Source organism: Hippopotamus amphibius, chromosome 17 (assembly GCF_030028045.1).
Source record: "Hippopotamus amphibius kiboko isolate mHipAmp2 chromosome 17, mHipAmp2.hap2, whole genome shotgun sequence".
Lineage (NCBI taxonomy): Eukaryota > Metazoa > Chordata > Mammalia > Artiodactyla > Hippopotamidae > Hippopotamus > Hippopotamus amphibius.
In genome coordinates, this window is record NC_080202.1 from 53,262,458 (window position 1) to 53,405,800 (window position 143,343).

At 46.9% G+C, this 143,343-nt stretch overlaps 3 protein-coding genes across 8 annotated transcripts in view; 1 reads left to right on the top strand and 2 right to left on the bottom strand.

Annotated features, from left to right (window-relative positions):
• Nucleotides 1-709: 709 nt before the first annotated feature.
• On the bottom strand, nt 710-111,615 carry RNF213 (ring finger protein 213). 3 transcript variants are annotated; one of them, XM_057715054.1, is made up of 70 exons: nt 111,571-111,615; nt 109,094-109,235; nt 103,216-103,287; nt 102,332-102,492; nt 97,699-97,851; nt 86,414-86,929; nt 86,025-86,147; nt 85,247-85,422; nt 84,525-84,683; nt 83,992-84,191; nt 78,535-78,818; nt 77,588-77,844; nt 76,307-76,504; nt 72,752-72,974; nt 71,541-71,596; nt 70,259-70,412; nt 67,413-67,589; nt 64,076-64,165; nt 63,245-63,367; nt 62,221-62,401; nt 60,091-60,264; nt 59,556-59,705; nt 56,128-56,717; nt 55,107-55,269; nt 53,738-53,955; nt 52,684-52,824; nt 52,404-52,571; nt 50,327-51,482; nt 49,445-49,632; nt 49,072-49,227; nt 44,855-48,460; nt 42,849-42,985; nt 42,351-42,446; nt 41,341-41,459; nt 40,078-40,197; nt 39,423-39,565; nt 38,730-38,877; nt 38,331-38,469; nt 35,533-35,724; nt 34,628-34,773; nt 33,413-33,567; nt 31,321-31,527; nt 30,810-30,979; nt 30,089-30,209; nt 25,567-25,667; nt 25,271-25,453; nt 24,394-24,563; nt 24,195-24,294; nt 21,073-21,184; nt 20,280-20,493; nt 19,848-20,038; nt 18,739-18,861; nt 17,844-17,945; nt 16,978-17,217; nt 16,568-16,649; nt 15,731-15,765; nt 14,294-14,388; nt 12,363-12,522; nt 10,667-10,835; nt 9,305-9,396; nt 8,302-8,553; nt 7,031-7,163; nt 6,603-6,686; nt 6,013-6,193; nt 5,528-5,729; nt 4,328-4,405; nt 3,516-3,710; nt 2,996-3,085; nt 2,725-2,903; nt 710-1,501 (listed from the first exon to the last, which is right to left on the bottom strand). In XM_057715054.1, the coding sequence occupies exons 1-70, from the start codon at nt 111,613-111,615 to the stop codon at nt 1,348-1,350; spliced, it is 15,810 nt and encodes a 5,269-aa protein (XP_057571037.1). In that variant the 3' UTR covers nt 710-1,347. The 3 variants fall into 3 exon arrangements, with proteins under 3 accessions (XP_057571037.1, XP_057571038.1, XP_057571039.1); XM_057715055.1 differs by lacking the exon at nt 111,571-111,615 and adding an exon at nt 111,161-111,506; XM_057715056.1 differs by lacking the exon at nt 111,571-111,615 and adding an exon at nt 111,161-111,506 and having other exon boundaries at nt 109,094-109,279.
• Nucleotides 111,616-121,658: 10,043 nt separating this feature from the next.
• Nucleotides 121,659-142,199, bottom strand: SLC26A11 (solute carrier family 26 member 11). Of its 2 annotated transcripts, XM_057716485.1 has the most exons (17): nt 142,125-142,199; nt 140,808-141,022; nt 140,058-140,250; nt 139,576-139,661; nt 137,515-137,594; nt 136,311-136,453; nt 131,940-132,115; nt 131,439-131,511; nt 129,121-129,171; nt 127,937-127,997; nt 125,767-125,822; nt 125,430-125,570; nt 124,684-124,811; nt 124,270-124,369; nt 123,678-123,811; nt 123,266-123,338; nt 121,659-122,506 (listed from the first exon to the last, which is right to left on the bottom strand). In XM_057716485.1, exons 2-17 carry the CDS (start codon nt 141,018-141,020, stop codon nt 122,415-122,417), a joined length of 1,800 nt encoding a protein of 599 aa, XP_057572468.1. In that variant the 5' UTR covers nt 141,021-141,022; nt 142,125-142,199; the 3' UTR covers nt 121,659-122,414. The 2 variants fall into 2 exon arrangements, with proteins under 2 accessions (XP_057572468.1, XP_057572469.1); XM_057716486.1 differs by lacking the exons at nt 140,058-140,250; nt 142,125-142,199 and having other exon boundaries at nt 139,576-139,687; nt 140,808-140,985.
• Nucleotides 142,200-142,295: 96 nt separating this feature from the next.
• The window catches only part of SGSH (N-sulfoglucosamine sulfohydrolase), a 7,468-nt gene continuing 6,420 nt past the window's right edge, over nt 142,296-143,343 (top strand). Inside the window, exons 1-2 of one of the 3 annotated variants that reach the window (XM_057715945.1) lie at nt 142,299-142,405; nt 142,844-142,981. Coding sequence is in view for 2 of the 3 variants with exons in the window: in XM_057715944.1 (XP_057571927.1) it covers nt 142,309-142,405 (97 nt within the window). In the remaining variant the exon portion in view is untranslated. Of the gene's footprint in view, nt 142,406-142,843; nt 142,982-143,343 lie in introns of all 3 variants that reach the window. The other 2 variants (XM_057715944.1, XM_057715946.1) reach the window with 2 other exon arrangements.

Consider the following 143,343-nt stretch of genomic DNA (forward strand, 5'->3'; position numbering starts at 1 on the left):
ACGATAATGGAAATGGAGCACAGATTATTCTACGGCTCCTTCCAGTGGTGTCCCTGGCAAGCATTTTCTATTTTTGTAGCTTTCCTGATTCCATGGGCCCAATTTCAAGTTGATTGAGTCATCAACTCATTCAAAATGTGTATGAAAGACATTTACCTCTGACTTGTAAACAACAGTCGTCTCAGGACTAACAGGTGCCGAGCTAAACAGGAATAAAAATTAGTCCAGAGAGGTCAGAAGCATCAAGTAGATTTTGAAAAAAGTGACACAAGACGTACAGCGAGAAAAGCACCACAAGATCAGGGTGCGTTGATTATTCCTTTTTTCAGAAACTTGACTGGTTTTATATTCTCTCTGTCTGTTTTTATGCCGACCCAAACAAAGACCAGATAGTCATACACTTGGGGAAATCAAAACCACGTTTAGAGTGCATATTTATTTGGCAGAATGCTAGAGGGGCAAAATCTTCCCCCAGAACCATGCCTTTGATCCAAGTTTACACTGATAAACCTTCATTTAGAATTTACTAGAATACTAGAACTGCAAGGAAATCTGGCCTTCAATCCAGTCCCTTCATTTTGTAGATGAGGAAACTAAGACACCAAAAGTGTCCTTGACTCTTGGCCCAGTGCGCTTCACAGTGAAGGCTTTTGGGCTCTGACCCTTGAAATGTGGCTGTGACTCATTTGCAGGCTTGGGTGAGGGCTGGCTAGTTCTTAAGGCGCTCACAGAATGCCCTGACTTGTCTTTGTGAGAAGACCAAAAAGAGTCTGGTACTTTTTCATATCTTCTTGGAAACCTAGAAATGTTTGTACAATTCTCTGAATTTAAAGGAATGGAAGAAAGAAGAAAGCCAGATTCTCTTTTGTGAGTGCAGAATAAACTAGAAAAGAAAACAAAAATTAATAACCCCATTTTCCCTCCCTCCTCACACTATGTAGTAGTCTGAGGAAGAAGGGCCTGGTGGGCTGGGTACGTGCATGGTAAGAGGCTAGGAAGCCTGAGACACAGATTCCAAAAAATAGCCTGAAAAGCTATTTTTTGGTCTCTCCTGGAATGTAGAGGATGGTGGTTTATTCTAGTTTCATGTAATCTTCAATTCTCACTTCCCAATGAACGGTATTCAGAATATGAGGAGATAGTTTCACAATATACACGTCCTGATACAGCTTGGCTCTCAAAAAGCTGTCAGCTGAGACAGCACATCTTGGTCTCAAATTTAGTGCTGTGCCAACAGCTTTCCTTCTAAGGCCACACAAATGTGACAGCCCATGAAGGAACTCATCCCACCGGTGAGAAGGGAAGAGCCGTCTCTGTCCAAGTCTCCTGCAGAGACAGGAAATAATTCTATCTCCTTTGTCGATTCCGTTTCAGTTCAGCAGCCGTTTTCCACACAGAGACACAATTGGAAAGCAGTATCACTTCTGGGAATTGATATTCCATTTCGGGAAGAATTTCACTCTCTTTAGTCTCCATGTAACTCACCAGCGTGTCTCTCAGGCTGAAAAATCAACGAAGAAGAGACACTGTTAAACAGTCATGTGACATAAGGAGACCATCACTGGTCACTTTTTCAGGTCATCACAGAACCAAGGTGCTCTTAAAGGCCAGAAATACTGCGAGTCAGCTTACAGTCAACCAACTGCTGAGTGACTGAGCTGGCTCTAGAATCCTGGGTTCAAGGTGCTAGTATATCCCGGCTGCTCCCAGCCCTGCAGCACACATGCTCTAGGGATGGAGCCCCCCTGATGAGGGCCCAGTCAGATGGTTCTAAGCACTCTAGTAATAGGTCTGCTATACAAAATACAAAGCCTCGTCATTCAAAAGAAGCTTGCGTTCCAGTTCATGATTTGCATTAAAAAAGATCACAAATTCTCTAGAAAAGGGATCTTCTTTCCCTAACACTAAAAGTTCAGGAGAGTAAAGACGTCTTGAATTAAGTTCAAAGAATACAAATATAAATAGGCATATGCCACGTAGCATAATGGAGGAAAATAGCAATTATGAAGCGTGTCAAGGAGAGACACTAGAGTTTGACTATTTAGAAAAACAGTAAAGTTAAATCCCTACCTAAGACCACACATAAAAATAAATTGGTTAACAAAACATGTAATATTTAAAACTATAAAAGCACAAAGACAAAACATGCGAGAGTATATTATAACCTTGGGATAAGACCCTCATAGGTATATTTTTCCTATAGAGTCCTTGTAGGAAAATCCTGTCAGGTTCGGCTTCATAAAATTAAAGACTGAGATAGAGCATTTGTAACATAACAGATGAAAGATTAAGAAAAAGACTAACAGCCCCAAAGAAAAATAAGTGAAGGATATCAAGAGGCAATTAGGAGGAAGATATACAAATGGCTGATAAATATTTTCAGCCTCACCAGTAAATAGGAAAATACAAGCAAAAATAAGACACCATTTTTGGGCCATTAGATTGGTAAAAATATAAAAGGTGGATAATATCCAATGTTGGGCATTCTTATACACTATACACTGGTGTAGATTTTTCTATGAAATTTAAAATGCATATCTGTCTGACATAGGCGGTCCACTTGTTATAATGAGAATATAAGACTTTTGCAGTGGGTAATGGTAAATCAGCAGGAAACCAAATTCTGCAGTAAGAGAAGAACGATTTTCATGTCAGCGGAAGATCTCAGGAGACACAGCAGAGTGTTGTGTGTGTGCCTTGCACAGCAGGCTTGCAAGCCCGTACCTCCACTCAGGGTTGAAATCCTCTGCAGTCTTGGGGTTCTTTAGCTTCAAGATCATCATTTCATGAAGCTCCAGGAGGAAGGCATCCAGGCCAATCTGATTCAGGAATGTGTTGAGCAGCTTAGCATTTTCAGGGCTGAGTTCAACTTTGTACCTTGCACTGATTTCCCTAAATGGCTCCTGGAATGAAATAAGAACACATGATGCACGGAAGCCTGGGAAGGGAGCCTGTGGCTCCCTCGGTGCAGGTGGATAGGAGGAGCCGCACTCACTTTTCTCAGTCGAAGCTGCTGTTCAGACTTGTGAGCAGAGAGGAACTGCCAGAGGGCGATGGTGTGTTTTAACTGGCATCTGTTTAAGGCCTGAAAGAGAACAGAACTCCTGAATAGGAGGTGCTGTTTTCACTCGGTCCTGCACTGATTCCACCTCCCTCACTATGGAGGCCACCTCTGCTTTGTCCACTAATTCCTTGCCTCAGAACATCTTGGAAAGCCCTCTCCCCAATGCAATATCTCAGGGTCTGCCAGCGGCATGCAGTTTGCAGGCACACCTCCGCATATCTGTGGCACCGAGTCTAGATCCTTAGGTTCTGGGCACATCTCTGCCTCTCCCATCAGTGTGTTCTGTTTACACTGGACACTGGCGGGGGGAGGGGGTGTTCTCGCCTCTCCTCCTTTTCAGGGGCTGCCTAGATCGGTACTCCCTGGGTGGTGGTATCCCAGTAGGAAGTGGGGAGAGGATGGAGGGGGACAATGCTGATTTCCTTTGGAGAGAGGCTGACATGAGACCCACCTTTGAAACCTGTGAGGTCTGATCACCCATCCGCAGCATGTCTTGGATATACACGTTTAACTGCATGTTTGGATCCCCTCCAGCTGTGCTCAGAAACCCCAATGTGACTTCTATGGCAGACAGAGCTTCACAGGCGTCGCTGTAGGACTGAAGTTGTCCTCTGATGGCACTGATGGCCGCGTTGGGGAGGGGGCTCTAGGAAGTCAAAAGCAGGACAGGGTACACAGTTGGGGCTTCCTGTGCACCGCTACCTCATAAGAGTGCTTACCTTCTTCACTGCCAAGGCCACAGAATGGGGAAGACTCTCTAATAACAGCAGTAGTTAACACTTGGTGCTTAAGTGTCAGCAGTACTTAGGTATGTTAGAGAAAGGGAGATGAACTCACTGTATCCTCAAATCAACTTTGTGAGGATGTGCAGATGGACATACACATATACACACCACACACATACACATCACACAGACCTTGCCCCGCCCCCCGCCCCCCAACACACACACACACAAAACACGTAAATCACAAAAGCAGGAATAAGTTCTCTGGACCTTTTGCATCAGCATACACAGTCATGACATCATTGCTAAAATACTACAAGCACATGATTTCAATCTGTTTATATGCAACAAGAAAACTGCTGCTGTTCTGCTGTCCTGCTTGCCCTCTGGAAAGAGAACTGGGCTCAGAATGTAAGGAGGCCCTGAAACTCTTTGGTGCTCACGGCAAATGCCTGGAGTGAGGGCTGAAGAGTCCTAACATGGGTGGAAACACGCTGATAAGACAGAGGCACGTGCAGATAAGATTGACCATCATCACCTGTGGCATTTTGTTCTTGATGTCCATGAAGAGATGTTCATAGTTCCAGTCACGCCTGTATACCAGAGTGGGTATTCCCTAAAGCAAGAAAGAAAAAAAGCTTTAGAAATGGAATCCACGGTGGAGGTTTCCACCAGATGACAATATATGCTTGAGCAGAAACTCAAATGTAGTCTCATGCTAGTCAGTGCATCACCAGGCAAAGCAGGAAGCTCCTTGTTGCCACGTGATGTCCATGTTTAACATGTAATTTACGCAAACAGTGACAGGAGGAACCCAGCCTGGCCTCCGTGGCGAAGCAGGACTGACTGCCACATAGAATACTGTGGCCTGCGGACACTGGGGGAAGCAGGTCATGAGGACATCCCACTGGGACACTGAGCACAGACTGAATGAGGGGGCACTCTGCTTACAGGGAGAGCAGAGAGAATTAAAAGCAGCCTTGAGCTCAAACAGTTCACAGCCTAACTATGGGCAGGAAGGAGCATAAATATACCACACCCTTGACTGGACCTGGAAGGAGCAAGTACAGCCCAGGTAAAGAACAGATGGGAGAGTGCAGGGTGTGTTCAGGGGAGGGAGAGTGACCCAGTGTGTGAGGTCATGGGATTCAACGTGGGGGAGTGGCTGGAGACAGGGCCAGGGCAAGGCCACAGGGCCTTTCATGCCACGTGTAGTGGGCTGCACATCAAGGCTGTCCAACAGGGTGGGGGGATACAGATCTGGATGTAAGAAATGTGGGCTAAAGAGCCTGAAGGCAGAGACCAGTTGGGAGTTAATGTAGCAGTGGAACTTAAGGACAGATGCTTTGAACTACAGCAGCGGGCTGTGGTGCTGAAATGGGGGCGCCTCTTGGTGTAGATGACAGACTGTGTGTGCAGACTAAAGGAAAAGGGGAAAACAATGAGGTTTTGTGTGGGTGGTTGCTGGTGCCACTAACTACAGCAGAGAAATCTGGATGATGAGTCCACTGAGACCTGCAGACACCCTGAGGTGTGGAGCCAGGTGCATAGACAGCTCCAGAGGGCCATTGGCCCCGATGGCAGGCGTGGTCATGGACACTGGGGGTGTGGAGGAAGGGTCCAGAGGATCCCTCCTCACTGCCTTCTTACTTCGAAACCGCTGTGATCAAAGCCACACCCAGGGCAACTTTTGCAAAACAGACGTGCTGACCATATCAATACAGCAGCTCAGCCTTGCCTTGAGGGTTAGCCTGGGTTTGCCCTGCAAGAAGCGGCTGATGATCTGGCGCTGGATCTTCTCCAGGTCAAACTCCTGCAAAGTCTCCCCGCCCTGCTCCACGTGGTACTGGCAGTTGGAGAGAATCAGTGGAATCAGATCCCGCTCCACTTCGTAGCTGATGACGTGCAGGTCAGCGACCTCGGAGGCATTGACGGAGTAGCTGGGGGACAGATAGACAGACAAAGCTCAGCGCCCCAGTCAGGTGCATGGGGCCTGGTGATACAGAGTCAGCTCCTATCTGATGCTGCCATGAGCTGCACAGGTGAAGGGACATGAAAATCTGTGACACTTGTGAGCGTGGCTGCAGAGGTATCTGTTCGAGAAGGACCTGAAGCCTGGCTTGCTGTCCCCGTGCCTAGGGACCCTGCTTCCATGCTTGTGCCGCCTCAGAAACGACTTCCTGGGCTGAAAGGGCGTCCCTTGCTGTGGGCCTGTGTGCTCACCTGTTGTCTTCCTTGGAGAACTTCTCTACCGCGTAGACAATTTCGTTGTGCAGGTTAATCAAGTAGCTGACTAAGGCAGTGGAGCAGAGGCCCCGGCCCTGGCGGCGTGGCAGGATGACTTCAAAGTCAGTGTCCAGATCCAGGTCAGAGCTGCAGTAGTCTTTAGGGAGCTTGATCTCACCTTTAAATGACAGAGGGGCAGTCACCTCCCTACTCTTTCTTTCACAGCATCAGAAGCAGGAGTCCTACGTGGTGGGAGCAGGGGCAACGCAGAAGCCACCCCAACAGAACAGAGCTGGGCACCAGGAGTGCTTCTGCCTCCCACCTCTATTTTACATGCTGACAAGTTTCAAATGTCCTCAACTCCTTTTTGCTACCATATTCATAGACTCAAGAGGACTGAGGGTTTGCTCTTCCTGATATGTTACGCACTCATCTCAGACCCCGCACCAAGGGTCCACAGATCCAGCATTAGATACACACAGCATGGCACTGTGCAGACGTGGAACAGGCAGAGTTAGGCTGGACAGAAAAGGCCTTCAGAGAGGTGCCCCTGAAATGCTTAGCGTTAAAGGGGATCTGACACTTACCATTGGTCTCCAGTGATCGCCTCAGCTTGTTCCATGTCGACAGAAAGATATGGATTCTGTTGTAGGATAACTGCTTCATCCCATCTGTCAAACAAAACATTTTTCAGGAACTCCGAGATAACACCTACCCCGTCTAAGTCAAACCAACAGAGTTCCTTGCTCTTTGACCCCTACCTTCACACCATCACCAGCATGTTCTAAATGCTGTTTAAACTAAAGCTGAGTTTGAGGAACCAGAGAGGGGGAGGGATTTGTCTGCTACAGCCAAAGCCTCTGATGTGTCCTCGGGATTCACACCACCCGCTGCTTCATGCTACAAGCTGAGGGTACAGAGCACCCACTAGCTCTGAACTGGAGCCCCCCAGTTGGACCCATCCTTTTGAACCACAACATGGTAGCCCTGATCCCCTATGAGAGCAGAGTCCTACCTGAACTGTGACAGCTAATGAAACCTCGGATGGATCTGTACTCAATTTCTGAAACATTCTGGAATTGTTTCACTAGATTCCTCTGCAGGGCCAAAATCTCAGGCAAGAATTTCACCAGTCTCACTTCTGCTTCCTAGAGAAAGGAACACCACCGGGAATAGTTTTTAATGTACCTGGAAAATGTTACTGGAGAAAACAGACTTTGGGGCTTGCTTAGGACATGTAGTTGTAGTTTAATCTGGTCAATGTGCCATTTTGCATGATGACAGATGATGGTACTTGAGAATGAGGAACAGGCCACACCATTCTTTCAGCAAGTACCTAGCGACTGCTTACAATATGTTGGCAGGTGTTCTACCTTCTAGAGGTCGGGAAGCGCACCTGTAGGGCTGAGTCATTGGATATTTTTGCCAGAAGCTAATGAAACAAAGCAGCCTCTTGGGCCCATGAGATGGGTTAGGTGTGGAAAGGAGCTGCTGAGAGCAAGACCAAGCATTTAGGCAATGATGCTTGGCGCTATTCCGGTGTCTTTCTGAAGACCTGGGACCTAAGCTTCTTTAGTTTAAAGGACCTGTGCACATCAGTGACAGATCACAGTATTAATAAGACAGCCTTCCCACTGGGAATTCATTTTCATTAACTGACACACAGAAATTTCTGAATTATCTTCTTGCTAGACTGCAAACACTGGTCCATGGGCGGGGGGAAATGATTAGAAAATCTACTGTAGAAAATAAAAGTTCAAATGGATTAAAGTCAGGAACAGTGTGTAATTCTGGTTTACTGCTCTCCTCCCCTCCAATCCCACCACCACCCTCACTCCGAATGGTTCAGGAACAGAGAAGATTTTCTATCTGTTTGATTTTGGCTATGCGTCCTCAACTCAGAGTTTTTTCATTCAACAGACACTCATGGGTGACTGCTCCAGGCACTGAGGGTGTAGGTGTGAAGATGAACAGAGTTTTAGTGTATTCTTTCTTGCTGAGTGATTGGGAGAGACCCTCCTGACCCTCACGTTCTTTACAGATTCCTGCTAATTCCAACTCGTGTATGTATTTCACCTCTGACTGTATGCTTCAAATGACTCGTACAGATTGATGTGCCTGGAGATCTCTACTCTATCCCTGAGTCTTCTGCCAGAGACATTCTATTCAAAAATCAAAATAGTCTGATGGCTGTCCCATCCTCAGGACTGATCAGACTAAATGAGAGTGGGGCCTTCAGGTCTTCAGGGGACACGTAGGCAGCGTTCATGGCGAGGGGAGCCTCACCTTCTGTAGGAACTTCCAAAGGATGGGTAGTGTTTCTTTGCCGTTCTTCTGCTCCACGATGTGCTGGAGGTACTCAATGGTGATCCTTTTCCTGCAGCTCCACATCTTAGAGCAGTGAACCACGCTCTTCTGGGGCAGGTGGGGCAGGAAGGCCACTGGGTCACCGTACACGATTTTGGCCACAGGGTTGGAGCTAATGCGCTCATCTTGGCTGATCCGAGCGTTCACAGCCAGGAGGGTTTTATCTAGATGCTGGGTGAGGAAAGCGACATGGGATCTGGAAGTGAGATGCTACTGCAGACAGGCTAGACACCTAGTGACCTTACCAGTGGGCAGATTCGGGGACCTGCTCTCCTCATTTCAGCCCATAATCAAATATTCACATTTCCTATCTTTTATTATAATTTATGTGTTCCTTATTTGTAGCTTTTTGTCTGCCGAAACAGAATGAGTCTCAGAGTCCCATATTAAATTAAATTAAATTAAACTTTTTGATCTCACCATGCAGCATGTGGGAGCTTAGTTCCCCAACCAGGGATCAAACCCGTGCCCCCAGCAGTGGAAGCGTGGAGTCCTAACCACTGGACCACCAGGGGATTCCTCAGAGACCTTTATTTTATTACTATTATTTTACTTGATGACTTTTATTTCCTGATGGGCTTAGTTATTCTCAGTAACATTCTCATCTAACACGGTTTATTTCTCTGCCTGTTGCTCTCATGTTCTGCTGTAAAAAGTAACGGAGAGAAAACTACTGCCTGCAATTACTGGACTCCCAGTAAATCCTCAATCTGACACACCAACCAGCCTTGGGAAGGGACAGGATGAGGGGGACAACAGGAGGGTGGGGTGACCAGGTAGAGAACACCTAAGTCTGTGGCTTAGCCTAGGGATTCAATAAGGGACACTTCCAGAAGGGACAACAGACCAAGCATTTAGTAGAGGCCCAGGAAACACCCTCCCCTACTTTCCCAAAGTAGCCCCGTAGCTAATCATCACTTACCTCTAGTACGGGCAGAATAATAGCCTCCACAAACTTTTCCCAGCTATTCCTCTTTTCTCGGGTTGACAATTTTGCGTCAAAATTTAAAGACCCTACAAAGAAAAATGCATCTGTTACCCAAGAAACAAAAACCACAGCAGCCTGCATAAACACTAAATAAATGTTAAATTGAAATAATGATCATTTGGTGGGCAGGGGCAGGTATATCTTCTTAACCTGAGCATTTAAAAATGGTTCCTGCTGCTACCACCAACCTCATGATCTTCATGAAGATACTTTGAGCTCTAAAAACTCTAACCCACATAACCTTAAAGCCATTCTGAACAACATTACTGAAAGGACAGTACTTTAAATCAGAAGCCCAGGGGCAAAATCATGGTGGCCAATGGTAGCACCAGCCATCTCAGCTGCTGCCACCTGGGCTTAAGGATGGATATGGGACCCTGTGGATGCCTGCGTGATGCAGAGTGCTGTGGAAACTGTCAGCATGCGTCTAGAATTTGGTCACTTTGTCAGTATGATACTGGATGAGCTTACCTAGTTTGAAACTGCACTAGAATGAGAGGCTTAAAATAAAATCAGTTTTTGCTAAATGGAAAATATATACTGATGTTGGTTTCTGGCCAAAAACGCTCCTGAAGTGGGAATGGATTTTCCTGTGAAGTGGCAGAACTTTTAATTGCTATTGTTATTATTTTAAATAACATTGTCCTTACAGTGGTAATTTTAAAAGATTTTTGCAGATAAGAAAAAGAAAACAAAACTGTTCTTAATTCCACCACTCAGAGATAACCCTCTTACTAACTTGTCTTACAGACCTTTTCTTTCTGTGTGGATTTTAAATTTTAAAGTAGAAAAATTAGCTCGGCGAACATACTAGTTGTTAGGCTGCTTTTTCATGCAACAAATTGTGGACACGTACACATATTAAATCAGCCCACAACTGCAGTCTTTTTTTAGGAAAAGCAGATGCTTCTCCCCCCTCCAAAAAAAAACAGGACAGATGTACAAAGAGACCAAGTTCCAAGCACTTATCAAACATTAGTCTCTCTGATGGTGATGTTTCTTTAACACATGTCATCTGTTTTGGACCACGTATCAATATGTTCCCCATAAAGTGGGTGAACAACATCCAAGGCTGATTTTTGAAACTAAAGCCTCCCAAATACACTGGCATTTTAACACTCTGAACAAACCCAGCAGGGGGTCAATGGAAAAGCCAGGCAAGCCCTCCCCTCCCCCACTCTCTGGAAGGTGCATGTCTTCCTGTTTCCCTTTCCCCTCCCTCTGGGCTCAGAGGAGTGTGCTGCTTCCTCTGCTGGCTGTGCCCCACGGCCCTTGGCCCCCCTCCCGGCTCCTCACTGTGGTCCTTCTCTCTGAGGAGGTGGCACAGCACAAGGTGCACCACGCTGGCGGTTTCATCCACGCTCCTTCCCAGCGTCTTCATTAACTGCTCCAGGTCTCTCTGGATATGCTGCAGCAGAAACCCTTTTGGATCCCTCACCGGAGGCTTAATGATGTTTATCAAAGCCTGCGGGGGCAAGGGGACAAAATGTCAAGCAAGATCTTGCTTGAAGAGGAGATGGCAAGTTCAGGAGAGGTCAGGAGGGGTGAAGAACCCGCCCCGAGCCAGAGGACAGTCTCTAGGAGGCATGTCAGTGTGATTCAAACAGCAGAGGCGACAGAAGGCTGAGGAGCAGAAATGACCACAGTCTGAAAACAACTACCTTCTATATCGTCAGTGTGAAATAAAGAATTTTCAAAGCCTGAACGTTTTGCTATAATAGTTAATTAACTTAGAGGAAATGCAACGTGCTCCTTCTTTCTTCCCCAGAGCTGCAGCAAAGACAGGTAAAATCCTGGTTATTTTAGCCTCTCCATTCCCAGGTGTGGACCAGAGACATAGAGCTGTTCATTAAAAACTGATTTCACATAATCTGACAAATAGTTCCGCCTTACTACCATAGGCCACAGTGGGAAAAATTAGGATATGTGAATTTTATATTACGCTGTGCATTACGTAACAATGACACATTTGAAATCCACAATTTTAAAGGTTATGCTCCATAAGGAAGTGGTTAGAACTTTCTATTTTATTTCTTTCAACTATTTTAAATGATTTATTAAACACTGCAAATGATTTATTAGAATTTAAAAGTCAAGTACAAATTACAAGAATGACAATTAAAAATTCAGACCAAAATGGTTTAAATAATGCTAATTTTTATTTCAATTTTGATTTTAATTAAACCTTTTAAAATATTTTTATATAAAAGTTTTAATTCTAATGTTCGATTTCCATCTAATTGTCAAAGTAAAGAATTGCTATTAAATATGGTTAACTTGAGGTCATATTGATATCACCCTGTTAGTTCTCTGTCTTTTACAATAGTTTCCTTTTTTAAACTTTCAACAAGTTACTTTTAGAATAAACCTTAAGCCTTCTATGGGGAAAAAAATTGGTATCAGGCTTCAACATGTTTCATCTGGACCTACATGCACAAATAAATGTAGGCTAATAAGATTTGTTTTATATTGTGAAGCAAAGCATTCCTCGTGTGTTACTGTTGCCAATACCAAACTAATTCATGAGAACCCCTACAACCACAAATTGAAACTTCAAAGAGGAGTATGAAAATAGTTGCTTGTTTCTACTGGGAAGAGGTACTTATCTGAGAAGCAATACATTCATACTCTCTGAAAGGAAGGAGTGGACAAATTTATTAATCTCTTTTCCCTCATCCAAGCATTTCTGCCCCTCAGATCTTCCCCACACTCCCTAAATAGTTTATGCCTCTGATGTCAGTAAGGGCACAATACACAAACCTCACAGCATTCACACACAGGAAGTAGTCTCCTGTTTCAAAGGGCAGAATCAGAGAACTCTGGAGCGGGAAAGGGGTTAGTCACAATGAAACCAAGCAGGACCCTGCAGGGCCTTCCCAGGAACCAGCTAGGACTTTTAAGACAAAAGGATTCACTGAAAAAAAAAAAAAAAAAAAAAAAAAACAACCTACTGTAGAAACTAAACACGTGATCGAGCAGCGCAATACTCTACCTGGGGACTCTGGGTGGCTCCCAAAAGCATCGCCAAGTGAGTGAGTAGCCGGATGAGAAGGAAGACCACTGGGGACAGCTCTCGGTCAGATATCATGGCCTCGCCTCTGGGTGCTGGGTTTCCCAGCACGTGGCCAGTCTGAGTTCTGTCCACCTCGTTTCTAGAAAGGGCAAGAGAAGACAGGGTGAAGGCCGAAGATGACCATTTCTTCTTGGCTCTGGGGGCACATTTGAGATTCTTAGGACGTGGAGACTGGATTCAGAGTTTTGAAGAAAACAGTGTTAAGTTACTTATTCTACTAAGGCTAGACCACTCTCCTATATTAGAAAACTTATTTTTCGGGGGGGCAGGGGGGGCGGGGCGGGGAGCAACACCATGCAGCATGTGTAACTTCCCTGACCAGGGATCGAACCCACGCCCCCTGCAGTGGAAACGTGGCATCTTAATCACTGGACCACCAGGGAAGTCCTAGACCACCTTCCTAAGTCTTTTTCTTTATAGACTGACCTTTCTGGCTAAAAGCCCACAACAGTGTAAAGTGGCTGTTTGTGAAAGCAGTGGTTACCAGTGGGGAGAGGGAAGGGAGGAGGGGCAGTGTAATGGGAGGGAGTCAAGAGGTGCAAACTACTACGTATAAAATAAACTACAAGGACATACTGTACAGTACAGAGAATATAGCCAATATTTTATAGTAAGTATAAATGGAGCATAACCTTTAAAATTGTGAATTCCTCGATGTTATATGTAACATATAATATTGTACATCAATAAAAAAAATAATATGAAATAATTTTGAAAGCATAAAAAACTGGCTCTTTGTGCTATTCCTGGGGCTATGTGTCAGGATGGAGGTCTGGACCTGCTTCTTCCAGTGAATCGTTGTGTGGGGCACAGGCAGGCAAAGGACAGTCAGAGTTTGGAATAGCTAACATTCACATGGGATTATGTACACAATGTTCTCCTTTTCCCAAATCCAAAACGGGGATCCAGGGCTTCCCTGGTGGTCCAGCGGTCAAGAATCCACCTTCCAATGCAGGGGACATGGGTTCGAGCCCTGGTCAGGGAACTAAGATCCCACATGCCATGGGGCAACTAAGCCCTCACACCGAAACTACTGAGCAAGTGCTCTGGAGCCTGCACACCGCAACAGAGATCCCACATGTCGCAACTAAGACCTGACACAGCCAAAAATAAATTAATTAAATAAATAAAATGTTAAAAAAAAAAAGACTGGGATCCAAGGTCTGGCAAAGGATTTGGCATCACACCCAGATGGGAGGTGCAGTGTGATGGGTATGTTCAGTTGCAAAGATATTGAAGATTCTAGGACATTCTTATAGTTTATGGAGATAACAGGTTAGAATATTTTAAACTGTGACTGCACCAAAATAGCTAGAATATATGATGAACACAGAGAGGTCACACCTCCTATTAAGGGAGCATTTATAACCACACTCGTCTCATGGGCAAGTGTGGGATTATGATCAAATTTTTAGCTGGATTCTGAAATGTTTGATAAGATGGACTATGTCTCCTCTATTTTTCTCAAAAAAAAAAAAAAAAAAAGCTAAGAGAGTTAATAAGTGACAGACTTAAATGTCCCTCTGAATTTGGTCACCTGTTTAGGTCAAGCAATTTCTACAGGGGTTGTGCCCAACACTCAAATGGAAGACATTTGAATTAACAAGTATTAATGTTAATAAGTATTAACGCACGGTCTGCTTTGCATTAAAAGCCCAGTTAGTCAATGACAGATCAAATGCCTCACTACTGAATGACCACAGGGACCTTGGTGTTGATACCCACATGACCCAGGTCCAAATGTAATATACTACTTGGTACTATATTTAGTATTGATTTATCAGCTGGAATAGAAACAGCCCCAAAGCCCATGGTCTGACTACTGAGAAAGGAAGTAACATTTTACATACTCGATAACATGAAATCCGTCCTTCGGTCTGTGATTAATCCCTCCAACTGGAGCCCCACAGTCAACACAAACGCTCTGTTCCATCGGCAGGCCACACTAGGATAAACACAAATGTGACCCCAGCTCAGCGTGGACAAACACCATTGTGCAAACGAGCACAAACTTACCACAGGAGGTAGCAGTCGCCACTACGATTGCTTCCTTTAGTGGATGTGTATGTCAGGTGGGGTTGCAGGAGTCCTGGGAGACAGGGCAGGCACTCCATGCCAACTATGTTGTATGTGGGCAAATTGAGATTTTTTAAAAATAGAGACAATTTAAGTTTTATTCCCAAATAGTCACTTTGTAGACAAACATGTAAAACTCAATCTTCCTTTCTTATATTCATCACTGTTTTCCATTCATTCCCCGACCTATCACCCTGGGCTTACTGCTGCATTATCTAACACCAGGAATACCACAGTAGCTTCCAAACTGATTGTCTTAACACCATTTGGACTTTTTTATTTTAAAAAAATGTAACCATATGATGTACTACTCCCAAAGGCTCATTTTTCAAAACCAGACTGTGGGCTACTATATACACTGAATAACAGTCTGTCACAAACCAAACCAGTCTCAGATTCCCAGACCACAGAATTTCAGGGCTGGGAACAGTCTTAGGAAGAATCTATTTTAATCCCTTTTCATGGACAAGGAAGTGAGACGATCAGAAAGATAAGGTGAAAAGCATACATCAGGTTTATCCTCCATGTTGCTTATTTATTTATTAAATAACATTTGTCTGTTTCAAATTCAACACTTGCCTGTTCTGAGCAAGTATGGCTGATACTATGAAGGGTCCTGGCTAGATGCTCTGGGATTGAGAGATGAACAATACACAGATCTTCCCCCCACGGGCTTACAAGCTATGTGTCTCATTTTCCTCTCCTTTGGTATCTAGACCCCGTCTCCTCTCTAGGCTAGTAATCCAGGCTATGGTCTAGTCAACACTTTGTCATCACATAAAGGCCTCTGTCACTGATCCTGTGCTGCAGTGGCCAGAAAGGATGGCCAGCAGTGGTTCTTGTCCTGCAGTTTTGCCTTTCAAGGGACCTTTGGCCATATAGGGAGGCAGTTTTGTTTGTCACACTGTGTGGAACAGGATACTACTGCCATCTGGTGAGCTGAGGCCAGGAATGCTTCTAAACCTCCAACAAAGCCCAGGCTAGCCCACGATAAGGCATTATGTCCAGAGGGCTGAGGTTGAGAAACCCTGGCTAGAAAACCTTAGTACCATTTGGATGTTTAGTTATAATTCCTAGAACAGTAGGCAAAATGAGTCTATGTTCTCCCGAAAGGTCCCTCATTATCCTCCTCCTCCACGGCCCCCGTCCTCAGACCTGGTGGAACACACAGTTTGAACCCCGCAAACCCTACCCTGAATACCAAGACTCACCTCTCCTACAGAGCACGCGTGACCATTGGGACATGCTGTTAAAAGAACAGGACACATGTTGGTTGGTGAGGTTTCACCTAATGACCCACAGTGAAGAGGGAAAGCTAACTCCCTCCTCTCTGGTCCCGAGCATGTTACCAGAAATCTTGAACTTCGCTGGTTTGCTTTTTAGATATTTGACACACACTGGGAGCTCAACTGGTGTCAATGAAAAATAACGTCTGCATTTAATTTCACAAAGCAAAGAGAAACTACATTACAGGCTCATACCAGGGGTTACTTTTGGCGGCAGGGAGAAGAGAATTTTATACCTTCCTATTTATTCTTTTCGATTTTTTTTAATCTTTTTTTTGCTATGAGCAGGTTTTATAACAACTTTCAAAATGAGTTTTAAAAGATTATCTACTCAAGGCAACAACAAAATTTACATAAAGTCATGGATTATATTATTTTCTCCTTCAGTTCTATATTTCTAAAAGAACCATCTTTGGGTTAAAAACTTGGTTGTATCGTGAGCTGGCCCTTGACTGAGCCTCTGATGTGGTTTCCAGTGCCTCCTTCTCCCCAAAAGGCATATTTCAGGGAACTGAAGTGCACCCTAAAGGACCCTCTCCCTGTAACTAAGAAAAAAAAATGATCTGGCTCACCCACAGTCAGCAGGGTACCAGTTCCTGCAAGCTGCTCCTGTTCTGCAAGGGCGACCATGGCAGAAGGAGGCAGGCACATGAGGACCTTTGGGACAAACCCATGGACCCTAATTCTATACTAACATCTCATGGGGTTTTAGGATGCTCTCCAAAGCTCAGGACCGGGATTCCACCTCACGCCAACACTTACTGTACCAACGGACTCCTTCCAGACCCTTCCAATACCTAGCTTGAGCCAGCAAGTCTTCAGGCATCGTTGGAAGAAAGGCATTCTGAAAAGTCAAAAGAGAAGAGCTGGCTTTAGCTAAGTGAGCATATCAATTGGCTGTCGCTGCTCAGCAAGAGGCCTCGAGTAAGAACGTGACCTTGATTTTCTTTCTTCTTGACCTCAAAAGCTCTCTGTGAAGAACATAGAACAGCTCTCCATGAAATAACAAAGGGCAAGGCAAGATTTTCACCATCACTGTGGACTAAAGGGTCAAGCGAGACAGAGGCAGATGGAGAATCTAGAAGATAAACAGGCTCAACAGTTTCCATGGCACTAGCTGGGTCTCTAAAGTTTTTTCTGTGAACATGGTTGCAGTCGTATCCCAGTCTTACCGCCATGAGGTCTGGGGAGAAGGCCAAATTCTTCAGGGGTTCCAAGACTCTGCTTTGTCCACAGAGAAGGATGGTTGCAGCATGAATAGCCATTTCTGTTACTGTCCCTTCAAGGCTGTTGTCCCCAGGACCCGTCCTCAGCAGGGGTAGTTCATTGTTCACAAGGGATATTGCAAAACGTCTGATATCAGGAGACAAGGTCTTGCTTTCCTCAATGAATTTCTCCATAGCCTCACAATGCTGACAGGAAAAAAATGAAAATACATGAAAGAAGAATATTATGTGAATAGTAAGAGAAAGCCAAAGGTTTGCTCGTACGTTACTCATACATTTGTGATACCAAATACCTATCAAATATTAAGTTTAAGGGGAATTCTCTGGTTGTCCAGTGGTTAGAACGCCATGCTTTCACTGCAGAGGGTGCAGGTTCAATCCCTGGTTGGGGAACTCAGATCCCACAAGCCACAGGGAGCAGCCAGAAATAACTAACTAACTAACTAACTAAAGTTATTTGCATTAAACTTTTTTTAAATCAAGTTTAGAATGGCTAAATGATTGCCATTTGAAGAGAAATTATCCAGAGAAGAGTATTCTGCTTTACAAAGACAGAGACCACATACCCAAGCAATAATTTTGATAATTCTATTTTGGAAAACATTATCTTATGTTCTTGACTTTAGTTTAACTGCTACTCTGAAAGCTTTGGGTGAACCAGAAAGTAGTTCCTCCACATAAGAAGGCTGAAAACCCCAATCCCAGATTTTTAAATATTATGGGCATAATTGGCGTCTGTGACTTTTACCTCTATTGGAAAAGTCCCTCCAAATTTTGAGACTATGAACACAGCCCTGAAGGCTGATACTCACCTGTGGCTTAGGATGAAGGTTTGCACTTTTCAGAGTTGTGACCTCTCTGAAAAGTGCTAACAGTAGGTAGACAGCCTGCTGAGTCGTGGAGCTCTTGCAGGCCTGAAAAAGACAGGACAGCAAGTGAGACTTTTAAAAACCTAGCTCAGGGCCAGAATCCCATGTGATTCGTATGCGAATATGGAATGAGATCAGCCCTTAAGCCTTGGAGAGGGTGAGGGAGCCTTTCCCAAGACCCTGGGCACCTGCGACCCTGTACCTCAAGGACCATCTCTGGAAAACAACTGTCCATAAACATTCTCATATTAAGCTCAGTGCACATTTATCAGGTAGCTTCCAACACAAGTAACAGAGATCAACGTCTGTTCTCTTTCTATTTCACTGGTCCTAGGAACTTTTCCTGAGTAGAGGTAAGATATTTATTTCCTCTTTTCCCAGCAAAATGCCAAGGTAAGCAAGGACTCAGAAAGGAAACAAGACCAGAACAATTTCAAGATTAGATTCTAAAAACCCTGCATCTATTAAAATAAACACATGCATATGCCTCTATGGGCATTAGAGGCTACACAGATACAGGTTTTGCTTCCTGTGTTGTCACATGTCAGAGCAGAGGAATCTTGGAGGAAGTGACTTCTCAGCAGGATCTCAAAGAAAGTAATGCCCATAAATGAATCCTACAGGAGCTGCTGGTGGCCTCGTGCAAACCCACCAACCCAAATCCACCTCTGCCACTCCCCTGTTTGCCAGGTGAGCCTTCGAGGCTGTGAGCATAGGACTTCTGATGCAGCATGTCACCCTGTGGGACCTCTTCCGCTGCATCATTTGACACCAACAAGACGAGACTTAGGCTCTGAGCGGCCACTGTGTATGCAGATCAGCCCCCTGCCCGTCCTACCTCCAGAGCGGTCTCAATGGCCAGGGGCTTGCACTCCAGAATGGCTTTGCCCACTGCATCGCGGAGAGCCTTGTAGTCGTCCCCATGCACCAGATACCGATCCATCTGGCCTGGATGATCCTTCTGCAACCCCAGGAACACACGGGTTAATCATGTTGGGGACAGTGTGGGGGATGCTTAGCAAAGAACCTTCTTGATAGGTAAAGGAACCAGGGAATCATTAGAGGTTTAAAGGCAGCTGAACCCAGTTTCCGGGTCCAGACCAAGGCATGACATCCCACTGCTGTTTGGGAAGCACCTCATCCTCACTAGGTGAAGAGGGGGAGTGGGTAAAAATCTGGCGGAGGTGACCTTGTGGCTGCTTTCCTTCTGCGCTGAGTAGAGTGCCAAAGGACTTCAGTACGTTAGCCCTAAGCTCCAGCTGGGAGCAAAGACAACCTAGGATTTTTAGTGCCGTTTTTGTAACCCCAGCACAAGAAAAATCCATTCATTTCTGAGCACTAGGAAAGGACCACTGAGCAGCCCTGAAGCCAAAATGACTACAACTCTGTCATCCATAGTCCTTTCCCGTCTTGCCTGCTGAGGATAAACTTAGTTGTGGCATGCGAGCTCCTTAGTTGTGGCAGCAGACTCTTAGTTGCAGCATGCATGTGGGATCTAGTTCCTTGACTAGGGATTGAACCAGGCCCCCTGCATTGGGAGCGTGGAGACTTCACCACTGCGCCACCAGGGAAATCCCCAGCTGAATGACTTTCAATGTGCTAAAAGCCAGAGCCACAGAATCATTCTTTTGCTTTCCCTGTGTCGAACTCAATCAGAAGTGATGCCTATATATGCTCTGTAGGTAGGTGACAAACCAGAAACACACACATATGCTCACGTGCACACACGTCCTTCCCCTAGGCAGAAGGTCTAAACATGATCACAAGCTGGGTCAATCAACAGAAGCACAGAGACAGAGGATCAGACCAGAAGAGATGCATGCATTTCCCACAATGGATGTGGGAAAAGGTCAGAGAGGAATGGAGGGCCAGCAGCCCTGCCTCTGGGGGTGGGGGGAGGCAGTGGAGCTGAGATAGCACTGGGGCTGCTGGGACCACCCTTCTCACCTGCTGTGCAATGACTTCCCTGGGGAACACCCAGTGAGCCGGATGGCCCTGTTTGGAGAGGCTCTGCACAAACTCCATCCCCTGCTGGCTAGTGAGCTTCCTCACCAGGTACACTCGGTACCAGTCATTCTGGACCCGGGCACAGAAGTGCTCCACCTGCCGCAGGTAGCGACGCTTCTCTTCCGCCACCTCTGCAGAGCCAAAGAGAAAGGCAAAGTGATGGCTGAGGGTACTTGGTAGCTAACTGGAAAAGAGGCTTATAAAAGCTCCAGGGCCTCCCCTTTAGGAATTCACAGTAAAAGAACTAATCTATAAGAAAGGGGACACAGTACAGACCAGTATTACTCTGAGAACCAGCTTCCTGCACTTTCTGAATTTCTAAATCATGGGGGCTTCCAGCCTGGGGTCAAGAAAGTTCGGAAGAAGACCTGCCTGAGCCATCCTGAAGCTCGGAGAGGATCTCAGAAGCCTTGTCAAGACAGAGGCGGATGCGGGCCATCTCTTGCAGGTACTCCACCGAGGCCTCGCTGGCGGGCTCTCGGCTACATCCCACTGGCCTGTACATCTTAAGGAACTGGCCTTCTTCTCTTAGATATTTCAATTCATCCCTTATGGAGAAAGTACTACTCTTCTCATGTATTGAATCCTAGGAAACATAGAACCAGAAAGAAAGGATATTATTCTTTTTTATTTGTGAGTCCCCCACCTTCGAAATTTCCACTGTGCGGTCCTGGAGAATGCAGGAAGGATAAAGAACAGTGTTATGGGTTTGAGTGCACATTTTTTGAATCATGGAAAACTAATATCCCTTTTTATTTTAAGGGCAAGAAGACGGGGAAAAAGAAAAGCTATGATGAAAAAATTTTTCATCTAATTTTTTCATACACATTGTAAGAGTTTTGGAAATAAGAAAAATATGAAGAGAATAAAAATTAAAAGCATTCATAATCTCACCACCTGGAGATAGGCATCGTCAGCTTTGGTGGCACATTCTTCTACACTTTTTTCCCCCTCTTGCACGTGCACATAAATGCCAATATATACAACTGCTCAGGGCAGAAGCAATGTTTTTGAAACTTTTTCCCCCTGCGTAGAGCAGAGTATCTGTTAACGTTACCACCTAAATTATATACTGTAAATTTTCAGAAAAACACTATTTCATCGCATAAACTACATGGTTTGCAGAGTTTGCAAAAGAAATGCAGGGAGGTGATAATCAGCTTACCTCCAGGCAGTTGCTAAAAAGCATGTACAATTCAGCTTTATCTTCAGCCAAGAACGGTTTCTTTTCTAACTGGGACAAGTAAGCCTGAATATAATCCTTCACGTCACGGAAGCTATGGAAGGAGAAATATTATACTTGGTTAGCTCAGGTCTGGAAATTCATTTTTTCGAAAAAAAAAAAAAAAGTATCTATCTATCTATTATCTATACCCCCTCCTGCACAATTATATATATATATATATACATACATACATGTGTATATATACAGTTTGTAACATGATTTTATGAAGAATATTCTAGCACCAACTCGAAGGAATAAAAAATTCCCTATTTTACATAAGCTGTTCTCAAACTTTTTGGCTCTAGGACTCCTTTACAGACTTAAAAATTATTGAGAACCCCAGAGAGCTTTTGTTTCTGTGGGTTACATCTATTGATATTTATAGTATTAGAAATTAAAACTGAAAAAATTTGAAAATGTTTATCAATTCATTTAAAAAAACCATACTAAACTCATCATATATTAACATAAATAGTATTTTAAAAAAATCTTTTCCAAAACAAAAATTCATTAGTAAGAAGAGGGGTATTGTTTTTTATTCCTGCAAATCTCTTTAACTCCTGGCTTAACAGAAGTTCACTGGATTCTCAAATCTGCTTCTGCTTCTAATTGGTTGCACTATATTGAATTATAATCACATGAGGAAAATCTGGTTTCACACATTATGTAGTTGGAAAGGGAGAAATCTTTTAGTAGTCTTTTCAGGTAACTGGATATTCTCCTTTGAGGCTACATCAAAACTTGATAAATGGTAACGTCTAAAGGTTACTTGTAATGTGCAATGAAACCCTATCAGTATATGTTTCACAGTCAATTACATTAAAATCAAATGGTCTGCCTTGTGCTTCAAATGGATTTCCTTTTGATCAATGCGCAATTCTATAACATCAAGCATCAGTCACTTCAAAAATACTGGTTCGCTGAGCTGTGCAGATTTGGCAAATGTTGACACATTTTTATTCTACAAGATATTTTTAAAAACCTCACATTCATTAATATCATCGAAAAGTCTGTATGTATTAGAAAGCAAACAGGCTCCAAATGGAGGATACAAATTTTCTAAAATTTTATTTTAATTTTTGTTTTTTTTGGCCACACAATGTGACTTGCAGGATCTTAGTTCCCCAACCAGGGATTGAACCTGTGCCCTCGGGAATGAAAAGGTGGCATCCTAACCACTGGACCACCAGGGAGTTCCCTCCAAAATTTTCATATTTGCTTAAAAGTTTGAATTTTATCATTAGCAACAAAACCCTCAGCTGTCACTCATGTGACAGTCTCACTTTGCTTGTTTTCAAGAAAACACCTGCCAAATGCCCAGGTCTGAATATTTGTCATTTGTCAGTCATTCTTTCAAGTACAAGCAGTATTGCACAAAAAAGTGACCAGGTTAGCATGTAACTCAAAAACTGCATGAGTGGTTTCCCTTGAGATAACCTTGTACCTTCGTATGCAGCCAGAGAGTGCTTTGTGTGTACCTCTCATTTCAACAGAATATCGAAAAGTCATATGCTCAAAGGTAGAGAATTACTAAAATTAAGAATTTTTATAGCTTCATCAAGGACATTAAGTGAAACTGGTATTTTTAAAAACTATATGTGCTTGGTGGTGATGGAAACAGTGGCCACTACCAGGGCTTTCCTCTTGCTAAGATGCTAGCAGTGTTACCCTTCATTACTTTAGTAACATCAGTTCAAATATCAACATGTTGAAAAAGCCAGATAATATCTTAGTGTTATTTGCAGTCTCGTCAATGTTGTCCCACGCATGGATCTGCCTAGGGAGTGGATGTCTACGTTTCCACAAAGTATGTCTAAGTGTGGTCTGACTGATTCTTAATACATGAAAATATTCAAACCACAAAAGTAATGACAGAAGCAAGTATTTCCTAACCCAGGGAATGACAATGCAGATTTTTAAACTGTGTTTTATGTCTCAAGATTTTTATTTCAATATCATTTCTATAAATTTTGTTCTCTAAATATTTCAGAACAGTGTTTATCTTTAAGTAGTTTGTACTCATGTTAACGTGTCTACACTATATGTCAAGAGGTATGCATGTTGATGATACTTTTCCCTTTCTCTAAGCAAAGAGATTCACATGAATACAGATATCACACATTTACCAAAATTAATTTAAAAAAAACCCCCACAGAATATCAAAAGAGACTCTTTTTACATCTCAAGTCAACTCTTTCTATATATGCCTTAGAAGCCATTTTCAGGTATAGTAAGATACTAGTTCTGTAACAAAACGTATTTTAAGATTAGTTTATTTGAAAACCCTCCAGGAATCCTGTTTGAAAAGACTATTTCACAAACAAAGGGGGGGGGGGCAGCAAAATAAAATGTCCGTGAACCAGGCTGCAGCAGATCTATGCTTAAACATAAATCGAATCTCCATCCTGAGTCACCTTCCAGACATTTAAGTTAGAAACAGTTGTTTCTATTGGAACTTTTACCATCACCTCAAGGTGTCCTCTGTCAAGTCAGAACACAGACTGAGGATACCAAGTATCTTCCAAAAGAAGCCTTCTGAATACAGATCAGCTTTCTAAGAATTTTCTAACATAGCATCATTTGACAAGACCTTTGAGCTGAGGCACCATATGGGCTTCTCTGTCCATTTATAGAATCAGAGAAACTTAAGAGCTGAAGCAAAACTTAAGACAACATCAAGGGCAAGGAGGGTGAGGGGAGATTCTAAGTTATCATCCAAAAAAACACAAAACTTTGCAGCTGTGGAACTGAGATGAGAACCGCAGATTCCTGACTCCCAGCTTCCTGCACGTGTCACAACACCCTGAGCCCTTCCCCCAAATCTGTCTTCTTCCTAACCACGTGCTTGTGGCTGTGCTGAACTCATGGCCAACATGTGAATATGCCAAGGACACAACCCATACAGATAACGGAACCAGGGGGTCTCTTGCTGAAAAAGCTTCCCCAAATCATGAACTAGCTACTGGTTCTGCAAGGAATGCTTGGCAGCAAAGAAAAAGCCACGAGGAGAATAAAAAGAAGTCAAGGCATGCTAGAGGCAATTCCACGTTCATGGTGCTCACCTGTACTTCAAAAGCAGTTTCAGTACCACTGAGCGGATGACAGGGGTCTTATCCACAACATCATCAAAAGGAGAAAGAGATTTTGTGTGTTCACGGCGTCCTTAAACCAGAAGGAGAAAAGCAGATTAGCGGTCACATCAGACATAAAGATTGAGATGAAGAAATGAATTTTTAAGTCTACAGGAAGAAAGCCACTCACGTTGGGGAGCCTCTCGGAAGAGCTCCTTCTCTACAAAGAGTAAAGACAGCAGAGTGTTGACCACATCCTTCTGAGGTGGAGAATTATCCTTGAAGCACATGGTGGAAACCAGGTCCACGAAGAAACTATTGCACATCTGCCGGAAGCGAGCATGTTTCTTGATGACCTCCCTTGGGAATGGTTGAAAATCAAGGTCAAAAGGCTTATAGAATGTGTTCCAGAACCCCTCCCTACAGGGTGCTTTGGGATTTAGACAGCAATTTTTAAAAATTAAAACATGCAAGTTATCTCCTTACATTGATTAGAACTGGTCTCCAAAAGTGCAACAGACAGTACATACACTTGGCTCTTTCGAGAAACACTTTAATCACTGGACCATCTAGCAATAGCCTTCATATCCCAAGAGATTCTCAAAGATCCCATCCACTGGGCTTACCTTCTGCTCCACTTTTAGGAGGCATCAGAAGGGAGGAAAACGGGAAGGAAAACCAACCACTTGGGCTAATTTTAACTATTGTCCTGAAAGGCACTGAGCCAGACAAGAGCTTGCTTTATCCTCAGGTCATAGAACATGGATGGCATTTACACATCAAGAGGATAAACCAGTTGCATCTAAACTCTTTGGGTCTCCTGTGATGGCTTTATTTAGTTTATGACTTTTCAGTTTATTTTCTCTCATTTTTCTTTCTCCCTAATCTGTGCACATGTGTGTCTTGGGGAGAGGATAATTTTGAGACACTAGGTGTTCATAAAGGTACATAAGTAGTTAGTTGTCTTTCTTCGGACACGCCTCTGCTGTCAGGCTTTCTAAGATTAATTAAAATTAAATTAAAAAGGAAGAAAAAAAGAAGCTTTCTCAAGAGAGAGGGTATTTTACCTGTGCTCCTGGGAAACAGTTGGAGAGAAGTTGCCTGGCAAGTCAGTTGAACAATAGGGGCATCCCATATGCCCTTGGGTGAGGTGAACTTTGACACAGCGCTGGCAGAATACATGGTCACAGGGCAGACAAACAGGATCCTCTGCATCTCCCAGGCAGATGGGGCATGGCTTAACCCCAAATCTGGAAGCCAAGAAGAGTGATCAATTCTGAAGCAGAGAAGCTGGTTGTGAGAAGCAAAACATCCAAAAGGTTCCGAATTCTCTCCCTTGTGGATCCTAAACCCGAGATCTCACCTGGTGAGGCTCTTGCTGACCTGGTCCTTACATTCACAAAGAGTAGTCATCACCGCAATGAAAGGCCTGTGTGTCTTGATGTCAGAGTCCTCCTGCAGGCACTGAAAGAGAAAGGCAGTGGGAGGGGGAGCTAATTAGCAGTGAGGAAGGGCAGGGGTCAGCCAGGCAACAAAGGCAACAAAATACAGCATCCCCTCTGCTACTGGCAGAGCTGGGCAGTTGGGGCTCTGGTGTCCGCAGTGCAAGGCTTTTGTATTTGTTTAGCAGTTTCTTGAACTTTGAATGCCCTTTGTGACTATGCTGCTTTGGGGAGAAGGCCAATGTTCTCAGCTGATTTTTCCCCTCTTCCTGTTTTTCTTCCAAGGTCCACCCTCCTCCTCCCAATATGAGATATTTAAAACTATAAATGATAATATAATGACCATCTGTATATCCACCAGACTTTAAGTAATCTTAGCATTTCTTTGGATATGTGCTTTATCAGTTTCTAAAGAAACAAAACATTATAGGTGCAGTTTCAGCTCCAAGTGTATCCCTTTCTGATCAAATTTCCACTCAACCCATCCCCCCAGCCCCAGAGAATCACATTCCTCAATTCCCACTTCCACTAGATTTGGATGCATGCATAAAAATCTTGTTGTTTTGAATGTTGTAAACTTTGTATCAGGAATATACACTGTACCTAGGCTTCTGCAACTTGCTTTTTTACTTGATAGAAGTAGGTTCAGATAACTCATGTTACTTGCTATATGGTACTTGTTGATGAATATGCTGGTCACCTGTTTTCCCATTAAGGGACATTTAGAATGTTCCCAATTTCTTGCAATTACAAACATTTCTGTACCCAATACTCTTCCATGTGTCTGAGTACAAATAGGAAAATTCTCTAGGGTAATGCACATATAATCACGTTATCTTTGACAAAGGAGGCAAGAATATACTATGGAGAAAAGACAGTCTCTTCAATAAATGGTGCTGAGAAAATTGGACAGCTACATGTAAAAGAATGAAATTAGAACACTTCCTAACACCATACACAGAAATAAACCCCAAATGGATTAAAGACCTAAATGTAAGGCCAGACACTATAAAACTCTTAGAGGAAAACATAAGCAGAACACTCTATGACATAAATCACAGCAAGATCCTTTTTGACCCACCTCCTATAGTAATGGAAATAAAAACAAAAATAAACAAATGAGACCTAACAAAACAATAGCTTTTCCACAGCAAAAGAAACCATGAACAAGACAAAAAGACAACCCTCAGAATGGGAGAAAATTTTTGCCAACGAAGCAACTGGCAAAGGATTAATTTCCAAAATATACAAGCAGATCATGTAGCTCACAAGCAAAAAAAACAAACAGCCCAATCCAAAACTGGGCAGGAGACCTAAATAGACATTTCTCTAAAGAAGACATACAGATGGTCATCAAACACACAAAAAGATGCTCAACATCACTAATCACTAGAGAAGTGCAAATCAAAGACACAATGAGGTATCACCTCACACCAGTCAGAATGGCCACCATCAAAAAAATCTAGAAACAACAAATACTGGAGAGGATGTGAAGAAAAGGGAACCCTCCTGCACTGTTGGTGGGAATGTAAATTAGAACAGTCACTATGGAGAATAGTATGGAGGTCCCTTAAAAATCTAAAAATAGAACTACCATATGTCCTAGCAATCCCACTCCTGGGCATATACCCTGAGAAAATCATAATTCAAAAAGATACATGTACCACAATGTTCACTGCAGCACTATATACAATAGCCAGGACATGGAAGCAACCTAAATGTGCATCGCAGATGAATGGCTAAAGAAGATGTGGCACATATGTACAATGAAATATTACTTAGCCATAAAAAGGAACGAAACTGAGTTATTTGTAGTGAGGTGGATGGACTGAGAGTCTGTCATACAGAGTGAAGTAGGTCAGCAAGAGAAAAAGAAATACCGTATGCTAACTCATATATATGGGATGTGAAGAAATGGTATTGATGAACCCAGTGACAGGGCAAGAGTGGAGATGCAGATGTAGAGAATGGACTTGAGGACACGGGGCTGGGGTGGGGGGCGAAGGGGAAGCTGGGATGAAGTGAAAGAGTAGCGTAGGCATAGATACACTACCAAATGTAAAATAGATAGCTAGTGGGAAGTTGCTGTATAACAAAGGGAGATTGACTTGATGATGGGTAATGCCTTAGAGGGCCAGGACAGGGAGGGTGGGAGGGAGTCATGGGAGGGAGGGGATATGGGGATATATGTATAAATACAGCTGATTCACTTTGGTGTACCTCCAAAACTGGTACAAGAGTGTAAAGCAATTATATTCCAATAAAGAGCTTAAAAAAAAAAACGTGGACTGTGGACTTCTCTGGTGGTGCAGTGGTTAAGAATCCACCTGCCAATGCAGGGGACATGGTTCAAGCCCTGGTCTGGGAAGATCCCACGTGCTGTGGAACAGCTAAGCCTGTGCACCACAATTACTAAGCCTAAGCTCTAGAGCCTGCGAGCCACAACTACTGTGCCCACGTGCCACAATTACGGAAGCCTGGGTGCCTAGAGCCTGTGCTCTGCAACAAGAGAAGCCACCGCAATGAGAAGCCCGCACACCACAACAAAGGGTAGCCCCCGCTCGCCACAACCAGAGAAAACCTGTGCACAGCAACAAAGAGCCAATGCAGCCAAAACAAAAAACAAACAAACAAAAAAAACCAAAAAAAAACCCAGTGGACTGCATGGCTGTTGACTATCCAGGGCTCAACATTAAATAACCGAATGCAGCTTGCTGTCGGGAAGTGGTTGGCCACATTCTCCTGTCGAGAAGTGGCAACCCCTGCAAAGAAGGGTGATCATATGGCCAGTGTCAGGATTCCTACTGTCCCCTTTCATTCTTAAAAGGGTCCCTGTTTGGACAATAAGTTACATAGTCACTTTACTGTGAAAGAGCAGAAAACACTCAGTAGAAAACTTTGTTTGGGGTGGCGGTATTGAAACCAAGGTGTTTGAAAAACATGATTTTCCATTTAAATATTAGAAAAAAAAAAAGTATACCCCTTGGGCATTATCTGCTGGAGGAGAGTTCCTTTCTATTCCTAATTTGCCAAGAGTATCTTTTTACCAAATTATACATTTTATCAAATGCCTTTCTGTACCTTTTGAAATAATCATTTGGAGTTTACCTTTTAATTTGTTATGTAACTGATGACATTTACAGATTTTATGATTTTGAGCTATCCTGGAATTCCCAGGATTAATCTCACTTGGAAATGATATGTTTTTAATATCCTACTAAATTTGATCTCTTAATCAAAAGATTCAAAAAAACCCAAAGGACTTGAATAGACGTTTTCCAAAGAAGACATACAAATAGGCAATAAGCACATGAAAAACTGCTCAGCATCACTAGACATTAGGGAAATACAAATCAAAACCACAATGAGATACTACTTCATACCCATTAGGAGCGCTATTATTTTAAAAAAAGGAAAATAACAAGTGTTGGCAGGGATGTGGAGAAATTGGAGCCCTGGGACATTGCTGGTGGGGATGTAAAATGGTATGGCAACTGTGGAAAATAGTATGGTGATTCCTCAAATTGTCAACCACAGAATTACCACGTGAACCAGCAATTCTACTCTTAAGTACACACCCACAAGAATTAAAAGTAGGAACTCAAACAGATACTTATACAATCACCAAAAGGTGGAAAACAACCCAAATTTCCATCAACAGATGGCTGGATAAACAGAATGTGCTCTATCCATACAGTGGAATCATATTCAGCTCTAAAAAGGAAGGAAATTCTGACACCTGCTACAATGTGGATAAACCTTGAGAACATGATGCTCACTGAAATAAGCCAGTCACAAAAAGACATTTTGAAGGCTGCACAGCAAAGTTGCTGGCAGTGCTCATGTGAGGTTCCCAGTGGACGGAGGCCGTGTTCCCTGAGAGGCCACTGATGTTGAAGGGTCGGTCACTGTTTCTGTAAGGTACTATCCTGGGCATCACCAACTTTATAAAGGGTGTCAAGGGGCAGAGGCATGGGCTTCCTGTCCCCTTGGTCCCACCAACAGCACTGTGTTTGGAAGTCCACGTGCCCAGTGGCATTCTCCTGCGCTCCCATCTTCCTGATGGTGGCAGTGGCAGGCAGCCCCCCACCCCAACGTGCTGGTCTAGTCTGGGGCCTCTGGAGGCCTGGCTGGAGCCCACCCTTCAGTCCTCCCAAAGGTTTCCCAAGCGTACTTGCTGCAAGAAAAAGTCCTTTTCCTGCAAGGAACGCTAAATGACATACCCTGACTTAACACTCAGGAGAGGGTAAAAATTAAAATACTAAACACCAACATTTTAATGGCCTATGTGATGAAATCACTTTCCTTACCATTTCCAGATAAAACTCTCAGACCAGAAAGGGGATATACCACACAGCTGATAAAAGTCAGGTCATGCTTCAATTGTTCTTCGTCTCACAGAGAGGCAGACCTGTGCCTGCCGGGCCGCGCCTTCGCACTCACCTTGTTCAGCAAGAAGACGTACTCGGTCACCAGCTTGCGCAGCTCGGGAATGTGGTGCTCGGTCCCCAGGAGCACGTGCTCCACAAAGAGAGCAATGGAGAAAATGCGATTCCAGTGGGTTCTGTCAAGAGAGGGGGTCCCTCACTCACTTCTGACAAAAGAGCCTGAGACAGTATGAAGAGGGGCAGGGAGGCAGTTCCAAGGCACAGGAGTTGAAAGATAAGAAAAGGACCGGGTGTGAAGGTGGGTGAAAGAATTAGGTATAAGCTCTTTGTGATGTGTTCCCTGACCTCCGCCCAGTTCTGTCTCTTTCCACTCCTCCCCCCAGGCTCTCAGCTCAGACACCTCAAGTTCTACGCCTCTGCCTGTGTCCAGTGAATCCCACCTCGCCCTTAAAAGCCAGCACAGGCCTTGTCCCCCGGGAAGTCTACCCTGACTGCGTGTTCCTTCTCAGCTGCCCTGCTGGGGTCCTTTGCGGCTGCTCTTTCTCCCTCAGCACTTCTCCCTCAGGATCATAATAACCTGCTGGCCTCTTCATCACCCCGTCACCCCACGCACTCCCTGAACGCACAGTTCTCTCCTCTGTGTCCCTAGGATCATCGTGATGCCTGGCATTTAATAAGGCTTCAACAGACACTAAAGAATGAATGAGGCAAGGCCGGCTTCCTGTGGCAGGAGCATGTGCTCTCTCTCGGACGCGCCCGGGGCTCCTGGGTCTCACCGGACAGTTCTGGTCACCATCCTGCTGCCCTGCAGGTACTCATCTGAGCAGAGGAGCTCCAGTGGCATGGAAAGATTCTTCACTGTCTGTAACCAAGCTTGGGGACTGGGCTTTAGGAGGTTTTCTGTCAGCATTTCAGCACAGGCCACTGCTGCAAACACATCCAGACTCTGGGGAGCAGAGAACAGGCCCGTGACTGAGCAGCCTGTCCCCCGACCCCCACTGGGCTGCTCTAAACATTAAGTGGGAGGCCCTGGCTATTCGCTCACGGTGTTCTTATGTTCCAGGCTTTGTAGCTTCCCCTTTCATTGTCTTGGGATCTAGGAAGCATGAGTTAGATGCCTTCTAACTGAGCAGCCACACTAAAGTGTGTGCCCCCTGCTGATTTTTCCCATTTGGAACGTGGCCCATAAGCTTTCCCTTTCCAGGGAGGTGGTGGGAGCAACCCCCCACTCGCTTGAGGGGGCCAAGCCTGGCTGCAGGCACGAAACGTTCCCAAGAGGGGCCATACCATCTCATGTCCAGCCCAGTTGTGGTTCTGTGTGCCTTCTGTAAGGCTCTGTAGAATAGGGGGGTAGATGGTCAAGATCCTGGAGAAGTTCTGTAGCCGGCTCCTGAAATGCTGGTAGGCGAGGTGCACGGATGGTAAAGAGATCTCTTCCTCTGGCCTTCCTGCCTTCAGCTGATTGATGCAGGACCACAGAGCCATCTGCAGAACCTGGGATGAGAAACAAGCTTTCACTATATACTTGTAAATTATTTTTTTTTAAAGATACGTTTTCCTTGAGTAGAACCGAAACTATTCACAAATGACAAAAAAGAAAATTAAAAACCATGCACACGATTGGTATACTTGTTGGTGTTGTCCCTTCTAGACATTTTTAGATCCATACATCTCCTCCCTGCAGTCCCCAAATTAGGGTCACAGTGTATTCCTTTTTTCCACTTTACATTACAAGCATTTCTCTATCACGAGTGTGCTCGAAGAACAGTGTTTTTAATGGCTGCACAAAAACCGGTCAAATGGCTCTACAAATATTTGTCCAACCCTTATTTTAGGACAATTACATTGTTTCTAATTTTCCATTTTTAGAAATAAAACTGAAAAGAATATTCCTGGGAATAAAATATTTGTCCACATCTCCGATAATGTTCTCAGGACCAAATCATCAGTTCAGATTTTGTAAAGTTCTCCATTCATCCTGACAGACAGCTTTTCCAGAAGCACCACGCCATTCACACCGCCACTGGTAATGGAGGAACTCTGGCCGTTTTAAAAACCAGTTTTGGGATTTCCCTGGTGGCTCAGTGGTTGAGAATCCACCTGCCAATGCAGGGGACATGGGTTTAATCCCTGGTCCGGGAAAATCCCACATGCTGCGGAGCAGCTGAGCCCATGTGCCACAACTACTGAGTCCTCATGCCACAACTACTGAAGCCCACGCGCCTAGAGCCCATGCTCTGCAACAAGAGAAGCCACCACACTGAGAAGCCCGCGCACCACCACGAGGAGCAGTCCGTGCTCACTGCAACCAGAGAAAGCCCACTCAGTAACGAAGACCCAATGCAGCCAAAAATAAACTAAATTAAAAAACAAAAAACCAGTTTTGCCACGTGGACAAGTAAAGATGGTATCTAAAAGCTGCTCATGCCTTGTTGCTTTACTAGTGAGGCCGAGCATTTTTCCCAGCGTTTTCTGGACATCCGTATAATTATTCTCTTAATAGTTAATTTATAACTCTCACGCCTTTTTAAAAATTAGGGGATTCCCTTATTATTCCTAAGAATACTTCATTAACCCCTAATCATGGTGGTTGTAAGTATGTTTTCCTCAAATCTGTCAGTTTCCTTTTTTATGTACTGAAGTATGAAATCTTCAATATTTCCATTGAAATTTCACATTATTATTTTTATCACCTTGCTGTGGTCAGTTAAATGATTACCTAAGTTTCTTCAAGAAAAAACAAACATTTAAAAAGAAGGTGTGGGACTTCCCTGGTGGCGCAGTGGTTAAGAATCCACCTGCTGATGCAGGGGACACAGGTTCAAGGCCTGCTCCAGGAAGATCCCACATGACGCAGAGCAACTAAGCCCATGCGCCACAACTACTGAGCCTGCACTCTAGAGCCCAAGAGCCACAACTATTGAGCCCGAGGGCCACAACTAATGAAGCCCGTATGCCTAGAGCCTGTGCTCTACAACAAGAGAAGCCACCACAATGAGAAGCCCAAACACCCCAATGAAGAGTAGCCTCCGCTCACTGTAACTAGAAAAAGACTCTGTGCAGGCAACGAAGTCCCAACACAGCCAAAAATAAAATAAATAAATATTTAAAAAATACAAAAATAAAAAGAAAATGTCACAGGAAATTGGCGGTCTTCTTCCTGTTAATAAGCTCCATGTTTTAGGGGCACTGGGGCAGTAGGCTGAGCATCCAGCCCCGAGGGCTCTGAGGGTGTGAGTGGCGTTTTCTCACACCACTGTCCTCTTGGACCACATTCTGTTCTAAAAACACTATAGCTCCGGTAGTTGAGGAAAAGTTCCCATGTTGGCATCTTATCCATGTCACACCAGCCTCACCCTGCCCCCAAGTCAGTACTCACATTTAACTGTTCCCAAGTGGACACTCTCATGGTCAAGAGAAGGAAGTCCTTCAGGTAGCACTGAAGAAGTTCTTGCCGCTGGTCTACAGTGAGCTGAGCGAGAAACCTGCCCAGTGGCGTCTTCTGAAAGACCTCCACTAACTTCTCTGCCACTCCTGCCAGGGGTGGGTGAGGGGGGAGATGGAGAACGGCTTGGGGTGAGGATGTTGACCATGACTCCCCTTACCCACCGAATGCAGGGACGTGGACATGGCTCTAATAAGGCTGTCTTTTTATCATCATTTTTTATCATCATTTCTGGACACTTTAGATATTTTCCCCATGGAATAACAGAAACAAAGTCAGAAGGAATGTTCCATTCCATTCATAAAAGCCTAGATAGCCCCAAAGAGAACACAATCTGGGATAAACTGAGTTTATTTCTACCAAGTCATAATGTGCTTCAGGAACCCTGGGCCCAAGAGAACCAGGAACGAGTGGGCGGCCTTCCAGGGGCTGGGGTCATGTGCTGTTCAAACCAAAAAGATTTGCCTTCTAGTGGATAGGGTGCTGGCTCCCAAGTCACACGCTATCACAGAAACGTAGGGTTAGTTAGGATATGGTATGAAAAAGAGAAATACTCTCTCCTCAAGAGAGAGACTGCTTCAAGTTTGTTCAGAAAGAGTGGCAGAATGCTTACCTAAAAAAAATAAGTTCATCTTCAAGTATTTTAACCTGTATCTTTTAAAGAAATCTTTCCTTTTTATAAAAATTGAAATGTAATTGATGTACGATATTATGTTAGTTTCAGTGATTTGACATCTGCGTAACTTATGACATGACCACCACAACAAGTCTGGTAACCATCTTTTTCCTGTATTTTAAAAAAGCAGTACTATACATAAACTGAAAAGATTGCTTCATGTATAGAAGAGGACTTTCCCTAAAGTGCTGTGTGACCACTGGTTTTCCTGGAATGCCTATGGCCTGACTACTTGGCACGTGACAACAGACCAAGGTGCCCTGTGACTCAGGAGGACACTGATGGCTCAGTTTGGGCAAAGGCATTACTCTACTCTGGTCGCTGGCAGTTGCTGAGAGGGGCTCTGCTGGGGACATCTTGAGTCCTGGTGCCCTAGCTGTCCAGGGAACTCAGAACGGGGGTGCCGACCTATGACAGGGTAGCAGGGTCTCCTCCTGCCAGAACACATCCCCTCCCACCATCGCTGGGCTCACCCTCATCTCCCGAGAGGTACTGAGAGTGGACCCACAGCTCCTCCAGATAGTCCTTAATTCTCCAGCTAAATGGGACACTGTTGGAAGCATTCTCTGAGAGGTTCATGTAGTTCTGCACCATGATGTAGGACATCTCCCCTTTAGACCTGCAATCGGCCAAACAAGGACCAAAAAAGTGGTTAGTCAGATGGCGCTCAAGATGCAAAATGAGATCCACTCCTGATACCAATTCCTCTTCATCCTCAAGAACTAGGAGGTTTAGAGAGCTGTAAAGACAGCCCCCGGTCTAGTGAACAGCTCAGCTTTATGTTATAAAGGAACTCATGGATGATCTTATGTCATCTCTTGGTTTTACAGGCAAAACAAAAACAAACCATGGCTGGAAGGGGTCAAGTAGGTTGCATGAAGTCTTGGGCAGAATCAGTCTGGTGGTGGTGTCTGAACCCACCCTTGCCCTATAACCACGCAAAGAGAATCAAAGCCTCCTGAAATCCAAACAGTAAGGTTTTGGCAGCCCAGTTGAGCCTGAGCTACATAAGGTCAGGTCTAGGGATAGGCTTTGTGGTTCCCGCCATTGGCAGGAGGAGCAGGAAAATCAACACAACGCTCCCTACGTGCAGCTTCGCCAGTGTAGATGAGGTGGAAGCCAGCCATTTTAATTGCAAAGGGTGCTCTGAGAATAGGGAAATGAGGAAAGACAAGAACGAAATAAGAATTTCTCAAAATTCGGGTCAACTTTTGTTACTGTAATGCCATGACCCTTTAGGCTACAAAAAAGAGCCAACTTCAGAGTGATTCTAAAAATCCATACCTGTATTTCATCAAACACCTGGGGGAGCCTATTAAGTTTGCTGCTATGTTATGTGGTTTTTCCCCTTCCCACGAAAAGAAAGTCTTCTAGTCACCTTGTATCACCTGCCACGAGAGGAATGTTCAGAAGCTTAATGTCTTTGAAAATAAACATCCAAAGATCTCTTGCCCAGGATGGAGAACTTGGATTGGCCAGCAGGTCAAGGTTGCCATCTCTGTCCATGAAAGAGATCATGCTCGCCAGGAGGGGAGTCACAGCACCCTGGACCCTCTTCCAGATGGTCTGCCTGTGTGTGGGAGAGAGGTAGGCCCGCTCAGGTTAGAGGGACCACAGAACACACTGGTATGCCTGCATCCTTTTCACATTTTGTACCTTCTTGGCAGTAACAAAACATCTGCTCTGCTAGTCCCACACTATAGCTATGTTTTTCATGTTTTTTACATCATTTTTAAGTACTAGAAGAGAGACTCACAAATCGAAATAAGATTAGAGGCAGAACTGGAAACTGGAAAGGGCCTTAATTCTATCTTTAATAAATGGAATTAGTTCATTGAAAAGGCCAAGTAGTATTTATTTATTTATTTATTTATTTATTTATTTATTTTTTTGTTTTGTTTTGTTTTGTTGGCACACGGGCTTAGTTGCTCCGTGGCATGTGGGATCTTCCTGGAGCAGGGATCGAACCCATGTCCTCTGCATTGGCAGGCGGATTCTTAACCACTGCGCCACCTAGGAAGCCCCAGTATTTATTTTAATATAGCTGTTTTCCAGAACCAGTCATCTAGGCTCTATAAAGAAAAGAATGAGCAAATTCATTTGAAAAACATGTTATTTTAAGAAAAAGACCAGCTGTGAATAGAATATAATCAAGAGTAAAATAATCACAGTAAATTCGTTCCAGGTCACGTTAAACAAGAAAGCATGTCTTTATTTAGAACTTAGTTTTCGTTGTCAATGGTTTTGTACACTGGATCTGAATATTTTTATATAAAAATGTAGATACACATATATATAAATGTGATTGCTTATGTTAACTACATTACATTTTGTTGTTACAATTACATTTATCATAAAAATAAACTTGATAAGTCACTTAAAAATTATTATGGTAAGGCCCAAGAAATCTAATACTAGGCAATTAATACTGGGGAGAAAAATGCAGGCTCTGTTTTGAAAAGAAAAAGAAATACTTTATAAAAATATTGAACCAGAAATGTGCAGAAGACTGTGAGAGTGGAAGGGAAAAGCTGGCTGCAGCGAGAAATGGGGGAAGCTGTACCTAGTCACATGTGCAGACTATGGGTGCTGGAAAAACCCTAGAACAGTCATCCCTCCGTACCCAGAGGGGATTGCTTCCAGGACCCTCGCAGATAAAAAATTTGAGGATGCTCGAGTCCCTTGTATAAAATGGTGTAGCATTTGCATAACCCACCCAATCCTCCCTTACACTTTAAATCATCCCTAGGTTACTTATAACACCTAGCACAAAGTCAACACTACGTAAACTGTTGTAAACACAATGTAAATGCTACCCAGATAGTTGCCAGCATGTGGCAAACTCAAGTTTTGCTTTTTGGAACTTTCTGAATTTGTTTTTTCCAAATATTTTCAACATGCAGTTGGTTGAATCCATGGATTTGCAACCCACAGATACAGAAGGCTGACTGTATAAAGACTATCCCAATTTGGATTATTTAATCCCAAGAGGGCAAATGACTGAAGTCCAAAACACATGGACGGTGAGCAGTTAGCCTCCAAAGGTTTGTGAGAGTGGATCAGCAGGCCCCAGAGCTCCACCTGGACTCAGATGCTGGTTAGACCCAGTGGCGGCCCCTGAGTGACAGGAGCCTGGTCCCAAGGCACAGCAAACAGCAGGGCAGTGACAAGTGGGGCTGCTCTTGCCTCTCTGAACACCCTTTGAACACTGGCAAATGTGGGAAGTTCAGTAAGTGAAGACGTGTGTCAAGGGTACACTGAAAATACAGACTTTAAGAAGCATTTATGTAAAATCAAGCATTTAGTAAAATCCATACAAAGGAACAAAGGGAAATGAATATAATTCGAGGTCCAAATCTAATCTTATAAAGTTCCTTCAGAAGATACAATTAGGAAAGAAATGAAGGATAACTACAGAAAAACATAGAAGCAGAAAAACCCGACAGTCACAAAACCAGCATCAATAAGCTCACACGGTCCATTGACCCCTGGATGTTCCCACGTGTCCCTCCTGCCAACCGCAAGAAGACAACACGCCCCTGCCAAATCCAAGCTTCCGGATGAGTTAACCTTTCTCTCAGAGACAAAGAAACTGAGGGCCAGAGTGGTGAAGTCACAGGTCTAAGACAACCCTGCCCATAGGGGTGGGTGGAATCTTCCATCTGGAATCCAGAGCTGTGCCCCCTCCCTGAACCACACAGGTTGTCAAGGGCTAGTCTTGAGAACAGTGTCAAGTTTTGCAGAAAAAGGACCATGGGCAATAAGTGAATACTCCGGGTCTTATTTTTGTAGTTATCAAACAACTTCACGCAGGAGGCCTGAAAAAACAACTTCGCTTCCCTCCCTTAATTTACTAACCTAAAAAGGCACCCTCTTGTATGGTAACGAACATGCTCGTACAAGTTTACATCCGACAAGAACAGATGTTCTGGGTTGTTTTGTTTTGTTTTGCATTATGATAAAATTTAAACACACACAGAAGCAGAGAAAAGAATCTGGCAAACTCCACATTACCACCACCCCACCCAGACCATCTTGTGCTGTTTGGGTAAAAAAAAAAAACTGACGGCTCTGAATTTCTCAGAGGTTTGGAAAGAAGCGTCTCCTCCGCTGGGAGAGCTGTGCGTCCACCCCTCAGCCCGCCCTGGTTTCCTTTCACGGTGGCGGCAGTGGTACCTGAACGTGCCGGCCTCCTGCAGGGCATCCTGATTGGAGGCTTCTCTCACCACCCAGTCCTTCCCCTTGCAGATGTAGTTCTCTTCTTGCTTCTTTAAAAGGGCATGGAGGCGCATCTTGGTGACCCGTAAGAATGCAGCTGTGGAAAAGCAGAGCAGGCAGACGTGCATTCACCACCTCCCTAGGCACCAAGGGGTGGGCTCTGCAGCCCTGACCCACCCCAGAAGGAGGGGAAGCCCGTCTCCTTTGGTCAGACAAAGTCTACAGAAATCCCAGAGGTGTGCTTAGATTCCCAGGGAGCCAGCTGCTTCTGGGAGCCACGGAGAGCTGCAGTGGGGCATGATTCATGGTCTGAAGGGGGAGCCCAGCCTGGGGTGCGGGCAAGAGGGGCCCCCACACCTCTGTACTCGCCATCTTCGTCTAGGACGCTGAGGAGGATGGACACCCTTCGCATACTGCGCTGACAGCCCTCGTTCTGGTCTCTGAGCATGCCCACGGCGCCCTGGATACAGCTTTTCAGCAGCCTGGTGGTGTCCAGGATCTGCGTCTGTCGACAGAGACGATCGAGCCTTCCGTTTCTGACATGCACAGGTCAGGAGAACCCAGGTGACACGTGGGAGTCAAGGTCTAAGTACCCGCGTGCCCAAGTGTTCCTCCTGCCCAAGCTCCCGCCACGCGCACGTCAAATTCCCCTCAGAACCACTGCGAGGGAATTCCTTGGTGGTCCAGCAGTTAGGACTCAGGTGCTTTCACTGCCATGGGCCTGGGTTCAATCCCTGGTCGGGGAACTAAGATCCTGCACGCCACGTGGCACAGCCAGGAAAAAAAAAAGCAAATCACGGTGAGATGATCCCACATGCCTGGGGACCCCGTCAGTGGTCAAGGAACAGAGCAAAACTAACCAGGGGACACCAGGAAAAGCCAAGGTCAGATCTGGTGCTGGTGATTCACCGGCACTCGCAGTGGCGGGGGAGGAGTGCCAGGCTAAGCCCTGGACGGCTGAGTCTACTCCTAGGACCCCTGGGGGCAAGCCTAAGCAAGGGCAGCCCAACAGCACAGAGGCCCAGAGGGCTACAAAGAGCGAGAACTCACATCACTTCCTGGCCCAGAGGTCTGGCTGTCCGTCGCCTCAGAACTTTCTGTCTCCATTTCCATCTCTGCCACTTCCCCTGATCTGACCACCTCAGTTTCCATTGCCTCCTCACCATTGTCTTGGGTCCCATGTCCCACCTCCACTGCAAAGAAGCAGAATAATGGAGTCACTGTTCAGAGGCGGAAGGGGAGCCCTGGCAACACCGTCTGCATGGTGTGCTGGGGCTCTAACCACCAGGACATCCCTGGCACCAGGTCCAGGGAGGGTCCCCAAAGGAGAGGCCGTCAGTCACGCAGATCAGCCTCGGTGTGCCCACTGGCCGTGGTCCACCAGTGCAACACGAACTTCCGTCCTGGGCTCGGATGGCTGATCTGGGAGCCAAGGCAGACAGAATCTGACATGTTCCACAGGCATCTGCAAAGACCTCCTTTTTCCTGTGGAAATACTGTTTTCTCCTGGCCTTGGAAAGCAGTAGACGGTACCCTGGACTTGTCATCACTCAGTTCAGCACACGTGTCCCAAGCTCTTGCTGAGAAGCAGGTGCTGGACCCAAGGGGACGGATGCCTGAGGTCCCTTCCTCGCAGGGCAGTGCATACCTCCAGGTGGCCGCTCCCACCATCCTGCCTCCCCAAGGACCATTCCTCTGGACTCACACTCAGGCTGATTTTCCGGTGAAAACAGCTGGCTGATGGCCACATCTTGCAATTTAGTCATGTCTGAAACCATGACTGTGGATCTCCGGAGGTCATCAATGTGCACAGAACGCCACAGCCCTGGGAAAACAAGCCCCAGAATCTTTCCTGTCTCCTCTGATTTCTTCCTGTCAGTCATAAGCAGGGATACACCACTGTCCTGACATTACAACACACTGCTGAATGAACGATTTGTACCCTAAAGTCTAATCCCTTGAATATACACAGGAACAATATAGATCTCATGTTATAGCTGTTAGCAACTTTAGCATAAAAATCAGTTTTAAAAACGGAAATGACTAACTTGTAAAAAAGCATTTGAAGATGGGCTGTGATTCTTTTATAAATTTATTATTAAACTTGCTGCATCATAATTAGTAGAGGGGTATGAGACACTGGCTAGGTTTGCCTCCCATTAACTATGAAATTATTACAGTAAACTGTTATTTGCCTATTTCTAGAATACCAATTTTCTCATACAGGGGATTCCTTGGAGATACTTTGGGATCGGGTTTAGACCATCACAACAAAACAAATATCACAATAAATCGAATCGCATAATTTTTTTGGTTTCCCGGTGTCTATAAAAGTTATGTTTATATTATACTGTATTTTATTAAGTATGCAATAGCATTATGTCTCAAAAAACAATATACATGCCTTAATTAAAAAATGCTGTATTACACACAAAAACACCAAAAAAATACTACATTGCTAAAAAATGCTAAACATCATCTGAGCCCTCAGCTAGTCACAGTAGTAACATCAAAGGTCACTGATCACAGGTCACCATAGAACACATAATAATGAAAATGTTTGAAGTAGTGCGAGAATTACCCAAATGTGACACAGAGACATGAAGTGAGCACATGCTTTTAGAAAAATGGCATCAATAGACTTGCCCCAGAAGCAGGCATAAGGTATCCATGCATTCATAACAGTGTTAGTTGGAACTATCCCTCTGCATTATCCTACAGTAAAAGGTGAGACACCAGAGATTAATCAAGTGTTTATCAACAAGTAATGAAAGAAGTGCTATGTATTGGAGCAGCCAGTCCAAAGATGAGTGATTTTTGCATCAATCAGCAGTAAGAAATCTAATTGCATCTGAAACAAATATTGTTGACATTAATATTAATGTTCTGCCAGACTGTACATCATACGACCAAATTAGAAATAACAAACATTATTAAACAAACATATTCACTAATATTTTGGTCCTACCTCCATGGAACCCTATATAGGACGTTCCACCTCCCATCCGGGACAGTTTTGTGATGAAATAGACTAAAATATAGTCCTTATTTCCATGTATCTTGTTGATTTCATTTATAGCAGAATACCTATTTTAAAAACAAACAAGCAAAGACAAAACAAATCAAAACAATAACCAAGGAAATAAAACAGATGTTGTAACATGGCTGAAGGGTGCCCCCGGAGTGGTCAAGTTCCATCTCACGTTTTTTTAGCTTTAAATAGATTTCACACCCTCATGCTTGTTATCATCTCTTACAAGAGAACGGGGGCAAGACCTCGCTAAGTATGCTCATTTCTTTCTCCCATTCTTGTGTCCCTATGCCTTGAAATGGCATTTTTCTATTGGTCAGGAACCCTATCTTACAATCCTTGTTGGGCTTCCTCTGATGCTACTAAGAGTAAGGCTAGCGGGCGTTTCCATTTCAAGAAACAGTTCTGTCAACAGATAACCAATGGCCAAAGACAACCATTTCATATGATATGAAATACGGCTTCCAATGCTTTAGAAGGTTCAGAAATTACTTTCACTTTAATATCAAGTAATAAGGGAATGTAGTTAACTCTAAAAGCATCAGATTTCCCCTACAAACAATTTAAAGCTGCCCAACAAATACAGCTGAAAGCATTTAAATACCATTATGGCCCTTGAACTTGCAATAGATTCATATCATGTAATTTAAAATGAATAATGACCAAATCATGTCTTTTAACACATGTTCCAAGGATACCCTTTTATATCCTGCTAATATTCTGTTATTTAGACTTTTTGCATTTGGCTATTTTTGTGTTTTCATAAGCTTTTTCTCTCTTTGTTTCACTAGTCCACATTTAGGGGAATAAAAAGGGAAAATAATTTTTATTTTTATTTCTATGTTTATTCTGATACTACACAGTTTTCAAGGAAGGAATTCTTCAGGAGCTCCCGAACAAATTTGGGGTTTCCTATGTAGTTTCTGAAAAAAATAACAAAAACATACTTTGCTGAGGCGATGAGCTGAGCACTGTGAATTCCATCGTCATAATCTGTTTGAATAATGAGAACTTTATAACTAGCTATGTGAGCTAGGCAGTTTCTGAAAGAAAAAAGAAATTACCCAAGTGAGTTTCTAAAAATTGGTGATAACGTTCTCCAAAGTGATGGGAAACAGAAGGGGTATATAAAAAACTATTCAGGTGGGATTTTCCTCTGTAAGGTGAGTAGACAATCCAGTGGAGAAAGAAAAAAGCCCCAATAAATGCCTCCTAATGAGACATAAGGATGCTGGATTCAGAGAGGGATGTTTTGGCAGAGGATAACAGAGATGAGAAGGACACCTGGAGAACTTAACGATATCCTTTTCAGAGTCACACGTCCTCATGGTTCACTAACCAGAAGTGGTGAGAACACCAGTGGTCACCATAGCCACACACAGGAAATACAAAGTGGTTGATCCTGAGGAGGGAGAGGAGTGGGAGGTGAAGGCAGGGACTCTCACCGAACTTCCTTGAGGAATGAGTACTCGGTGTCAAACTGCTGCAGTGACAGGATGGTGAGTTTCAGAGCCCTGTCCTTTACTTCTGATTGTAAAAGTTCACAGTCATGACTGGTTAGCAATCTGGAGAATGTAGTGACCTGCAAAGGCAGAAATGCAAATCATTCACTGGAATGCAAGAAAGTGTTGCACACCTGCTACATTTAGATCCCAGAAACATGAGGATGTGCAGCAAACATCCTCTATGGGCTCCTCACTGTGCATCAAGTACACAGATAGAAAAGAATCCAAACCCAGCATTGTTTTCCAAAAGGAGGCAGTGCTGAGGCAAACAGAACCTACAGGATCAAAGGTATTGGAGAGAAAACTCACCCTGTCCCTAAGATGTCTTTAAGTCTTCTTCTTAGACGCCAGTGTCTTTTCTTACTTTGGACTCTACTGACAGTTCTGATGATACCTTAGGGCTCAGAACAAATGCCATTTCTCTTTGCAATTGTACTTCATACTTTCAGATGGAGTTGGCCATTGACAGCCCTTCCTTCCCACAGCTGCTGGCAATTCTCCCCTGCCACTGGATCACACCGCACAGTGCAACCAATACACTCCTTAAGGGCATATTGAAATCCGAGGTCCTGAATTATTATCTCTAGGCTGGTCTTAACACTGAGCTTCCTATTCCTATATCCAACTGCATGATAGTCTACCTAGATGCTACAGGAACACGGAAGCCCATCTCAAATGGAATTCACCACTGCCTCCGCCAAACTTGTTGCTCATACCTAGATTGTGATTAACCAAACTTCTGGTCATCCAAGGAAGAATCCAAGGCGTCATCCCTAGCCTCCTCCATCCCCCAGAGCCCCTGTAAGGAATCAGTCATTACCTCTGCCAATCTGCATGCTCACTATGTCTCAATTCCACCCATCCATGCTCTCCTTTGACTGAACTGATAATGCAGCCTTCCTACTGGTCTATCTTTTCTGTGAGTCTTTTAATTAATTAACTAATTAATTGGAGTATAGTTGCTTTACGATGTTGTGTTAGTTTCTGCTATACAGCAAAGTGAATCAGCCACACATGTACACGTATTCCCTCTTCCATGGATTTCCTTCCCATTTAGGTCACCACAGATCATTGAGTAGAGTTCCCTAGGCTATACAGTCGGTTCTCAGTTATTTATTTTATACTTAGTGGTATATATATGTCAATATCCCAAGTTGCCAATCTATCCCACTCTGTGAGTCTTTTGTCAGACTTTTTTTTTCTCCTCCCTCTCTCAGGCAGTGGGATACATCTCCACATACATTTCTCCATCACTCCCTTCTATACAGAAAGACAAAGCTCCTTCGTGCCACTGACAAGACCCTCCATTTAACCTCTCGGGCTATATCTTATCCCCATCTCTCGGTACTTGTGGCCTTGAACTTTAAGCTCCATCAGTGATTAACTCCTGGTTTTCCTCATGGTCTGTGTTATTTTAAATCTTGACATCCTTACCCAAGTAGGGCCCTCTGCCTATAATACCTTCCCAACCATATTTTACAATCAGCTTGACAGTCATCTATTAAAGACGGGTTCATGTGACCTCACATCCTGATCTGTGTTGCTCTTCTTTACCTCTGTAGATAGCACTATTGTAGGATATCAACGTACCCATTCATGAGTGTCTTTCCACCTTACACTGTACACTGACCAAGGACAAGCCCTGCACCAATTCATCTTTACGTCCCCAGAGTCCTTAGCACAGTACTCGAATGTGGTACCTCATTTGTGGAAGTGAACACTGCACACAGCAATGCACAAAAATGGGCACTTGAAACTTGGTTAAACTGCACATGTATAAATATGTAGGTCTCCATGCACTTGCCATGAAGAGGAACCAAACGTCTCAACACATTCATTTATGGTTCCTATACACTCCCTTGCAAAGAATCTTGAAATCTTGATGCTAGGGAGTCAAGGACCCTGAGGTGAAAGATGAAAAGAGTAAAATATAGAAAGATAATCACCTCTGTGAAGACGGCATGGTGTTCCAAATCAATCGTGCAAAGGTGAGCCTGGAGGAAGTCTGCAAAGGAGTTATGCTGCTGCCTGTGATAGTATTCTTCCAACACGGACTGTGCAGTGAATATGCCCCTTGAGGAAGCGTTCAGCCGAACCACAGCATCAGGTGTGGCACAATCCAGCAGCACCAATTTGGCCTGCTCAGATACCTCCTGGTAAAGCTCATCAGTCAAGACCTTGTGCCCTAGCCGCTCTATGACCTGGAGCACCACAGAGGCACAGGTGTCCGAGTGGTAGCCAATGAAGACATCAGAAGGGCTGTATTTGGGTGTGGCTAGAAACTGCTCTGCTTTCACATCTATGAACTTCTCCACCCAGACCTTGAGCTCTTTCACGATGTTCTTCTGCCATTTCTCCAAAACGGTATTGATGTCCAGATAGTGCTTCTCCAGCCGGTTAATGAGGGGGATGGGAAAATGTTTGTAGACGACATCTTTCTCCTCAATGACTATCAAGCGGAAGTCTGGGTGAACCCGACATTTGACCCGATGGGTCCCCAGACCGAGGTCCACGTACTTCTGGCCACCGAGGTAGACATAGTACTGATTGAGCGCATCGTAGAGGCTCTCATAGAGGTTCTGCAGATTGAGCAGCACCACCATCTTGCCGGTTTCCATGCAGATCTTCACTCGGTTTATATTTCTGCAGATCTGGGTGTACTCTTGGTCCTTGGGAAAACTGGATCCAAAAATAATCTCTGGCTGGTCTGCACTGAAGAACGCCTGCTGCAGGATCTGCAGGGCCACGTAGTTTCTGGTCAGCACCAGCAGGTAGCGGGACTCAGAGTCATCCAGCTCTCTGCCAGACGCCTTCTGAAGATCACCATATATGTTCTGCTGGATCAGCTGCATGGTGCTGACTTCTTCTGTGCACTTTGCCTCAGGTAAATTGGCTGAAAAAATATCCAGGGCATGGATGTTGTCCTTGCCACTGAAATTCCGGAGGACAGCTTGTGCGATGTCTTGAGGGGAAGGCTCTTTATTAGAAGCTTTTGCCGCGGCGAAGACCATTTTGATGAGGCTGTAGTAGTCACGAAGCCCAAAGAACTCCTTCTCCTGCTTCTTACATACTGTTTCATAGGCTTTGGCAAAGGATGCGAAGTAGCCTCGGATTCTTTCTTGGACAAGGGGCTCTGAAGAGCAAATTCCCTTGGCGCTCTCCACAAGCTCTTTCTTGTTGGGGCTGTGACGTGACACAAAAATACCCCGGTTCATCTTGGCGGGGTCCAGGGCCCAATTGGATATGCCTATGAAGCCAACTTTTTTGTGGGGGGCAGGATCGTCTTCAACGCATCCATCTTCCAGCAGTGGGTGCAGAGCCTTCAGGGGCATTTTGGGCGAGTCTTCTGCCAGTCCAACCTCATCTAACACCACCACGGAGACGTACTGCTCCAGGTCCTTCCCCTGCTGGAAGCGGGCACACTGCTTGAAGGTGCCTATGATGCCCTGTGGGGTGGAATGCGGGCTACACTGGAACGACACCAGATGGACCTGCTTCAGGCTCCGGAAGAGGTCCGAGTGCGCAGCCTGGCCTTGCATGGCATCTGCCACAATGGTCTTGGCGAGAGATTTGGAGCTGCCAGGCTTGCCCACCAAGAAGAGAGGAATCTTGAGCTCGATGCAGATAACCATCATGAAGACATTCTCCTTCAAAGCCAAGTTCTTAGCGATCGTTTTCCTCAGAGATACACCATTCAGAAAAAGATCCTGGGTTCGAGTTATCTCATCCAGGATAACCTTGCTGTCATTATATGGTTCTGGAAAGAACCTGCAAATAGCTTTCCGGTAAGATTCCTTCCTCTCTAAAGAGGCGTGGTAACATACTCCGACAGCTAGCACCAGGGACCAGAGGATGGGATCTCTCACAAAGTCATTTTGGCTGACACCAGACTCTCTGAGAAAGGAATCCAGCTTAGGCAAGAGCATCCCACTGTGGTCGTAAAACCATTTGAAAACTTTCACACAGCGTTCCACATCCCTGAGGCTGACAAAACTGCACTCATTTTGTCTTTTCCTCATGAAACCCTGAGAGGCAGAAAGCACTTCGGTGATCACACAAGTCTCGCTCTCTACCATCACGATGGAGTTCACCAGTCTCTGGACAATCTGCTGGATGTAGAGCTTTTCTGCAGAGTCATTCAATTGTCCAAAGTCCCATACCAAGGGGATCAGGCTCGGTGGCAAAGCATGGACACGGTACACCAGCTGTCTCAGGGGGATGGAGCCAAGCCTCTCTGCCGTCTCTTCTGCACTAACCCTGTATCCCAATCCAGCTGACTCCAGACGGCAGATCATCTCCTGGGTGTGCTTCCGGTAAGGGTTGCAGGCTGCTATGATATGCAAGCCACAATTCTTAGCCAGAGACTTGCCACCCACTGTGTAGTCACACAGGACCTCTTTGATGCAGCTTATGGCCTCCGTTGTGTTAGCTTCATCAAAGAACAAGATGGTGTCTAACTGAAATTGGTCCTTATTGAAGCGGGCGAGCTTTTCAGCCTCCCTGACCTTGGAGTAGATCATGTCGGCAGTTGTTCCCCCGTGTACCTTGACCAACTTCATGGTGTCAGCGTCAGCACCCCCACGCCGCAGGTCACTAAGGAATTTAATGAGTCTCGTTTTCCCACAGCCGGTTTCTCCCATGATGATGACGGGGATGCCACACCGGAAACGCATCTCAATGGCAAGGATCTTAAGCATATTGTCTGTTGTAAGCTCGTATGTTTCATCGGGGTCAATGGGCCACTGGATCCCCAATGCCAGGCACAGCTTTTCAAGTTTCTCATGTCTGGGCAGCTGGTCAAAGTCAATGTTGAAGGGCACCCTCTGAAGCAACAGGCCCTTATACAGCTGCACTGTCATAACGTCCTTCTTGATGACTTCCCCACTCAAGCGGTCAATGGCGTCAACACTGCCATTCTGATTGGGCTGGAAATGGAAGCCTATGAACGTCATGGATGTGTGGTCATTGTTGAAGAACACATATGGGTGGGGCTCTGACTCCCATCTCTTCCGGAGAGAGAAAGGAGCTAGATCTTCTTCCTTGACCCCGTCCATGGTGACCGTGTACTTCCCTGGGCTTTGGTCGGACGTGTGAAGTGTAGGTGTAGCGAAATCTCGTGCCATGAAGATCATGAAGGTGACCACAAAGTTCTTGAAGCCCACCAGCGTATCCCCAACAAAGCTGGGATCACAGAAAAGAGAGGCCTCACAATCTTGGAGCTGGTAGTTCAGGAACCGAGCAAAGTTCCAAAGCTCTGACCAGGATGGGTTTATCACCCCGCAGTAAATCAGGAGATGTTGGATGCATTCACTGGGGCTGCCCTCCACAGAGCCTTCTCGGTACTGGAATGTGTCTAGGTTTTCTTTCTGATGGAACCGTCTTAAATATTGGTAAGGTCTCTGGAATGTTTCGCTGCAGAATGCTCTCTGATCCATTCCTGGTTCTTCATAGCTCCACTGAGGATCCAGCTCCATGTTGATCACTTCTTTGGGAGGCCTGCAGGTGACTTTGGGGAAGATGTCTAGAAAATTGAACTGGGGGACAAGTGTACTCTGGAAAAGAGAGACACAAATGAAATAAGTTATGGCTGAATTTCCTAAAAAATGCTTTTGTGTTTTAATCCTCCACGTGGTCTAGACTCATGGACCTTTATGAAAAATCACTTTCCATAAAGGGATTTCTGGATTCCTCTTTGCGTGGGGGTGTTACCTATTGCACATTCAGGCTTCGTGTGAGCTGCACTGTCAATCACAAAGCCCTTTTATACCCAGTCTCTTTCCATCAAGTACATACGTGTGTGTGCGCACGCACCCGCATAAAACTTCCTTTTGTTAAGAAATTGATATGATGAAAGTCTCCTTCCCCCGTTAGCTGCCATTAAGGAAGATGGTGCTCCTCCTAGCAAATGAGTTTTCTGCATTACGAGCACTACTGGCATTTAACCCAGACACACAGCATCCATCCCGATGAGAACAAAACAAATCTAAGATACTGCTAATTAATAAAAGAATCTTTTTATTCAAGGCATTATTTAAAAATAAGTTTAAAGATTTCTGTTTACTAACACTGCACTCAGCTCCTTTGTTAAGGCAAAAGTGGGGAATCACAAAAATGTATCAAAGCCCCCGTCCCCACAGTAACATGAAAGTGCCCTGATACACACCAGCTTCGAAGGCCTCCGTGGCAGTGCTGAATTCCCTTCCAGGATTTCAACGATATATAAGTGGCATGGGTTCCGAAGCCAAATCTTCCCATTTACGTCCATTAAGTACTGGAGAATGAGGAGTTTGAAAAGAAACACCCAAATTCCAGTCCGCACCTAAAGACAGAATCACATAGGTCTGTAAATACTTACACAAAAGACACCAGTCCTCCCAACCCTAAGGACCCTCTTATTCTGCTCTTTGATATGATGATACTGAGTATCAATACACACAGAAAGAAGAAAGTCTTTATACTGGTGAAGGGGCAGGGCAGGATGTGGGAGCTGTGTCTTTCTCTGCGTGGCCACTCAGCTAGAACCTGAGGTCACTTACTGAAGAGGTCACGTCAAAATGGAATATCATGGGTCTCCTCTGGGCACTTAGGAAAGGCAGAAGGGAGCCCAGGACTTCATTCTCATCCACCTGAGGGTTGATCAATCGAATAATTTTTAGAGGCACTTTTTCTCCATTAAACTTCATTTTCAGTTGGCCATGCAACCTCTTCACAAACAGAGACCTTCCTGTGATGTGAACATATAAAAATTAGGTGCCAGGGCTGTGGATCAAGAGTGAGAATGTTCAGAAAGAGTTACTACAAATTCCTGCGGTTTGTACAAAATTCAAAACTGATGCAACCTAACATCGGGTTAAAGAATACACTCTTGAACCCTAAAACTTCCTTAGTGTTACCCGCCCACCATCCTTGCTGCTTTCCTGGACTAAGGATGGACGTCTAAGCATAAGCACAGAAACAGCAGAGCTCGCTTCCTGGGGGAGCGGAGCAAGTTTCATCAGACAGAAGGTAGTACCGTTAAAGGGATAAAGTCAACAGAACGGAAATCATGATGGTGACGGAGGCAGAGGCATCTGTTTCTTCTCAAGACAGAGTAATTATACCTCATCCTGCTCGGGACCCACATCAACCCCAAAGTGGCCAAAAGACTTAAAAAAAAAAAAAAAAAAAAAGAGGAAACTGCAGAGAGGCTCGTTTAAAGGAGAAAGATGGCTCAGCCAAACTGGAAACCAGGTGAGAAAGGGTTTCCTGTTCCAATATGGGTCCCGATTTACAACTTCAGGTGAGTCAGTCTTCTGGAGACTCAGTTTCCCCACCTGCAGAAGGGCTCGTCTGATCTCCAGCCCCCACCCCCCCACCCTCAGACAGGGAAGAGCCATCGGGTGGTCCCTGGGCCTTGGGGACCCAGCAGCCATCATTACCGACACCCGCTCTCTCCGAGGCCACGATCCCGACACACATGCGGTCCCGGAACACGGCAGCGGCTGACGGGGTCCGCTCCGGGACGCGGAAGTGGCGAGCCAGGTAGGCCTGGATGTCCTTGAGGGGCGCCTGGGGGGTGACGAGGACCTTGTGCTGGCTGAAGGCCGAGGGGAGGCAGCAGTGCTCCCGCTCGCAGTCACAGACCATCACGAGGCGGTAGTGCTCCTGGTGGCGCTGCATGCACAGGCTCCGGAAGAGCGCCTCCGCCCGGCAGGCCACCTCGTAGCTCAGCTGGTCCGCGTATAGCAGGCTGTAGACCCCGAGCCCCCGGGAGCCCGGGGTCAGACAGCGACGCAGGAGCAGTGCCACCTCCTCGAACGTGGTTTCTGGGGTGCAGAGCAGCACCTCGTCGTAGGTGGGCAGGGGCTGGTTCGGGGTCTGCATGTAGATGGCCAGGGCGGCTGGCAGCACCTCGGAGTGGCCACAGACGATGAGGTTGGGCTGACCGTTCTGCAGGCCTCTGGGGAGCTCCCGCTGCACAGGGGGCCCAGCCATGCTTGCCAGGCGAGCCAGACAGCGGCCGAGGGCCTCCAGGTCCAGGCAGTGAGGCAGGAAGGCACCCATGCATGTCATCGACTGTTTCATGATGACCCTCAGCTTGTCCACCAGTCTGGACTCAGAGAAAAGCAACAGTGGCAATTCTTCAACCACTGTACTCTGCTGGTATGTGGTGGCCCTGCCACTGGGCCCCCTGAAGGCCTCCAAGACATCCCTTGGGGTGCAGTTGCCTTTGATGAAGGAGAGCATGGTGAGGGCAGCAGTGCTGGGCATCTGCTTCCTGAGCTCCGAGCCCAGGTAAACCAGCTGCTCTGCAGTGTAGTAGTTGAGGTAAAAGTGCTCAGCTCGCTTCTCTGCCACGAATCTCTCCCACTGGTCCAGGAAGTCCTCCATCTCCCGGCAGAGGGTCTCGAGCAGCTCAGCGACTGGCCCCCCCTCCACGAGCTGGCTCAACAGCCCCAGAGAGAAGTCCATCCGGATGGAGGCATCCTCCCGGGGGGTGCAGTACACCTCAGCCGTCCAGGCCCGGAACAACGTGTTTCCAGCAGAGTAAAGGTTTATAAAGGACTGGACAAGCCTCTGCACGTTGCAAAACACCTGTTGCAAATGGAAACAGGAGGCAGACATCACAGAGTTGACCTAAGAGAGAGGGCACATCAGTCTAGAATAACACAAAGAGATTTATAATGTGAAGGGCTGGGGTTCACATTTCTCCGTGGTTCACTGTGTGATCTCGAGCACGAGAATGATTACAGAAGGCCTTCCTCCCTCATTTCCACAGTCCCTTCTTTAGGAAACAATACATTGCAAAGATAAAAGATATCGTTTATAAGTACAAATCAACTTTAAAGAAAAAACTCATAATCAAAATGAGAGGCTGTTAAATAAACCGACATGCCTTTACCATTATGGTTACTTTGGATTTTGATGAAGAATGTCAATCTACATCTCTAAGTATTTGGGATGCTTGCTGGTTTACAGAGTAAATCAACATCTCTTTGGGTCATGAATTTGGAATATATGCATTCGGCAGACCCACTGGCTCCACTCTCCATGGGTTTAAGAGCAGAGTCGGGCTTCCCTGGTGGCGCAGTGGTTAGGAATCCGCCTGCCAATGCAGGGGACACGGGTTCGAGCCCTGCTCCAGGAAGATCCCACATGCCGCGGAGCAACTAAGCCCATGTGCCACAACTATTGAAGCCTAGAGCCCATGCCCCGCACCTAGAGCCCATGCGCCGCAACAAGAGAAGCCACAGCAATGAGGAGCCCTCGCACCACAACGAAGAGCAGCCCCCCGCTCACCACCACTAAAATAAAACCCGCACACTGCAAAAAAGACCCAACACAGCCAATAAAATAAATAAATTAAAAAAAAAAAAAAAAAAGAGCAGAGTGATTCCTATGAATTAAATACAAATTCAAACTCTTCTGACTTTCCCAGGTACCTCAGCGGTGACAGTCCTCAGCCCAAACAGATGGGATTAGGACACCTGCTCCAACACAGATACAAATCCTCACCTCGGAAAATACCTCAACGACTTCAACATTGCTGTGATCTTTCTTGCCAGACATCAGCATCAATTTGTTCAAAAGCTCCTTCAGCTCTTCTAAAGAGTAGTCTCGCACCGCCTCGTGGCCTCCTTGGCCCTCAGGAAGGGTTAAATGTAGAACCGTGTCTGGGGAAATCTGTGGAACAGTGCACAGTCAGAGGTCATTTTGGGGAGGCAGTAACCCCTACACCATGATGACAGCAGCCTGTAAGAGCCACCTGCAGCTGTTCCTGGCATGTGGGGCTCACCTTCTGGCCATCCGTGGGAGCCTTGATCACATAGATGCCTCTGCTGTTGATTGCTGTCGCTAGGGACAGGGATGAGAGCTCCACAGACCCGTGACTCTCCTTCACTGTCTTCAGCCACTCCAGGTTCCGGGCAGAGTCACACTGTTGGGACAGAAGGAGCAAAGATGGACCGCAGCTCACAAGTAATCTTCCTGCCTCTCCCTCCACCTCGGCCTTCCAGGGGCAAACTCCCCCTCGCCTTCTCTGGCTCAGAGTGCCATCACCCACAGGGGAGGCCTCCCTCATCTGCTGCCAACCACTGCCACAGGCTTTGGCTCTCCCTCTTGGGTCACCTGTCATGAGGTGGTGCTGCAATGGGCTGTTCCCCCCGTTCCTACCTGGTGCCCTGCATACGTGGATGCGGAGGGACAGGCATGAACCCAGCTCTCTGTGAGAAGGCAGCATTCTGCCAGACCCCCAGCTGGGGATAATGCTGGCTATAACAAGGCTGGGAGCTCTGCTGCTCCTCCCATTCCTCTTTCCCTCCCCCACCGCTTGTGGGGCTCCAGCCATCCTGTTACACAAGCTATATATTGGGTTGGCCAAAAAGTTTGGGTTTTTCCGTAAGATGAACTTTTTGGCCAACCCAATACTATGGGGCCGCTTGGGCCCTGGTGCAGATGGTTTACCTACTCTGAAATGTTTATGTTTTCTGATTAAAAATGAATCTGTACCAATTGTATACCAAAAAGTATAGAGAATTAAGTAAAAATTACCACCATTCAGAGAAAACCACTAGTAACATTTTAGCATATTTCCTTTCAGTCTTTTCTTTCCATATATTTTGCATAGTAGAAATCACTCTAATTTACATGCAGTTTTGTATTCAATTTTCTAACATAAGACAGAGAAAGCATTTCCATATAGGAAGAGAAACTGTTTTTAAACATCCTTTTAAGTGACCACATTAAAAACCTGCCATGTGAGAATGCAACAGTTTGCAGTTGTGCCCCTAGTGCTTCTAAGCGATGCTTTATTAAACTTAATCTAGTTTGGAGCCAGAAATGAGACTCACCAGTTTTTTGGGCAGGTTGTGGTCATTATCCAGAGCCTTCCACAGCTCTTTTAGGTGTTGCATGAACTCAGCAAAGCCCGCACTTGTGTCCAGCTCATAGAGCAGCGGCGAGTAGCCCTGCACAGCATCGTGGAAGCAAGCCACCCGGTCCACGTCGATGTCATTCTCCCCCGCGGAGATGGAGGCCAGGTCCACAAACACCTTCAGCTCAGTGATGCCTGGGGCAGGAGAGGCAGGTGAGTGCAGGGCTACCCCGTGATGACATGAGCCTCAAATCTGGGACAATGGTCCTTACTGAAGCTATAAATGGGCACTCAGTGGATTTTTAGGGTTTTATCCACTTTTTGCTTTCAAGAAGAACCTGGGGCACTTTCTCTTTTGCCATTTCTGTTGATACTGCTGACCAATACCTGACCTTACTGAACAGCATCAATGTCTGGGCATTGCATGGGGCTTTTGTGCGTTTTACTTCATGTAATCCACACAATATTGCCATTTCATTATGAAAGAAATATGCATAGCTGGTAAATAACATGTTGACAGTTATCTGTAAAAAATGGCTGCTTACTGATCGAAATCTGTGCACCATGGTGGCCCAAGGAGCCCACAGCTAAGCAGTGAGTCTGGGATGAGATGAGCAGGCGGCCCCTCCCCTGTCCCTGCACAGCAGGGCTGTCCACCTTCCCTCTTCCCTGGCTTCTTCTCCCCTACATAAATTAATTCTGCCAAAGTCACCCAAGCCACAGAGCTAAAAAGGCTGCTGAGCCCTTGTACAAACGACAAGTAGATGTGATTAAGCCAAGACAAGCTCGCCTTGGCTTCTAGTAAAAAATCAACCAGAGGAAAAGCTAAAGGGATACAATTTTTAAGAAAATGATCCCCTGCTGTTCTCAGCAAGCATTCAGAGTGAGAGGAAAAAAAGTAGCCAAGGAAATAGTTTTTACAACAGAAAATGAGTGATACTGTCCTGATATAAATGCTACCTACCATCAACGAGGCACATCCTGCACATTTATCAAAGAATATGGACGAAAACTGGCTGAGAGATTAGATCTTAACTATTCCAATCACTAAAATGAAAGGAGAATTATAGGACGTGATCATGGGGCTAATAACTGTTACGATGGCAATCATATTACAAGATATAAACGTATCAAATCAAAGTGCCATATACCCTAAGTTTATGCAATGCTTCATGGCAAATATATTTCAATTTAAAAATGTTTAAATTAAAAAAATGTAGATGGCTCTCATGGTCCTTTACTTAGAACATGATCAAGGGGAGGGGCTGCCCATAGTTTAGGAAGACCACCCTGTGAACCATCGAAATACGCTCCAGACTTCCAGCCTCTGCAGTAATGGACTGTACCTCCGAGAGCCTCCCGGACCCAGCTGATGAACTCCTTCCTCAGGGACAGCTCCTTCAGACACTGACGCCGCGTCTCACTGACGTCCTGCAACAGCTTTTTGGCACAGATAAGCTGCTGGTTGATCCGATCCAGTTTTTCATGGCGAAAGTTGTCCAAGACAGTCTAAGAAACACATCAAAGAAAGCTGTCAAAGACAGTCTGCAAGACAAGGCAGTATGTGGACTGGAACTGGCTCCTGGACCCCCAAAAACAACAATGTTGACCGTCCCACCAAACTTCCTGGATGGACAGGTGCATGAAGCTCTTATCCCAGATTGGACACCATGGCCGCCCTTGCTAGTCCCCCTCGATCCATAGCAACTACAACTCCTCTGCACCTGGCATTCTGCTAAGCAAACCTACACAAGAAACCCTGCCAGGTGCGTCCTGTAACTTTTCCCTATTTTCTAAGGTAAAGAAACAAAGGACCAGGACAGTGAGCTACTCAAAAGCATGCTGCTGGGCTTCAAGCTTACATGCGCCTAATTCCAAATTTTGTGCTGAATTTTAGTCATCATTATGCCTGTCTATACAATACTGTAGGTCACCATAGACCTTACAAATGCCCGCCTAACGAATCAGAAAGCAAAAGACTCACTTCTTGACTGTAACATATAACTTACCACGTGCTGCTCCTAGCTAAGCACTAGATGCAGCGAGCCGACAACACAAACGGCTTTCTTACTTTTGGAACCAAAAGAGCTCAGATGACTCTTTACAAATATCTGATGACTAGAAGAGAATCACTGCCTTTTCCTAAATCCTGATCCTCCTGTGGATCCAAGGAAACCCTCACTAGCCAAAACAGTCACACTATTGGTAAACAAAGGTAAAAATGAAGCCCTAGGCATATTTAGGCATCAAATAAAATACAAATAACACTGAAGGAAGCTGCAAAATCATCTTGTCCAGTTTTTAAAAGCCAGAGAGCCAGGATCCCTGCCACTCCCACCCCCCAGGAGTCCCCAGTAAATAACTTACAAAGCTTAGTAAGATATGGAGAACACTGAAGTCACCAGTCAGGCCCAAATTCTCTTTGACCTTCAAGATGACCTCAGCTGAGTCAACAGCCTGATGCAGGTAATGGTATTCCTCAATCTGCTGGACTCGCTCCTCAATCCAATCCTTTTGGTCACTGGGGTACAGAGCACCCATGGTCTGGAGGTCTTTAGTTAGGTCGCTGTATTTATTCACAAAGTCTTTAAAGATGTCATCAATTTCCCCAAAGGTGACCTCCCCTGACTTCAGATCCTGATACAGTTTCTTAAACCTTTTGAAACAAGGACAATATAAATATTGATACATCTCTTCAGCCTGAAATATTTTCCTTTTCATCTCCTTCTCTGGCTCACTCAGCTCCTGTGCGGCTTCTGCCCAGAAGATCTGGAAGATGTGGCTGTCCTTTAACAAGTCTGCATGTTTGGCCATTTCGTGCACTTCAGGGCTCAGGTTGTAATGTATTGTCCTCCTCGAGCTGATGGAGGTGTCTGAGAAGCTCACCCTCACAACTTCGTTTAATCTTTTCCCACTGAGGTCTTCCACATGTCTTACAGCAATCTCTTCAAAATCCACTTTTGAAACCATAAGAGAAGGGCAGAAGTCAAACTTCTAGTCATGATATTATTTTTTACTTTCCTAGTTTTTACTCCCCTCTCTACTCTTAAGGAAATGCAAGTGAACACACTTGCTGGCATTTGCTCTCAACAAGAATCCCTAAGTCTCCACTCTCACCTTGCTTATCAATTTTCATGACAAAGCAAGCTTTGCAACTTCTGGGAGAAGATGACAGTTTGAAATCTGCACATGTTTTCACTCCCACCCCAAATCCTGCTACAGTGAAAGAACAGAGATTGTTTTTCAAAAGCCATAAAGCAATAGGGCTGGAAGGATAGAAAAGGAGATCACAGCAACAAAGTTTTGGAACTTGAAAAGCAGATGTGCTGGGGGTAAATGACGTCTTAAGCCTCAGAACGAGGGGTCCTAGCCTGTAGTGGGAAACCTGAGAGTCTGCCAGGTGTTACAGGATTCATTACATAATTCCCTGAATTCACAGACACTGACTGCACAGGTAGTTGGAATTTGGGAATTGGTGATAAAATAAGGAGGACTGGGCTGTAATTCTGCTTAAGAAGTCAACAAATAGGCTAATTTTTATCCCCACTCATTCCACACAGGAGGTTGATGGCACCTCCCCAGCCCTGGCAAGCAATGGGTGGTTTATATTCCAAGGAGGATAACACGGAGGGTCCTCTGGATTGGGGGTCTCAGGTACATGGCAGACTAAAGGCATCTCCAGATGCATACCCTTTGTCAAAAAGCTAACAGACGGAATGTACCATTAAATTTGAGAAGCAAGAAAGGAGGACGGAGGATACCGGGAGTAGAAGGAAGGCAAGAGGACTAGATGTGCACATTGGATGCTGAGAACCCTCCAGCCTCATTTCTCTCTCAACTCCCAGAAACCTGGCAGGTGGGCTTGTGCCTTCCAGGCAAGAAACTGACGATCTGAGTGGCCCAAGAGAGAGGAGCTAAAGATACAGGCTATTTCAAAGCCTAGCCACCCCACCCTTAGACTCCTCCATTAGGGTGTTTGGCCCCTCTCTTAATATAAATAGATAAAAAAGAATTTCTAGACAGATGGGGAAAGTCTTTAACATGAAAAATAGATATTAAAACATACCAAGAAATAAAAGCAATTCAGAGGAAATAGGAAAATATTCAAGAAAAACTAAATCAAAAATATCAACAATCTCAGAAAGATATGATACTGTAATCATGAACAAGAACAAGAGAGCAGAGAAAAAGGATCACTCAGAGGAAAAACAGAGTTCTTGTAAGTTAAATATGTAAGAAGAGAAATTTTAAAATTTACTGGAAAGGTTAGAAAGTCAAATTAAGGAAACTGCTCAGAAAGCAGAACGAAACACACAGAGATGGAAAACAGGAGAGAAAATGTATGGAAGTTAGATGACTAATCCAGGAAGTCCAATATCCAACTATGCATTCCAGCAAGATAAAAAGTTATCACCTAACTAAAACAAGAAGTTTTCCCAGAACTCAACGACTTGGATTTCTAGATTAGAAAGACTCACTTAATTATGCCCAGTACAACAGATAGGAAACAGACCCATTCCAAGGCACATCACTAGGAAATTTCAGAATAAGGGGGCAAAAAGATCTCCAGAGCTTCCAGGGAGAGAAATTATGTCATCCACAGAGGAGTAGAATCCCATTTGATTCTCAACAGCGACGCTGCAGAGACAATGGAGCCACAAATCCCAAATCCTGAAGGAAACGGTTTCCAGTCTGTAGATCTGCACCAAACAACGGATCTCAGGATCTCATGTCATGGCAGATATTTTCGGACAGACAGGGACTCCTGTGGCCAACCCGCCCCCCTCCTCGCCTCAGGAGGGACCAAAGGGTGTGTTTTACTAAAACACAGGAGTGAGAGCAGCGACCAATGGGACGAAGGACACAGATCCAGCCGAGGACAGACGCAGGACACCCCTATGACTGTATCCCTCCAGTTTGGGGAGATTCCTTCTGAAAATTCAAACTGATCACCTTGTGAGGAAATTCAAACAGTTGGTAAAGAGACTGGGATTGAATTAAAAAGTAAATACACTGAAAACAAAGCATAGGACAAGAATTTTAAATCTAGAAAAAACAGTTTGCACAAGAAATGGAAGAGAATCATGGTCTGTTTCATAGCTCAGGTGTGAATAGTGCATTTACACTGTCGTGACTATTTAAACCCTGAGGACTGATCTAGTTAAAATTAGGATAAAACTGGAAGAAAGGGAGATTGGAAAGGTTGTGTGTAAGGCAGAAATTGGAAAAATAAGGAGATCTAAATCCTAATTTTCCACAATGGATAATGCTTAAATCTGAAAAATCAGGGAGATATTTAAGCATGCTATTTACAGATATGGCAGTAATTACCAACAAATTTTTACTTTGATAAAAATTAACACATTAGGCACTTCCCGGGTGGCGCAGTGGTTAAGAATCCGCCTGCCAATGCAGGGGACTTGGGTTTGATCCCTCGTCTGGGAAGATCCCATATGCCACAGAGCAACTAAGCCCGTGTGCCACAACTACCGAAGCCCAAGTACCTAGAGTCCATGCTCCGCAACAAAAGAAGCCACTGCAATGAGAAGCCTGCGCACCGCGATGAAAAGTAGCCCCCACTCACCACATCTATAGAAAGCCCACACGCAGCAACAAAGACCCACGTAGCCAAAAAAAAAAAAAAAGAATTAAAAAAAAAAAATTAACACACTAAAAAAAGCCTCCCCTCCAATATAAAAGGCTGCTACTGTGATTCATTTCTATCATTTTCTCCTTTGACCCTTCTCCCCTGGGGACCCCTCAATTTTGTTTATTTCAATACTTAAGAATATCACCTTTAATCAGGTCTTTTACCCTCCCATACAACTTCAGGAGAGAGTCAACAAGTGTTTTCTCATTCTTTAGAGTGAATAGTTCATTCTTTCTGAGATGCAGCACTTCCTTCACAAAGGGTTTTTTCTCCTGGGCTGAACGACTTTCATTCCCTGAAAAAAGAGTAAAGGAACCCAACAGAATAAACAAACATCCGTTTTGTGGCAAGCCGTTTCTTCCACCCACTTGAATACGCCCCTCGTGCTGAGCTATGTACGTGGAGGGCTGACGCAGGGGGCTGTGTGCACAGCCACTTCAAGATGTCCCCATGTCAGCAGTATGGAATAAAAACAGCCAGTGCTCTGATGTGGTCAGAATTTTATCGCTTTCCCATTATTTTCCTGAGGATCAGAAGCCTGTCAACTTCCTGGCATCGCCTGGCGAGAAGAGCCACTTGTCATAAAGACAACAAAGGTCACCCTCTACAAGACACACAGGCAAACACAGACGCTTCTTATCCTCAGGAGCCTGAAGTCCACATCTCAACTTGATACTTACGTAACTGGCAGATGTTAAGGAACTGATTGCTGTGTTTTATGATCAGCTCCAGTTGTCCAACTAAAATTGTTCCACTGATGAGGTCCTTAGTAACTTTTGTGAACACAGATTCCGCAGTGGCCATCAACTTCTTGCCTTCCTCGGTAATATTTTCTAATATTTTCTCATTGGTTCCTGGCCAAGTTAAGAACAGAGTTAAAATGGTGGGCACCCCACTTCCTTCCCATGTTATTGGATTCCCAGTAACTTCCTCATTGCTCTGCCCCAACTTCCATACAATCAAGCAGAGTTATTCCATGTTTCCAGATGTGCTTCTCACATCCCTCGATTCTGCTTTGCCCAGGAGGTTTACACCTCACCCAAATTCATCTCCCAAAGGACTTCCTTCTTCATGAAGACGATTCCTCAAATAACCAAAGTCAGCCAGGAGAACCACAGGATACTGAATATCTTTCTTAAATTAGACAGCACCGCCTTTTAAATCCCCCCATCTAGAGAACTCTTAGAGAAGAATAAACTGCACCAGGGATGCACTGACATCCAGCAAGGGTTATCCACGTGGTAAGGAGGCATCTTCACAGCACATGGAAACAAGAAACTATAGTATAGTGATGACTACAGTATAGTGATGACTATACTCCACACGTCTTGGCTATCTTGCAAAATTTTGAATGTGAATTTTAAGATCAATTTAGAGAGCAAAATTTTCTAACATACTTAGTTGAACCACCAGAAGGGTTCTCTCCCAGTAAGATTAGGGTCATACAGTCATGCCATTAAAAGCAAATAAAGCAGCTTTATTCACAATTGCAAAATCTTGGAAATATCCAAGATGTTCTTCAGTAGGTGAATGGACAAACTGTGGTCCATTCACATAATGGAATATTGCTCAGTGGTAAAAAGAAATGACCTATGAAAAGGAACCTTCAATGCACATTGCTAAGCTAAGGAAGCCAATCTGAAAAGGCTACAGAATGTGTGATTCCAACCATATCACTTTCTGGAAAAGGCACAACTGGAGAAGAGGGGAGAGGGGAGGGATGAACAGGTGGAACACGAGGAAGTTGTAGGGCAGTGAAACTATTCAGTATGACGTGGTAATAATGGATCCACCTCATTAAACATTTGTCAAAACCTGCAGAAAGTAAGAGAATAAACCCAATGTAAACATTGGTCTTTAGTTTATTAATAATGTATCAATATTGATTCATCAGTTCTAACAATCGTACCACACTGAAGCAAGACATTAGTAACAGAGGAAATTGTGTGTGTGGAGGGGGTAAATATGGGAAATCTCTGTACTTTCTGCTCAATTTTTCTATCAACTTAAAACTGCTCTAAAATATAAGGTCTACTAATTTAAAAGGCACAAATGTAATATTTTCAAGTGAGTGAAAGGTACTATTTCAAGTTTTTAATCACTACATAGGAGTTCCACATTAATCTTCTTATTTTATCCCTACAACAGCCCTGGCATTAAAGAAACTTAGCTGTTTGTTTTAAGGTTGTCCCAGTAATTTGATGAAACTGAGACTCAAAATAATCTAACTGTAGTGCTTTTTCCACTAGATCTGAATCTAATGACTCACACATTAACCTGAATATAACATTTTTTAGGGCAATACACATCTCCCTCTCTTTGGTCACAAGCGCTTGGGTCATGGAGGGTAGGGGCGGAAAAATCAGGCAGTACTTAGCTTTTGCTAAGGTCGCCAGTTTTGGACTGGACATTTCTATGGATCTCAGAATAACAGGGAGAGGGCTTTAGATTCAGACACACTTGGGTTTTGATATCAGTTCTTAACACTTATTATTGGCAAGACCTTGGGTAAGTCCCATTACATTCTCCACCTCAATTTCTACATCTGAGGACCCTCAGGACCATTTCAAGTGTACGACATCGGCATGGTAGGGGGCATATAGCAGGTATTCCATGAGTGGTGGCTTTCAGTGTTAGCTCTCAATTACAATACAAGATACTCTGAGCTTTCCTGGGTCCTACCATCCAAGCTGCTTCCTTTGGCAAACTTCAACTCATTCGAACTAACAGGTCAAATACTCTGCCCCACCCTTGGGTCAGGAGGTGCCACTGGACAAAGCAGTTGTTCCCAGCACCCTCTGTGAACATACCATACAACATGAGGAGATGCTTGACTTCTGGCCATGTGAGCAGGTGATTCAAAACCTCACTCAAGTCGTCCACAAATTCCCCCCCACTTCTCGGCCAGGACTTGGTGATCACAGCAGACACAAGGATGCCACATTTCCTCAAGTCATCAAAAGAGATTTTCTCAAGGATACTGGTCTGAGACTACAAGAAAGTGAATAAAGAGAGGGATATTTAGAAGGCTTTTTTGGTTGGTTTGTTTTTGAATAACAGAAGTAAATTACCCACCCAACAGCATTTCAGAAATCTCCCATGACTAGTTTTACAAAGCCTCAAAAAAACCAAAAGAGTATAAAATGCTTAATTTTTCTTAGGATATTTCTGTTTTCCTGTGCTCTGTCTCCTTAAATGATGAACATTGGGGATGTGGAAACAGGTAGCCACAGATAGATACACTACCCACAAGTCACCCCCCTTTCCTCTGCCTCAATGCCAGTTTCTACATTTTTCTTGGGACTTTTACAGTATGAAAAACATCAAACACAATACAAGGAAACCATTAACAGTGGTATCCTTTGTATTCCTAACTGTAGTTCTTTCAAAGCTGCCTACAAACAACACATACATTTTCATTCTCTAAGTGAATAGATAAAATCTTTTCACCGTCATACATTTTTCCTCCATAATGCTTTGCTAACCTTTGGGATCTTTTATTGCATGCTAAGCAAGTGCTATTAGCAAGCAATAAAACAAAGGATTGGGGGGGTGGCAATGATAATAACGGGGCATTTAGGAGCAGCCTGCGAGACTGCTGGAGGTCACATGTGAGCCGCTATGATGCCATGCAGTAGCAGGAAGCTGAGTGGCATTTCAAGGAGTGGGTAGAGGGTACTGGATTTCAGGCTGGGGAGGGGGAAGCCCAGAGAGCATTCTTTGCGTGGGAGCAGGGGCTCAGAATCAACGGTGCTTAATAATAGCCTTTGGCTGCTGAAGTCAGAAGTCAGGTGCAAACCCAAATGCGGTTCCTGAGTGGGAAAGGTTGTTCACCTGGCAGACCAAGCCCACGGCTTCAATGGCACAGGTCTCAAAGCATTTTGACACACTGTCTTCTGCGCCTGCGGCATCCCAGTTAGTGCTGCAGAAGGCAGAGATCTGGGAGAAAGGCTTCTCCTGCAAGACGGGAAGATGAAGGTGTGAGAGGTTTGGGGTACTGCACCCTCAGACACTACGGAATGAAAACACCCTAATAATTTTCACTTTCCTACTATTGTATCAGCTCCCCATTACCTTGACTTTCTTCCCATCCCATGCTAAGCACGTCCTCCTTGCCTCTAACCATTAGACCCACAAGGCAAAAATTCAAACAAGAGCAAGAAGGCTAAAATTCCCACTTCGCAGAAAAAACATCCGGCACAGAAGCTTGCAAAAACAGGTTTAAAAAAAAGATTTCTTCCTTGCTTCTCTTTTCCTTAAAAGATCCATTTAACAGTTACATATAAAACCCTCATATCATGTTTTTTAAAATCTGAATTTTCTAGGGTCATAGGCCTTGATTAAAAATGGGGAGCACTTCTGTGTTTTCCCCACTTGTCACTAGGTTTCATAAGGCTCTTGTCACCAACAGGCCACTTAGAGCTACAGCATATAGGGTTAGTGCCTATTACAACCCCACGCATGCTGAGGGTTCCCCTCAGACCCTGTGGCCTTATTCTTCTCTGGAATACCATCTGCAGTCAAACTATTAAGGCTGAAACAGAAACACAGAGTCACGTGAACCCCATGTCCTGTCCATTCAAATGCAGTCATCACGTGTGCTGGTTACCTCTCATGGTCTGGTTTTACCAACTTCCAAAAAGAACATCCACTGACTTTCAGTACCTGTTTGAGCCTCCCTTCCATGTCCTCCAGCAAGGATTCCTTCCAGCCATGCTCCACGGGGAAGTTTATTTCCACCAGTCGCCTCCACACCTGCAAAACCCACATGTAAGGGACAGCCACTAAAACACCTAGATGCCACAGTGGAATTCACAAAGGAAGATGATTATGGTAATACAAAGAGTACAGCGCTTCGAGGACACCTGGGTTCTGACCCATCTTTGTCAATGGTCTGCTGTGTCACTGATGTGTCAACCCCCCTTAACCTTATAAAACAAAGGGTCCTGACTGGGCCAGGTCACCACTACGGTTCCCTCCGCCGTGCAATTTGTTATTATCCAGAAAGGATTTCCCTCCATTGTTTTACTTTAAAAAATTTCAAACTTAACGTAAAGTTGCAGTAACAGCACAAGGACACCCATATACCTTCAGCTACACTCCCGGACACTTAAAGCAGCTGCTTTATCTCTTTCTCTTTTGTGCTCCCTTAGTCTCTCTAGAAATAGGCATTTTCTCTGCTAAACTATTGGAAGGAAGTTGCAGACGTCATGCCCCTTGGCCCCTAAGTCCGGGGCAGGCATCCCCAATGCCACGGCTCTTCTACACACGGTAGTACAGGTGTCATTCTGAGGCCAGTTCATGAGGGTGTGACACCTTTCTCTAGGAAGGGTCCCTGTCCACATTTCTCCCATCGTCCACAGGTGTCCTGACTGTTGGGGTCATGGATCCAACTGAGAGACACACTATATTTAGTAATCATGTCTCTTTTCTAGAAGAGTTCTCTGGCCTTTTCTTTCTTCCTTTCCTTAATGATGTTGACAATGTTTTTTTCTTTTCCATTATGGTTTATTACAGGATATTGAATAGAGTTCCCTGTGCTCTATAGTAAGACCTTGTTGTTTATTTTCTATATGGTAGTCTGTATCTCTTAATCCCAAACTCCTAATTTATCCCTCCCCCACCCTTTCCCTTTTGGTAATCACAAGTCTGTTCTCTACGTCTGTGAGTCTGTCTCTGTCTACTAAATAAGTTTGTGTTGTATTTTAAATTCCACATATAATTGATAGCACATGGTATTTGTCTTTCTCTGTCTGATTTACTTCACTTAATATGATAATCTCTAGGACTTCCCTGGTGGTGCAGTGGTTAAGAATCTGCCTGCCAACACAAGGGACACGGGTTCAATCCCTGGCCCAGGAAGATGCCACATGCCGAAGAGCAACTAAGCCCGTGCACCACAACTGCTGAGTCCTCGTGCCACAACTACTGAAGCCCGTGTGCCTAGAGCCTATGCTCTGCAACAAGAGAAGCCTGTACACCACAACAAAGAATAGTCCCCACTCGCTGCAACTACAGAAAGCCTGCATGCAGCAACAAAAACCCAATGTAGCCCAAAATAATTAATTAATTAAAAAATATAAGATAATTTCCAACATGATAATCCTCTTCTGGTTATTACTCATTTTAATACTCAAATTGCCTCAGATTTGGTTAGTGGGAGCCCATGCAGGCTAGCTTCTGTTCCCTTTTTTTTTTAATGTAATAATTTTAGATGTACAGAAATACTATAAAGACAGTACGGAGAGTTCCAGATACTCTCATCCCAATTTCCCCGAGTGCTAACACCTTACATAGCCATAGTACAGTTGTCAAAGCTAAGAAATTAGCATTGATAGATTACCATGAAGAAAATGACCAGCTTTATTTGGATTTTACCACTTTTCCCCAAGAACATCCGTAAAAGGCTGTTTACCACCTAGAATATCACCTTGGATCTAGTTCTGTCTCCTTGTAACATGTCACCACTCGACTTTAAACACTTTTACTTTCTGACAATACAAGGTGTTTCAGACTGGCCCTGCACTTCTTCAGCCCCACCTCTAGAACCTGCTGTTCTTTCCAGAAGCACACGTTTTGGTTCTTTGGTTTGTTTGGGGGTTTTTATTTATTGTTTTTTTATATTTTTTTATTGGCTGCATTGGGTCTTCATTGCTGCACATGGGCTTTCTGTAGCTGCAGAGAGTGGGGGCTACTCTTCATTGCAGTGTGTGGGCTTCTTCTTGTGGTGGCTTCTCTCCCTTGCAGAGCACGGGCTCTAGGCTCGAGGGCTCAGTAGTTGTGGCTTGTGGGCTCTATAGTACAGGCTCAGTAGTTGTGGCACACAAGCTTAGTTGCTCCAAGGCATGTGGGATCTTCCCGAACCAGGGCTCAAACCTGTGTCCCCTGCGTTGGCATGCAGATTCTTAACCACTGTGCCACCAGGGAAACCCTTGGTTTTGTTCTGTATTGCTTTTTAGGGGGAATGGCATTTAGAAGCCATGGCTAGGAGTCAGGGGGTGCTCGCGGACCTGGGTGTCACAATCTCTAGGCCCTTTCAGTGGATAGAGCTAGGAACTGTTGTTGCTTTTTAAATCATGAATTCACGCTATACCTCTAGCTCCTTCCAAACCACAGACCTCCTCCTCTCTTCCCTGGTCCACACATCCCTCCTCCAGTGAGAAAGAACTGGGGCTTTCAACAGCAGCAACCCTGTGTCCATCTGCTCAGCTTTAGAGTACACACAACATAGCTGCAGACTTGCTATACCCATTCCAGTGCCAACAACAAAGCCTCTAAATCAAGTTCAAGATTTATGTATGTTTTCTTTGTTTTGACTTCAGACTCTGTCCTGGTGAGGGTGAGGGGTCAGACTTCCAGGCTCTGGGTATTTGTGTTAATGATATTCTCCCCTCTGTGTAGACAGGTAATAAGTCTGAGATGTAGTAAGAGTCATTTGTCTCTGTTCATGCAGTTTCAGCAATGTGATATTATGACAACCCCATTAAAGCATCCCTGGAAGGCAACAGCCTGCTGAAGTCTGGTTCGATGAGGTCAGACGGCCATTTGATTGGTTTGCTTTGTCACTTTGTAGAACTTTGTCCTGGAGCCAACAGTCTTGAGGCCCTCCCTCCTCCTCCTCTGTGGCACAAGATTCTGTCCACATCTCAGTTTCTGGAAGCCATCTCTGCCTCCCAACCTTTTGGGGCTGATTTCTAATTTCCTCACATTCAGATGCTGCTCTGCTTAGTTTCCCTTTCATGTAGCTCTTGCTTTCATCTTATTTCTCCACTTTCAACATCATAAACCTGACTCATAACCTCAGCAATGGATCAGACCCAAATGCCCTGCCCCGCCAGTCAGCACATCCCAACGTCTATCCTTCCTGTCCCACAGCATCCCCATCGGTGTGGGGACCATGACCCACCCGCCAGGGTGGCTGTGCCCTTGGGTCCTGTTAGGGGAGCACCTGCCCATTCTGCAGACGAAACCCACCCTGTCCCCTGCACTCAGCAGGGCTTACCTCAATCTCTTTACTGTACATGAAGGTGACTGGTGAATAAAAGACGCTCCAAAACCGGAGCATGCCCTTTTGAAAAATTCTCCGAAGCCAAGATCTTGTAGTGGTGAGAGTCCCCTGGAAGACTGTTTTTACTGAATTCTTCTTTCCAGTTTCATTTCCCTGCCCTCCTGCTGAATCCTGTCACCGCAAGACAGAGACAGAGAATACAGTTGTCCTGGTGCTGTGGACCCAAAAGATATCCAGATGCTACTCCCTTCCCGCACCTGCAGCCGCTGCCACCTGCACGCTCAGACTCGTCGGCCTGGCCGGAGCCTGCACATTCACAACACTTTCATCTCTCCAGAGCGTTTCAGGTTCACTCTGGGTGGGAAGCACTGCGGGGACAAGGTTGGAGAAGGAGCAGCATGGATGCCCCATCAAATGACCCCAGGCAACTATAATAGAGGTGACGCTGCCTCACCCATGGGCAGACCTCCTGGGCTCCAAGCGGAGGAAAAGCCGACAAGCCGCCTCTGGATGGGGTGAGAAGGATGCATCAGGTGCTCAGAGCTTCCAGAAGCTCAGAGACGCCAAGCTAGTGTAAACCCGGCCCCTTAGTGATATGTTTGGTCTGCAGGCCAGGAGGCAAACCCACATCCCCACCACTGGTGCTCTTTCCTTGAGGTTCTCTCTTCACTTCCTCTCCCTGAAAAGCCCCTTTTTCCCAGGGTCAAGAGCTCAGGGGATGCCGCCCTCACTCCCTCCTTTCCTTTCTCAACAGAAGCACTTTACCACAAAGCAGATACAGCCCAGCCGTCAGCCCCACTTAGAGAGAGGCCTCTCCCAGTTCTGTAGGTGTGTATTTTCTTTTGTTTCAGCTGGGCCCCACAAATTGTGTAAGTGTCAAGACCCCCAGAACTGGATCTGTTGGTGTCACTCCCTCCCTCCAGAGGTGCTTGGCCCAAGGGTGAGGTAGCTGCCCGAGGAGCTAACCACTGAGTGGGAGACCAGCGTGACCGGTAACCAGGGCAAGTGCCAAGATGGGAAAGCAAAAGCTATTTTCAAGGCATATAAAGGGTGCTGTACCCACCTGGGGGGAGGGGGGGTTCTGCCCTTAAAGATTCAGGGAGTTCTGGGCAGTATGGGAGGGGTGGGCTGGGGTACAGGTGTGACAGGAGCACAGCACACAGGACTGGAGACAGTTCTCGGCTGAAAACGGGACATGCTGGCCCACACTGAACATCCCTGAATGGTCCAGCAGCTTCTAGAACAATCCAGAAGCTTTAGCAAGGTATGCATGCCATCTGCAATCAGGCGTTGCCTAGGCCTCAGCTCCATCTCCAGCCACGCTCGGCTACCCACGGGCCCTCCAGAGTGGCATGTTCCTCTCCTCCTTGACACTGCATGGGCTGCTCTCTTGCCCTGTGGGAACGCCAACCCTGCCAAAGGCCCTTTGTTCCCAGGGGACCTTATCAACATTCCAGCTCAGCATTAACCCACTGTGCTGCAACTATATGCTCACAGCACGGTCCCCACCTATGCACCCCTGCTGCCGGGAACCTGTCTTCTCCATCTGGGTGTCCCCTGCACCCAGCACAGACGATGGGATGTAAGTGAACAACCCAAGCCTGAAAATCTACTCTAGAACCTTCAGCTTTGCTCCTTGTTTTCCTCCATCTGATGTCCTGTCAATCCTATCAACCCTTTATGTCAGCACACAACCAAAAGCTTTCAAAAATTCTTCACATACTTTGGTTTTATTTAATTTCAGTTTTGCAAAGCTTTCTGTTTTTATGGCACAGGTAGATTGGACCAGACTGTGGACTACACTAACCTGAGATCATTTAAGATAGTTATTTCTGCAGGAAGATATACCCTAAGTAACTGACAAATTTTGAATTTCTTGAACACAGTTTATCTAGACATTGCCACCTGCCTATGATGGTTTAAATAGTACCCACTTCAGGAGAAAGCAATCATCTTACCAATAATATTTATTTTTAAATGTATCTTTGGTATTTTAAAGAAGAAAAATTAAAAGGAACAAGTTAAAACATATACTTATTTTATATCACTAACGACAGTTCTGACTTATCAAATGGTTAGCAAATAAACAGTCAGTCTAGATGTGAACTCATCTATCACCTTCATGTGAAAGCTCAAACTCAAGCAGGTGAAGACCACACAACAATGGAAAAAAATGAGCTGGGGACACATACACAGATGGACCTCAGAGATGTCACGTCGAGTGAAGAAAGCCAGACACAAAAAGGAAAGAGTTCAAATACTGGCAAAACTAACCTGTGGTGGCAGAAATCAGGAGAGTGGTTACCTCTGGGAGGTGTGGAGGGAGGGGAGACAGAGCTCTGGGATGTTCTTACAGCTTGATGTGGGAGGTGGTGCCTGTGTGGAAAGGCTCTGAGGTGTGCACTTAGGTGTGTGGACCTTGCTATTGTATTTGAGTTTCAGTGAATAGGAAAAAAGTTCAGGTGGGAAAGACTAGGCATAAACATGCATTCGGGTGGGAAGGTCCTTGCCTGAAGTCCCGGCCACTTGCAGGGCTCTTGAATTAACCCAGTCACAGCTGATACTCTACACTTGAACTCCTGAACTGCCTCCTTCCTCCCTCCTTCCCTCCAATGTAAACCCTGGAGGGCAAGCATGCAGTCTCTGATTCACCAAAATAGCCTCGATGCACAGATCAAAACCTGGCATCAAGTAGGTACTGACAAATATCTGATGATGGAAGGAGCCGCTCTATGTCGTTCCAGCAACCCTAGAATTAGCCTATCTCCTTTTTGAATTCAGGATGCTTCAGGTTCCATAGCTCTCCTTGGTATGACATTATGTGTACATGTTCCACTTACCACTAGAGGTTTAAGTATAATAATTCTGCAAACAATCTCAGCAGATAAGGCAGGCATCTCATAAAACGTGTGGTCTTTTGTTATTCTGCACGTAGTTTCGTGAAGTTTCAGGCACACAGTCAAGTAGGACTGTATCAAGGGCTCCTCAAGAATCCTACCCCACAAAGAGTTAAGAGAAATCGATAAAGGAATTTAGGAGGAATGAGAAAACAGTACCCATTATCCATGATGAGTTCCTTCCCTTTAAAACACCTACAAGGGAAGCATGTACTTGATCCCATATAGGTTAACATCAAGAACATCTCTATCTATCTTGAACTTGTGACTAAGATAAAAAGGAAACAAAGTCCTTTTGGTTTGCCTCCATGGTCTGAACTATTTTAACAAAAGCAAGTTAAACTATTTCCAGGTGTATTCCTCTGTTTGAAAAAAAGCTTAGGGATGCATATTACCAAAGATTCAAATACCATATAAATTTTTTAAAAAATCAGAAAGATACAGAGAGGGAGAAAGAAATGTTAGTATATCCTGTGATATCCTGTGCATGAAATCTCTTCCAGCTCTGTGTGGACTTGCTTATTGGCTGACCTGTGACCAGAGCTGAGAGTTAGGGCATTGATCAGAGTGGGGTGTAGAAGGCGGCATGAGAAAGGAATTACTGGGGCGATTCTGTAATACACAGAATTAGGTGGGGTTCCTGAAGTCCCAGGTACTTGATGTTAACGAAGATCTGACACCCCCACCTCCGTCCTGAACACGCTAAGAATTCAGGTGAGGCGATCCTGGCAGTGTTCCGAGAATCTCAAAAAGTACCTTCTCTCCTACATGTACATTTCTATTGTTCTGCACTCTGTACACTGTGCCTTCAGGGTGTCAGAGGTCACACAAATTTGCAGGAGCAAATGATTTCAGATAATTATGGAAAGCTACCTTTGATTTTTATTTTCAACTTCCCTGACATCCAAAAAAAATCTGAAGGCTAAATGATGATGAGATGCAGGATGCAAGCATGAGTATGTAATATGATGGTGATCACTTAAAAATAAATGACAAAAATGCACAGGAAAAAAGACCAGATGGAAGTAAACCAAAATCTTAGCAGCTGATTTCTACACTTTTCCCTTTTTAAAAAAGTAGGATGATTACATTAATACCTTGAAAAAAGAAGTGGGATATATATTAATTTATGACCTTCCATTAATGATAACAAATATGGGATACAGCCAATCAGTAGGGGATAACCGTGTGCAAGAGACAGACTACATTTTACTTTTCTACTTACATTTCCTGATAAATATCCAGAAGGTGCAACAGCATTTTTAAAGTACTCTCAATACTCTAGGGTGGGGAAGAAAAGAAAAAAACGGAAGATTTAATCATGATGCCACCATCTTTGTTAAAACAGAACCAAAAAAATCCAACATAAATAAGGCAGGATAATCAATTATTTTCTGGGACTTCCCTGGTGGCGCAGTGGTTAAGAATCCGCCTGCCAATGCAGGGGACATAGGTTCGATCCCTGGTCTGGGAATATCCCACATGCCGCAGAGCAACTAAGCCCATGCACCACAACCACTGAGCCTACGCTCTAGAGCCCACGAACCACAACTACTGAGCCCATGCTGCCTAGAGCCCATGCTCCACAACAAGAGAAACCACTGCAATAAGCCTGCACACCACAACAAAGAGCAGCCCCCACTCGCCACTAGAAGAAAGCGCGTGCGCAGTAGTGAAGACCGCACACAGCTAAATACACAAATACATAAATAAATACATAAATAAATAAATAACAAATCTAAAAAAAGTTAATTTCTTTCTATAAACAAGTTTTAAGGGGCTCAAGTACTAATCTTATACCTTTAACAAATAAAATTCAGGATTTAAAATTATACTGTTTGGGGGACTTCCTTGGTGGTCCAGGGGTTAAGAATTCGCCTTCCAATGCAGGGGTTGCAGGTTCGATCCCTGGTAGTACAACTAAGATCCAACATGCCGCAGGGCAACTAAGCCCATGAGCTGCAACTACTGAGCCCATGTGCTTTGGAGCCCACTCGCCACAACCAGAGAGAAGCCCAAGTGCAGCAAAAAAAGATCCCATGTTTGGCAAATAAGACGTGACGTAGCCATAAATGAATGAATGAATGAAATGAATATTTTGAAAAAATAAAATAAAATTATACCATTTTCTCCACCCCAAAAATGGGAAAGTGTAATTAGGAAGTGGACCAGCACTCAGGATAACTTCTAACCCTGCCTCACACAATCACACATACCCAAAGGCTATTTTTTTATTGAAATCTATTTACTGACACAGAATAAACCCAAGTAAATCAGCTCTTTACCCTATGAAATACTGACCCCTCCCGGTTCTCTTGTTTCTAAATGCTTTACTCTGTCAAGTTTTCAGAAAAGGAGAATCACATGCTCTGACTGATTAGTTTTTGATCTGCTTTTGCTAAGCAAGGACTCAAGAGCCGATTCCAGACAGCAAACCTCGAGATTTCTGCAGGAGATTTCCTGAAGTCCTTCAAGCCGGTAGCAAGTCCCTAGAAGACAGTCCAGGACACGAGGGGGAGACTGACTCAGGTAGTCCGTGAAGTCTTCCATGTAATGAACCAAGTGACTCAGAGGGAGCAGACTGAACCAGGCTCGGAACAGATACTCATCCACATTCAGCAAATGTCTGTTCTCTCCCATTACCTGGAGTAACTGTTCCCTATATAAGGGCACAAAAAAGGGCAGCAGTGAGATTGGTAAAAACAGACCAAGTTAATTAAAATTATGTTAGAAGGGATCAAAATGCTGATTTCAAAAATAATTTAAATGCTAAGAACTCAATCAAGTAAATAAACAATAATATATTAAGAAGTCAGCAACATGGATGAACTCTGAGGACATGATGCCCAGTGAAATCAGCCCCTCACAAAAGTACAAATACTCTGATTCTGATTCCCCTCATGTAAGGTCCCTAGAGGAGTCAGATTCACAGAGACAGACAGTAGATTGGTGGGTGCCAGGGGCTGGTGCGGGGTAGGAGAGAAAATTGTTGTTTAACAGGGACACAGTTTCAGTTTTATAAGATGAGAAGTTCTGGAGACAGATGGGGGTGACAGCTGCACAACAATGTGAATGTACTTAAAGCCACTGAACCGTACACTTAAAATGATTAAAACGGTAAATTGTAGGTTACGTATATTTTATCCTAATAATAAAAGAATTCACCAAAAATTAAGCATTTTCCAGCTTTATTGAGATACAATTGGCATATGACACTGTGTAAGTTTAAGGTGTAAAATGTGTTGATTTGATACACTTACATACTGCAGAATGATATGCAATATGTATAAGCCATAGCATTACTTGATACCCGCATCCGTTGTGTCATCTAGATACCATTTCTTTTCTGTGGTGAGAACACTTCAGATCTTCAGATCTATTCTCTTAGCAACTTTTAAGTAAATAATACAGTATTATAAACTATAGTTACCATGCTAAACATTAGCTCCCCGGAATTAATTTCTCTTCAGAGTACTGAAGTTCGTGAGCTTTGACCAACATCTCTCCTTTTCCCTACCTCCCAGTCCCTGGTAATCACCGTTCTACTCTCTGCTTCTGTGAGTTTGACTTTTCTACATTTCACATTTAATTGATATCATACAGTGTTTGTCTTTATCTGTCTGACTTATCTCACTCAGCATAACGCGCTAACGGTCCATCCATGTGTTGCAAGTGGCAGGATTCCCTTTTTTCAAGGCTGAATAATACATATATATACACATCATATATATGTACACACACACATATACACACCACTTCTTCTTTATCCATTCATTTGTTGATGGACACTTAGGTTGTTTCCACATCTTGGCGACTGTGAACAATGCTGCAATGAACACAGAGGTGCAGATATCTCCTTGAGATACTCATCTCGTTTCCTTGGGCTATAAACCCACAAGTAGGATTGCTGGATCATAGGGCAGTACTTTTTTTTTTAAGATTTTATTGTTTATTTTATTTTTGGGTGCATTTGGGTCTTCGTTGCTGCACACGGGCTTTCTCTAGTTGTGGCAAGCAGGGGCTACTCTTCGATGCAGTGCGGGGGCTACTCTTCGACGCAGTGCAAGGGCTCTAGGCGCACAGGCTTCAGTAGTTGCGGCTCGAGGGCTCTAGAGCGCAGGCTCAGTAGTTGTGGGGCACGGGCTTAGTTGCTCCAAGGTACGTGGGATCTTCCCGGCCCAGGGATCGAACCCGTGTCCCCTGCATTGACAGGTAGATTCTTAACCACTGTGCCACTAGGGAAGCCCTCTTTTTTTAACTTTTGATACTGTTTTCTATTGTGGGTACAATAATTTATGAACTAAGCATTTTGATGTGTGAATAAGCAAGTGCCCTGGATCAGCCTACGTGAGCCCAGTCCAGGGAAGGTCTTTAAATTATACTGGTCTGTAACACTGTCCTGGAGACCCAAAAAGATGACAATGGGAAAATAAAAACAGCAGAGTGCCACAGAAGTGACAGAGGCTACGAGAAACATATGGATAAAGCTTCACTACATACTAAAGGCCACTTTTGCCTGAAAGACACAATCTTTAGGACCAATGCTAATGTTTGTGATTCTCCAGCTAAATTAATTCTCGATAGTCAGTCTTCTAGATAAATGTCCCTTAAAGGCATTTGAAATATATATAATTATATAAATAATCTTATTTTGGCTATAATTTCAAAAGGTTCCAATAATAGTGAAGAAGCAATAACAATCTAGCTTACTCACTATTTCAGTCCCTAAAAACCTACAGACTCTATTGGACTGGGGTGGGGGAGGGCAGATGAGACTGGGAATAGTTTCTTTGACAAAAGACAAAGTAAATGGGGGATGTTATCTGTGCTTGGAAAGAAGTGATAGTATTAGTTTTTTGTACTGAATTTGTACTTTTTATTCAAATTTTTGTATTTAAATCTGATTTACCATTTTTCTTTTATGGCTCATGCTTTCTCTGTCTTCTCTAAGAAATCTTTGCTTGCCTCAAAATAGTACTTCACTACCTCAAGATGTACTATTTGCACATCTACAATGTGCAAAGCCTCTGACCTGTGCAATTCTACTTTCAGGAATTTATCTTGAGGAATTAATTGGACAGGGAAAATTACAAAGAAGTATATCAAAGCATGCTTACAAAGTGAAAGTGCAGAAACAATCCAAGTGTCCAGGAACAGAGAACTAGCTAAATAAAATTTGCAACACTAAGCAGTCATTGTAATAGTAGGTGTATATTTACTGGCAAAAAAAAATCATTCACAGTATACTGTTACATGAAAAAAGAAGGTTGGAAAACAGGAAAAAACAGAATAAATAATCTATCATAGAGGCGGGGGGGGGGGGGAGGGGGAATTGGATGACACCAGACAAAAGGCATAAACTTCCAGATACAAGATGAATAAGTACTAGGGATGTAACACGTGACATGATAAATATAATTAACCATGCTGTGTGTTGCATATGAAAGTTGTTAGGAGAGTAAATCCTGAGAGTTCTCATCACAAGGGAAAATTTTTTTTTTTCTATTTCTTTAATTTTGCACCAATGAGATAATAATAAATGTTTGCTTTTTATTTTTGGTCATCATTTCATGATGTTCGTAAGTCAAATCATTATGCTGTACGCCTTAAATTTATATAGTACTATGTGTCAATTATATCTCAATACAACTGTAAGAAAAATAAAGAAAAATAATCTCTTTTGTGGTTGATTTTTAAGCATATAAAGCACCCACATATCCACATTTGGACAAAACCCTGCAAATACACAGGCCAAAGTATTAACTGCAATGATTATCTCTGGGGTTGCAGGCCATTTTTATATTTTTCTTTGCATTTATTTCACATTTAAAATTCCTTAAAGAAGTAATTTTAAAAGAAGTGACTTCCGTCACTAGAAGCAGGAATGAATGGGTACTAAAAGTCCACTGAAGATCTTGGAAGCAGTATTAGGATTCCAAGATTTACATATATATATATATATATATAAAAAAGTGTAGGTCTGTAACTTACTTATCTCCTCTTTTTTCCCGAAACTCCGAGAAGGAGATGCCTTCAAGGGCTGCCCAGGTGTCCTCGGGCTGCATGCCTGAGCCCTGGGCTGGCGGAGACAGGTCCATGCAGTGGTGCAGCACAGGCAGGGCACATACCCAAAGGTCAACCTTTTTGCCCATGCACATTCGGCACAGGTCTACCATGGATGCTCGCCAGCTAGAAAGGGAACAAAGATCCCACGTGAGCCTACAACCCCCAGTGTCAGGCCCACCCTGGGGGTGTGACACCCACCAGGGAAGGGACAGCTCCTCACACAGAGCATTAGAGAACTCCGGGTGTCTGAGCATAGAGCGACCAGACCAGGGATAAACCTCAGGGGCCCCCTCGGCACCCCCAAAAAAGCATCAGGCACTGAACAGGCCCTCTCAAAGCCCCAGAGCAAACTCCCGGCGGCATCCTTCCGTCCTCCTTGACAGTGGAGGAGACAGAGGTTCAGAGAGGCTTGTGATCTGCGCAAGGTCCCCTGTGCCAGAGCTGGGCTTGAACCCAGGTCGTCTGGCAACAGTAAATCTACATATAAAGCAACTTTGTACACGTAAAGGGGGGAGCCTATAAATAGTACATGGCATGTTCCCGACAATTGCAAAACGTGGATGTTCCTCAAGACCTGGAAACACCTGTATGTTTGCCAGCATTTCTTCTCTCTCTAAAATGAATGGGGTTTAACTGGGTGTTTTAAATATGTAAAACCATGAGGCAGGTATCCTATAAGACTGGCTGCTCAGAGAAGGCTACCCAGTAGTATTCTCGAGTTCAATTCAGACAGCTGCAGAAAAAAGACCTTGGGATCATCAGAGGGTCTGGGGAGGAGCCTCGGCCTCCACACCACGAGTGCTCCCGGCCTAGCGCAGTGACACCCTGGCCCTTGAAGTGTGCACGGCAGCAGCAGATGCCACGGGGAGGGCACCCACGGTGCTTCCACAAACATCCTCAAGCCTGGCTTCATTGTCTTACCATGACCCCCTCAAATGCACACCTGCCGGGCTGAGGCATGATACACCTTAAAGCTGCTTGAAAGCAGGCTATTCAATAGAATACATAATAGAATGAAAACTAGTACATAGGCTAGAAAAAGGCTAGCAGGATAAATACTGAAATGACAACAGTGAGCGGCAAAATTACGGGTGGTTTTTATTTCTTGTATGTTTTCATCCATTCTATGACAAGCACTTATTTTTTAATCAGATAAAAACCATTAGAGAGCTAGAAAATCTTTACACACACACACACACACAATACCTCCGAGATGTTTCAAGGATGTGGATCAGGTCCTTGCGAAGGGCATCTGGAGAACTGGCATTCGAGCAAAGGAGGTGACAGAGTGAGGCCAGGTCACTTTCCGATAAGGGAAAGTTAAATTTTTGCACTAAGAAAAGGACAATCAGGCCCATTCTCAATTTACTCCTCACTGGGCAGTCTTCAGGCAGAGGGTTCCCACTCTTTTCCAGAAATGGTGCCATTTTCTTGGTCAAACACTCCCACAGGTGCTTCTTCACCTGCTCCCAGGAGAACAGGAAGACAAAGAACCCACCAGAGGGGTCAGGAGCTGCCCGTTACTGCACTTACCTTCCCGTCAGCTGGGCAGGGGGCTGAGGCCCGAGGGGCAGGGAAATCTCTGTGGAGGGGTCACCCACCACCTGCCTCTCCACTAAACCCTAAGCATCCCCCTTGCCCCGGGCCTTTGGGAGGTGCCACCAGGGGTATATCCAGAGGCCTCAGCATGGTGGAGTAGCTCTCAGGTGGGGGTCCTGAGCCTTGTAAGGGTTCACTGTTCATCTCAGGCATGGATCCAGGTCTCAAAAATGCCTCAGCCACACACAGAGCAGGTGGCGATGTAGTGAAGGAGGGTGCCAACCTTCTTTCTACTCTTCTCCAGGAGAGATGAGGAGGTGGGACCAGTGGAGTGGGGCAGGTGAGGAGCAGGATTTGTGGGAGGGAGGCAGGTGAGGAGGTGGGACCAGTGGTGGAGGTGGGGCCAGGTGAAGAGGTGGGAGGAGGAAGAAAATGTGGAGGACAGAGAATTTCCTAGAGGTGATGCTAAGAGAAAAGGAACTGAAAGGTCTACCGGCCCCCATCCACCTGGTCCACTGAGTCTAGAGGTCATCTGGCCACTAGGAGGCAGGGTGATGCTGAGTGCCCAGGAGGTAGAGAAGGGAGCTGTTGCTGACACCCCTGAGACCTAGTACCTCCTTCTCCTCGTACTGCAGAGTCCTCCACACCTGTGCTTCTCCTTCATAGATCATGGGCACGGAAATGACAGAATAAAACTGCTGGAACTGGGTGAAAAAGTTTTTTAAATTGATGGTATTCCAGGTCTCAAGGATGCTGAAGATGCTGTCCAGCATGACCGCAGCCGCGATCTGCTTCCCTTTCACCAAGTCTTTCCTTGTACCATCTGTTATAAAATCCATCCATTGCTGAAACTTCCCAGGGGGCCTCATACAAATTATATCATCGTACTGATGCCAGTCTAAGAGGAAAAGAGCAACATCATACTTAGGAGCATCAAAACCCATCAGACCTGGACACTCCACACTGGAAGGTTGATCTTGACCAGAAGAAACAGGATGAAAGAGCCAAGGAAGGGAAGAAAGACAGGAAAACCACACAATCTGGTAAATGGAAGGCAGCCAGCACTCACTCCATCCGGGTACCCATCCACAGATAAGCAACACGGGGCCTGGCCCCCAGGGGGAGCACAACTGTTTAGGAAAAGAACCCTAGACACCCCACAGTGAACTGAGTGAGGCACACCATTCAGCTGCCCTGAAAATACTTGAAACATGTCTTTGCTGAATAGATGGTTCAGCACAATTGGTACATGAGTTCCTTAGAAAATGACCATGCGGAGGTCAAAATTTCATACTGAAACTGCATCACTCACTAGCAATTGTGCACCATTTTGGTATGTTACTTAGTGCAAGTGCTCATTTACTCTGTCCCAGGAACTGTGGTGCCCACTCCGCAAAGGACAGCACAGGTCACACGGCAGACAAAACAGCCCTCGACATCGGGCAAGGGCTAAACCCATGGCTGCTCTTATAATCAGCTGAAATGATATGAGTGCAGACCTAGAAAACCCAGGAAAATCAATTGTCAAATAATTAGAAGGCAAAGAGGTCAGTGAGACACCACAGGCAACCCAAGGGCATAAAAATAGCCATGAAAACCAGAAAGTCCAGCCTCTCGAGAGGCCTCCTGCTCCTCGTTGTTCAGCCTGCTGCCTTTGCTGGAAGTCTCCGCTCACCCATCCCTGCCCCATCCTGGCCCTGCCCGGCAATAACTCAGAATCACTATTTGGATCTGACCTCAGGCATCCCCTCACAGGTTGCGGACACAATGGCTCTCTCTCAGTTTTATAAAAATGCTCTTCCAGACAAAAGGTGAGTAAGAGCTGCTGGTCTCAGACAGCCAGTGTTGTGGAGGTGGAGGGAGAACAAGTTAGGGTCCTGGGCATGGTGGGGCAGGGAGGGACATTAATGGTCTTGGTCTCGAAGAATCTACTAGAAGAACAGAAATAAAATATTTAAGTTCCAACCCCCCTAGAGAAAAAAGAAAGTCCAAAAGTTAGAAAAAGTACAAAAAAGAACCAGAACACAAGGTAGACAGAAAAGATACGATAATTTGTCAAAAGTGAGTCTTCCATTGACAATCACAATTCATGCCAATGGGCTAAATTAATCCATTAAAGATGATCAGACTGGGAATTCCCTGGTTGTCCAGTGGTTAGGACTCTGCACTTCCACTGCACGGCACACAGGTTCGATTACCAGTCTGGGAACAAAGATCCCACAAGCCATGCGGCGCAGACAAAAAAGAAAAAGATCACGTTGAATGGAAAAATAAAAGAAAACAAACCAACAAAAGTCCACCAAAACAAAGACATGGCTGCAAGAGTTGAATCTGAGAGAAAACAACAGATCTGGGACAAAAACAAAGAAGCTGAGAGGGTGGTAGAGGAATGCGGACACAGCAGAATCAGTTTCAGGCAAAACACAGGACAAGGCAAAAGACACTGGAACAGCATGCTGGTGATGGCTGTTTCTGCCACCAGCACACATATCTGCCATCTGGGTCTCCCTGCATCACAGGGCTGGAGCCCAGAACCTCCTTTCTGCCCACCTTGTCACAGTGGTTTCTGCCAATGAGAGCGCTCACAGAAGGCTTAGAAGGAGGAAGAGAGGAGGAAAGTCATCTTTCTCTCTGTTAATTGGGATTGATGAATACTACATTTATTTAACATAGATAAACCATCATCACACCAAATAGAGCAAAGCACGAAACTTCTCTCAATCAACAAAATCCCACTGCCTTGCAGACACTCCTCCCAAATCACCTGCCTTGCTGATGTCAGGGGCTGGGGCACTTTTCCAACCTGGGCTCAAGCAGTGACCTCCAGACCCTCGGAAGCTAACGAAGGCCCTCCCTGGCCTTCCCTTCAGCCCTTCCATTGGTTACTATGACTCACCTCCTTACTGCTTAAAACTCCTGATTTAACCCAACTGGCCAGGGTACCATCTTCCAAGGAGCTCCAATGTCAACCTACCAACAGCGCATCTAAATAGGATGGCCCACATCAAGAAGTAACCAGTTAAAGTGCCCGTGGGCCTCTGCGACAAGAAGGAAAAAGCTATAACACCCATTTTTAAAAAAAGCTTGCAAAATATAATTATTGAAAAACACTAGAACAATATCATGATTAAGAAAGCATCTGAAAATAAAGTTGCTTGGCAATTCTCAGTTACTTTCCAACTTAAAAATCTGTTTAATGACAAACAGCTCATACAACTCTATATCAAAAAACAAACAACTAAGTCAAAAAATGGGCAGAAGATAAACATTGCTTCAAATAAGACATACAGATGGCCAACAGCACAAGAAAAGATGCTCAACATCACTAATTATTACAGAAATGCAAATCAAAACTACAATGAGGTATCACCTCACACTGGTCAGAATGGCCATCATCAAAAAGTCTACAAATAAATGCTGGAGAGGGTGTAGAGAAAAGGGAACCCTCCTACACTGTTGATGGGAATGTAAACTGGTGCAGCCACTATGGAAAATAGTATGGAGGGATCCTTAAGAACTAAAAATAGAGCTACCATATGATCCAGCAATCCCACTCTTGGGCATATATCCAGAAAAGACGAAAACTCTATTTCGAAAAGATACAGGCACCCCAATGTTCACTGCAGCATTATTTACAATAGCCAAGACATGAAAGCAACCTAAGTGTCTGTCAACAGATGAATGGATAAAGAAGACATTATTTACATATATATGATGGAATATAACTCAGCCATTAAAAAAGAACAAAATATTGCAATGTGCAGCAAGTGGATGGACCTAGAAAATATCATATTAAGTGAAGTCAGGCAGAGAAAGACAAATATTATGATATTACTTATATGTGGAATTGAAAAAGTAATACAAATACATTTATTTACAAAACAGAAACCGACTTATACACATGGTAAAAAAAAAACATAGCTACCAAAGGGGACAGTGAGGGGGGAAAGGATAAATTAGTAGGAGTATAGGATTAAGATATACACACTACCATATGTAAAACTGATAAGCAACAAGGATTAATGGTATAGCATAGGAAACTATATTCAATAGCTTGTAATAAGCTATAATGGAAAATAATCTGAAAAAAAATACATATAACTGAATCACTTTGTGGTACACCTGAAACTAACACAACGACAACAACTAACTATACTTCAATGAAAGAGAGAAAGAAAGAGAGAAAGAAAGGAAGGAAGACAGAAGGAAAGAAAATCCTTTTTAATGGACTTTAAAATGATTGTTTCTGTGTTAAAAAGTGCATCTGTATCTGGTTTGACAGCTTAAGTATTAGTACCCAGCCAGATAAAATCTGAAGTGACTAAGGCAGTACTTCTTAAATAAGAGTAAATGGGACCTGCCATCCCAAATCACTATCACCTCTTCTGACAAGACTAGATCAGCACCAGCTCTTGTCTGATGAGGGGTCACCTGAAGCACGGAAACAGCCTGTCTGACTCATCCAGCAAGTACAGGGCACAACCAGAAAGGATCGCAGGGTTCTGTTCATTGGTCAGCCTGTACAGAAGAGAGTCTTGTAGAGGTGATCGAGTCAACATTTGGGCACATTTAAGAAGAGAGCCTGAGGACTTCCCTGGTGGTACAGTGCCTAAGAATCTGCCTGCCAACACAGGGCACACAGGTTTGATTCCTGGGCCAGGAAGATCCCACATGCTGCGGAGCAACTAAGCCCATATGCCACAACTATTGAGCCTGCCTGCCACACTATTGAAGCCCGTGCACCTAGAGCCCATGCTCCACAACAAGAGAGGCCACTGCACTGAGAAGCCCGCACACTGTAACAAAGAGTAGCCCCTGCTTGCCACAACTAGAGAAAGCCCACATGCAGCAATGGAGACCCAACTTAGCCAAATAAATAAATAAATAAATAATAAATTTATTTATTCAAAAAAAAAAAAAAAAGAAGAGAGCCTGACTCTAGTTTCTTCTATGTCTCTTTGGGCCAGTTCAAAATAACCAAGCACCTGCCCCACTGACCTCTACCACTGTCAGCCCAAAGGAGGTCCGAGCCACGGGCACCATCAACTGCAAAGACCCCTCCAGATAATTCTAAAGCCCAGCCAGCAAATCACTCCCAGCTTTAAGGCCTTCCTAGCTGAGGCCCCAGATATCAGAGAGCAGAAACCAACCAGCCCTGCTGTGCTCCATCCAAACTCCTGACCCACAGAAGTCATGAGTATAATAAAATTGTTTTACACACCCCTCCAAAAAACAAATGAAATAAAGCACCTGGCCTTGGTGACAGACTGGAACATCTCTCTCAAAAGCTGAGAGATCAATCTTTTTAAACAAGGAATTTAACATTAAACAGGCTTTATCTAACATATATACACAGCTTTTGAGTCCACAAAATTGATTATTTATTCTTTCTGAGCATATGTGGAATATTTATGACAGACCAGGAGTTCAGCCACAAAGAAGATCTGAGCAAGCTCCTAAAAGTAGAACCCATATAACTCTCTCTATAGAACACACGCAAATGTATGCATGCACCAGACACACACACAAATACACATGCACACTGGACACACACACAAACACACACACACTGCATACAGTGAGTGGAAAATAGGGCACAGTAAAAAGAAGAATTAGATACAGACAAGAGAAAGAGAGAAATGGAGAATACAGTCGTTAAAAAGAAAACAGGAGCGTGACAATGATGACAGACAGCAGGGGGTAGCGGATCTGGCCCTTGATGGCTTCTGCTGGATGTCTTATTCACAGTCGCCATTTGGAAATCTGGGAAGGGCTTCAGTCCTGGCAGCCCTGTTTCCCTTGCCCTCGTCCCTGCTCACTGCTGCCCCTCTAGGCCCCAGTCCCCTTACTTCCCAGCAGCTCCATCTTCTCTCCTTTCCCTCAGTAAAAATCCTTTTCCTTGTTTACTCTTGTAAGTGAGTAACATGCTTCAGATCAGAAACATGCTTCCAAGCTCAGGTTTATGAAACACAGAGCTGGGGGGCAGAGCCAATGCCAAAGAAAGCCTTTGCTCCCCAGAGAGGAACATCTAGTCTTCTGAGCTCAAATCAGGAGCTCGGCCTGCGGCTTACCTCCCGAGACCAGAAGGGAAGGTTTCACATGCAGACAGCGGTTCACATGCTCGCCGTCCTTCTGACGTTTGTAGATGAACTCATACTCCACAGGGCCCTTGCCTCGCCAGACAACGTACTTGTACGGAATGGGCTTATCCAGGTGCTGCTTAGAAATGGTGGTGTTGCCTTCAATGAGGAACCCATTCTCATGTAAGTTTCTGTAAATAAACAGGACACCAGCCAGTTATCCGAAAATCCTCTCCCAGAAATTCTCATTCTTCTCAAACACAGCATGGAGTGCAAACCCAAAGCTAAAAATCGATGCTGACCGAAAGGATGCTTCCAGAACAAGGCACGGTTTCCGTGCGCAGAAAGAAAGTGGGCCAAGCTGAAGTATGACAAAGAAGTACATTATAGGGAATAGTTGTTTGAAGTATTCATCTTTCAAAAGTTCTAAGGATAAATCAACTTGATAAAAATTAGGATTTCAATATATTTCAAGGATTGGACATTCTGTACATTTCCTTACAGACCTACTGGGATATACTCACTTGGTACAGTACATCTCACAAACATCATGATTCCATCTAGGCTTTCCAAATTCTTCACCGCCCCTTACAGATACTTTATGTTGGTTGGGGTTGAATTTGAAATCTTTAGAAATGATTGCATGGAAGTACACCGTGATTCCTTCCGTGGTGCTCAGCGGGCTGCGGGAAAGCCACAGAGGAAAACACTGATTAGATGTTGATCTGTCTACCCCTCTGCGCGCCCGCAAGCACACACGCACAGACACACGTGTACACACGGCCCTTGTTTCGCAGCTCTGCACTAACACACACCCCAGCAGAATGCAAGCACGTCCACACATCAGACAGACTGCCCACTGTGTGGGTCCCCTCGGCTCTCCCTCTACAATGGAGGAGGACAGTGGGCGCAGGGTGGGGCAATCTCTGCTCAGGTCCGAAGGGCTGGGGGCAGCCACCCGGGAGGGGGTGGCTGACAGGCATTCTGGGACACGACAGGCGCTCTCCTGACTTCTATAAGGCCCATGCTGCCTCTGGGACCCCAGGGACCGTGTGATGCAGCATGTCAACCGAACAAGGAATCAGGACAGGTGCCCCTCCCCTGCCTACCTCCTGAGTGTTCCCCTTTCCCCCAAGAGTCAACCAAAGGGCAACGGGGGAATCTCCTCTGGGGTGGCGTGGTCCCTTTCAGCCCCAGGACGGGGTTGCGGACGGGCCTGTGCCTCCCCAGTCCAGGTGGCACTCACCTCTCCTTAGCTCCCTGTGTGCTCGCCCTCTGGTTCCTCTGCTCCTTCTCAGTTTTCACCGTGGCTGCATTATTTCTGTCATTCCCCTCTGGCCTCTTCGGGTCCTTGGGCTTGGCTTTCTCATTTTCACCTGCTTTCCCTCCAGGAACAGCCACCTGGCCCTTGGTTGCAGCTTCCTGGAACAAGCACCCAAACCCTAACCTTCACGGCCAGCCTCCATGTTTGCCCCCAACGGGGGATGCTTCTCACAGCCGCCAGAGTGGTCACGTCCTTTCCCAGCTCAGAACCTTCCTCTGGTCCTCCCACCACAGCCTCTAAGGACTCCTCTTCCAAACATCATCAACGGCCTCTCTCCCCCTCACATGCTTGTGGGGGCAGCCGTGTTCTTGCTGCTCCCTGAACAGGCCCACCACACTCTGCCTCGGGGCCACCGCACATCCCCAGACAGGCACGTGGCTCGCCTGTCACTCTTTCAGGTGTCCTTGGAGAGGCCTTGCCTGGCACCCACCTCCAGCACCCCAGTCCCTCGCCCTACTTCTCTCCACAGCACTTCTCACAGCCTGAGTTTGCTCTGTCTTTCTCCCCAGTAGAATGTGGGCTCCAAAAGACAGGAGCTGGTCTCATTCATGGCTGTATCTCCAGCACCTAACACATATTCATCAGATGATTAAATGGAGCTGTGGAAGGAAGAGAGCCAGAAGGAGCAGCCCATGGGACAGACAGCAAGGAGGGGGACGGCTTTCTGGAGAGCCAACCAGGCAGAAACGAGACACTTTACCTGGCGGTGGTCTCGGGAAGCAGGGACGCTTGCAGGCAGCTGTTTAGTTTTCTCAGTCTTATTTTTAACTTCTTTCCCAGTTCCTTTCCCTGCACCAGCTGGCTCAGCTGCAGCATTGCTTGTCTGGAAGCAATAGATCCCAAAACATCAGGGCCCAGATGACAAAAGGGACAGGGAAACTTTGACTCAATGGCAAAAGGGTCAGCGTCTGCCACCAGCACAGTGACAGGGATCAGCAACTCAGGGTGGAGGGGCGGGCCCTTCCACAGCCCACCTCCCAGGGAGCAAGTCCCCTTCCCAGACAGCAAGCTGTTGTCAGGACTGCACTGCACAACAAGGTGTCGAGACATGGCGGACCAGCCCTGGTCATCACTCCCCAAAAAACTCACCCCAGGGGCAGCAGCCCCGGTCTGTTGCACGGTGGTCTGTGGCTCTTTCCCGGGCTTGGAATGGTCCCCCTTTGACTCAGGCAGTGGGAGCTCCTGGGTAGCATCTTTCTCCCCAGGATGGCCTTCACTGGCAGAAGTGGGGAGGCCTTTGCCCTTGGAAGGGTCCGGGAGGTGGTGGTCCCCCCCTTTTGGAAGGGCTCCTCCCAGAGTCTGGTCCTGGGGTGCTGGGCTGCTCGGAGACTCGGTGCCCATAGCTGCTTCTGCCCCTGCCGCAGCCTGGCCCTGCAGAGGGCGGCCCACAGCCTCCAGAGGCCCAAGCCTCCTCTTGCCCACACTTGGGGGCTGGCTCAGCTGGTGGGTGGGACCACCCTGCTGAGCTGGGCTTTGGGGTGGGGCTGTGTCCTGGAGCCCAGGGTCTGCAAGAGAACTAAGACTACAGGAGGACGGGGACAAGGAAACTGGCTCTGTGGACGCGGAAGCATTCTGATTCCTCTTCTTCTTTTTTCTCCTTTTTCTCTAAACAGAAAAAGAGACACTCATTTTACTTCCCGGGTTTACTATACTCTCACCAATGTTTTCCTCCAACTTCCTTTCAATTTCTGAAATATGTCAAGCATAGCTCGACCAAACCACCTTACATCTGTTACACCTGCCATTTCTTAAAAGAACGAAATTGAGACACAAAATCAATGGAGGTGGTGACAGAGTTGAGGGACACGTGGGGAGCAGTGATGGTCACATGCTTCGTTCTGCCCAATCCAGGCTGAGTCCCTCACGTGGAATTCCTTCCAATGGGACGTCACTGTCAGGATAGCCTTCAAATGTTAGAAAGCATGTACAGGCTCCCACATGTTACCCTCCTATATGGTATGTATTATGTACAAAAAACAGAGATAGAAAAATGAACAGAAGTCCAGGCAGTTCCTTCCTGCACCCACACTGGCATGTTACACCTCTGCCCGGAGATCTTCGCTCAAAAGCAAAAGTCCTCAACTTTGGAATCAGAGATGCAGCTTGTGAGAAGCAGGTGTGGCAGGACCCTTCGAGGACCCCATGGGACTGGATGCTCGCTCTGTATGCTTGGGGATCCTGCTCTGGAGCAAATATTGATTGGTTCTTTAAGTGCTAGTAACCTGTGACCCCCCTGAAGCCTGGTGTGGGCCCAGGTCTTGCTGTCCCACCCCATGCCTGGGCTGAGTCTTTGGGAGAGGGAGACAGAAGACCTCGGGGTTTATCTGCATGTGGGGGTGGGGCTGCCTTGTTCTGGGTCAACTTCCAGATTTTCTCCAAGAATCCTGACCAAACTTCCTGCCCATCTGCTTGAAACAAGCAACACGACACACAGGCCGCCGTGGATGGCAATTTCCCAGCCTGACATCGACCTCTGCTAACATTGCGGTAGAAATGGCTTAAGAAAGGTCATTCAAGGAGGTTACTTCCCCAGCTTCCAGGATGTACAGATCTCTGAAGATCTTGCCAACATACTGATGGTGGCTCGGCACATCCGGAAGACTCATGGTTCTGCATTTCCATGGTGCTGCTTCCAGGCCAGGCCTGCTCTGTGAGCACCAGGACCAAGCAGCTCCCCACCCCAGGTGCCCGACTCTGATCTGACTGGCCTGGGGGCCTAGGCGTCAGCATCTCCACTAGATCTCCTGGGGGTCCTGACATGCAACCTCACTGGGAACCACAGGTCAAACCAGCAGGAAGCTGTGTATAGACCCCATGGCCCCAAGCCCTTTGCAGAATCTGTTTTTAGCGCGAGGCTGGCTTAATCTACGCTGATTTACCGCGGAACCTGGGACTCTGTCCTAAGAAGCAAGGAATGAGAAAGTAAGACACGTTCCTCCCCAACAAACCTGATGGTTTAGTGGAAGAGAAAGACTAAAAACAAAAGGTTTTAGTGTATTGGAAGGACTCGGAGGCCTCCCAGCAAAGAGGCACGGGTTGAGTCTGAAAACGGCTGAAAGCCAAGAAAGCAGTTTCATCCATTAGGCAAAGATTCCCAGGTCCTGCATGTCTGAAGGTGGCCGAAGCCACAGGCTGACTCCTAGGCTGACAGGCCCAACCAGAATCAAAGGTTACACGTGGCAGGAAGACCCTGCGTGATTGGCCCTCACTGCCTGCCAACCTCATCCCCTAGCCTCCAGTATTAATCCTGGTTTTTACTTTCCGTATTTTAGGATGCTTTGGCATGTGGGAGGGCCTTGCTAATCCTGGAGAGACTGCCCCTTCCAGGGCTAGCAAGTTCCCAGAGAGAGGAGATGACTTCCCACGTGCAGATGTTTCATCTGCAAACCAACCAACATACAGCACCGCCGCTGCCCTGCCAAATTCCTTTATTAAACTCTCCCTCCAAGTCAACATTTCCTGCCTTAAATCACCGCAGGGTCAAGTACAGGACAACCAGACAACCCTACAGCCCAGAGCCCACGAAAAGTATTCAAACTAGCCAATCCTGCACCTGCTCAAACTTGCCTGCCCTCGCCACAAGGCAGGCTCTGGGCCACTTTCTCCCCTTGCTCCTTCTGCCTCCCGTGCAGCCTTGCAGGCATGGCCCCTCCTCCTGGGAGCTTCGAGTACCACTGACCTCTCCTGTAATCACTAGTCATACAAAGCAGGGCGCCTCCTGCCTCAGGTTCTGTCTTTCCCCAGACACCTCCTTCCCTTAGTCCTCTGCCCCACACCCCTCGGCAGACCACCTAGATACCCTCAGGAGAAAAGTAAACCTTTGGAGCACTGCACCTGCTCCATCTCCCTCCTTAGCAACTGTCCACTAAATATGCCTTTATTTTCTTTTCCCTCCAGGAAGGAATACTCTGTTTTCTTCACGGCTGTATCCACAGTGTCTAGAACAATCCCTGACCCCCTATAGGTACCTAAATGCTTCTGTCTGGTTAAATAAATTCCTCAGAAAGTCCCATGTTTCCCTGCAGCACCAGCACATTTCCTCTCCCCCTGGGACCCCACACCCCTCAGTTGGGTCTGCGATCAGATCCAAGAACAAAGGGTTTTGACTTCTGATTTGCAATTTACCTTTCTCATCTTTACCTCACTTTCTCCTTTTCTTATCCCTACTTGATTGTGCTTTTTATAAGCTGCTTCAAAACCCTTAGAATAAGACTTAGATTTTGCACAGGCAACGTAGAGTTCTCTCAACACACCTCTATTGGGGCGTATGAGTGCACGCCTGCCATATAGCAAGGCTTGAGGTTAAAGTCTAAAATATTCCTTGACAAAAATCAAGTTTATATATATTATACGTGTTACATATTTATGTATTCCTAATAATTGTGGTCTGTCATTCTGACCGCATTAGTCAGGAATATGCACCCTAAAACTAAATACTACTGATTGGGAATGCGTGCACAGACGTGGGTCACGACCTCTGGGTGTGGGCAGTGGATGGGGGCAGTTGGGAGGAGACCCCAACAGTTCTGATAATGTCCACGTTTATGATGGATGGTAGGGAGTGAGTAATCACTTAATTAATCCTCATCCATGTTATAAATACTCTTTAAGGTGGGTGTAATATTTAACTAAAACATTTTTAAAATGAAGAGTTTATTGACTTGGAAGGGATGCTAGAGAGCTTTCTGGGGACTGAAATGTCCTGTCTTTGGATCTGGTGTGGGTGACAAAGCTGTACATCCAGCAGAACATCCATGGGGCTCTGCCCTGAAGACCTGAGCATTTCACTCAATTCCAATTATACCTCAATTCAAAAGCTATGCTGCACCAGCTCTAAATGCATACATAAAGGCTATTCTTATTCCTGCCCACAGAGAATTAACTAGAAAAAAATAACAGTTGGCTAATTCTTGCGGGGGCGGGGGCAGGGGGTCAGAATACACTTCTGATTTTTTAAAGACCATCAGTTTGTTTTTCTATCAGAAAAACAAAGGCCTCCCATATACAGAGAGCAGAGAGGAGACCTCAGTGTGGGGGAAGGCAGGCAGGACCCATTCACTCACCTGAGTGCTGGGTCAGGAGCACACAAGAGGGTGGTGCTGTGGACCCTGAGGAGGCACCTATGGCAGGATGTGAGGATGACAGGTGGGAATGCTGACTCATTGGACAGAAAGTCAGTGACGCTGCTTGACAAAGGCTGACGTGTTGGAGGCTAAGTGGGCCCACTAGCTCTGCCCAAACTCCCACAGGTCATCTGCCTCTGTCTGCACTGATAGTGATAGGAACAGTGTAGGATAATTAAATGGTGAGTTTAGAAATCCCACTAGGGGATTAAAGACAGAAAAGGAATTTTAAGGGAGTTTGGGAAACTGTTGTAGGCTAATGACCACTCAAGAAAAGAATCCGGTAACCTAGCAACAATCTACACTACCTTGAAGGAAGACCAGGCGCATTCATGCACCAGGTGCACTCAAGCCACAAGTCCTGAGAGTTAAAACACAAGACAATAGATATGGGGTCTACATCTTGTTACGTGAAGTAGGGAGTTAATGGCCCTTGAAGAGTAGCATTTCTGCATGTAGCCAAGATAGGAATACAGGTGAAAGGGGAAAGAAACTAGGTGAAAGAGGACATAACACGGAAACCTCAGATGAATTACCATATTTTAGTGTATATTACCACCCTTTTGTTAACACACATGATTTAAATAGTGCCATGATAGTCCCGGTTAGACCATACAGGGTCAAATGAGGAACAAATGAGGTAAGCCTTGATGTCTACCCAAAAATGAGGATGAAGGTGGTCTTCTCCCCTCCCCACTTTTTCTTTGATTATAAAAATGTAGCCCTTGGGACTTCCCTACTGGTGCAGTGGTTAAGAATCTGCCCGACAATGCAGGGGACACAGGTTTGAGCCCTGGTCCGGGAAGATCCCACATGCCGTGGAGCAACTAAGCCCGTGCGCTACAACTACTGAGCCTGCACTCTATAGCCAGAGCCACAACTACTGAGCCCACGCACTGCAACCACTGAAGCCTGCGTGCCTAGAGCCCGTACTCCGCAGAGAAGCCACCGCAACGAGAAGCCCCCACACCACAACGAAGAGTAGCCCCCACTTACCACAACTAGAGAAAGCCTGCACACAGCAACGAAGACCCCCAATGCAGCCAAAAATAAAAAACAAAAAAAAAAAATAATAAATCTTAAAAAAAAAAAAAAAAAAAGAATCTGCCTGCCAGTGCAGGGGACACAGGTTCGATCCCTGGTCTAGGAAGATCCCATATACTGCAGAGCAACTAAGCCTGTGTGCCACAACTACTGAAGACCTCGAACTCTAGGGCCTGCATACCTCAACTACTGAGCCTACATGCTGCAATTGCTGAAACCCGTGCACGCCTAGAGCCCATGCTCTGCAACAAGAGAAGCCACCATAATGAGGAATCCGCGCACCACAACAAAGAGTAGCCCCCGCTTGCCACAACTAGAGAAAGCCTACACACAGCAACGAAGACCCAACACAGCCAAAAATAACATAAAATAAAAAGAGCAGCCTTTTTTGTTTTTGGGCCTGCGCTCTCCTGCCTTCCCACTTGTATCTGTCACAAGCTTCCTATGGTAAATTCTCTCTTTGTCTATCACTTTGCCTCACACTGAATTATTTCTGTGACGAGACAAAAGAACCTGAGCTTCAGTAAGTTCTGAGACGAGGTGAGAAGTTTCAATTAAAAGACAGTGGGTTCGACATACACAAAAATAAACTCAAAATGGATTAAAGACCTAAGTGTAAGGCCAGACACTATAAAACTCCTAAAGGAACACATAGGAAGAACACTCTTCAACGTAAATAACAGCAAGATCTTTTTTGATCCACCCCCTACAGTAATGGAAATAAAAACAAAAATAAATAAGTGGGACCTAATGAAACTTCAAAGCTTCTGCACAGCAAAGGACACTATAAGCAAGACAAAAAGACAACCCTCAGAATGGGAGAAAATATTTGCAAACGAATCAACAGATAAAGGATTCATCTCCAAAATATATAAACAGTTCATCCAGCTCAATATCAAAAAAACAAACAACCCAATCAAAAAATGGGCAGAAGACCTAAATAGGCATTCCTCCAAAGAAGACATAGGGATGGCCAAGAGGCACATGAAAAGCTGCTCAACATCACTCATTATTAGAGAAATGCAAATCAAAACTACAATGAGGTATTACCTCACACCGGTTAGAATGGGCATCACCAGAAAATCTACAAACAGTAAATGCTGGAGAGGGTGTGGAGAAAAGGAAACGCTCTAGCACTGCTGGTGGCAATGTAAATTGACACAGCCACTATGGAGAACAGTATGGAGGTTCCTTGCAAAACTAAAAATAGAACTACCATATGACCCAGTAATCCCACTCCTGGGCATATACCCAGAGAACACCATAATTCAAAAAGACACATGCACTCCAATGTTTACTGCAGCACTATTACAATAGCCAGGACATGGAAGCAACCTAAATGTCCATCAACAGATGAATGGATAAAAAAGTTGTGGTACATATATACAATGGAATATTACTCAGCTGTAAAAAGCAATGAAACTGGGACATTTCTAGAGACATGGATGGACCTAGAGACTGTCATACAGAGTGAGGTGAGTCAGAGAGAGAAAAACAAATATTGTATATTAACACATATATGTGGAATATAGAAAAATGGTACAAATCAACTGGTTTGCAAGGCAGCAATAGAGACACAGATGTAGAAAACAAACATATGGACACCAAGTGGGGAAGGCAGGGAGGGTTGGAGGGGGATGAATTGGGAGACTGGGATACCAAATTGTACACTCTAAATATATGCAGTTTGTTATATGTTAACTGTATCTCAATAAAAGTTCTTTAAAATAAATAAATAAATGAATAAATAAATAAATAAATAAAATGAAATTTTAAAAAAAGACAGTGGGTTCGAGTACCCTCCTAAGTCAGGGATCGTGGCTACAAGTCCCAATCTGAGGTGCAGCTGGGTTCGAGTCCCATTCGAGAAGGAGTGTGGTTTCAATAGGAAGTGCTGTGCCAATTCAGGAAGGACAGCGGGACTGAGGAGAGTGTCACCCTTCCATCTGGCATCTGATCAAGCACTTCTTTCTAGCAAACGGGCAATGCCCAAGCTCCCTCTCTGCAGCTGTCCTTCCCACCATCTCCAGACCAAAGTAACCTTTCTCAGTTTCAGTTTCCTCTTTTGTAGAACTGGGTTGACACACATGGGCAGTGCTTTGGTGGGAGAAGAGGGGTGGGGGTCTGTTTATAAACATAGGTGGGCTTTGCAGAATCAACAAGAGAAAAGAAACTGGGATGAGAACTAGAAAGATCAGATGGATCCTCAGCCTGACCCATCCCAATTAGTGGTGTCACTGGGACCAGTGCCAGCCTCTCAATTACATGCTAGCCAACTGCAAAAGGGAACCAAGACTCCACAGCAGGGACTGCTGAAGAGGAAGTGAGGGGCCATCAGGAAAAAGACACAACAAGAATCTCTACTAAGGGAACCACAGGATTCCTGGATTTGCTGAGGAAGCCTGACTGGACCAGTTCTGCCGCAGTGATTGGTTTAGGGATGGTTACGTATCCCAGTCAGAGCCACTGAGATCGCGGACAGCTTCCCCTGAGAGACGCTTCCTCTTTCTTCTCTGGAAGCCCCAAAAGGAGGCATTCTCTTGCCCCCTGGATGATACAATGGGAGGTGGATAACTGTGGAAGGGTCCAGTGTTAGAGAATGCTATTGAGAGGCCAAGGAGCTAACTGACATGAGGAAAGCAGTGCAAAGACACAGAGAGATAACCAGACTTCGAGAATATCACCTAGGTGCCTGGGTTAAACCTCGCCTGCAGCTAGGTCTACTGGATTACTCAGTTACCTGACTGACGAATTCCCTTTATTGTATTAATTAACCAGAGCTGGGGTTTCAATTATTTGCAACCAAAAGATTTCTAATGTTAAAATACTCAAACTTTAAAGTAGATGGTTTCACTTCTACAGAAGCACTAAATAAGTCAAGGTAATCAATGTTCTAACAGCTTTGGTGGATAAGATTTCGGGCTCTGGTAGACATTCTTGGGCCACAGCATCCTCAGGGCTCCAGACCTCTACATCATGGCACGGTACAGAAGGACCCCTCTGTGGCCGGTGCCCAACCCTCTCTGGTCATCACAGAAGGTGGCAGGAGGCTTCTGACCCCGTGAACAGGTGCCAGCCGTCCTCCCCATGAAAACTGGATCAGGCCAGCCTTCTAGAAGGAAGGGGGCTGTCAGCGGGGAAAAAACAAGGAAGCACACACCACAGCGAGATAGGCGACCCCGCAGAACCAGGAGGGTCTGGGAGGCACAGCTGTGTAAAGATGGCAGTAAATGCAGGACAAATCCCTGGAGGGACATGACCCAGTTCCTGGAAGACAACCATTGGGGGAAAGGGTGACACAATGATAACAGCCCACCATGTGGATCCCTGACCACACCCCAGCCCCCAACAGCAGACTGGTGGACGTCACCACACCTGTGGCAGCAGTGACCAGCCAACCCTCTTTTTATTTATTTATTTATTTATTTATTTAATTTATTTTTTTGGCACACGGGCTTAGTTGCTCTGTGGCATGTGGGATCTTCCTGGAGCAGGGATCGAACCCATGTCCTCTGTATTGGCAGGCAGATTCTTAACCACTGCACCACCTAGGAAGCCCCCCCTCTTTTTAATAGAACCAAACCCTGGAATCTAAAAACATGATATAAATGAATTTATTTACAAAACTGAAATAAATCCACAGATAAAAACAAACATGGTTATCAAAAGGGAAAGGTGGGGGGAGAGATAAATTAGGAATCTCGGATTAACAGATACATACCACTGTATACAAAATAGATAAACAACAAGGACAAGGAACTATATTCAATATCTTGTAATAACCTATAACGGGAAAGATTCTGGAAAAGAATATATACATGTACTATATATATATATACACACACATAACTGAATCACTCTGCTGTACACCTGAAATATTGCAAATCAACTATACTTCAATTTAAAAAAATAATAAAATACATAAACAAATAAAACCAAACGCCACCTATCTGAGAGGCAACAAGGGCAGCCTCTGGGCGGTGGGCATTTGCTCTCCCCTGATCACCCCTCCCGGGGAACTCCCCCACATTTGCGGCCCACCTATCTCTTTCTCCTGGGAACTGCCTTTTATGTCCTTCGCCCACTGTCCTGTTAGTACGTGGATGTCTTATTTCTTTGAAAGAATTAATTAGGTATTTCAGTTGTGAACCCTTTGTCACAAATGTTTTCTAGTCATCTGCTTTTCCACATTATTTCTGAATGGTCCCCTCTAACCCCGAATCCGGATTATTTATATGTCCCTATCAGCATTTATGGGGTTGTTTTGGTGAGGCTTAGGAATATCTACATAATTTTATAAATAGTCACCTATATTTTCTAGAACTTTTAGGGTGTCTTTTACATTAAAATAGTCAACCAATTTGGTATATATTTGTGTTTGGTATGAGCAAAAATTGTTTTTTCCAAATGGTGAGCCATGGTTCACACATCCCTTACTTAACACAACTTTACTCTCTGATATATGATGCCACCTGTATCACCTGCTCAACTGCCATATATGCTCACATCTGCCTTGGGGATGTTCTATGTCAACCCCTCTGTAATGGGTCTCTGTTATTCCATTAAGATATTATATTGCTATCCTTATAGTTCATGATACATTTTGATGTCAAATATTCCATTTACTGTCTACTTTTCTACATTCTTTATAGGAACTCTCACCAATTTATATTCTAGGTGGACTTTAGAGTCTTCAAAAACAAAAACAAAAACAAAAACAAACCTGCTGGGAGCAACACTACTTTTACACATTAACTGGCTAATTGGTTGTATACATCTGAGGAGAGAAATGACATCTTTATGATACTAAACCTTCTGTCTGAGAAAATCTATTTGCGGTTTGGTTTTCCTGTTTTTATAGATGAAGTAGTCACTCTCCACCCCCAATGCACTGACACCCTCTGTATTTACAAGGTGCTTTTGTTCTTTTCATATTTTTTGGCCACTCCACATGGCTTGTGGGATCCTGGTTTCCCAACCAGGGATTAAACCCAGTCTCTAGCAGTGATGCACTGAGTTCTACCACTGAACTGCCAGAGAATTCCCAAGGTGCCTGTGTTTTGGGGTTTTTTTTTTTTTTTAATGTTTTCATATTATTTTTTTTTATTTCATTTTTTTGGGGGGGAGGGCTATGTTGGGTCTTAGTTGTGGGACACAGGATCTTTTGTTGCAGTGCATGGGCTTCTCTCTAGTTGTGGTGCGTGGGCTCCAGCACATATAGGCTCTGTAGTTTGGGGCATGAGGGCTCTCTAGGTGAGCACAGGCTTAGCTGCCCTGCGGAACATGGGATCTTAGGTCCCCAACCAGGAATCAAACCTTCATCCCCTGCACTAGAAGGCGGATTCTTTACCAATGGACCACCAGGGAAGTCCCAGTGCTTCTGTTCTTAACTAACCAACAAATCCAAGCCCAGCAGCAAGACCACACCTGGTTTATAGCCTTCCACCTCACACGGAGCACCCAGGGCTCTGCATACAGCAGCCACTCAATAAATCTTTGTTAAATGAATCAATGGCCCTCTGTAAAAGACTGATAGTTAAACACCACAAACATCACTCTTCAATATCTGAAGCCTCACTGCTTTTCCTCATAAGCAAAAATACTTCCATTACATATATTAGCTAATTTCACTTCTGATATTATTAGCGAAACCCACAAGACTCACAAATGCTATCGAAAACAAAAGAAGTCAGGATTTGAACTTCCAGAAACCAGAGATTAAATTCAGCAGGCTCCCACTGCACAACTGAGGTTCAAAACATGAGCCCATAACCTCAGGCGCTGGCAGCTGCGGGCAGCAGGGGTTTTCTCTAAGCCTCAGCAGAGGCTCGGCCTTTGACCCCCACCATCCTGGTCCCAGCCCCTACAGGAGACCCAGGTCCCCCTGCTCTTTTCCATGAAGAGAATCTGTATGGCCTGTGGAGCTTTTGCGGTAAGTTTTCCCATGTGCCAAAGGAGATAACTGCACAAGAAATTAAAAGATAGATGGAAAAGTGGGGGTAGGGGGCCGCACACAATAAAGCTGAAATTCAGTGTTAGGAGAACATCCTCAGAGTCACAAGAGCTGAAACCCAAAGGCATGGCTACTATGTAGACCAGCTCAGGTAGGAGCGAAAAGCACCTCCCTCAGCGTCAGAGAGGGTGTGGGGCTCAGTTCCATGCAAGCCTTGACGGGAGGCATCCTGTGCCACTATTCATGCAAACTACCTGCTCAGAATCTGGAGAGCATGCGTCAGCGACCTCAAACGGGGCTACGTCCTCCTCTTTTCTTCTTTTGCAGGCAGAGTAACTAGCAGCCTCCAGCTCATCGGATGTGGATGTGCCATCTGCCGCATCTACAAAACCCTCTGATGCAACTTCCTGTTGAAACATGACCCCCTTCAGACAGAGCGGGGTGACCACGGGCACCGCTCCATCAGGACCTAAGGGACCCCCAACTCAGGCCCAGGCAGGGAAATGCTCTTGAGTGAGGACTGAGCCAGCTCCCCAGCTCCTGGGGCATCCAGGTTCAGCAGGCACAGGGTCTGGGTGTAGGGAACCCAAGAAAAGGTCCTGCAAGTGGCAGGCAGAGCAAATCCATGCAAACGAGCTGCCCCATGCTAGGGCGGGTGTCTGCAAGCCTTGGCACACCCGACCTCCCATGCAAGCAGGCCCAGGGCCTGCTACCCTCAGTTCCATCCCAATGCCTGGGCTGGTGCTTCCGGCTTCAGCTTCAGCTGCGAGGACATTCCTGAGGAGCAGGCAGCCCAGCACCTGCGGCCAGGCCGCGAGGGGGCTTCTCAAGGACGGGGGCACGCAGGGCAGTGCCCAACCCCTCTGGATGGCATATCTCAAGTGGCATGGAGCCAGCCCTGTGCCATCCCCCCTTCCCTCCTGCCTCCTCCTTCCTCTAAGAAAGCAGTGAGGGCCAAGGGGCTCGCTAATGTGTCCCAGGCCACCAAGCTGGATAGGGCAGGGCAGGGCCAAGGGTACAGGAAAGTTGAGCCCAAAGTCAAGGCCTGACTTCTGCACTGCTGCTGCCACAGATGACGAGAGACATCTGTTAGGCCCTTGGGTGCAGGTCAGCAGGGTACCTGGGCCTCCCACATGGGGGGCTCATGGCCGGCACTGCCCTCAGGGAGGGACGAGGGGAAAGGCCGCGAGCCTCTGACTGAGTGTTGGGTAGGGCGGGCAGTCAGCATGGAAAGGGAAGAGGAGTTCTCCAAGGGGCACCTGGAAAGGCCCAGTGGGTGAGACGGGTCAGAGCACACGGGCAGCCCAGGCACAAAGCCCACCCCAGTCAGCGCCAGGTACCCAGGCCAGCTCCATCCTGTCCCAGCAGGAAGCCAAGGGAGGCGACACTGGAAGGAACCACAGGGTCAGTGGGCACCTTCAACCCAACTCCCCGCTCCATCCTGTGCTCTTCTTTCTTGAGGGGGTGGGGGGAGCTATCTCAGGGGGAGAATGAATCCATTCAGAAGCAAGAACCAGTAAAACCACCCAGTCAGTCAGCATCAAAGGGCCACCACAGAAAGGGCAGATAGGGACAGGAGCTCCCCATGGCCCCATAACCCCAACACCCCTGCACCCACCCCACGACTTCCGGGTGAAGGACCCACTCACTCAGTGGCTGGGGATGAGGCCAAGCGGTCCGGGTCCCGGTTCTGGCCATTTCCCTTGGTCCCCTGCATCATCCCACCACTGTCAGGACATCACAGCCTCGCCCACAGGCCCTTCCACCCACACGCACACCATTCTCTATTAGGATTATGTAAGGTCACTGCAGGGACTGGCAACAGTCACAAAAGGCCTCATGGGCTCACCACCAGGCAACCCCCCAGCATTCCTTTGTAACTGCATCTGGCTTCCTCTCCTGTGTGGATGGGTAAGTGCGCAGCCTAGGTTTTCTTTTTAAATCCCCTTCTGTGTAACAATACTACACAGTTGTCTTACACTGAGGTGAAGATCATAACATAACCTAAAATTAACCACCTTAAAGTGCACAACTCAGTGGCATTTAGCGCTGTACAACTGTCACTTCCAAGTAATTCAATCACTCGCATCCCTCCAGAAGGAACCCCGTGCCTGGCCCGCGGGGGAGCTCCAGGCACTCAAGTGGCTTTCTCCAGATTCCTCGCCAATCCTGGGAGCTGTTTCAAAATCTTATTCCCCAGAGGAATCTTCTCAGGCTTTTCACCCCAGGCTTCTAGCACACCTGCTCGTGACCCCAGCTGGAACCTTCCACCTGGCGGCAGGGGGTGGTGGGTAGCACCTTCCCATCTGCCTTCAGTGCTTTTGAGGAACACCCTCTGCACAGCTGCTTTTCCAACCTTAGAGAGTTAGTTGCAAGGAAGGTGCAAAAAAAGGCAAGGACCCTTGTTACTCCTTCTGGGAACCCCCAGACAGGTCACAACAAATATAATTCCTTGAGGACAGGTCTGCTCGGCCCCCTCGGGAACCAGCAACCCACATCAGAACATCAGAACCAGGCTGTCATCCTCAGACCACCAGCACGCGGGAGGGGAGGGCACGGCTGAGTTAAGGTTGAGTTACAACACCGCAGAGCTCTCCCACCAGGTTAAGCCCCTTTTTCTTGATTCTGCACTCACTCATTCACTTGGTTACTGCAAACCTTGGACTATTTTCCAGAGTTCCAGTAAAGTTTATTCTTACAGTTCTCACTTTTGGGGGTGTTTCTCTGAGGTGACAGGCCCTCGGAGTTCCCTTCTCTGACATTTTTGCTGCTATCACTCTACTATACGTTGTCCTTTATCTTTTTATTTATCTACCTGATTTGATTACAAGAATTCCCTCACATTTTGAATCTTTGACAGAAATAACAGTTGGAAGGCCACAGCACTTTCTGTAAGGATGACAGAAGTGACTCTGCAGGGTGGAATATTCAGGTGGACTCCAACATTTGGCCATAAAACACTAACGCTGTGATAAAACCCTCAACTGAACCCTCACATGCCTGAGGTTATTTTCTGACAATGACAGAAGAAAAGCAGAGGGCACCCACCTTACTGGGGGTCCTACCACATTACTCTCACCTGTAGCGTGAAATCTGCCCCATCGCTGCAAATGCTGACTTTTAATCAATTCTTTAGTTTGATAGGTTTAATATAAAACCTTGAAACTCTTAATTTTAAGTGTTTGATTTCAGAGGTGGAACAGCTAGATGTTTAATGGCCATTTCTATCTTCTCTACTGGGGACTATGTCTATTGCTGGCCCATCTTCCTATTGGGTTGGTTACTGTTTCCTACTTCATTTCCAAGAGCTTTTCACATATTGAGGCAACTTATTCTTTGCTAAAAAAATATTATAATGTAAATACAAATCTTCCCATGTACATACAAATATGTAAATACCTATTTTTCCTAAACTGTTTGCCCTTCATTTGTGCTCACGAGGTTTTTAATTCTTTTAAGACTTTTGCTGGAGTCAAATATACCAATCTTTTGTTTGTATTTTTCACCTTTGCTTTAATTACTAGCAAATCTTTCCCCATCCAAGGCCAGATAAATATTTATGTATATTTTCTGCAACTGGTTTTATACACATTAAGGTCTGTTTCCGGGTTGTCTATTCTGGTACATTGACTCCTCCCAGGAGTCACTGTTTTAATGACTGGCTTTGAAACATGTTTTTTGTTCATCTAATACAGCAAATCCCACTCAAGGCTTTTCTTTTTAACAATTTTCTTGGTTATTCTTGCCCATTTTTTCTTTCAAGAGAATCCAAAATTTAATCAAGGTTAAAAAAAACCCTAATCCTGCTGGGCTCAATACCATTTTCAATCACAGTGTCATAAACTTACTTCCTAATGGCGTGTGCTCCCTGATACTCACTTTAAAGAGTTTACCCAAAATTTCAGTGTCCCACGTGCCCCAGGCTTGGAGCTGGCCACCCTGCTCTGGACAGGATTACTGTCCCAGGGGAAGGATACACTCACATACACATCACAACTACCACACACACCCACACACATATACTCTCATACAAGTGCACACACACATACTACGTACACATATACACTCCACATGTGCACACGCCCACACATGCACGCACGCACAACAAGCTGCAACACTGCCACCTATAGCACCTCCCACACTGCCCAACCACAAGGAATAACTGGGGACCAGACAGAAAAACCAGCCCCAACCAGACAGAGAGACAATATGCTCTCAGTCCTGCAAGGAACTTGGAAGCAGACCTGGCCGTCTGGGTCTGGACAGGCTGGACTTCAGTGTGGGGAGCTCTGTCCCATCATTTTCCCTGAATCTGTTCAGGAAACTCTCTGCAAGCCTCACCTGGGCTCCAGCCTGGTTACTTACTCAGGAAACGCTCTCTCAGGGTCTGACATTTATAGGGAGACAAGATGGCTTGACTTCCCCTTCGAAGAAGAATGTCTGGGTAACTGATGGCATTTCCTGAGCACCCCCCTCTTCCCTCAGAGCCTAGAGGAAACTTATGGACTGCCTGGTCCATGCAAAACGCCCAGAGAAGACCCAGGCACCCATGTGGCAGAAGCTCAGGCACCCAGCCCCAGCCCATGCACAGCGTCTGTGAGACACAACGTGCTGGGTATGGTGGGAAGAAAAGGAAGGGGGATGGGAAACCAGAGACCCTGAGATGAATAAGGCACAGAAGGGGCAGCTCTGCCACCGCCCAGCATGCAGGGGCCAATGGGCTGAGCAGCAGTGAAGTGAGGTTGTCCTGGAGGGGATGCTGTGGGAACATGCGGGACCTTGTTCAGCCACTGATGAAACCACAGCAGGAAACAGCATCCTTGCAGAGCAGGTGCATGGGCAGAACCATTCCTCCTAGACCCACTTCCCCAGGGGTCAGGCACTCACTTTCTGGATTTGCCAGGAGGTGTCTGAACAGGGTTCATCTGGGTTTTCTTTCCAATCATCTGAGCCCAGAGACAAGAAAGGGCTGCTATCCTCCCTCAGCTCTTGTCCACACTCGATTTCTCCCTCCGGGGCAGATATCGCCTTGAGGTTGTTCGCAGAATCTACAAAGGCAGATGCACATGGGTCACATCTCAGAAAAAACAAGTGAACATCACGAAGGAAAACTTGGACTCCTCCCATGAGCATTGTTCAAGATTAGCCCTCTCCCCAGCCGAGGTCCTGCCCTGGGTGTGGTGAGGCGAGCCTGGTACAATTTCTGCTGTCAGGTGGGCGAGAGGGACCCGGAACCCCGGTCTCAGCCCAGCCCAGCAAGAGAGCGCAGTCCAGCACCTCCAAGTGGCCGCATCAGCACAGCCCTGGACGCTAATGTCTCAGGCACCTCAAACTCTACAGCGCTCCAAAACAGAATTGCCGCCCCCCCTCCCTCCAAAAAGCAGCCCCACTCTCTCCCCAGGGGCAGGCTCCCCGCCTTCCCAGCCCCTCTCCCAGCGGGGCCCAGGGTCTCCCAACACCTCCCTGTACTCACCCTTCCCTGTGTCTGGGGGGCTGGCCTGCCTCCAAAATCACATCCGTGTAGAGTCGTCACCCATAGCACCGAGGGCCAGACACAGTGACCTCCTCCCCACACTGAACCCTTCAGGGGCCCTATTTTCAAACCTGAGTCTTCATGCCCCGCCCCCCCGCCCAGGCACACACACACTCCAGATGGTTTTCTGCCTGGAAGCCTCCCTTAGACTGATTCCCAAGGCCCCAGGCCCACGTGGGGAGGGGGGTGCACCCTGCCGAAGCCCCTTCCACCCCCTTCTCCCAGTGCCCAGTCTTACCACCGCCCTCCTCCTCTGTAAGCTGTGGAAGGCAGGGACCAGTGGCTTTATTCTCCTTGGAGTCCCCAGCACCTGAAACGTAAAAGCCCCTCAGGAAACTTTGCTAGATGATTTCAATTAACAGGACTTAGAATTTCTAACAAATACATTAAACTCTACAAACACACTCTTGAACCTTAAGGCAAAAGAACTAAATAAAGCTGGGAGGATATTCGTAACACACAACAACCCGGGGCCACTGTCCTTTGATGATAAACCGTGGGCATCCTGACCTCCTCTCTCTTTCACCAGCGTCCACTGCGGGGCGCGGCCGCCCATTAGCCTGATCCAATCCGAACCTGGCATTTCCCCGGCCCCAGTGATTGGCAGAAGTATAGCAGGGGTCCAGGACTGGTTACTGGGGTTTCTGACCCATCAACTCCTTCCTCACCGTCAGACAAACACACCCTATGCTCGGAAACAACCAGTTTGCCTCCATGAGGGCAGCAGCCTGAGGACAAAGCAGGGCTGTCAGGACCTGAGAACGATGCAGAGGTGTGCGGAGACCTGACCCCCTCAGTCTGGACACGGGTGTGCGCAGCCCAGTGCCCTCCTCCTGCAGAGGAAGCAGGGAGCTGGGTTTCCAGTCGCCTCCAACATAAACAGCCACAATGACTGAAACTCAATAAGAACCTAAAACAGGGAACTTCCCAAAAGAACACAGCGGCAGTTCAAAGAAAAAGAATTACAAGTGAGCTCTTAACTCTTGAAAAGACACTTAGTTTCCCTACCAATCAAGGAAGGGACAATGGAACCCAAGAGGTACCCATTTCTACCCATCTGACTGGCCCAAAGCTAGACAGGGTGTGGCTAGAATTGAAACCGCGACGCGCCTGAAGACAAGAGGGGCCGGGAGAAGCCTTGTATAGGGAGGATTTGAAAGTTTCCAGTTTCCACTGTAAATGCACTGGCTCTTGGGGCCAGCCGGCCACTCCTTGGAGCTTGCCCTCCAGACAGACTGGCCCCGGGGGCAGATCCCGTGCAAGCATCCGGCCCAGCCATGTGCATCTGTGGCAGAAGAACAGGAGTCCAGGATGGGGCTGGCTGCTGTGTGGCAGAGCTGAGGCCAGTCTCAACTAGAAGCCACGGAGTGGTGCTACATAAGGGAAGCAGAGGGTACCAGCTTATAGAAACACACATGCGTGTGTGCACGTTTCCACATGGAAGAAACATCTGGAAGGTGACACAGTTAATGTGTTCATGGGGGATGTGAAGGGCCTGGGCTGGGGGTGAGCTGAGGGGCTTTACTGTCTTTTATAGTCTCCTGTAGCATGTGGGTCATTTGCACCAGCATGTGTTACTTCTACAATCATCAAAATAAAAAAGAAACTAGCTGGATTCAGTAAGAGCAAAGCTTAACTAGCACCTATTTGGATATTCTGCATGTTAACCCATGAAGTTCTCATAGCCAACCTGTGACCTGCTCAGCTGGCAAGTGGGGGAGCAGGTCTGAATCCATGCTCAGAGGCCAGAATAGGTCCTAGGGACAGCACTAAGGCCACCGTCCTTCCCTCAGGACTGTGGCTGAATCAGAGCAAATTCCTGTCCCTGCCTCATGAAGCATGGGCTCAGCAGGTGCATGCATGCTGGGCAGCATGACCACCCCTGCAGTGACCCTGAAAACAGGTGTGCCTGCAGGTAACAGACACACAGGTATCCAGAGAGAGGTAAGAGGGTCTGAGCTCTCCTTCAGCCAGATCCCCAAATCCAGTCAATGGCTGATTAGCACATGAATGGGGGAAGAGGGCAGGCAATCCCAAATCGCTGCTGCAAAATTAGTTCAGCCTAAATCAGTCAGCAGCAGACTCCATGGCTAGGCTCCCAAATGAGCCTAGGCATGGAGTCTGTGGGTTGGTGATTGCTGGCAGCATCTCTGGGTCTGCTCCCCCAGCAATCACCAACCCTCTCTCAGCTGGAAAACAAGGGCTGCAGCTGCCTTCTCTTGAATAAAGTACCGCATGCCACAAGCTTTTATATGAGGTCTTTAGAGCAGTCAAAGTCATAGAGACAGAAAGTAGAAGGGCAGATGCCAGGGTTGGGGGAGGAGGAGGGACAGTCAGTGTCTAATAGGGACAGAGCTTCGGTTTGAAAAGAGGAAGAAGTTCTGGAGCTAGATGGCGGTGATAGCTGCACAACACTGTGAATGTGCCTAATGCCATTGAACTGTCCACTTAAACGTGGTTAAAATGGTAAATTTGTGTCAAAGCAAATAATCAATCAATCTATAATAAGGAATACAAGGGAGTTTTATGTGAGCAAAACTGAGGACTATAGCCCAGGAGGCAGCCTCTCAGTAGTTCTGAGGAACTGTTCCACTGAAGCATGGTTTTCAGTACGGTCTTATATGTTGTCAGAGCAAAGAACATACACCAAACATTACAGGGGTACATCCCTTCAAAGTTTCAGATGAAGCAGATTAGCATGAACACTGCAAGTCAGTACAAGCCCGGTGTCTGGGAAGGGAACCTTAAGGGTGGGGGGGTGCTGATGTAGACGCCACAGCAAAGGAGGCATTTATCCTTATCTTCAAAGCAGGGTCTCTAATGTTAAAGCACTTGTGTGATGTATGTGTGACAGACCATGAGTCAGGCTGTTCCAGTTCACACAAAGTTCAGGCTGAATCATGCATATTCAGGCTGAATCATGTATAAGCCCGAACGAGTTTCCCATTTCTCAGTTTGTGAAAGTCTCTTTCATCATTTGTTATTTTGTTGTTGTTGTTTATTAAATTTTATTTATGTTTTATTTTTTGGCTGCACTGCCCAGCATGTGGGATCTTAGTTCCCCTGATCAGGGATCGAACCCACGCCCCTTGTGTTGGAAGCACAAAGTCTTAATCACTGGACCACCAGGGAAGTCCCCATCATTTGTTTTAAATATTTTATCACAATTTAAAAAAATTAAAACCACCATATAGAACAACGCAACTCTCCCAGCCCACCCACTCCTCCCGCCACCAGGCAGCCCCTGGGTCAGGGCATTGAAGGGGAGCAGAACTTCCCACCCCAAAATATGCCACTTGTGGCATGAGGATTACTTTGTGCTAAAGGCAATTAAAACTCAGCAGATTCAAGGAAAGCTCTTGACCTCACCCTCAAGGGCCTAAATTTACATCAAAAAGGGGGTCTATACCAGGAAGAGAGCCACTAATATAGACACCATTTTACCAAGAAACTTATCTGCATAATAGAGCAACCTCGATTTTCCAAATATCCCCTGTGTCTTCCTGCGAAAAGCCCTCCTCTTTGCAGCCCCAGATGCTACTCCTCCCCTTAAGTCAGGATATTATAGAAGCTTCAAGTACCCGGCTGCCTTTGGGGTCTCATACTTTTATGGGGCTCCCGTACACATGAAATGTTAATCTGTCTCTTATCAATTTGTCAGACCAGCCAAAGAATGTAGGAGGGAAGAGGGAAATGTTTTCCTTCCCTGCAGCACAAACTTGATGGCCAGTGCAGGCGACCACAGAAACCGAGTGGTCACATCATTGGACCCGTAAGTGCTGGCAGGCGGGCGGCTCCTTCCCTGACCAGTGAGCCCTGCACAGCCACACCCAAACCCCTGGGCCACCCCTCGTCCACTGCAAACTGCCTCCAGAGCTCCCCCAGCAGCCCTCAGCCCTTCCTGGACTCCTAAGGGGTCTCAGCCTTTTTCTATCATAAAAATATCGACAAGAAAAACTTGAAAATGCAGAAAATAAAAGAAACAATGCATTTCCCAGAACTCACCCCTCCAAAAAAAAAAAATAACCTTCTAGCACTCAAGGAGGAAGTCCCACCTGGATTCTTGGTGCATCTGCCAGAACAGTGAGGTCCTGGGGTTGCGGAGGAGCTCCTGACCACTCCCTACTCCCTGCCCTGCTGGACCTACTGGCATTGGAAGCCCTCCACCATCGGACCAGACGAACACCCTACTCTTGCTCTACCATTCGACTGCACCCCTGGCAGAGTCGGCCACCCTCCACCTATGCCCAGGGTGGCCTGAAACTCCTCACACACTCTCCTTTCATGCCTATATCTGTGTGGCCTCCCATTCCCTGCCCAGACCCAGGTATCCTGGCATCTCTGGGCAGCTGCACCACAGCCTCTTCTAGCTCCACGGATCCCAGCCTTGCTCAAGTTCCAGAGGAACAGTCCCCACCTGCAGCACCAGAGGGAGCCCAGCATCCAGGACGCCCAGAGCTCACAGGCTGGGCGGCCTGGCAGACCTCCAAGTGGCTAAAAGGTGGAGATAACTCCCTCATCCAAGCCTCCAAACATTCTGGTTTCACTTTCCATTCCTGTGAATAGAGGCTCAACTGGGGTGTGAGCAAGCAGAGAGACCTGTAGGCAGGAAGTGGGTGGGGGTCAGAGGCAGGACTCACCATTCAACACCGGGGTCCTCAGCCCTACTGTCTGCCCCACAATGAATGACCAGGGCCCCTACCCTCCCGCCCCCAGTGACCCAGCCCTAAGGACAATGGCCCTGTCCAGCACTCACTTGCTCACAGAGGATAAGTGGGCAGCCCAGAAGCCAGCCAACCCCCAACAGCTCTCAAAGCAAACCCCTGGAGCTGGCATTGATGCCAAGCACCTCAGAGGCACAGGCTCTCCACCTTGGCAGTGATCGTGCCCTGCTAAGGGTTGGGGGCCCCAGAATGACCTCTAACCAGGTCAAAGTGAAAAGCTGCCTTGCCTGGACAGGCAGAACCCTAGAAGGTGATCAGGTGTTCTCAGACAAGGCTTTTTCCCTGTTCTGTTGGAAAACACATCAGTTGCTCTCAGCAGCCCCTGAAAGCCCCTCACACAAAATTAAAGGGGGGCAGAGGAAAGTAAGCTTTCCTGGAGGCTCTTCCAAAGGGGTCGGTCTCAGGAGGTGCCAGGCACAGGACATGAGACTCAAATGAAGCCCTGACTTTCTCCTGTAAATCTGTCTCATGTCAATTTAATTCTTAGACAAGCCAGAAGGACCGAGAAGGGTAGAAGAAAACTTCCTCCCTGATGATGCTGAGGCCAGCAAGACCTCAACCACATCTTCCTTCCAGGGTACTGGTTCCAGCTCCTGAGTTCAAAATCATTTCTCTGCCGGCTGCTAGCTGTGTGACTCTGGGCAAGTTACTTAACCTCTCTGTGCTTCACTCTTGACCTCTCTAAAATGGGGATTGAGGATAGCTCCTCTCTCAATATTTAGCACAGCATCAGGCAAATCACAGGTTAGCTGACTGGTTTTATTTGTGTTTTTAGTCTCTGAGCTCCCAAAGACCCCTCCTCCCAAGGCCCCTAGTCAGGCAGATGTTCTAAAGACCAGGGGCGGGGAGCCCTGGCAGGTGGGAAATTCTGCCCAGACACCAAGAGCCCAGCCACGCCATGATTCAGTATCTGGATCAGGAATCAATGATAAGAACAGACACTCAGCTGCCCACCAAGCTCCTCCCAAAGGGTTAGCAGCAAAAGAAAATCAATAAAAAAGTGACAACAAAAAGTGGCCACCCCTCCATACCTCTTATAGTCCAAAGAAAGCATTTGTAAGGTGAGCACTTTGCACAAATGCAGCAGAAACAGGACCAATCAAAGAACTGGGGGCATCCATCTCATCTCTGCCTCAAAATGCACCTTCTTCAGTTCACAGATGCCTCCAGCAAAGGGCCAGATAAAACTGTATTTCTAAGAAAGGTGCTTCTTCTAGAAAGAGTTCTTTAGCCACAGAAGACCTCACTCTGCTGGCCTGGGCTGCCTGCTGGCCAAGGTCTCCATTTCCAGTGAAGGAGGCCAGACTGAGCTGACTGCAAGTGCGCGCCGCCCGCCCCGCCCCGCCCCCCCCCCCCCCCCCCACTGGGCTCCCAGCCCCATTAGGGCCTTACCTGGTACGGGGGCTGCAGGAAGCAGTTTCTCCCCACACTGGCTGCAGAAATTTGGGGCTTCCTCTTTGGAGACATGCCCACAAGAAGGACACTCCATACCTCCAGGGAGGGGAATTCCTGAGGCTGGCATGCCTCTGCAGATCTGGAAGCAAGAGTCCCGAGGCAGTCAGCTTTATACTCTGCCACCTGTCATGTGACCACAGCCTTGCTTCAGTTTCATTTTCTGGGAAAGTGAAATTGCAGCGGCACAGAAGTTCTCCCTGCTCAACTGAAACCCAGCCTAATCACCTCCCCTGAGGCACTCCAGCCTGCTTCATCCCAACCTCTCCCTCCAGCTCCCTCCTGGTCTGAGCCCCATGTAGCTCCAGCACCCACTTCCTTTTCTGCTGTCCCTGCCAGGCTTGCCCCTCCCAGCCTCCTGAGCTCTCCATCACTCAGTGAATCTAAAAATGTCCCTGCCCAGCTGAGATGGAGCCAGTTCAGCTGAGCGAAGTGAGTGGAGAATGGGGGTAGTGAAGGAGAAGGCAGAGACACAGCTTGTGCAAAACCCCGAGATAAGACAAGGGGTGGGAATACCTGCTGCATGCCCCAGGCAAGACACTCAGATTCTCTGTGCCTCACTACAGAAATGCTGGCAGCAAATGGCTGAGTCAGAGCCTTTAAAAAGAACCAGCCTGCACAAGGCAACCCAGGGCTATAGGGTTGACAGTCAGGATTTCTAATAACGGGACCAGTAGTCAAGATTCCTAATAATGGGGATTGCCATCTACTAACCCTGCACTCTTCTCATTGACCATCAACACCCACTGTGGGGGTGGCAGCAAACCAAGGTCAGGGTCATGCCAGGGCCAGGGCTCAGGCCAAGAATCTCCAGCCTCCAGGGACGACTTAGTACATCCATGGTGAGAGTGGAGATAGATATCTTGGCTCTTGGGGAACAAAGATCTACTGGCCACCCATTTCTGCTGGCTTCAGCTCCAAAACTCTGTTGGAGCAGTGGCCAAGTCGCCTCCTTCCCCAGCTGGAAGGGCACCCAAAGGGCCCTGATCAGGCAGCGACTCTCTGCTCCAGCTCTTCTGCTGGCCCCAGTATCCCATTCTCACTTCATCTGTGGCATGGGTGCCCCTCTGCCACCACCAGCTTGGTCTCCCCTGATGCTGGGCTCTTCAGGGGGGCCAGGTCAGGGCCTGACCAAAAGCACTCTGTGTGCAGTTATCCTCAGGGCCCTGGTCCCCACCTCCTTTCTCCCTGCCATATGCCCCCTGAAGTAATCACACTGAAGCCACCACCACTGTAGTCTGGGCACTCTCTCACTAAAACATTCCCAGTGACTCCTCAGGACCTAGGCCTCTCTCCAGAAGTGTATTCTCTCCAAAGCTTTGCATCCCCACGAACCAGAAAACTCACAGCAGGGATGAGAATTCCTCACTCAAGTGTCCTATTGTTTCTTGCCAGAACCAGGGGCCTAAGGGCAAATGCGAGGGCCGGGCACCAACACTTCTCTATTCAATCAGCTTCCTGACTTTTCCCTTCCCCCTTTTCCCAGCCACATCCCCCAAACATCACCAAAGAAACCCAGGTGGTGGCCCCTATCATCCCCACACTCCTCCATTCTCAGCCCTCCCTGGCTTCCCCCAAGGCCGAGTCCCACTTGCGGCTCTCAAGGCCATCACTGGAGAGGTGCCAACCTGGCCTTTAGCCCCTGGCCACAGGCAGCTCTGCTAAGTGAACCCTGCGCTAGGGTTGATGTGATGTGGGCAGTGATGCCGTTCTCCTAAAAGTTACTATGAAATAAAGATATGGGCATTTTTCACAACATCACTTTTCCATTGTTGCAATTAATGAAAGCGAAGGATTCCGTTCCGGGGTAGAGGCCCCCAAGTCTGCCCCCGGGGTCTACCCGTCCCGGTTCGCTATCATACCCCGCCGCGCCCCCTCCCAGGACAGAGTGCTCTCGAGTTCAAAGCCGGACGGGCGCTTCCCTGAAGGGAGTCCTCCACACGCGAGGCTGGGCCCCCGGGAATGCCACAGGGCCCGGGGAAAGCGCGCTGCCCCCGCCTCGCCCACCTGCAGTGCACAGCCTGAGAGCGGGGTCGCACAGCGCCGCGGGGCGGGGCTGGACCGGGAAGCTGCGGCGAAACCGAAACTCAGCGCGGCAGGAAGGGGCGGCCCGGCGCGCACGGCGGCCCGACGCGGCGCATCAGGGCGCAAGCGCCGCTCCCCGGCAGTGTCTCGTGCCAGGCAGCCGCGACCCAGGCCCAGACCCGCGGGGCCTCTGATCCGCGGAACCCTCGCACTCAGGGCACCCGCACTCCGACCTGTGGAATAGCCGGTACCCACGGGAACTTGCGCTCCGCACTCATGGGTCTCTGCATCCCTCCCTGTAGACCCACACTCCGCCCGCTAACACCCGCGTCCGGTGTACCTACGCCCGCGCCCCGCAACTGCGCATCCCCGCCCCGCCTGCCAGCCCACACCTGCGCAGCTCCCGCACGCACACCGCAGCGAATCGGAGATTTCATTTCTCGCGTCCTGGGTCCCGCCCCTCTGCCTGCTTCGGCAGGCGCAGCGAGGTTCGTGCGGGTGTGGCCGGAATTCCCCATTGAGTGGCGCCCCCCAGTGGACCCAGCGCCGGGCCAGCTCGCCCGCCCCAGAGTCGCTAAAGGACCAACAGAGTGGACACCACTGTTAGAACACCGCTCAGGGTGGGGTCAGAATGAACACATCACGTGGCTTGAGAAAACACATTTACCTGCCAGGTGCAATATCTTTAATTTTAAAACCCAACACAGGGACTTCCCTGGCAGTCTAGTGATTAAGACTCCACGCTTCCACTGCAGGGTACTCCGGTTCAATTCCTGGTCGGGAAACTAAGATCTTACATGCCGCGCAGAGTGGCCAAAAAAAAAGAAAGAAAATAATTAAAACCCAACACAACTAAAAGGAATTAGAATTCTTCCTGTGAGTGACCAGGCCCTACCAAGGGAGGCACCCTTAGGTCATTTTAATGCCACCAGGAGATCTTCCCTCCACCCTCTTCATGTCCTTGTCCACTCCTTAGAGGAATCATGAAACAGTAAAGGGATTTTAAAAATCCAGCCTTAGAGAGGTGGTGGGGGGTGGGGGTGTGTGGGAAGACATTCAGGAGTCTTTCTGATCAATAACTATTAAAGGCCAATTAGCAGGGATCATATTAGGTGATGGGAGGCCTGGTTGTAAGGCCCCCATTGGTTGTATAACTGCATTGACTGCCCTGAGATCTGTTAATAAAGGCCATTTACCAGTTTTTTTCTTTATTGGAAATACTGGAGAGTTCCATGGGCTAAAAGATTCTTCAATATGTTGTTTTTCTAACTGTTCAGTCACTAATTCTGTTAGAGCTTCTAACTTTTCTATGGTTAAAGGCCACTGCTCAACCCAAACTGGTGTATCGGTTTTCCAGGTCAATGGGATTGGTGCTGGGGGAAGCAGTAAGCTTTTACGAACAGTGGCCACTAGTGAAAAGACTGATATCCAAGACCTTCTCTATTTACATTACCTTCAGCTGGAATGAGAAATAGTTTCCCTTGATGATATTTACCAAGACCTAACCCTGGCTGATATCCTTGATTTACTAGCATTTCTTGACTTTGCATACTATAAGTATCTAACGTTGGAATGTGGATTTCAGCCTTCCATTGTTGCAATAAATCCCTTCCCCATAAATTAATTGGAAGGTCTGCTGTATAGGGTTGTAAGTGGGCTGGCTGCCCATCTGGGCCAATACAAGGCAATATTTTAGCACTTTGCTGCAAGCCATGAGCTTTACCTAAACCTACTACTGTAATGTCTGCGGGACAAGTAGGCCAGCGAGAAGGCCAATGATTTCTGCTTATAATTGAAACATCAGCACCTGTATCTATTAATCCTCTAAAAGCTTTTCCATTTATAGTTACTGAGCACATCAGGCGTGTTTCTAAAATTTTTTCAGAGAGGAAAACTCCGGCCTCTCCTGTGCTTCCGAAGCCTTTCATTCCCCTTACTTTTGTACTATTGCCAATCTTATAATATGGCAGAATAAGCAACTGTGCTATTCTATCACCTGGATGGGCTTTCCATGGAACCGAAGTTGATATCACTTTAATTTCTCCAGTATAATCATTATCAATCACTCCAGTATGAATTCTAATTCCCTTTGACGGTTAAACCAGACCTTCCTAGTATTAAGCCAATGGTTTCTTTTGGCAAAGGTCCAGTAATTCCTGTTCTGACCAATGTTGGAGTTTCTCCAGGCAGTATAATAATAGATTCTGCACAAGGAAGGTCTAAGGCTGCGCTGCCTGCTGTGGCTGGTGATAATTCCATGGCACTGCGGAGTATTGGGCCACTTCCGCCTGTTTCTAAATCTGATAGGCTCCCTTTGGTTGCGGGGCTAGGAGCGAGCCCCGTTGATAGTTTCCCGGCAAGGGGGTTCCATCCTTATGGAAGTTAGATTTACACTGGCTTGACCCGTGAAATCCTTTTCCACATCTTGGACAAAGTCCAGGCAGTTTTTGCCCTTTGGTTACATTATCTTGAAAATTAACAGCGCTTCTATCTGCTCCCTTTCTACATTGTTTCTTTGTATGTCCTTGTTTACCACAGTTAAAGCATTTCCCTGGAAATTTGTTACTTATTTTCAGTCCAGCCATAGCTTGTGCCACCATTGTTGCTTTAAAGCTCTCAGTTCTCACTCCCTGACACACTCTAATCATTTAATGTTCCCTTTCCTTTCATAGGTCCAATGGCCTTCTTACAATCTGTATTTGCATTTTCAAAAGCCATTAATTGCAAAATAGTATCAGCAGCCTCAGCATTAGTGATCTGCCGCTTGATAGCCTCCTGTAATCTGGCAATAAATTCAGTATAGGGCTCTCTTGCCTCCTGCATGATCTTTTGAAAAGAGACAGGAGCTTGCCCTTTAGCTTCTATTTTCTCCCAGGCTCTTAAGCAACAACGTCTCACCCGTTCTATGGCCTGATCTTCCATCAGAATCTGATCTTGAACTCTGCCCCAATTTCTACTACCTATCAGTTGATCCAAGGAGATAGGAATCTGCCTTGCTCGGTTCTGGTTTGCCATAGTTTCAGCATTATCACACCACCAGGTTTTGAATTGTAAAAATTCTCCCGGGGCTAGTACTGCACGAGCCAACGTTGCCCAATCAGCTGGAATCAAATGAGAGCCTTTGGCTACTCCCTGTATGATACCTATGGTGAATGGAGGATTTACTCCATAATTTTGTACTGCTCGCTTTAATTCTTTCAATATTTTGAAGGGTATCGGCTCATGTACTGCCTCATAAATTCCATTGAGATTATTAGGATCCACTCCAGGTGCCACCCTTTCATGAATAGTTACTGGAAATGCCATTTGCATAGCTTCCAGATCTCCCTCTTGTCTAGCCTGCAAAATGCCCTTCTGTAAGGGTGATAAAACTGAGTGTCCTTTAGACACAGGAAAGGCATAAGCTCCCCCAGGTGGCATTAAAGAGGGTGGAGGAGGGGGCAGTATAGGAAGTTCGCCCCCCTCCACAAGTGAGGGAGCCGAGGGTCTTAATCCCTCAGCCATTTGCATTCCCTTTTGTTTTCCAGTTTCGTCCAGCACCGCACATGCCCATCGGTCCTCTGACGGACTGGCTTCTTCATCGAAGCTATCATCTGAGCCTTCAGGAGTTTATAGAGGCTCTAGTACTGACTTAATCAGAGACCACGTTGACCAAACAGAAACAGGTATGGGAGTCCCTTTAGAATGCAGTTTTTTAAGTTCGCTCCCAACCTTATCCCAAGTACATAAATCCAGTGTTCCTGAAGAAGGAAACCACGTACAATATTTCTCAATCATTTGCAGAAGTTCTAACAATCGACCTTCACTTGCTTTTGCTCCACCTGCCCTTAGGAGCTGCCGTAACAGGCATACATATGGTCGATATTGATCTGAACTTTATTTCCCATATTTTACCCTGAAAACAAAATACCTAAGAGATTTACTTACTGGCAGGATTTTTTCAGAGGCCTCTTACTTTCCTCTTGGGGCTTCACGGCACTTCCCAATTCTTTATTTTTATTAATTTCACTTTTCGTGAGCCTTCGTCACTCAAGCCTTTCGGGCCCCACGTTGGGCGCCACTTGCCGAGACCAGCTCGGTGACTCGAGGTGAGTGATGGGTGCCGCGAGCTTAAAGAAAAGACAAACACAGATTGAAGAGAAAGATGGGACCTGGGGACTCAAGACCTCTAGGATCAAGAGCCTTGCTGATTGATCCCACGTTGCTTTTATTGAGTTCTTGGCATAGCCTAAGGGTCTAACACTCCCAGGTTAATCCCATAAACAATCAAAGGCCTCACATGACTGGGGCAATGATCTTTGCCTCCTGGGTCGGATTTGAGCAGGTGTGGATCTGAGCAGGGTGCGGATTTGAGCTGGGCGTGGAGAGCAAAGCAGCCCTGGGGGCAGGAGGCCTCTCTCAGAAGGATTAAGGGTCTGTGCCCCACCCCTGTTGGCCCCTCTGCCGCTGTGCCTGTCTTAGGTTGTTCCTCCCCTGAGGAATCTTACCCATCTCTGGCTAACCAGCCATCCTCCAGGGCCAAACAGGGTGATATGAGGAATGCAGTGAGAAAGGGGCTGCGCCCCCAGAGAGGGTCAATTTTCTGCCTATGCCCCCATAGTCTCCACGCCCAGCACCCTTAGCTCCTCCACTGCTCAAGCAGGACATTCTGCATCCAGTCGCTCGGCCCACATACTTTAATTATTTTTAGTAACATTATCAAGGTTTCAGAAAGACTCCTGAATGTCTTCCCACAGGGGTGGGGATAGGGATCCACTGTCCTGCCTTCAATTTAGTTTGTGGTTCAAGATAAACGTGGAACAATCCGGCTGGAGTCCGGTCACCTCCTCTAACGAGTCTTCCTTCAGCCTGTACATTCCAGTGTAACCTGGCTGCTCAGGGCCGTGGCTGTAGCATGCACTCCCAGGCGTGGAGTTCGGAGTGACACCAGGACACTGACACCTCCAGAGGAGGAAGCCACTTACAGCAGGAGGCCTCAGCTTCCTACTTTCTAAAAATCAGTATATGGCCTGGTCAGTGTGGTCATCCTGTTTCGACAGGTGTTCCAAAGTAGATGATAGAGGTTCTGGACACTGTCCACTTCCAGGTGCTGAGGACCTAGTTGTTAAGTGACCCTGTCAGCATGTCAGCTAAACCAGAAAGATGGTTAACAACCCAAAGAACCAAGTCGAAACACATACCACATCAAATAAAGACCAAGAAAAGATGAAAAAGCCAGGTTTAGGAGCCCATCGTGAATACTCACAGAGAAAACCCCTCACATTCCCTAGTCTATATCAATGTGATAAATGTATGCATTGAAACATGCACACAATTTTTAAAAATAAAAAAGAATATAACATTAAATAGTATATAAATGTAATAAATGATCTAACATAATTAGAAAATAAGATAGAAAATAAAAAAGACAGCAGTAGGTGCAGTTTACTTTGTGGGGCTGAGCCAGGAGCAGAGAGGAGGAGGGTGGAGGAGGATGGTGGGCTGGTGGGAAGAAGGAAGGAGGGGACGAGGAAGCCAGAGGACTTGATGAAAGGTTTCACATGGCATCACCTCCAGCTTTGTCCCTAAAAAGATGGTGCTATGGACACTGATGGCTTGAGTCTGGACATCCTCTCCTCCAGGCCCATTGTTCACAAAGGGCCTGGCTCCTCCGCATAGAAGATCTGCTTGGGGAAAGTCTGTCTGGTTCATTATTCCCAAGGTTAGCCACATGACACAGCAGGAGAGGCCCTTGATTTAGCCCCACTGCCCACCCAGCCAAACCTCATGTAGAATATCTTCCTGGCCCCTTGGCTATTGGAGTATTTGAAATTTCTTTGTAACCACCAGCATTTGTAGAATGATAGTCCTGGGGTCATCTGCAGAAAGGACACTCTCTGAGGCTGGGAGGGTAAGTGTGGTGAAAGGCCAGAACAAGGGGCCTTGTGGGGGGGGTTGCTAGGCCACAGACAAGAGCATCCAGCCATCTCAAAGCTGGGCCTGTGTGACCAGGCAGGCTGAACAGAATGCTCACAGTAACTCCAGAGCCGTGCAGAACAAGAGGGGCTTGTACTTCCAGGCTTCATTTGCACCTACTTCCCAGCCTGCCTCCAGATCTTCATTTCAGCTGCTTTCCCCACAGAAAGATGGGAGTGAGACTCAGCAGTTAAGTTTCTCACTAAACGGGCTTTGGGGTTCTGCTTGGTCGGGGCAGTTAGGCTGATGGGAGTCAGTTTTCTGGGCCTGGGTATTCTTGACTGAGGATTATGCTCTCTGGACCCCCTGGGGTAATAGCTGTCCCAGAGTCAGATGTCCCCCAAGTTAAACAGTGGGGGTCAAAAATTTGGTCCTGTGTCAGCACCGAATGAGTTCACCTACCTTGGGCTGCAAGCCTGACCAGACAGAAAGAAGAGCAGCCCGAAAGGAACTATGGCTCCTTTCTTGTTTAGGGAGGCAGGAGGGGCAGAAGTGAGAAGAACGTAAGGAATAACTTCATGGCTCCCACGACGGCATCTCCCTGCATGTGTGTCTCTGTCTTCTCTTCTTATAAGGACACCACCCAAGTCCAGTATGACATCATCTGAACTTAGCTAATTACATCTGCAAAGACCCTATTTCCAAATAACATCCCACTTACAGGTGCATAGGATCAAGAATGTAATTCTGTGGGGAACACAATTCAATCCCCTACAGGTACCAGCTCCACGGGCTTTGCCAGAAATCCTCTAAAAGATTCAGCTGTCAGCACTGCACAAAGATTCACATGATTTGGATGAACTTGGGTCCTTCCAGAGGATTAAAATTATTTTATAAGAGGGGAGGGGAGAAACAGGCTCTTTGCCAGCATCAGCAGCTGAATTTACAAAGGGTAGAGATATCTACGCGAAACAGATTTTATAAGAATAGTCACGCTTCAGGCAGCAAAAGGTTTGCTATTCACTCCCAGGTTAGCCCAGGTTAGACCTGCTCCAGGTAGACTTTATCTCTTTTTTTTTTTTCACGCAGCCTGTGGGATCCCAGTTCCCCAACCAGGGGTTGAACCCGGGCCACGGCAGTGAAAGCACCGAGTCCTAACCACTGGATTGCCAGGGAATTCCCAGGTAGATTTTATCTTAAAGAAAGATGGAGGTCCCTGCCCCCCTCCAGCACTAATGGGAAAGCCCACTGCTCCCTCCCCATTAGCTCATGAGCACCCTCAGCCTCCCCTGCCCACTGGGTGTGGGCTCTGCAGGGATGTGGCTGCAGAGCCCGCAGCTGCTGCCTTTTGGGGCTGGTGGCACCGAGAGCATTGCTCCAGGACAACTTCAGGCTGTAGAGCGGACAGGACAGAGTAGTCACACCAGATCCCCTGCCCTGTTTCATTTTTGAGTAAATGGATTACTAGGGCATGGGAGGGACGTGATGCTGGCATTGCAGCCTGAGTCCTAAATCTTTTGCCTTCCACCTCCCATCCAATCTCCCTGTCTCCATCATCAGGGTTCTGCATCAAGCAGCTTCCTCCTGGGGCCCCTTCCCCAAAGATTCAATTTTTAGTGAAGCCAGACCTTGAGAGTGAGCTGCCTAACCTGCATTAGACATTCAGTTCACGTGAGAGACAGGGTGAGAACAGGGGAGGGTGGAACGAACAGAATTTGAGGAGGTTCGATTCATGATGGCAGCGACTACTTCTTAAATGCCTACTTCACATACACCCTAGGCCTCCACTCTTCTCTTCAATTTAATCTGTGCAATGACCCTTTGGAAGATGTGGAAACTAAGGGTCAGAGATAGTAGACAATTTACCCATCATGCGTTAAGAAATCAGAACAACCTGGACTCAAACTCAGTTCTCTCCGAGCCCGCCACACTATGCTGCCTCCTCGGCCGTGACTTTCAGAGTTTCTTGCAATTATCTCCAGAGTTCCAGTGGAGACAAACACAGGTACAGACTCCGAACAACATGAGGCTTCCTAACCATTTTAGATTTGAACATTCTAAACCCATATATCTGACACAGCAGCCACAAGACACAGGTGGCATTGAGCACTCCACACGTGGCTGGTCCAAGTTGAGATGTGCTGTGAGTGTACAATTCACACTCAGTTTCAAAGATTTATTATGAGAAAAGTAATGTAAAATATTTCATTGATAAATTTTACATAGATTTCATGTTGAAAATATTTATTTTAGGTGTTATCAGTTAAATAAAAGATATGTTAATTTCACCTGTTTCTTTTTTACTTATTTTAGTACGGCTACTTGAAATGTTACAGTGACCAATGTGGCTCCCATTGGGGCTTGCTTTGTACGGCTGTATTGCATTGTCTGTTGGAAAGGGCTGTTCTACATCATCACCATCATCATCATCTGTGTAGTCAGGGCTCTACCAGCTGCTGTAACAAGCAGGTCTTCTGAGCTTACTTTTGGCCCACGTGACAGTGCTGGCCAGGGCACAGCTCAGCAGGTGGCCCTCCTCCACTCCAGCTGACTAAAAGTGTGCCCCTCACAATATGTGGCTTCCCCAGGTGCCCCAGAAGATCATCTCCATGCCAGCCAGCCAAAAACAGGGAAAGCACTCAGAGGAACGAGCACGGAAGGCTTCTTCTATTTGGCCAGATTAGAAATGGCACCCACACTCTCCATGTACTGTATTTGTCTGCTAGGGCTGCTGTGACAAGGTACCACAAATGCAGCAGCTTAAACGACAGAAATTTACTGTCTCACAGTTCTGGGGGTCAGAAGTCGGAGATCAAGATGTCAACAGGGTTGGCTCCTTCTGAGGCTCTGAGGGAGAATCTATTCCAGGCCTGCCTCCTAGATTCTGTGGTTTGCTGGTGATAGCTGGCATTCCTTGGCTTGTAGAAGCATCACCCCAATCTCTGCCTTCATGTTCACATCGTGGTCTCCTGTATATACGTCTTTACCAAACCACCCCTCCCCCTGCTCTTTTTTTTTGGCTGTGCCATGTGGCTTGCAAGATCTCAGTTCTCCAACCCGGGATTGAACCTGGACCACAGCAGTGAAAGCCTGGAATCTTAAACAACAGGCAACCCTCCCCTTTTCGTAAAAACACAGCCATATTGGATTAGGGCCCAACCTATTGTAAGTATGAACTTGACTAATTACATCTGCAATGACCCTATTTCCAAATAAGGTCTCATTCTAGGTACTGGAGATTAGGACTCAACGTATGACTTTTGTGGGGCCAGGGCACAATTCATCACACAACAGACACCACTAACTTGATCTCAGTCATGTGGCCACACTCACTACAGGGGAGGCGGGGAACTGCAATGGTGTTGGTGATATCAATGCCATAAGCACCACTCCAGCCAATGGTGAGGAAGGCCTCAGTCGACTGTGTCATCAGTACAGTCACATGGGTCCCTGGTTTATAGACCAAGGCTCAGAGAGCTTGCCCAGCTAATGAGAGAGGATAATGGAATCCAGTCCTGCATCTTCTGATACCAAATTCCAAATTCTTTCCAGGCAGTTCTCCATACCTCTCTTTTCCCTTTTTTTTAAATTCAATTTTTTATTATAATTTAATTTTTAAGTATACATCAATGTAATGTTCTTTGAAAAATTAAACCATACAGATATGGTTACTATCAACCAGAAGTAACCACTGTTATGAGTCTGATGTTTATCCTTTCAGAACTTTTAAAAATCTCATATATGTATCATAGAATCGTTTAGTGGGTATGTTCACACAATGGTATCTTAAGATGGGTATCACACTGTAACTTGCTTTTTTCACTCAAAAATCTGTTAGTACTTACACCACCTCATTCCTTGTATGTTCCATGGTCAAGACACTTAAGTTGCTTTCATTTTCCAAAATTGCTAACGAGGTTGTGATAAACATCCTTGGCCTGCTTCCCAGGAGATGGGCTCATGTTTTGCTAGAGTGGCTTCTGAGAAGCAGAGCTGTTGAGTCACAGATGGTGAGGGTTTTCAGTGTAACTGGTCCCACCCAAGTGTATCAATTTGCCCCAGCCCTGTGAATCGGACCATCTCTGGGTTCCAGAATGGGTGGGGGCTCAGCATGTGGGCACAGGCCAAAAAGGGACCACAACTCCATCAGAGCTCTGGGCAGGTGTGGCCCAGCAGGCAGAGCTTTGTGTGAAAACAGAAACTGCCTGAGGTAAGGAAAGGTTGACTTGGAGCTGGCGGTGAACCGTTTAGTTGGCTGGTCAGGGGCCTGGAAAGAGAACACCAGAAGATGGAGGACAAAAGAATCTGACAAAACTCGTGTATATGGGCAGGCCTGGACCCTCGCTTTGCTCAGACACCAGCCAGAATGGCCTGGGCAGAACACTTATGACTCTAGGGCACCACATCCAAGGCCATCTGCACAGTGAGTTCTTTCTCAAAGAGAGTCCAAGAGCACAACCTTCCTCAGCTGGGATTTACTTCTAAAAAGGATGAAAGTGAAATTTAAAACAGGCAAGTCCATGTATAGATGGCTTGCTAAGTAAATTACGATGCATATATGAATAAAATACCATGTAGCCATTGATAATCATATATTCTCTATTTATTATCACAACGAACAATTCACAGCAATGACCGCATGAAAATGTGGGTCACAGAGCACCACGGATGAAATGATCCCATTTACATGAATGTAAACACACACCCACATGCTAACGTACACATGTGTATGTGTACTGGAGGGAGGAGGTCTGGAGCTATCACCAAAGTGGACGGGGGTGGGGAGGGGGGTTTCTTGTAGTTTTTACAATAAGCATTTATGGTTTTTACAAAAACACCAAAGCTATTACTTTTTTTTAAATTTAGAAAACACAACCAAGTTATTTTTAATAGACATTTTAAGTCGTTTGGCAAACCTTGGTTTTCCTCCCAACAACAGCTCAGCCGCCGCCATCAAGAAGGGAACCCACCTGAGAGATGCCCACCCTCCCCACTTCCCCCGAAATCCAGGAAGGAGCTGGGGCAAGAGGATTCGTCTCATAGACCAGATTGAAACCCCTGCCCTTTCCTTTCTCAAGTGGTCTGCCGTTCCAGAAACTGTTCTCCAAACCACTCTTTAAAAAAAAGAGTTCGCATACCAGGAAGAGCAGGGAGCTACTTTTTTCAATCATCTCAGAGGAAGGGATGAGTCCCACCTGTGGACCACCACACAGCTGCCCTCCCCCTCCTCCAGAACACCTGCTCAGGTTTCTCAGATCCATCTGCAAGGCGGCATCCGGCATCACAGTGACAAGAACCTTCCGTGAGACCCTCTGATGTGGGGCACCCATCGGTGGCCCAATCAGGCCTTCAGCAGGGCGATCTTGTGTTCCGGCACAGAGTCTTCGCTGCCATTGTAGGGCTGGGTGCCTGCTTCTTGCTTCAGGTATTTCTCTGCAGAAAACACAAGGTTTCCAAACACTGAAAGTGCGAAGTGAGGATGGGTCAGTTCATAGAATGGGATTAAAGGCTGGCATTTTGGGGGCCTGGAGCCTGGGGAGTTAAGGTCCCTGGGCCAGTGCCCCCAGCCCTGGGCTGGTTTCACCTAAGGCTCCATCAGCACCTCACCACTCTCCATGCCACGGTAACCCTCCTTATTACTGGTTCTACGGTGCGGCTGGGCCCAATCTGTTTATACAGCTCCTGTGGATCAGAGTCTGGCTGCTTCTAGCAGCAACATGCATGAATCTCACAGACACCACATCAAGCCAAGGAAGCCAGACACAAAAAGAATCCTTTTGATCCCACGACATGAAGTTCTAGAACAGCCTACACTGACCGATGGTGGAAGAAATCAGAGCAGTGCCTACTCCTAGTGGGGGTCACTGGAAGGGGGAAGGAGGGAACTTTCTGGAACAATGGAGACGATCTACATCCTGATTGGACACCCACAGCATCCATCTGTCAGGACTCAAACTCACATTTAGGATATGTGCATTTTACTCAACGGAAACTGTGCCTCGATTAAAGACACACATACGGTCCTAAAAAATAAAACCCTGCCTCACACTTGTCCGAATGCTCCCCACCCCTGGACTCAAGCACCCTTCCTCCCGTCTCCCAGGGTCTCGTCCTGCCATCCAGACCCTGCGGGGTGTGGGCAGCCGGGCTGCCACATCTCTCTCTCTCTCTCTGATGACTGGGCACACCCACCTGCTTCTTCCAGGGTGCAGAAGTACAGGACGCCCTTCAGGTCAGCGGACAGCAAGACACGGAGAACGGGGACCTATGGGGACAGATAAACAGTTATTCCAGATGGAAATGCTCCTGTGCTAGCGAGCCACGTCACAGGCTACCTCACATCTCCATAAGAGGAACACGTCTTAAGTGCATACTTTCTGAAGGACATGGAGACGAATGCTCTGCAAATACGACACATGATGTTATGAACACAAGCAGAACTCTGCAGCCAGGTGCCGAGAGGCAGGAGCCCAGCCGCCTTCCCCACTGTGTGACACTGGGCAAGCCACTCAGCTTCTCTGGGCCTTGGCATCCTCATCTCGACATGGGGACAGTGACAACACAGACCTCACAGGCTACTTTGAGAGCGGCTGCTGACACCCACCTGCAGGCCAATGAGGGCGAGGGTGGCGCCCCTCTTGTGGAAGTCCTCCAGGAGCTCCCCGAGCCCCAGCACCACCGTGTAGTCGATGTTGCAAATGTGGGTGCAGTCCAGGGCCGCAGAGCGCGGCGGGGATGCTGGGGGGACACGGGAATGGTCATGCCAGGTAGAGGCCACCAGAGGAGGCCTGGCCAGGGGCGTGGGGCCAAGCAAGGCCATCAAAAGCTCCTCCCCAGTGGGGACGGGAAGGGGAAAGGACAAGGACCCAAGACATTAGCTGTTTGGGGACAGCAGCAACCATTTCATTCATAGGGCAGGCAAACAGTCCCTTGTCCCCTAAATGCTGACTCCTGGAAGGAGTGGGCCCTCAGGGACCCATACTGAGTAACTGCCACCCTTGCCGCATGCAGACGGAAGGGTGGGGTTGGGGTCCACTGGACACTACTCTGAGACGCCCGAGACCCCTGGACCCGAGGACGGGGGAGCTCCTTCCTGACAGCTGAGGGCAGGGTCTTGGGGTCCAGCAGGAACCAGGCTGGGGTGAACAGGGGGTGGGGGGGAGCTGGGGGTGACCGCAGCCTGTCTGGCCACATACTTGCCAGAGCCCGGCTCAATAACGCCTCCCGGAGGGTCTCTATTGCAGGGAAGTGCAGACCGCTCGCCGGCTGCAGGACCAACACAGGACCCTCTGACACCTGGGGACAGTGGGTAGGAAGCACGTGAGCCCTGGAGGCACGTTCAACAGGGTAGCTCTTCCAGGCCTAGGGTGGATGGGAGGGCATTCCCCCACCCCTACCCACAGCCCCACGCGCAGCGGGACAGCACAGTGGGGTTATTACAAGGTCACACCATCCGACAGGTGAATGGTCACTCAGCAGTGCCTCAGGCCACAATCACACTGAGAGCTCAAAATGCAAGACACTGGGGTCAAGGGGTCCGCCCAAGGCATTCTTTACCCCACTGGGCCCAGAGGCCGGCACGTCCCCCTCCGGGAGGCCAGATAGACTACCTGTATCTTGGGTCTAGCCACGGAGTGCAGGAGAATCAGCACGGACACCAGGGTCCCTGCCAGGATGCCATACTGGACCTCCCAGAAGCAGAGCAGGAACGTCACACAGAGGGGCAGCAAGTCCAGCCCTGGGAGAAGGGGTCCAGCTGAGGGGTGGCCTCTCCTCGGCAAGCTCGGCTCCCAGCTACCCGAACCCCCCGATGAAAGACGCCTTGTGCTTGGCTTTTCGCATAATGACTAAAGGTGTCATAGACCCCAAAGAGCCCCTGAGGGATCCCCACCCAGCGACTTGGGGACTGATGCTTCCAAAGATCCATGCCAGCTCAAGGATGTGTCAGAGGCAGGAAATCCCTCCCTACCTGGATGAGGGGCTGTTAAGACCTGCCTGGCTGGCCTGGCTCCCTGCCTCTGGGAAGAGGCCACAGTGGGCACTTCTCAGGGGACCAAGGAAAAAGGGATCTGAGGGCCAGGGAGGCACAGAGACCTCTCTTAGATGCAGAAGCCACATAAATCCCTTAACTGCTTTGAGAAACAAAAGAGAACAAAAACTTGTTACGGGAAAGGAATTGCAGGTTCTGAGGAACCCTGAGCCGCTATCACCAGTGGAGAAAGGGAGGCTGTGACATGGGCCCTGCTGGTCACACCAAAGCCCCCATCTCTCGCCCAGCTGGGCCAGCGTGGGCAGCAGTCAACGGCACGCGCAGGATCATCGGTAACCGTGGTGCCGACCGACAGGAAGTACATACTTTTCACTCGCCAGAGCGTCCCCACAATCTTGGTGTCGAACAGGGGGACCACGGCCATGATGATGACGGCAGCCAGGGCAGACTTGGGGATGTAGTAGAAGAGCGAGGTCAGGTAGTCGAGCGACAGCAGCACCAGGGCTCCTGTGGGGGCGAGGGGTGCCATGACCTCGTGGCCCTGCCACCCTGACTCCCACCCAGCAAGGAGCCCCTGCTCTGGGGCACACAGCTGGGTGCCAGGGCTGACTGCATCCGCACCCTGGGCTCCCTCCACTCCTTTCCTCCCATCTCATTGCCACGGACACAGGGGGAGCACAGTGTGTGTGCAAAGGGTGCTCACCCGTCATCAGGCCCCCTGCTGGGGTGCATACCCCTGACTGGGCATTCACTGCCGTCCTGGAAGGCAACAGAGACCCGTTAGTGGCTGTCAGACCAGGAGAGCTGGGAAGGTATGGGTCCACACATCTGTGGCTGTTCTCCACCGTTGGGGGATCCGGAGGGAATAAGAGGACCCACCAACGCTGCCACCTAGTGGAGAGGCTTAGACACTGACACACTAGGTCCTCTCCTCCTTGGGAACTGTTGGGCCTTCTCAGTTAACCCAAAATAACAGACTGGAGCATCTGAGAGAGGCCTTGTTGTAAATCCAGATGTCCAATGGGGGAGCCATAAATTAAAACTCCCTGTTATGGGCTGAATTGCATCCCCCCTCACCCCCTCCCAATGCCTACGTTGAAGCCCTAACCCCCAGCATCTCAGGAAGTGACTGTATTTGGAGAAAGAGCCTTCAAAGTGGTGATTAAGTTAATATGAGGTATTTAGGGTGGGCTCTACTCCAATGTCCTTATTCGAAGAGGAAAATGGGACACACAGGAGCCAGGATGCACAGACACAGAGGAGAGGCCACCTGAGGACACAGAAAAGGCGGCTGTCGGCAGGTCCAGGAGAGAGGCCACAGGAGAACCAACCCTGCCGGCACCTTGATTTTGGACATCCAACCTCCAAAACCGTGAGCAGTAAATGTCCGTTTAAGTCACCCAGCCGTGGTATTTTGTTAAGACAGCTCTGGCAAAATAATACATCCCCCTGCAATGGAATCCCATGCTACCACAAGAAATGAGGACACATGCTTATTTTTACTGATATGGAAAAATGCTGACGATAATCTGCCAAGTAGGGGGGAATATATATACACATATAAATCATATGTAGATACATATACACACACGTGTATATACATACATATAAACACACAATAAAAAACATAAAAGGAAAAACACTGCAATTCTAACAGTGGAATTACGAGTTAATTTTGCTTCTTTTTCAAGCTGCCTATTTGAAAAACTATATTTGACCCAAATGCCCAAGCTTTCTTTGCTGAAGAACTGGCCCTCAAGTCACATTTTCCTTTGCCGCCACCAAGACAAGAGAACCATAGCTTGATTCCGACAACAGTACAGGACTCTGCCTCCTCCACACCTACCATACCCCTAGCCGTGACCTGTGCCCACCCATATTCCTCCAGAAATAAATGTTGTCTGTACATTTCCACAAACGCCTTCTCATAAGTCACCTTTAACCTCTACGGAGTTAGGCAGAAATTTCATTAATTGATTAAATACTCACAGAATTTTTTCACTACCCATGATGTGCAAAGAATTGTGCTAGATACCGGGGGAAACAAAATATGACCCTGACTGAACAGGCCCACAACCTAGTTATGCCAACAAGAGCATATAAAAACTTAAATTGAAAACGGTTAGAGGTTTTATTTCATAAATGCTAATATAGTGCCACCTACCAAGTCACCGGCATTGTTCTACATGATTTTCTTTAAATCCTCTAAATAACTTTCTGAGACAAGCCCCGCTGTGATGCTGAGGTGCGGGAGGTCAGGCAGTGTGCCCTGCTCCCCTCTCAACATGGTGGTTTGTGGTGTTGGGAAGGTTTAGTGCTCAGACAGGGTAGGGTCAGGTTCCAGGATGTGGCCTGAGGGCCAGGTACTGACGCCTCCTCTTCTCCTTCCAGCCACAGGCCACCCTCCAGCCCTGCCCTCCTGCCTTTTTGGGGGGCCGTATGGCAACCCCACCCCAGAGTCTGCCCCTTCTTCAGGCAGAGCCGCAGTGCTTCCCGCCTCCACTATCTTTCAGGAATTAACTCTGGCACCAAGATACTGGGAGCATTTCCATGCATAGGCATCTTTTTTTTTTTTTTTTTTTTTTTACCACGCACAGGCATCTTTTTAATGTTAAACTGCAGCACGGTGTATCTGCGTAAAGAAAACCAGCTGAGATGGTGAGGGAAGCAGAGGGAGACCCCTCCTGCCTCCCATGGACACAGTCACGGCTGACCAAGGGAGAGAAGACCAATGGGGAGAAGAACGAAAACAGCCTCAAGACGTGGGCAAGGGCCTGGCAGGGGGAACCTGGTTCTTCAAGCCGAACAAGGACCCTCTGTCCTGGGCTGGGACCTCCCTGGAGACACAGAGAAGGGAGCACGTAGTCACTCACCGTCCAAAGCTGCCTGTGACTGGGTAGGAGGAGAAGAGGGAGCCCAGGATGTTGGTCAGGCCTGGGGAGAAATGGAAGGAAAAGGCTCATCTAAGAGGAGAAGGAGCATAAAACAGAGGGAAAAAGGAGATGGGGAGGAAGGAGATGAAAACCAGAAAAGAAACAGGAAGACAGAAGGTGAAAGGAACTACCCAGTGGGGCAACCTATATCCGGTTCTCTCTCCCTCTACGAAGGACAAAACAAACCATAATCTTTACCAAGTGCACTGAGGTTGATTCTAGCCATAAAGCAATTCTGACCCCAGCCTTGCCTGTGTAAGTTAAATATGCCTCTTCCTGTGTATAATGGAACCAGGAATCCTGCCTGCCCACAAGGGCGGACAGCTGAGGAAGGCAAGTGTGCACAGACAGGCCCAAAGTGCCCAGGACGCCCGCTGATGTTCCTTGTACTCTGAGTTCCTTCAAACCCACACTCCTTTTGTGACATGACTGGCCAAGGTGAAGGGCAGAAGGTCTCGGCCAGTAAGCTGGCTTCCCTGTGTGCCTCTGATTAATCTGTAGTGCACACACTCATGCCCGGAGCCTGGCTGGGACCTCAGAACAGAGGTAACTAGCTCATCACCATCGGCTCGTCAGCACCTGCCTCATCCAGGGGCCTTCACGAAGACCACCATGGTGTCCTCAGCTCTGCAGAACCCACAACCGGTCACAAGTTCAAGGCCTGCTCTCGAGACAGGTCAGGTGACAGCCGGGACACACCCCTCCACAGTCAGGAAGCCTAGGGCCCACTTGAGTCCTCACTCATCCGCCTGCCCCTCCTGGAGGGAGGCACGGGGGTGGAGCACAGGCAGCCAAGATCCCGCACAATCAGCAGGCTCACCTGAGATCCTATCCGGCTACATTCCTGAGCAACCCTCACCCTGGAAGCCCCCACCCCCAGCCCAAGTGGAACATTCCGGGTGTTCCCAGGCACAGAACAGGCCACAGCCCTCAGGGTCTGGTACACAGCAGGTGCTCCATGAGCCTCAGTCAAACTGGACACCACATGTCAGCACCCTACTCCTAGGGATTAAACTGAACCACCTGAGATGGGAGAATGGGCCCCACTCAGCCAGTTCTGCGCCCCTGCGTGTCAACGCCACCACCACCCAGACCCCAGGAACCACCTGCCACAGGGATCTTACCGATGGCCAGCAGCTCCTGGTTGGCATCAATACGGTAATTATTTTGAGAAGCTAAAGAGAACATACAATAAAAACATTGTCACTAAATATATATCATCAGGAAGTCATTTACGAAATGATAAAACAGGCTACCAATTTCTCCCTACAGCATTGTCTATGTTTCGTAAATATAAGGTATAAACATAGATAAAATATATACATGTATGCAAATATATACACATCTCTGTATGTTTACAAGAAGAAAAAAGAAAGAGCAAAATGTTAGCAGTTAATTGCGTTAGTGAGAGATTACAAGTGATTCATTTTTTTCTTTATCCATTTATGAACTTTCAATATCTTGTGCAACAAACATGTATTGCTTTTGTAATAAGGGAAAGATGTTTTAAACTAAAAAGTTCTCTGGTTACAAGTCAAGATGACTAGAAAGTCTCAGATGAGGCCCAGAGAGATGAGAGGGAAGATTTAGGGGTAAATGATGGAGGGGCATGAATCTTAAGACAGTGGTTGGCAAACTTTTTTTTTAATTATTTATTTTTGGCTGCCTTGGGTCTTTGCTGCTGCACACAGGCTTTCTCTAGTTGTGAAGAGTGGGGGCTACTCTTCGTTGTGGTGCCAGGCTTCTCACTGTGGTGGCTTCTCTCGTTGTGGAGCACAGGCTCTTGGTGCATGGGCTTCAGCAGTTGTGGCACTCAGGCTCAGCAGTTGTGGCTCGCTGGCTTAGTTGCTCTGCAGCACATGGGATCATCCCAGACCAGGTCTCGAACCCATTTCCCCTGCATTGGCAGGCAGATTCTTAACCAGTGCACCACCAAGGAAGTCCCTGGCAAACTTTCTGTAAAGGGCCAGACTGTCAATATTTTAGGTTTTGAGGGTCACACCCTCTGTCACAACTGGTCAGTCTCTGTTATAGCACAAAGCAGCCATACAACGTGAAACAAGTGAGCAAGAGATCATCTTCCAATAAAACCTTATTTGTGAACGGAAATACAAATTTCATATACTTTTCATGTGTCACCAAATCCTAATCTTTAGTTTTTTTTTCAAACATTTAGAAACGCAAAAGCCATTTGTAGGTGATGGGCAGCTGGCTGTGGTTTACTAAGCCTTGACTTAGCATGACAAGCTTTACAAATGAGCACAGGAAGCCAGCTGACTTCAGAAGAAAATGGAGAGTTTTCTAAGTAACAGACAAGATGAGTAAAAGCTCTCACATGCAGATTCCAAGATACGCACCCTTCCAAATTAAAAAAAAAAAAGGATCAGAAAAATAAAAACTGAACAAGAAAGACATGAGCTGAACAGGTAAACTGAAATGCAGCGTGGTCATGAGCAACTGCCGGCATTTGGAAAGGAGAACCCTTTAGAATGAACACTGCTTTAGAGTCTCCTTGCAATGGTCTAAGGATCCAGTTGCTGGAACTTCAGAGAAGGAAACATGATCCTGGCACAACCTGGGCTGGGCAGTGAACACAATGTAGGTAGTCATAATAACATACATATCATATATTTGAATTTTAACCTTTAGAGTCAAATTAGATCCAAAGAAGGACCTAACCCTGTTATAGAGCAGAAGGAACATGTCATCCTCATGGACAACACAGAGCAAAAGTCCAAGGACCTAAGACAGAAGTGGGGACACGTGAAGGTTTTGGCACCCTCAGCTCAAGCAGAGGGAACCAGAGTACTGAGCCGCAAGCATATAACTAGATTAACGGGGGTGGGGGGGACAGGCCAGGTGTGCTCAGACACCTGGAAAGGGCACTTCATTAAATTTTTAGGAATTTTGTTAACAGATTATCAAATACAGCCATTATTACCAATTAAATGAAAACTTTCAATTAAATAAATTATATTAAAAACAAAGATAATACTTCAAATGTATCAGTTCCTAATTTATTTTACTACCTTTCATTATGATCAATGAGGTTATTTAGCTGCATCTGTACAGTGGATGGTAGCTATGTCACATCTCATCATGAGATCTGAATGTTCAAACTCCACATTCAGCTTGAAATCAGCTGGCAGGCAGAGTGTTTACACCACACACAGAAAGTTCAACTGGCAAAGGCTAAACGCAGGACCTTTTATGTCCACAGAGAGTGGACTGTCGAATGTTTCCAGCTATTGGAAGAGACTTTTCCTTGACAATCTATTTTTACTATAGATTGAAAAAAACAAAACAAAACATGTATTACTTGGATAAAAACTCAAAGTTTTAAAAATCAGAGCAGATAAAAGCAGGCAGGAGAGCAGGCAAGCAAGGCAGGCTGGGCTCTGAACTGAGGTACCAGGGAGGGCGTGGGTGGTGAGCATCTTACCAAAGGATTTGGCCACTGCAATGCTCTCCAGGAGACCCATCAGGGGCACCACGGCCAGCCCGGCCCCCATTCCCTGAGAGAGGAGAGAGGGATGGTGAGTGACCCTCTGGGGAAGGACAGAAGAGGTCTGACCAGGCAGTGACCCAGTAAGGCAGGCACTGGCTCGTCCATGTCTGACAGAAGCAAACATACTTCAGCTGCAGGGCTGTGAGCTCATACTGCAAGGAGCAGAACACAACACATTCCTGCTCTGCCAGCATCCATGACGGCAGGAACACCCCTGGGCTCAAGGCAGAATAAGGTGGTGTCCCTTGAGGTTGTGCCTAATTTGGAATTCATTCATACCTGTCCCTGCACCAGAGATGCCCCTTCCTGAGGACGCAGCAGTCCCAGCTGAGCTCAGAGCTGCCCGGCACTAAGCCGATGCATTAGGAGATAGAACCAGGCACAGGGGCCACTGCGGCCTCGGCCAAGCTGGCCTGGCTTCCTGTCTCTACCCACCTGTACCATCTCCGTGAAGGAGATCGTCCCGTTGGCAGTGGTCACTGAGAAGGGAGGGATGTGGGCATCAGGGAGCCCCTCGGGTGTCTTCCCAGTTAGAACAAAAGGCTGGTATCCAGTCACCTGGAAGGAGTATGCGACCAGGGCGGCAAAGGAGACCACCAGGGCGTTGCGAGCTAGGACAGACAGGGGGAGAGACCATCAGTGAAACCTGGATCCTCTGGGTAACTGGGGCAAATACACTTTAGGAGGTGGAAGACCCCACCCCAGCCTGGGAAACAGCATGGATAATAGTGACTGTATGGCAGGCATGAACACGTGACACCATGAAAAATGCACGATGGTGAAAGAGGAGTGGCGATACACAGGGTCAGCACAGACATCATCTACTGGCCACCAGTGACTTAACAATCAAAGGTACAGCCAGAAAGACTTTGAGACCAGATCTCCCAGGGCGATGCCACTTTGAAGATGGGGTAACAGAGCAGGCTTACCCTGCTGCCTAAAACAACTAAAAACTGGACAAAATATATGGAACAATGGTGTCTATGTATATATACCCAAACAACTCCCAAACTGACCTTCCAGAAATGAAAACCATAATGTCTGAGGCAAAAAATACTGAATAGATTAAAAACAGACTAGATATTACAGGAGAAAAAACTACTGAAACTGAAGATATAGCAATACAAGCTCCTCAGAATGAAACACACAAAAGAAAAGACTAAAAAATTGTACAAAGCATCAGTAGCTATGGAACAATTTCAAGCAACCTAATATACATGTGTCAGAATCCACAAAGACAGACTGTGGAGTGGCATGGGGAGATAGCACAAGGATTTGAAGAAATAATGGCTGAGTGTTTTTCCAAATTTGATAAAAACTGCAAACCTGCATATCCAAGAAACTCAATGAATTTCAAGCACAAGACATATGGAATAAAACAACCCCCTTCCAAAAGAAAAAACCCCCCAAAAAACCAACCACACCAAGGCACATCATAGTCAAATTGCCTGAAGCCAATGAGAAGGATAGTATCTTAAAGTAGCCAGAGAAAAAGGTCATATCTAGAGGAATGAAGGTAAGAATGACAGCAGACTTCTTGTAGGAAACAAAGCAACCCAGAAGACAGGAGAACAGCATCTTTAAAGTGTGAAGGGGGAAAAAACTCTCTAGAATTCTATATCCAGCAAAGTTACCCTCCAAAATTAAAGTAAAACACTGCCTTTTTTGGACATACAAAAGCTGAAAGAATTCATCACCAACAGGCCTGCACTACAGAAAACAATAGAGAATAGAGAAGGTCCTCCAGGCAGAATGAAAATGATACAGGTGGAATCTGGATCTACACAAAGGATGGAAGAGCACCAGAAAGAGGTACGATGTGGACAAGTATAACAGACTTTGTTCTCATTACTTACACATCTTCAGAAGTAACTATATACTTATAGTGGAGAGAACAATAATGACTGAGGGATTTAAAACACACGAAGAAAAACATATGACAATCATAGCACAAAGCCTAGAAGGGAAGAAATGGAAGTATCTGGTCATAAAGTTCTTATATCAACATGAAGTTGGACGCATACTGTGTTAAGATACAGATGTGTATGATAAACCCTAAAGCAACCAAGGAAAACAAAAAGGCAAAAACAAAAACACATGCAGCAGTTATAGTCAATAAGCCAATACAAGAAATAAAAAAGAATCATAAAAAAAATACTCAATCCAAAAGACGACAGAAAGAGAGGGAAAAGGGAACAAAGAAAAAATGAGACAATAGGAAACAAAGAGCAATATGGTATATCTAAAGCCAAATACATCAATCATCACATGAAACGTAAACGTATCACCCGCCCCCATGAAAAAGCAGAGATCGTCAGATTGTATTAAAAAACAAAACCCATCTATATGCTTCCTACAAAAAACACACTTTAAACATAAAGACACAAATCAGTTAAATAGACTCAAAGTAAAAGAATGGGAAAACATACACTAATACTAACCAAAAAAAAGCTGGAGCAGCTGTACATCAAAGTAGATTTCAAAACAAAGAATGTTACCAGGATAAAGAGGGTCATTTCCAGAGAAAATTATAATCCTATGTACGTATGTACATACAAAGTCTGTTCTCTGACCGTAATGGAATCACATTAGAAATCAGTACCAAAATGCTAGTTAGAAAATCCCCAAATATTTGGAAACCAACTCCTAAAAGGTTAATGGTTCAAAAGAGAAATTAAATAATCCACTTCTAAATAATCCACAATTCAAAGGAGAAGTCAAAATGGAAATTAGAAAGTATTTAGAACTAAGTGAAAATGAAAACACAACCTATCAAAATTGTGGGATGCAGCTAAAGCAGTGCTAAGTGGGAAATTTATGACCCTAAACACTATATTGGAAAAGAAAGAAGGTCTCAAAGACCTCAGCTTCCACCTTAAGAATCTGAAAAAGATATGTAAACTCAAAATCAGCCAATGCAAGGAAATAATAAAGATCAGAGCAGAATCAATGTGCTATGAAACAAAAGCAATAGATCAATGCAATCAAAAGTTGGTTCTGTGAGATAAATAAAATTGATACACTTCTAGATCAATTGATCAGGAAAAAGGGCAAGTGACCTGGGAGCAAGTCCTCACTCTGCCTCGTCCTAGCTATGTGACCTTGAGAAGTCTTACTTGATTTGGTTTGTCTGTTTTACCTTTCAGAGCCTCATTTTCCTCACTGGCAAAACAGGGAAAATAATATCTCATTCTCAAGGCTGTCATGAGAATCAAAAGAAGCGATGTTTGTAAAGTGCTTTAGAAGCCATCCATCACTGTATGTCAGATTATAGCTCATTCAATTTCTGCAAGTCCCTACTTTTTCACCTGCAAAAGGGGAAAAATGACAACTGTTCTACCTAGCCCACAAAGGTGTTCTGGGGCTAAATAAATCTACAAATTGCTAATCAAACGCAAGGTACTACTATGGGTTAACCTGTCCTCACTCAGCTAAAATACAAGCTGAAACAATGACATTTTTTTAAAAACACAGCTGGGAGCTCAATAACTTCTTTTCTAAGGCAACAGCACATATCCTGGAGAGAGAGGAGACAGCAGCCCGAGAGAGAAGCCTACAGGGTTTTGGAGCAGCATTTCTCAGACCTCAGTGTGCCTACGAGTCACCTGGCAAGCATGTTAACGTGCGATTCTGCATCAGAGGTCTGGCTGGGCCTGAGACTCTGCATTTCCAACAAGCTCCCAGGGGGTTCCCATGCTGCTGGTCTAAGGCCACACTCTGAGTGTCAAAGGTTTAGGCAACAGAGCCTGTTTTCACTATTTTACAGATGACTGTACTAAAGCTCATAAAATTTTGACAAGTGACTCATGCAAGTGCCAGGTAAGCGGCTAAGCTAGGACTTGAAGCCAAGAGTTTTCACTATAAACTCAGTGCTCTTCCACCCTCTCAAGCGCTTGGTGTTTACCCACGGCCTCCAGGCTACAGAATGAGGTCTGGTGAGCAACTCTAAGGACTGGGAACCAGCTGGAGAAGCTGGAAGTGACTCAAGGGCTGAAATCTAGCCACCCTCTCCCTCCCACAACTGGCTGGATTTCATGGCTGCCAAGCAGTAGGGCCAAGCAAGGTGATTTCCCTTCCCCTCAGCTCTGGGAAGGCCCAGAAGGTATCAACGCTTTCTTGCTTTGCTGTACCTGCCATTCTCTCTCAGTGTTGCCTACCTGCAACTCAGTGGAGATATTTCCATCCCTACCCCCCCACCCAGAGATGGCCCTTCAACCAGCCAATGCTCTTAATAACCCTCCTCATCTTGTAGCCTTTTACTCCAGCCTTTCTTTACAGATCCTCTGGTTAACTGTGACTCAACCTGTGGATTCCAGGCCCGAAGCAAAATGCTTATCTTTTGCAACTGCACAATTAAAACAGGTTTGTCTACTTGGAACCTATTTTCTCCCCTAGAGACCTGCCAGGGCTTCTCAACCTTAGCACAGCTGACATTTTGGGCCAGATCATTTTTTTGCTATGGGAGACTGTACACTGCAGGATGTTTAGTGAAATCCCTGGCCTCCACCCATCAGAAGCCAGAAACAGCCTTGCCCAGTAGTGTCAACCAAAAATGTCTCTGGACACTGCCAAATGTCCCCCCCACACCCCTGGGAGGTGGGATTGGGGGGAGAGCATGCAAAATCATCCCTAGCTGAGAACTTCTGCTAAACAGAGTTCCCAGCCCTGGATGCATATCAGAACCACTTAGCGAGTGATGTGAGAATCTCCAGGGGTAGGATTTGGGTTCCTGGGGTGACCATGACGTGAGCCCAGGTTGTGCAGGACAGGTGTGGAAATGGTCCCTCAGCCAGAAGGCCCCCTCACCTGTGGTGGCAGTCCAAACCAGCCCATGGCTGAGCCGCACGCCAGTGGGCATCTCAGGATGGACAGGAGGCACGTGGTCCCGCATCAGCTTCAGCACCAGCAGCAGCACCATGCAGACCAGCCCCAGCACTGCATCGCCCACCCTGCAGACAGACACCGGTCACCACCCAAACCCACCGATAGCACAGGCTTTCTGCCCTTTGGTTGCTGCTTCTGCTGGAAAGCTCTCTCTCGAATGGGCTTTTTGCTTTTTCCTAAGAAACCCGTGTCCCTGTTGCATTTCAAAACTTTATTCAAAACTTCGTAGGTGCACAGGCCCTGGGAGTTGATGCCCAGATCACAATGGCAGCTGTGCTACCAGCTCGTGTTTTTAGTCACGAAGCTCTCTGGGCTACCAATGCCCTGCCGGTTCAGGAAGAGTCACTTCTGACTTCCTATGATGCTCTCTGACTGGTTTATCTCCATCTCTGCTGCCCCCCATGTGGCTGACCCCCACCAGCTGCATCTTATGGGCCAGGAAACCTCGGCAGCAGATCAGAATGCGAACAGAGGATGGTCACAGGGTCTCCCTCACTCCCTCCAGACAGCTCCCTCTGGGTCACTTCTTCCTCTTGCCCCTCCAGCCAGAGAGGTGTCCTGGCCTCCAGCTGGGCTCAGCTAGGTGCAACTCCTATTTGTCCCTTTAACCTGCTTGCTGCCCTCTGGGAGGAGCCCCTCCATCTGAGGGATGTGCTTGCTGCAGGAACCCTCTCCACCTGTTGCCTGTCCCCTGGACACCTGTATGTCTGTTGACCCCTGCCCTGTGGTACTTTTCCTTACTGAATTATGAACTCTTTGACCAAGAGTCTGCCTGCCCTTCCTTTATACGGTCTCTTCTCACTTCTACCACCTGGGAAATCCCTGCACAGGCTCATGCTGACTGGCGCACTAGATTGACCGGAGCAAAGCTTCTCAAGCTTCAATGTGCCACCTGGGACTCTTGTTAAGCCGACTGATTCAGCAGGTCTGGGCCAGCCAGAGAATGTGTTTCTAACCAGCTCCCAGGTGATGCCAATGATACTGCTCATGGGACCCCTGCTTGAGCAACAGGGCCCCAGAGAACTGGAATAAATGCCATCAGAGAGTGGAAATGGGAAGGGGTGGGGAGTGGGGTCTAGAAAGAAGAGCTGACTTATTCAGGGGCAAAAACACAGCCAGCCGGTACCTGGTCTCTGCGATGTTGTGGAAAGTATAATACACTTGCAGGAAAAACTGCCTGGGGATGTGCTGCAGTCCCAGCAGGTTCTGTGCAAACAGAGATTTTGATTACACAACCTTCCCCGAGATAAAGCCCTGAAGCCCCTCCCTTGCAGCATCTCAATACTGTTCCAAACCTGAAACCCCCCAAGGGCCCCTCCTGGGGGAAAACATCTCCTGGCTCTCCCGGGCCTATCTGTCCATTCCCAAAGCCCCCAGGAGATCAAAGTTATCCCTCCCCGGGGGAAGTGAGGGGCGCAGACTGTATTTCAAAATGTTTGTGTTGCCGCACGTCTTTGCAAATTATTTTCCTATCTGAGGAAAACCTGTATAAGGCAACCTCAAATCAAGAGACTGATTAACTGCGCCCGGGTTTGCGGCCCGGCCCGCCCCCGCAGGCCCGACTGTAAGTGGTACGCGGCCCCATCCATCACTCAGCAGCCCGCCCCTCACAGCGCAGACTCCGCCGCCATTGGCCCTAGGCCGCATCCGTCACCCGGAGGCCCGCCCACCTGGCACCGCCCCCTGCCGGAAGGAAAGGTCTCGCGAAGAGGCAGACAGAACCGTGCGGGCGGGGTCGGGGGAGTTCTGAGGGCCTCCGTGGACAGCAATGACGGCCCCCGCCAAGTCGGGGTCCTCGGCAAGGATAAGGGGCGCCACTCTGTACTTTAGTTCTTCATCTGGTTGGGATCAGAAGGGGAAATCGAGGCCCAGACTCCCAGGGTGATCAGGCTCCAAGGACCCCCAAACCTGTTGTGTACACAGCCCCCCAAGGGGAAGTACACAGGGAAGGGCAGACAGTGCCAGTGGCTTCTGTTCTGGGCAGGGACTCCTGTGTGGGGAGGTCAAGAGGACCCCCACCCCAGCCTAGAGGCTCTCAGATGGCTGTCATGACCTAGTCAAGGTTCTGAAGACAGGGGCCAAGGGTTGCCAAATACCAATACATAAAGAACCTACCCTTTCACTGTGTTATAAAAAAAAGAGCATTCTTGATACTAAAAATGAAGGATAATGTTTCCAGAATAAAGGACAGAGCATCCCACGAAACAGCATTTGCCAAGCTTACCCTGACATATGTGTGTACATAATCTACAGTTCGAATTTACCCACATTGTTCTAGGCTGTTTCCTCCTCTGTAAATGCAGATAATGATAAGCCTACCTCCCAAAGGGCTTGTAAGAACTGAACATAGGGAGAGTTTAATCCAGCACCCAGCACGCAGTGACGTGTCAGCCACTTTATTCTCTCTCATACTCACCCCTCCTGGGCTTCATGTTCTCTCTCACTCAGCCTCCATCCGCGAAGACTGTCACAGGCCAGACCAAAGCAGAGCCTGACTGTGAGAATCATGCCATGGGGAGGCTGGGGGGTGGGTGTGTGTGTGTGAGAGAGGGAGGGAGGGAGAGAGAGAGATCCTGAATCTGTATGATTCAGCTCAGTTTCATTCTGCACACCCAAGCACAGCTTGGGGCAGCCACGTTGGAAGCAAAACAGTGCCTGCCCTCCAGGTAGTCAGAACCCAGTGGAAAGAGAATAAATGATATCCTCAGATAACTGATGATCACTGATTTCAATACTTCTTACAGATGTTTAAACATAAGCATAAAGAAACATAATAGTTGAAAAACATTAAACAAAAAATTGGAAAAAAAGAGATAAAAACAAAATCACCTAGCTAAATTAGTCTGGGGAGCAATTTGCTTGGAATTTTGGCAGTATGCTTGTGACTTGTGAAGAACAATGGCTGAGTACGTAAGAGAGGCAGCAGAACTCTGTGAGGTGAACCACGTGCTCAGGCAGGAAAACTCTGGCAACAGCAGAGGCTGTCATTACTGGCCCCACAAATTACCTGTTGTAGAACTTGGCCATCACTCAATATCACCCCCAAATGATGATTTTATTAATGGAGACTCAGGCCAGCACCACAGGCTCTGGGCCGCAAAACATCAAGAGCTTGGCCCACACATATCAGGATCGGAACTTGGTCCTGCTAGCCAGCAGGTGCCCCAGGGCCAACTAGCGTGCCTACCTTGATCTGCCCGAAGCCGATGATGATGGCAGCAGCCGAGGTGAAACCTTTAATGACGGGACAGGAGATGAAGTCCAGCAGGAACCCTGGACAGCCAAGAGGGAACACCAAGCTGGTCCCAGCCCCACCGGGTTGATGTGGGCTGGGAGAGGTGGTATAGGTGGCATTGGGGCTAAAGACTAGTGGCATACCCTGTTTGGGCTGGTTTGGAGAGCAGGAAAGAGAGGCTAGGAATTGAGTCCCTAGCCACTTCTCCAAGTATCCTGGCCCCTGAGCACAACAGAGGAGGGCTGAGCCACCTCTCCTGACATACACATATACACACACACACACACACACACACACACAGAGGGACAGGCCTTGGAACACAAAGAAGGAAATGCTAAAGGCAGGGAATCCCCAGAAGGAGGTGCCTCGGTACCCCAGAAAAGAGCAGAACTGCAGCCCCCAGCCCCCATGGCAAGAAGGCCTGAGAGTCTTACCCAAGCGCAGGAACCCCATGCCTAACTGGATGCAGCCCGACAGAAAGGCCAGCAGCACAGCATACGCGGGCTCGTGGAAGGTGTAGAAGGAGACCAGGAGGGACATGATGGCTGTGGGGCCCAGAGTCACATCTCGGGAGGTACCCAGAAAGAAATACACGAAGCACCCCATGAAGGCAGAGTAGAGGCCGTACTGTTGGGCAGAGAGAGCAGTGACTACCCAGGAGGCACACAGCACTCCCACAGGGTCCCCAGTGTAGCTGGCTGAGCACAGGGATCTGTGTTGTCCGCTGTGTATTCTGGGCACAGCAGCACATACAGGCAAGGCGAAGTGCTCACCCCCTGTTACCCAAGGTTGTGGACCTGCAGTGATTAGGGGGCCTCTTTTCTACCCACACCCAACTGGGGCCTTTTGTCCTTACATCAGAGTCTGTGAGTCTGAGAAAGCGTTCTTAAAGCCAGGGTGAGTCATCCCACTGGCCCCAACAGACGATCCAGAACTAGCTTGGTGCTGCATGTGACAAGTGTGACAAGAGAGGTTACAGGGGCACACGTCTGCCCAAAGGCAATCACATGCTCTAGGTTGTAAACTAAGGCTTCTTGGGCCCCATGTGACTGGAGCCCAGGGTGCCCCCTTGTCTGGAGGGGATACTATGCATTTCTACTCTGCTCTTGGGTGAGCACTAAGGCCTGGAGTGGGGTCAGGCTGAAGGGAAGGGATGTGGTGGGCAGCAGAGGGAGACATCTCACCTGGGGAGGGAGTCCAGCCACCTCAGCATAGGCCAGTGCCTGGGGAATGACTGTGAGCCCAACTGAAATCCCAGCGATGAAGTCCATCTTCAGCGCATGCCAGGTGTAGTCAGGCAGCCAGGCCAGGAAAGGCAGCCTCTTCTGCATGGTTGCAGTGGACCAGCAGCAGGACATCGGGGCAAAGCCCTTGGGCGGCTTCATAGTAGTCGACATGTCTAGGGTGGGTGGTGGGGGGACACAGACCAGCAGTCAGTGTCTGGGCTTCAGAAAACCCAGCAATAGGGTGAGGGTAGGGGTGAGGGTGGGGGTGGGGTCCAGAGATGTCAGGAGATGCGCCATCTGTCTCCCTTCACCCAGGCCTGGGTGGCGCCAGATGCGTTACATCTCCCCCCACCTTGCTGATCTGAGACAGGAAGCCAACAGCCAGGGCAGAGGAGGAGTCAACCAAAGGTGGAGTGCCCCCCCCCACCTCCACCGACTGCTCTCCCTGAAGCCCACCTGCCCAGACCCTAGGTGCCTTCTCTTCCTCCACTGACTGTGGCCAGAAGAAAACAATAAATGATTTCTCAATGAGAAGCCCAAACACAATTTGGACTCAAAGTTTCTTCTCTCAGGAGAATTTTCCTTTTTTATTCCCCTCCCCCCAGGAAATTTAACGGGGAGCAGTGCAGAGAAAAGCAGGTCCACAGGGACACCCATATCTGGCTAGCGAGGAGTCGGTGGGGTGACTGACATCTCTGAGGGCCCTGAGGTTTTCCAAGTGCGCAGCATGGCAGGCTCCACCCACTACGGCAGACTGCGGCGCTGTGGTGGGGGGGGCTCCCATCCTGAGGCTGCGGCTCACCCCAACCCCCACCTGTGGCGTTCGCATCCTTAGAGGAGCCCTAGGTATTCTAGTTGGTTCTGAAAGAACGTCAGAGGCTCCCCCAGTAATTCAGGGCGCGCATCCTCTAGAGTCCTGGCGCCCCTGGCGCGCAAAGCCCGTCCCAGACCACCCCCTACCCCAGGCCCCGGCGGGGCTGCTCTGGACAGAACCTGCCCCCCACCCCCGAAGCCGCTTGCCCCGGACGCGGGGGTCTAAGGATGAGGACTCCATGCCGGCTGACGGTCCCTGGCCTGCCGGCCCCAGCGAGGCGGAGGGTGGTGGGGACCTGGATGGGGATGAAATGGATGGGGAGCGGGGACCCCGCGAGAGGCGCCCGCACCCTCGAACCGTGCGCCACCTCCCGCGTCGGCCGCCCATTAGCGACCTCGGCCCGTGCCCTGGCAGCTCGCGCACCCGGCCCCGGGCCCCGCTGCCGTCCGCCGCGTACTCACCGGACGCCGCAGCTCGGGGTCTCCTGTCGTCTCCGCAGCGGGTCTGCAGAAACCCGAGAGGGAGGGAGAGCGGGAGCGGGGGCGGGTCCTGGGCGGGTCCTGGTGTACACGTGACCGAGGGCGGGAGCGGGAGGGTTCTGGTGCTCACGTGACCGCGGGGCGGGGCCCGGCCGTAGCCGCCGCCATGCGTCGAGCAGGGCAGTTTGGCTGGGTGTTGCTGCTTGCAGTTGGTGTCTGCTGTGTGCACCGGGCGCGGCCCCGAAACGTGCTGCTGTTTCTCGGTAAGTGCGTCCCCGCCGACCCGCCGGCCCCGCCCTCCACGACCGCCAGTTGTCGCCCCCAGAAGCGGCCAGAGCTAACTCTCCGTGCCCTGCAGCCCCCATTGCCTTTCATTCCCCGTCTCCTCTCTTTGCTGGCCCCAGACTCTTCGTGGTCGGCTCCTTGAAGAGGCAGGCAGAGGTGGTCCCTGCCCACTGCGGAGTCTGGAGGGGTCGGTCCCAGCATTCACACCCCACTCCTGCCCCCGCTTCTGACCCTGTACCCCGAACCGTGACCAGAGCAGCCCCACCCACCTCGGGAGGCTGAGCGGCTTTCCAGAGATCGCAGAGGGCATGCCAGAAGAGAGGCTGGTGCCCAAGTCCCCAGAGACCAGCCAGGGTGCCTTGGCACTCTCATTTTCTCCCCAGCTGTGATAACCCCGTTTGCGCTTCCCTTTTCAGACCCGAGAGCACTGTGACTCGGCTCACCTTCTCCTGCCTGAAGGGAGCAGCCCCCCATCCACCCACCCGCCTTCTGCCCTGCAACCCCCAGTCCCAAGTTCCTCTAGAGCTCTGCTGTTCACGAGACTTCCTGCTTGGGTAAGCAGGGCCTAGCTATCACAAGGCAACCTGATTCTTTCCTCTTTTGAGGTTTGGCCCTCTGCCAAGGTCACACTTTCTGATTAATTTTGTGGTCTGGGGCAGGCCCTTCAGCTAATTGTAATTTAAACAGCTGTCTACTGAGGGGCTCCCTTGAACTCTTCCTCTCTCAGGGGCATTAGCAGAGAATCAGAACGTGGACTGCACATGTCTGCTGAGCCCAGGACTGCCCAGTCATGCCTGCCTGGATCTCATGCCCACCTGAGTTTTATGCCTGCTTGGTACCATGCTCACTCAGTTTTCATAGGTGCCTGGTGGCATTCCTGCTCAAGTAACAGGCCTGGTGAATATCATCCCCACCT

What these genes read in the sequence shown, in the direction of transcription:
- RNF213 (XM_057715054.1), bottom strand. Translation starts at nt 111,615, where the DNA reads ATGAAATCTCCGATTCGCTGCGGTGTGCGTGCGGGAGCTGCGCAG. An exon ending in CCTCCTGGCAAATCCAGAAA is followed by an intron (nt 97,852 to 102,331) that starts GTGAGTGCCTGA and finishes ATGTTTCAACAG; the next exon opens with GAAGTTGCATCAGAGGGTTT. An exon ending in CTCGGAGAGAGCGGGTGTCG is followed by an intron (nt 49,633 to 50,326) that starts GTAATGATGGCT and finishes TTCACATCACAG; the next exon opens with GAAGGTCTCTGTTTGTGAAG.
- SLC26A11 (XM_057716485.1), bottom strand. Translation starts at nt 141,020, where the DNA reads ATGTCGACTACTATGAAGCCGCCCAAGGGCTTTGCCCCGATGTCCTGC. An exon ending in CCTTCACGGAGATGGTACAG is followed by an intron (nt 131,512 to 131,939) that starts GTGGGTAGAGAC and finishes CTCCTCTCTCAG; the next exon opens with GGAATGGGGGCCGGGCTGGC. An exon ending in TGGCTAGACCCAAGATACAG is followed by an intron (nt 124,370 to 124,683) that starts GTAGTCTATCTG and finishes CACTGTCCCCAG; the next exon opens with GTGTCAGAGGGTCCTGTGTT.